This window comes from Bos mutus, chromosome 18 (assembly GCF_027580195.1).
Source record: "Bos mutus isolate GX-2022 chromosome 18, NWIPB_WYAK_1.1, whole genome shotgun sequence".
Lineage (NCBI taxonomy): Eukaryota > Metazoa > Chordata > Mammalia > Artiodactyla > Bovidae > Bos > Bos mutus.
The window spans coordinates 3509784-3653962 of NC_091634.1; the positions used below are offsets into that span (position 1 = coordinate 3509784).

Here is a 144179-nt window from a genome sequence, read left to right on the forward strand (position 1 = left end):
GAAAGGCAATGCCAAAGAATGGTCAAACTGAAGCACAGTTGTTGCACTCATCTCTCATGCCAGTAAAGTAGTGCTCGGAATTCTCCAAGCCAGGCTTCAATAGTATGTGAACCAGAACTTCCAGATGTTCAAGCTGGATTTAGAAAAGGCAAAGGAACCAAAGGTCACATTGCCAACATCCCTTGGATCATAGAAAAAGAGAGTTCCAGAAAAACCTCTACTTCTGCTTTATTGACTATGTTAAAGCATTTGTGTGGATCACGAGAAACTGTGGAAAATTCTTAAAGAGATGGGAAAGCCAGAACACCTTAGCAGTCTTCTGAAAAATTAGGATGCAGGTCAAGAAGCAACAGTTAGAGCTGGACATGGAACAGACTGGTTCCACATTTTGAAAGGAGTACATCAAGGCTGTATGTTCTCACATTGCTTATTTAACTTAAATGCAGAGTATTGAGTATTTAAGCTAAATGCGCGGCTGGATGAGGCATAAACTGGAATCAAGATTCCTGGGAGAAATATCAATAACCTTAGATATGCAGATGACACCACCCTTAGGGCAGAAAGTGAAGAGGAACTAAAGAATCTCTTGATGAAAGTGAAACAGGAGAGTGAAAAAGCTGGTTTCAAACACAACATTTAGTATGTGAAGATCATGAAACCCAGTCCCATCACTTCATAGAATGGACTTCAGTAGGTGGAGAAACAATGCAAAGAGTGACAGACTTTATTTTCTCGGGCTCCAAAATCACTAGAGATATTGGCTGCAGCCATGAAATTAAAAGGCGCTTGTTTCTTGGAAGAAAAGCCATAACCAACCTAGAGAGCATATTAAAACTTGAAGTCATTACTGTATTAACAAGGGTCTGTATAGTCAGAGCTATGGTGTTTCCAGAAGTCATGTATGGATGTAGGAGTTAGACCATAAAGAAAACTGAGCGCTGAAGAATTGATGCTTTTCAACTGTGGTGTTGGAGAAGACTCTCAAGAATCCCTTGGACAGCAAGGAGATCATAACAGTCAATCCTAAAGGAAATCAGTCCCAAATATTCATTGAAAGACTGATACTGAAGCTGAAGCTCCAATAGTTTTGGCCATCTGATGCAAAGAACTGACTTATTGGAAAAAGCCCTGATGGTGAGAAAGATTGAAGAGAGGAGGAGAAGGGGACGACAATGGATGAAAATGGTTGGATGGCATCACTGACTCAATGGACTCGAGTTTGAGCAAACACTGGGAGTTGGTGATGGACAGGGAAGCCTGGCATGGTGCAATCCATGGGGTTGCAGAGAGTTGGTCACAACTGAACTGAACTGAACTAAGTTCTAATTTTCACCTTTTTAATAAAAAGACTTTACATTTTTACAAATCTGTAACCTGTATTAGGCTCATTGCTACTTATGGTTCCATGAAAATACACATCCTGGCATGAATTTTGATGTATATAAACGTGTGTTATAGACATTACTTTTATTTATTTTTATAATTTCACCTTATGTATGTTTTACCAAGATTTTTAAAAACTTTGATTCACTTGGTTTGTACAAAGGTGGGAAGATAGTTGCCATTATACTAACTCATTTGTTGAAAAAAAATCTTTTCACTACTGCTTTGTAATGCATATTTATCCTCCTTTCCACCATTGTACTGAACTTATCAATTCACATCCACCTATTCCTACTTTATTATCAAACTTTCATTTATTTTAACTAAATGGTATGCTTTAATATTGTTTCCTGAATATTTTTACTCTTACCTTATCTTTACCCTGTGTGAACTTAAAAACCATCTTGTGTGGTTTAGAATATAATCATGGTATCTTTACTGATATTACACTCATTTGTTCCTTACCCAGGGATTGAACAGTCCTCTCCTGTTTGGCAGGTGGAATCTTTACCACTGAACCATCAGGGCATGACTTTTAAATCCTCATTGATATTCCTTTAAGTGTTTTCACTGTTACACATTCAAATATCAGACACTTGTTTTACAGAAAGAAATGTAAATAATGCTTTTTCAGTGGCATCTAAGGTAAATGAAGAATACTTAAGAGTATCAATTCCAGTTGATATGGTACAGAGTTCTTCCTCATTTTCTCATGCAGGATTCTCTGGCTCAGAAGATTATTAGTTCCCAGACAGAATGGCCTCCAAGGATTTGGCAATAGGAGTGATCTTTTTATTGCAGACTACGGCAGGGATTATGGGGAATTTCTGTCTTGTTTACCATTTTCGCTCCCTTTATTTTGCAGGTAGGCAAATGTCGGTCCACAGACTGGATTCTCAAGCATGTGACTCTAGCCAAACTCTTAGTTGTTCATTTGAAAGGAATTCCTGAAACACTGGCAGCCTTGGATGCACACTTGCTTTTCATGTTCCAAGAGTGGGCAGAGATGTGTCCATTGGCACCATCTTCCTCTTGAGTGCCTTTCAGGTGATCATCATTCCCAGTGACTCCAGGTGGGCAGAGCTTAAGAGAAAAGCTCCCAAATATGTGGGCACCTTCAGTATCCTCTGCTGGATCTTCAGCATGATTCTCAGTATTTTGGTTCCATTTTAAATGACTGCCAAGTGGAATGACACAATCAACACAGAGAATACAGATCATGGCTACTGTTATTTGTGGCGTGCTGCCCCAAGGCCAGAGATGTGAAACCTTGCACCAAGAACACAGAAGCACAGCTCAGAATCAAGGACACTTTCAAAACTGACTAAGCCTCTCTGTAACCTTTTTAAAAGCCCACTGATAGTCATTACCAGGCTTCCCGACTCCCAGTGGGGCAAAGATGCCCACTCCAGTAAGCACCCTATAGTGCCCCAACCAATCACCTAACATCAACCATCCAGCAGCAATTTTGCTTTGAGGCTGTAAAAATTGGCTATTAGCCCATGGAAACTGTCAGCATCCCCTGGTCTGTGCAGATGTGGGCCCACTGCACTCACAGTGCCTGCTTTATCTCTGCCCTTTGTTTTTAATAAACTCACTCCTTTCTGAAATGCCCTGTGTCTGGAAATCCTTTTTGAACCCGAACTCAGACTGCCTCAACACTTATGGCTGATTGACAGTATTGTACAGCAGAAAGGAACACAGCACTGTAACAATGTAGAAGGGTGGGATGGGGAGGGACATGGCAGGGAGGCTCAGAAGGGAGGGGACACGGGTGTACCTATGGCTCATTCTTGTTCATGTTTGACAGAAAACAACAAAATTCTGTAAAGCAAGTATCCTTCAATGGAAAAAATTTTAAAAAGATTAAAAAACTCAAAAACTAAAAATACATACATTCCAAAAGAAAAAAAAACTTCCATTTTTACAAAAAAATTGTGAAACAATTGCCCAGTGGATACAAATCTGCCAGCAAGTGCAGGGGATATGGGGTTGAACCCTGGCCCAGGAATATTGCACATGCTGCAGGGCAACTTAGCCTGTGCACCACAACTACTGAGCCTGTGTGCTGCAACTACTGACGCCTAGAGCCGCGCTTCACAGAGGAAGCCACCGCAATGAGAAGCCCATGCACCACACCTAGAGGAAGCCTGCACACAGCAACAGGCAAAAATTTACAAAATGTTTAAAATATCAGGGACAAAAATAACTCAATCAAAAATTGGACTAAGACCTCATATCTCCAAAGAAGACATTTCGATGGGCAAGAGGCAAATGAAAGACACTCAGCGTCAGTAATTATTAAGAAAAGGAAAACAAAACTACAATGAGGTATCACCTCATTCTAGTCAGAATAACCATTATCAAAATGCCCACTAAGGATATAATAAAGGCTGAAGAGGCTATGGAGATCAGGGAACCTCCTACATGACGGAAGGGAATGGAAGCTGGTGCAGCCGCTAGGGAGGACAGTGTGGCAGTTCCTTAACAAACGCAACCTCCTGACATGTAAGGAAATAAATTCCATGAAAAGTCGACAAAACAGATTAGTTGACAACTCTGTAAATTCGTGGTAAATCTGATATTTACCATGCTGATATTCTCACTTTGGATCTATCATTCCCAAATTCTTTAAATAAATATGCACTAAAACACCTACACTTGCACATTCTATATTAGTTTTCTCACTGCTAATGTATGTACCTTCAGATATTTATATATTGCATTCAATGTATGTCAAAGGCATGAGAAAACAGTTCCTTTAAGCCTAGATGAGAGACATGTGCTGAGAATTTTACATGTGGTAAAATTTTATGAATCTTAGTTCAGAATTTTGCAATCATGTTTTTTAATTGTCCTTCCTGTGACTTTGTTAAATTTATATTTGCTAAAATGATCCCATGGAAAATCTTAGTTCAACAGAAGAAGAAAGGAAAATTGAAGCTGGTGAGTTTATGAGAGAATTCACAGCAAGCCTTGAGGGACCCTGTGGGAGGTCAAGGCTAGAACCAGGCCCAGACAGTGCCAGTAAGTGGGACTCAGGCTTATAAGTGACCCTGGGTGAAGTGCCTGGGCTCCACAGACTGAGGGTGGATTGGTCCTGCAGACCAAGACGAGCAGGATTCTGGTGAGCTCTGTGAGGGTGTCATTGAAGGGGGACCTGTGAAGTAGAACCTGGGGTTTGAGCAAGACTGCTGATCACAGTCTTAACACTTCATTCATTACAATCAATTGAAACACTAGAAACCATTCACTTTTATTAATAACCATGTATTAATTTCACACAAGGTTGAAATTAAACATTTTACAATCCACAGTATGATCCATGATTAAATCAGATTAAAAGCACAGAGAAATACTCATTTTTCTGATAAAAGGATGTGAGGATCATTATGTTTATGACTTACAAAACAAAGCCTAGGAAACATTTAGTAAACAAGAAATACACTAATTACATGCCTTTTCTGGAAAGGGTTTCTAATACATTTCTAGGTTATCACAGAAGCTGTCTTTATTTCAACATTGTCAAGTAATATACTTCACTTATGCTCATATTATAAAGATAAATCAATATTGTAGTGAACTGTGATTGTGTTCTTACAGTTCAAGTGATATTAAGTATTGAAAATTTAGAACCGACTTTTGGAGAAGTTCCCTGGTGGTCCAGTGGCTAAGATCCGTTCCCAATGGGGATTTTCAATCAAGGTCAGGGGTAGGGTGCCATTGCAACTAAGATCTGATGCAGCCAAATAAATAAATATTAAACAAAAAACAATAGAACCAACTTCTTTCTTACTTTAATACATGGAAAGATTTCATGATCACTTATATTATGGCAACTTACAAATACAAATGAAATACAAACACCTTAGTTAACATGTTCATACACATTTTACATTATGGTATTTTGAAAGGGTTCTAGGAGAGTACATTTCTAACTATGATATTAAAACAGATGCATCCGTCCGATATTTCAACATTGACGGGAAACAGTGGAAACAGTTTTTAAACAGACTTTATTTTAAAGATAAAATCAATAGATGGTGACTGAACTGTTAAGATTGTGTTCTTGGAAGGAAAGTGATCAACCTATATTAAAATTTAGAACATTACTTTTGGAGAAGTTCCTGTCAAGGCTGGTCCAGTGGTCATAATGACTCTGCATTCCCAATGTGCCTTTGAACTGTGGTGTTGGAAGACTCAAGTCCCTTGGTCAGGGAGATCCAACTAGTCCATCCTAAATGATCAGTCCTAAGATCTGATGGACTGATGCAAATAAATAAATATTAAAAAAAAAAAAGAACCATCTTCTGGAAGGGACTGGGGCAGGAGGAATACATGACAGAGATGAGATGGCTGGATGGCATCACCAATTATGGACATGAGTTTGGATAAACTACTGTTGGTGAATGGACAAACACTTGCCCATTTAGATGGGGTCATTGTTGGACATTTGAGTGACTGAACTGAACCGAACTGATCCTTCATCTTCTAATGGAAAATAGATAGAAATAGTTGCAACACAAAATAAAAAGGATAATCTTTGAAGCATTAAACCATCAAAAACCTTTTTCATTCACACTAGAAACAAAGCATAGTATGGATTATTTGAGCATTGAATTACATTCATTTTGCTTTTCAACTAATCTCAAATCAAGTCATTGTAAACAAAGATACATTGCTAATAAGTGTAGCTTTCTAACAATCAACCTTCATCTCATGATCCTAGCTAAAATATCCATTTTCTATGTTTTTAAACGATGGATTGCTCTCTATACAGTAATTCTCCTACTAGAGAAAATTAAAAAAAAAAAAAAAGATGATTGATGAAATACTTTTTAGTATGCAGTCTCTGATATTTATTTCAATTTGATTTTTGATTAAATAGTTTTCTACATATTTGTTACATTTCCATAGGTTTCTTGTATAAACTCTTGTTTTCTGATGTATATTTAGGGCAAACATCTTCCATCACTTATTCATCACTCTGCAGCATGTGTTCTGAGATGTTTAGTGAGATGACCACCATGACTAAAGGCTTTGCCACATTCTGTACATTTATAAGGTTTCTCTCCAGCATGAACTTGCAAATGTGTAGTAAGAATTGAGTTCCGATTAAAGGCTTTGCCACATTCAGTGCATTTATACCGTCTCTCCCCAGTGGATTTGCTGATGTTTAGTAAGACAAGAACTGTTAATAAAGGCCTTGCCACACTCCATACATTTATAACGTCTGTCCCCCATATGAATTTGGTGATGTTGAGTAAGACTTGAACTTGTAATAAAGGTTTTGCCACATTCTTTACATTTGTATCATTTATCCCCAGTATGGATTTGATGATGTGCAGCTAAACTTGAACTCCGAATAAAGGTTTGCATCTGTACAATGATAAGGTCTCTCGCCACTATGAATTCGCTGATGTCAAGTGAGATGTGAGCAACGGATAAAGGCTTTGTCAAATTCTTTACATTTATAAGGTCTCTCCCCAGTATGAATTCGCTGATGTCCAGTAAGAAGTGAGAGACGATTAAAGGCTTTGTCACATTCTTTACATTTATAAGGTTTCTCTCCAGTATGCATTCGCTGATGTTGAGTAAGACCTGAGTTCTGATTAAAGGCTTTGCCACATTGTGTACATTTATAAGGTCTCTCCCCAGTATGAATTCGCTGACGTTGGGTAAGATGTGAGCAACATATAAAGGCTTTGCCACATTCTGTACGTTTATAAGGTTTCTCTGCAGTATACATTTGCTGATGTTGAGAAAGTGTTGAGTTGTGATTAAAGGCTTTGCAAATAAATCTGTATATTTGTAAGGTTTCTCTCCAGTATGAATTCACTGATGTTGAGTAAGATGTGAGCGAAAGATAAATGTTTTCCTACATTCTGTACATGGGAAAGGTTTCCTTCCTGTATGAATTTTCCTATGTCTACTTCTATCGGATGAGTTACAAAGACTTTCCCACATATCTTACACTTGTTTTCTTTCTGTGAATTCTGAATAGTCTGCTGTTGAACAAGTTCTGTAGACTGATTAGAAATTTTACCATATTCACTACAATTGTAAGTCTTCTCTCCAGTATGAGTGCTCTTATATAGAGAAAGACCTGACATCTGATAAAAGATATTTCTACATTTATTAATTTTAGAATCCTTGTTTGAAGATTCAGGTCCCTGATGTTTCATAAGGTTTGAGTCTCCTTCAACCTTATACCCAGTTTTATTGCCTGAATACGCTCTCACTCCATCATAAATACTCTTGCAATTATTGGGGCTGACGCTCTTACAGAAGTGTTGACTCATTTTATTATACACGGAAAGTTCTTCCATATTAACCATATCATGGGATGTATTAAACAATGATGGTTGGATTACATCTCTTCCATTATCATCAACATTATACATTTTGGCATGGGGAAAAAATATCTGTTGGTGGAAGAATAATGACCCCCTTCTCACAGATCCCTCAAGTTAATTATATTGTGAGTTTTCCCCCTCATTTTTAAAATTCCGGTGTTCAGACACGCTTGGGTGATTTTTTAATATGTTACATTGAGTATTGTTGGAATGAGTATTTGTAGTAGAGACTAGATTACCTTCCGGGGTTTCCACGTTTCCTTTCAGAGAACATGTATGTTTCAAAAAATGATGGAAATCTTTTCTTAAAAACTTACAGTTCTCATCAGATGTTGAAGACTGAAGTTGGCATTTTCCCCAATTTGACTTGCATTGCTCATTTCTTTTTGCAGTGATGTGTACCTTATGTTAACTGTCTCAGTTTCTTTATGTCCATATAAACATCCTCTCTGTCTTTCATATGCCCTCATATGTTCCCAGTCATTCATTAAATGTTCTGAGGTGAAATCTTTCATATTTTCCTAGGTTTGCTTTTGGAAATACATCTTCTAACCCTGGATTCTTTAGCATCAAATCCTGGGTATCTTGAGGAGACAGAGTTGAAAGATATCAAATAACAAGTTACTTTACCTACTATTCTCAGTGAATATCCTTAAAGATTTAAAGAAAAGTGATGACTCCTTTGCTTGTTTAAAAATAAAAAACAGACAGAAGGATCAAGATGCCAGAGGATCAGGCAGAGATGGGAGTTCATCTCTCTCCACAAACACAACAAGAATACATCAGAAATGGAAGAATTTTCACAGAGCCCCTGGTGAACACAATCAGAGGGCCTTGGACAATGAAAAGGTCAAGAAAGATTTCTGTGTTGACAGATAAGACAAGAAAAAGAAGAAGGAAAAGTAACAGGAGAGGAATTGCAGTGGGACCTGAACCTTGGGGCGATCTGAAGACAGGTCAGGTCTCCATATCCAGGAAAGGCCCTCACTGGGGGAGCCCAGTTGAGACAGAAGACGAGCCTCATTCTCTGTGGAAAGAGAACACGCCAACAGTCTGTGGCAGCAGCACAGAGTGAGACGTGTACACAGGGTACTGACCCCTGCCCTGCCCACCCAGCCTGAGAGGGTGTCCACCACTGCAGACAAGGGCTGGGTGCTGGAATGTGGGGTCTAGAGAGCAGACCCAGGCGGAGGACTGCTGTGGGCTGTGAGAGGACATCCTGCAGGAAAGGCAGGGAGGGAGGAGCTCTATAAACGGGGATGTTGTGGCAGAAGCCTGAACCACCATACAGCATAGCACCATTGCTGACTGATGACCAAAGAAGAAGCCCACCACAGCCCCTCTCCCTCTGTGCTGGCCCCTGCCTCGCCAGCATCCAGGAAGGGCCACCACCCGGGTGGGCTCTATTGAGCCCCAGCCACAGCCTCCCCCCACACACCTCCTCCACCATCAGCAGACTCCTGTGCTCTGTGGAAGCCTCTGGAGCAGACACCTGTGGGTCGGCCACATGCACAGATGGAGCTGAAAGCACAGCTAGCCCCAGGGTTAAGGAAGAGAAGCTGAAATCTCTCTTCACAGCTGCACAAACAATGCTTTTACACCCACAACTGGCTTTGTAACCTCAGCCCCTTAAGAGCATTTGAATGGAAAAGCAGACCCCATCCCCCTCACCCAGTCACAACAGGTGTAGCTTTAGCAGCTGTAGACTTTGTGGGTTCTTACATGAGGGGAATGGGCCAGGCCAGATCCTGAGCTGCCCCCACAGCACCACATCGGGTCCAGCTCCATGATGAATGCGATCCTGGCCCCTGATTTCAGTGGATCTATGCTGCTGACCTGGTGAAAACAACATCTGAGAGACCCCAGGGCCATGTGCCGGCATACACAGGGTTAAGGTGGGGTCAGAAGCAATGTCAACACAGGGTCACATGAGACTCACACAATGTGCAAAAGGTGACACACAGAGCACACCTAGAGGTGAACATCCTCAGAGGAGCAATACTCAGTGGTTTCTCTCCCAGTGGGTGTGCTCCAATCCCACCTGCCTCCACCATAGATCAGAAACAAAGTGAAGAAACAGATCTGGGGACTCTATTCCACCAACCAGGGAGCAGACTCCGCCCCTAATAGGGCAGGGATAACCAGAGAGCAATGGGAAACTCCCTTCAATATCCAGGGAAGACTCGGGTCACAATAACAGCAATCACACCCCCTATTAAGGGGATAAGGACACAAGCCTGTGGAGCAACCTCACACTCCAGGGAACAGACACCAGAAGGAAAAACTAGGATTCTGCAGCTTTCATTACACAGAACACAAACACAGAAAATTGCACAAAATGATCATACAGAGAATATGCTGTGGAGGAAGGAACAAGATAAAAGCCTATAAGAACCAATAAATGAAGAGGGGATATTAGTCAGTATAATGATTAATTTCCACCTTCAATTCAATTTAGTTGCTCAGTCATGTCCAACTGTTTGCGACCCTGTGGATGGCAGCATGCCAGGCTTCCCTGTCCATCACCAACTCCCAGACCTTGCTCAAATATATCATAAGACTGATTCTCTTTGATGTACATTGTAAAACAGTTATATTCCAATAAGAACTTTTACAAAAGATGTCTTCGTATAATCTAAAAACCTTAAGAGCGAGGAACAACAATTAAAAATATGATGGAGAATCTCCTTGGATCTCATGAGAATTTATTTGAAAACGCTTTGAGTTTCAGAGATAAACTCTGAAAATCACAAGTTTAATTGGAAGATGTAGTGACACAAAGACTTCAGTGACTGCAAATTCAAAACAATTCAAACTCAAAACAAACATGGATATTTCAAATGTTAAGTCTCAGCTGTATCTAGAGAGCTAACATAATTTTGAATATAAAAATCAAAAAAGCCTAAATAGAGGGAACCTGCCAAGTTATATATGAAGCTATCACTGTATAGACTAGTTCACATTATTTTAAACTAAATGAAGCAAAATAGCTACAAGGTAGCCAAAGAAGCTCACCTAAAGAGAGACTTGGACATTATTTTGAACAATAAAAGAGTAGGATGAAACACACCATTATATTTTGTAATCATGTAAGAGGTGAGGTATTCCAAAGCAACATCAAAAATCAGAGCGGAAAAAATACCACACGGCATAAAGGAAAGATTTAGGTTTCAACGTTGTGTAATAAAGAACTTAGGGACATGCCTGATGGTCCAGTGGGTAGAAATCTGCCTGTCAATGCAGGGGACACGGGTTCCATCCCTGGTCAGGGAAGATCCCACAAGCCTGGGAGCAACTAAGCTACTGTGACACAACTACGGAAGCCCACCTGCTCCAGAGCCTGCCAGTTATGAATACAACAACTGAACCCGTGCCTTAGAGCCAGAGCTCCACAACAAGATAGTAGCTCCTCCTAATCACAACAGAGAAAGCCCAAGTGCATCAGCAAAATCCCAGCATAGCCAAAACTAAATAAATATTAAAATTTCAAAAGAATAAGAGAATTTAGCAGGCTTTGGCCCACAGGTTCTGAAAGTTAGCTTTTACTCTTGGAATTTAAGTTTTTTCCCCTCTTGGAATTTCCTTAGTGACTGAAGTGGCTTTATTACTCTCCATTGTCCCTGATAATTTATGCTAACAAGAGGACTTACAAGTGGGCCCATAGTTTAATAAGAGAATGACTCAGGTTGTGAAGCTGGTAATTTCACAAAGACCAATGAAGTGACTAGAGGTACGGGGCTTTAAGCCAGGTGGGCTTATTAACCCAACCCAACTTCTAAGGAGGGGAGAATGTTGGAGATGTTATCAACCATGCCTATGTAGCTAAACCCCAACAAAAACTCGGGACTTAAAAGCTTGAGTGAGCTTCTTTGGCTGGCAATACGGTTTTCTGACACACCGATATGCCAGGAGGGCAACGGGTCCCTTCGGATGAAGACTATGGGTAAGTTCAAACAAACCCGTTCAGAAGTTAAGGAGCTTATCAAGTCCAAAAAAAGAGCATTTCAGGAAAGACAGACAGAACAATCAAAAGGACTATGCCTCTTATCTCGAAACGAGTCATTTCTGACTCCTTGCTTTCCTCTTTCTCTGGGCTTCACTCTCAGGTAAGATCAGTCCTGGGAAGTGACCCCTGAGTGTTGAAAACAGGCTATCCAATACTCAGAAAAATACACTGAGGTCCCTGTAACACAGCCACACACACAGGGAGGATCTCAACAGGTACAAAACAAAATCCTGTACGGCCACTGACACAGGAGGGATTCTGGAACAGAGATCAAACGAGGTATTTTTAGTTTTATTGTTTTCTTCAGAACTCGCGGCCCTTCCTGTGAAAACCACACGTTCTAGGCAGACCCACCCTTCAAACCTTAGGCGAGACCCTGACCAAACTCCATACAGAATAGAGCCTCTTTCACCTCTTCGTGGATCAGGGACCTAGCGGTTGGGCAATGCAGGACTTTCAGCAGAGGTCTCTACAAGTTAGAAGGCAGAACTGCCAGAGAAGGACATGGACTCTAGACCTGTATTAACAGCAAGCGGACCTGGGCCCCAGGGACACGGCAGCTAAGCTAAAGGACTTCAGAACTTTTCACGCGATCCGAAGACACACTGGGGACGGGAAAATGGGGACGGTAGTTTGAACGGCCACAGAGACCCCGGAAACCCACGTGTGAAGGACAACAGGCTGTGGGACTACGAAATTCAGATTTTAAACAAACAAACATTCAAACTGACCAGAACTCTCTATCGCTCATTTAAACTCAATTCCGGGTCTGCAGGATACTGCGCACGCGCGGGCGGAAGATCCGGTACAGAGGAAGGTGACTGCGCTACGCCGTAGCCAACGAGAGGGGATGTAAGGGGAGAGGGTGGGACGAGGGCGGAAGCTCAGATACGTAGTAGGGGGCCAGTAGGGGCGGAGCCTTGTATCCCCTCACCCTCGCCCCTGTCAGTTTTGGGTCTGTTGGTCCTTCTGTCCAGCTGTGCTTCCTTTCTCTACATTTTGATGTCTGTAAATCTGATTTCCTCTGGAGCAGAGCTGCTTTCTGCCTGTTCTAAGTTAATGTTTCACACAACTTAAGGCTAAAGAGAAAAAGTTTGAGAGCTGCCTCTGGGAAGCCGTGCTGTTTTCAGCAAGTTGAAAAAAGAGGAAAATTCAAAAGCCCTTTGTGTGAGTGTATGAAGATAGGTGTCTCCTCAGTGACGAAAAGTAGAACATAATCACTTCAGCAGCAGCAGCAACAATTAACAGAATCAATATGTGTATCAACAGATTCTGGCAGGAGTAACAGTATGTCGTTTCTGTGGTTATATTATAAACGACCATGTGGGTTCCGGTCTCCCTCATTCTTTCTGGACTCACTTCCTAAGAGAAAAACCAGCTGCCCTGTTGTAAGCAGGTCTCTAGTTACAATTACTGAGGTTTCCTCCTAACAGTCATCTGAGTGATTCAGTTCAGTTCAGTCCCTCAGTCCTGTCCGACTCTTGGGACCCCATGGACTGCATCACACCAGGCCTCCCTGTCCATCAGCAAATCCCGGAGTTTACTCAAACTCATGTCCATTGAGTCAATGATGTCATCCAACCATCTAATCCTCTGTTGTCCCCTTCTGCTCCTGTCTTCAACCTTTCCCAGTATCAGAGTCTTTTCCAATGTCACATCTTCACATCAGGTGGCCAAAGTACTGGAGTTTCAGCTTCAGCATCAGTCGTTCGAATGAATATTTAGGGCTGATTTCTTTTAGGATGGACTGGTTGGATCTTCTTGCCTTCCAAGGGACTCTCAAGAGTCTTCTCCAACACCACAGTTCAAAAGCATCAATTCTTTGGCACTCAACTTTCTTCACAGTCCAACTCTCACATACATATATGACCACTGGAAAAACCATAGTCTTGACTAGATGGACCTTTGTTGGAAAAGTAATGTCCCTGCTTTTGAATATGGTGTCTAGGTTGGTCATAGCTTTCCTTCCAAGGAGTAAGTGTCTTTTAATTTCATGGCTGCAATCACCATCTGCAGGGATTTTAGAGCCCCCCAAAATAAAGTCTGACACTGTTTCCACTGTTTCCCCATCTATTTCCCATGAAGTGATGGGACCAGATGCCATAATCTTAGTTTTTGGAATGTTCAACTTTAAGCCAATTTTTTCACTCTCCTCTTTCATTTTCATCAAGAGGCTTTTTAGTTCCTCTTCACTTTCTGCCATAAGGGTGGTGTCATCTGCATATCTGAGGTTATTGCTATTTCTCCTGGCAATCTTGATTCCAGCTTGTGCTTCTTCCAGCCCAGCGTTTCTCATGATGTACTCTGCATATAAGTTAAATAAGGAGGGTGACCATATAGCCATGACGTACTTCTTTTCCTATTTGGAATCAGTCTGTTGTTCCATGTCCAGTTCTAAATGTTGCTTCCTGACCTACATATAGGTTTCTCAAGAGGCAGTTCAGGTGATTTGGTATTCCCCTTTCTTTCAGAATTTTCCACAGTTTATTGTGATCCACACCGTCAGAGGCTGTGGCATAGTCAATAAAGCAGAAATAGATGTTTTTCTGGAACTCTCTTGCTTTTTCCATGATCCAGTGGATGTTGGCGATTTGATCTCTGGTTCCTCTGCCTTTTCTAAAACCAGCTTGAACATCATGAAGTTCACAGTTCACATATTGCTGAAGCCTGGCTTGGAGAATTTTGAGCATTACTTTACTAGAATGTGAGATGAGTGCAACTGTGCGGTAGTTTGAGCATTCTTTGGCATTGCCTTTCTTTGGGATTGGAATGAAAACTGAACTTTTACAGTCCTGTGGCCAGTGCCGAGTTTTCCAAATGTGCTGGCATATTGAGTGCAGCACTTTCACAGCATCATCTTTCAGGATTTGAAATAGCTCAACTGGAATTCCATCACCTCCACTAGCTTTGTTCGTAGTGATGCTTTCTAAGGCCCACTTGACTTCACATTCCAGGATGTCTGGCTCTAGGTCAGTGATTACACCATCGTGATTATCTGGGTTGTGAAGCCTTTTTTTTTTTTTTTTTGTACAGTTCTTCTGTGTATTCTTGCCACCTGTTCTTGATATCTTCTGCTTCTGTTAGGTCCATACCATTTATGTCCTTTATTGAGCCCATCTTTGCATGAAATGTTCCCTTTGTATCTCGAATTTTCTTGAAGAGATCTCTAGTCTTTCCCATTCTGTTGTTTTCCTCTATTTCTTTGCACTGACCACTGAGGAAGGCTTTCTTATCTCTCCTTACTATTCTTTGGAACTCTGCATTAATATGCTTATATCTTTCCTTTTCTCCTTTGCTTTTCACTTCTCTTCTTTTCACAGCTATTTTTAAGGCCTCCCCAGACAGCCATTTTGCTTTTTCGCATTTTTTCCCCATGGGAATGGTCTTGATCCCTGTCTCCTGTACAATGTCACGAACCTCATTCCATAGTTCATCAGGCACTCTATCAGATTTAGTCCTTTAAATCTATTTCTCACTTCCACTGTATAATCATAAGGGATTTGATTTAGGTCATACCTGAATGGTCCAGTGGTTTCCCCTACTTTCTTCAATTTAAGTCTGAATTTGGTAATAAGGAGTTCATAATCTGGGCTACAGTCAGCTTCCGGTCTTGTTTTTGCTAACGGTATAGAGCTTCTCCATCTTTGGCTGCAAAGAATATAATCAATCTGATTTCGGTGTTGACCATCTTGTGATGTCCATGTGTAGAGTCTTCTCTTGTGTTGTTGGAAGAGGGTGTTTGCTACGACCAGTGCGTTCTCTTGGCAAAACTCTATTAACCTTTGCCCTGCTTCATTCCGTATTCCAAGGCCAAATTTGCCTGTTACTTCAGGTGTTTCTTGACCTCCTACTTTTGCATTCCAGTCCCCTATAATGAAAAGGACATCTTTTTTGGGTGTTAGTTCTAAAAGGTGTCGTAGGTCTTTATACAACCATTCAACTTTAGCTTCTTCAGCGTTACTGGTTGGGGCATAGGCTTGGATTACCATGATATTGAATGGTTTGCCTTGGAAACAAATAGAGATCATTCTGTCGTTTTTGAGATTGCATCCAAGTACTGTATTTCGGACTCTTTTGTTGATTATGATGGCTACTACATTTCTTCTAAGGGATTCCTGCCCACAGTAGTAGATATAGTGGTCATCTGAGTTAAATTCACACATTCTAGTCCATTTTAGTTCTCTGATTCCTAGAATGTCGATGTTCACTTTTGCCATCTCCTGTTTGACCACATCCAATTTGCCTTGATCCATGGACCTGACATTCCAGGTTCCTATGCAATATTGCTCTTTACAGGATCTGACCTTGCTTGTATCACCAGTCACATCCACAACTGGGTTTTTTGTTTTTTTTTTTTTTTTGCTTTGGCTCCATCCCTTCACTCTTTTGGCAGTTATTTCTCCACTGATCTCCAGTAACATATTGGACACCTATCGACCTGGGGAGTTACTCTTTCAGTATCCTATCAATTCTTCAGTGCTCAGCTTTCTTTATAATCCAACTCTCAAATCCATACATGACTACTGGAAAAATAATACCTTTGACTACACGGACCTTTGTAGGTGAAGTAATATCTCTGCTTTTTAATATGCTGTCTAGGTTGGTTATATCTTTTCTTCCAAGGAATAAACGTCCTTAAATTACATGGCTGCAGTCACCATCTGCAGTTATTTTGGAACCTGAAAAAATAAAGTCTGTCACTGTTTACATTGTTTCCCATCTATTTGCCAAGAAGTGATGGGACCAGATGTCATAATCTTAGTTTTCTGAATGTTCAGCTTTAAGCCAACTTTTTCACTCTCCTCTTTCAGTTTCATCAAGAGGCTCTTTAGCTCTTCTTCACTTTCTGCCCTAAGGGTTGTGTCATCTGCATATCTGAGATTATTGGTATTTCTCTCACCAATCTTGATTCCAGCTTGTGCTTCATCCAGTCCAGCATTTCTCATGATGTACTTTGCATATGAGTTAAATAAGCTGGGTAACCCATGCTTACTGCTAAGACACTTCAGTCGTGTCCGACTCTGTGCGACCCCATAGACGGCAGCCCACTAGGCTCCCCCTTCCCTGGGATTCTCCAGGCAAGAACACTGGAGTGGGTTGCCATTTCCTTCTCCAATGCATGAAAGTAAGAAGTGAAAGTGAAGTCGTTCAGTCCTGTCTGACTCTTAGCGACCTCATGGACTGCAGCCTACTAGGCTCCTCCGTCCATGGGATTTTTCCAGGCAAGAGTACTGGAATGGGGTGCCATTGCGTTCTCCGACCCATGCTTAAGCTGGGGCCAAAAGCAGTGCCAATAATAGGATTACACAAGACCTTGCTGGAGAATAAAAGGTGACACATAGAGCACGCTGTGAGGTGAACATTATGAGAGGAGCAATACTCAGTGGCTTCTCTCCCAGTGGGTGTGCCCCAATCCCACCAGCCTCGCACCACAGATCAGAAACACAGCTCAGAAACAGGTCTGGGGCTCTATTCCACCAAGGAGCAGGTATCACACCACAGAGAGGGCAGTGAAAACCAGAGCAATGGGGAATTTCCCCTCAATATCCAGGGCAAGCTCTGGTCATAGGAACACAATCAAAGCCCAGATCAAGGGGATAAGTGCACAAACCTCTGGACCAACCTCACCCACCAAGTTGCAGACACCAGAAGGAAGACTAACTAAGTTCCTGTATCATTCAAAACAGAGATCACAGAAAACTGGACAAAATGAGATGGCAAAGAAATAGGTTATAGAGAGAGAAGCAACATCAAACCCTTCAAGAATCACAAAATGAAGAGGAGATAGGCAATCTAATGATTACTTGTTGCTTTTAGTCATCTTGCATGGAGACACCAGATGTTTTCACAAATCCTAGGCTCCTGATAATTCTTTAATCCACTTCTTTTCACACGTTTCTGAGAATGTCCTATTAGATGTTTCAATCTAAAAATCATAGATGATAGTGACACAAAACTAATCAGAAACTGAGGACACATAAGACAGTGTCCGAGGAAGTGGATTACAAATAAGATAAACTTAATAAAGTTCTAGTTCTTAAGAAATTAAATAAGAAGAGAACCTTTTAAAAATATAGTAGAAACACAGGGACGTGTACTCATAGCTATGTGGAGACCAACGTGGGATGGAAATCAACAGAATGGGGAAGACTGGATATCCCTTCAAGAAAATTGATATACCAAGGGAACTTTTCATACAAAGATGGGCAAAATAAAGGACAGAAATAGTATGGACCTAACAGAAGTGCAAAACATTAAGAAAAAGGGAGAAGAATACACAGAAGAGATATATAAAAAAAACATCTTAATGACTAATATAATCAGGACAGTGTGATGACTCACCTAGAGGCAGACATCCTGGAGCCTGAAGTCAAGTGGGCCATGGGAAGGATTACTATGAAAAAAGCTAATGGAGGTGATAGAATTCCCGTTGAGCTGTTTCAAGTCCTAAAAGATGATGTTCCTAAAGTGCTGCACTCAATATGCCATCTAATTTGGAATACTCAGCTGTGGCCACAGGACTGGAAAAGGTCAGGTTTCATTCAATCCCAAAGAAAGGCAATGGCAAAGAATGCTCAAACTACTGCACAACTGCACTCCTTTCACATACTACCAAAGTAAGGTTCAAAATTCTTCAAGTGTGGCATCAACAGTATGTGAACTGAGAACTTCCAGATGTTCAACCTGGATTTAAAAAGGCAGAGGAACCAGAGATTAAATTGCCAACACCCGTTGAATCATAGGAAAAGCAAGACAGTTTCAGGAAAATATCTACTTAGGCTTTATTGACTACGCCACAGCTTTTGATGGTGTGGATGAAAACAAAGTGTGGAAAATTCTTAACAAGTTGAGAATACAAGACCACCTTACCTGCCTCCTGACAAATCTGAATGCAAGTCAAGAAGAAACAGTACTGGACATTTTACAACGGACTAGTTCCAAATTGGGAAAGGAATCTGTCAAGACTGCCAATTGTCACCCTGCTTATTTAACTTATATGCAAAGTACATAATGCAGGAGACCTCGGTTCATTCCCTGGGTTGGGAAGATCCCCTGAAGAAGGGAAGGGCTACCCACACTAGTATTCTGGCCTAAAGAATTCCATGGATTGTATAGTCCATAGGATCACGAAGAGTGATATATTCAGTTGAGACGAGAATGCAAGGGAGAATGTTAATACAGCCTGGAAAATGATTTCCCCAAAATCTTTATTCAAATCACCTATTTAACACTAACAAACACATAACGTCAGATCCTGAGATACTGATCAAGTACTATGAAGGCAAAGTAAGTATGTAACTGTGAAATTAAGAAAAGGTGTACCTATTTAATACTAGGTGTGCTTATTTAATACTATTGGAGAAGGCAATGGCACCCCACTCCAGTACTCTTGCCTGGAGAGTCCCATGGACAGAGGAGCCTGGTAGGCTACAGTCCATGGGGTCGCTAAGAGTCGGGCACGACTGAGCGACTTCACTTTCACTTTTCACTTTCATGCACTGGAGAAGGAAACGACAACCCACTCCAGTGTTCTTGCCTAGAGAATCCCAGGGACAGAGGAGCCTGGTGGGCTGCCTTCTATGGGGTCGCACAGAATCGGACACGACTGACGCGACTTAGCAGCAGCAGCATTTAATAATACAGAGCTTATACAATTACCACTAACCTATGCAGTGATAGGTTACAGTGAAGGGTGTCAGATTCATGATCTCCAAACAAGATTTAACTTCAGGACCAGGGACCAGGCACCAGGCTTGATCACTCAAGAGCTTTGTGTAGCAGAGTTTTATTAACATGAAAAAGGGACAGAGAAGCTTCTGACGTAGACATCAGAAGAGGGTGGAGAGTGCCCCCCTTGCTAGTCTAAGCAAGGAAGCTATATACTTTTTAAATCAGTAATTACAATAAATCAAAAGAATGTCTCAAGGTTGTAAAAATTTTAACAGACCCACTCCGACAATTTACGTTTGAGGATAACAGGATTAGAACTTAACAATAGAAAGATCCTACCAGACCCAGACCCCTTTATTGACTATGCCAAAGCCTATGACCGAGTGGATCACAACAAACCGTGGAAAATTCTTCAGGAGATGGGAACATCAGACCACCTGACCTGCCTCCTGAGAAATCTGAATGCAGGTCAAGAAGCAAGTTAGAACTGGACATGGGGCAACACACTGGTTCCAAATTGGGAAAGGACTACTCAAGGCTGTATATTTTCACCCTGCTTATTTAACTTATATGCAGAGTACATCATGAAAAATGCTGGGCTGGATGAAGCACAAGCTGGAGTCAAGATTGCCAGGAGAAATATCCATAACCTCAGATATGCAGATGACACCTCCCTTACGGCAGAAAGCGAAGAAGAACTAAAGAGTCTCTTGATGAAACTAAAAGAGGAAATCACTACAATATTGTAATTAGCCTCCAATTAAAATAAATAAGTTAAAAAAACTACCATGTATAAAATAGATAAGTAACAAGGATATATTGTATAGCATAGGGAATTATTCCCATTGTCTTGTGATAACTTTTAATGGAGTATAATTTGTAAAAATACTGAATCACTATGGTATATACCTGAAACTAATGTAATACTGTACAGCAACTATACTTAAATTAAGAAAAGAATTCAGGACAAAATAAATATGAGACACTTTTTTTTTTTTTTCTTGGAAGAAGAGCTCAACTCAATGTAAAGAAAGGATCTTCTTTCTTGAAAAAAATAAAAAGAAACTGAAAGAGCAGAGTGAAAAAGTTGGCTTAAAACTCAACATTCAGAAAACTAAGAACACTGCATCTGGTCCCATCACTTCTTGGCAAATAGTTGGGGAAACAATCTAAGCAGTGATAGACTTTATTTGGGGGGGGGGCTCCAAAATCACTGCATATGGTGACTGCAGCCATGAAAATAAAAGACGCTTGCTCCTTGGAAGAAAAGGTATGACCAATCTAGACAGCGTATTAAGAAGCAGAGACATTACTTTACCAACAAAGGTCTGTCTAGTCAAAGACATGGTTTTTCCAATAGTCATGTATGGATATGAGAGTTGGACTGCAAAGAAAGCTGAGCACCAAAGAACTGATTCTTTTAAACTGTGGTGTTGGAAAAGACTTTTGGAACTTCCTTGGACTCTAAGGAGATCCAACCAGTCGATCCTAAAGAAAATCAGTTCTGAATATGCATTGGAAGGACTGACGCTGAAGCTGAAACTACAGTACTTTGGAGAGCTTATGTGAAGACCTGACTCATTTGAAAAGACCGTGATGCTGGGAAAGATTGAAGGCGGGAGGAGAAGGGGACGACAGAGGATGAGATGGTTGGATGGCATCACTGACACAATGGACATGAGTTTGATGAAACTCCAGGAGTTGGTGATGGACAGGGAGGCCTGGTGTGCTGTGGTACACGCGGTCACAAATAGACAGGACTAAGGGACTGAACTGAACGGAATCAGACCCGCTCCTATAATATAAATTCTAAGATATCAGGATAAGTCAGAAGGTTTTCAGGAAGGAGAAAGTGTCCTCAAGCAGGATCAGTTTAGTTCAGTTAAGTCGCTCAGTCGTGTCCGACTCTTTGCGACCCCATGTATCACAGCACACCAGGCCTCCCTGTCCATCACCAACTCCCAGAGTTCACTCAGACTCACGTCCATCAAGTCAGTGATGCCATCCAGCCATCTCATCCTCTGTCGTCCCCTTCTCCTCCTGCCCCCAATCCCTCCCAGCATCAGAGTCTTTTCCAATGAGTCAACTCTTCACATGAGGTGGCCAAAGTACTGGAGTTTCAGCTTTAGCATCATTCCTTCCAAAGAAATCCCAGGGTTGATCTCCTTCAGAATGGACTGTTTGGATCTCCTTGAAGTCCAAGGGACTCTCAAGAGTCTTCTCCAACACCACAGTTCAAAAGCATCAATTCTTCGGCGCTCAGCATTCTTCACAGTCCAACTCTCACATCCATACATGACCACTGGAAAAACCATAGCCTTGACTAGACAGACCTTTGTTGGCAAAGTAATGTCTCTGCTCTTGAATATGCTATCTAGGTTGGACATAACTTTCCTTCCAAGGAGTAAGCGTCTTTTAATTTCATGGCTGCAGTGATTTTGGAGTCCAGGAAAATAAACTCTGACACTGTTTCCACTGTTTCCCATCTATTTCCCATGAAGTGATGGGACCGGATGCCATGATCTTCGTTTTCTGAATGTTGAGCTTTAAGCCAACTTTTTTACTCTCCACTTTCACTTTCATTAAGAGGCTTTTGAGTTCCTCTTCATTTTCGGCCATAAGGGTGGTGTCATCTGCATATCTGAAGTTATTGATATTTCTCCCGGCAATCTTGATTCCAGCTTGTGCTTCTTCCAGTCCAGTGTTTCTCATGATGTACTCTGCATATAAGTTAAATAAGCAGGGTGACAATATACAGCTTTGACGTACTCCTTTTCCTGTTTGGAACCAGTCTGTTGTTCCATGTCCAGTTCTAACTGTTGCTTCCTGACCTGCATACTGGTTTCTCAAGAGGCAGGTCAGGTGGTCTGGTATTCCCATCTCTTTCAGAATTTTCCACAGTTTATTGTGATCCACACAAAGGCTTTGGCATAGTCAATAAAGTAGAAATAGATGTTTTTCTGGAACTCTCTTGCTTTTTCCATGATCTAGCAGATGTTGGCAATTTGATCTCTGGTTCCTCTGCCTTTTCTAAAACCAGCTTGAACATCAGGAAGTTCACAGTTCACATATTGCTGAAGCCTGGCTTGGAGAATTTTGAGCATTACTTTACTAAAATGTGAGATGAGTGCAATTGTGTGGTAGTTTGAGCATTCTTTGGCATTGCCTTTCTTTGGGATTGGAATGAAAACTGACCTTTTCCAGTCCTGTGGCCACTGCTGAGTTTTCCAAATGTGCTGGCATATTGAGTGCAGCACTTTCACAGCATCATCTTTCAGGATTTGAAATAGCTCAAGTGGAATTCCATCACCTCCACTAGCTTTGTTCGTAGTGATGCTTTCTAAGGCCCACTTGACTTCATATTCCAGGATGTCTGGCTCTAGGTCAGTGATCACACCATCGTGATTATCTGGGACATGAAGATCTTTTTTGTACGGTTCTTCTGTGTATTCTTGCCACCTCTTCTTGATATCTTCTGCTTCTGTTAGGTCCATACATTTTCTGCCGTTTATCAAGCCCATCTTTGCATGAAATGTTCCCTTGGTATCTCTGATTTTCTTGAAGAGATCTCTAGTCTTTCCCATTCTGTTGTTTTCCTCTATTTGTTTGCATTGATCGCTGAGGAAGGCTTTCTTATCTCTTCTTGCTATTCTTTGGAACTCTGCATTCAGATGCTTATATCTTTCCTTTTCTCCTTTGCTTTTCACTTCCCTTCTTTTCACAGCTATTTGTAAGGCCTCCCTAGACAGCCATTTTGCTTTTTTGCATTTCTTTTCCATGGGGATGGTCTTGATCCCTGTCTCCAGTACAATGTCACGAACCTCATTCCATAGTTCATCAGGCACTCTTATCTATCAGATCTAGGCCCTTAAATCTATTTCTCACTTCCACTGTAGGAGACATTGTTGTTATATAATCCCTAGAACAGAGTTTAAACCAAGTTGTTTGTTGTTTAATCATCAGTTCTGGGATTAAAGAAAAAGTCATGTGTCTAAGACACATAAACACATAAAAAAGTCATTTTACGTGTCTAAGACCAAGGAATGTAGAGGAAAAAAAGGTGTTTGTCCTTTCCTCCTCCTCGAGAATTCCAGACCCCTATCTTCTCTTCCAGAGTCCCAGACACCCCCCCTCCTCTGGGACCCCAGATTTCTTATCAACCTGCCTACGAACTGATTCTTAGAGAAGGAGGCAGAGTATATCAAGGAAGAAAAAGCTTACCAGCATAATGAATTATCCTGAAGCCTTTCTTTCTCAACTCATACATACCCATTTCCCCTAAAGGAGAGATTTCAAACTATTGTGGGAAGCAGAAAATTTAAGAAACATTCTAGAAATGATGGAACCAAAACCCAGTGGGTAGACAAGGGATTCTGGAAGGAAGTGGTCATCACCCAAGCAGGCCAGCTTCCTATAGTTCTCTAACAAAACGTCCCTGTACAATGCCCATTGAAAATTTTCTGAAAAACTCTGGACCAGTGAGTTGAGTCACTGGGCTACCCAGCTGGCTAAGTGGTAAAGCATCTGTCTGCGAATGCTGGAGATGCGGCTTCAGTCTCGTGGTGGACAGAATACCGGGGAGGAGGAATTGGCAACCCACTGCAGAATTCTTACCCGGAAAATCCCATGGACAGAAGTGTTGGTTCTATGTATAATGGCACTTCAAACTCTATTTTAAATATCTAAATTGCATCCAGGTGCTAAGTCATCACTGCATTTCCCATCGTCTCTAAATTCCCAACACCAAACCACATCCCAGTGGGAGTGAAGATAGGAATGACTCCCAATGCTGATCTCTCACAAGAAGAATAGTTTCAACAGTAGAAAGTCGCTGATTCATGTTGAGAATTCATCATGCTCCATAGAAAGCGAGGATGCAGACAAGGGAGAAAAGGCTCTGGGACACAAGGAAGTAGTCTAAAGGCCAGGTCTTGACTATTATAAGATGAAATGGGAAAAAAATAAGATAACAAATGCCTGGGAAGAAAAATTAGGACCAGAGAGCTAAAGGCTTGCAGATTCTCGTTGGGGCATTTCAGGAGGAAAAGCAGACACAGCCCTAGACCCAGGACAGGGCATTTACCTGAGAAGCTGCCATTTCTTCCTCTTCTTCCTCCTGCTCTGAATTCTCTGGGTATGTTATGCTGCAAACACACTTCTGAGTTTTGAGAAAATACTTTTGACGGCATCAACACAGCCCTTTAATCTGTAACCACCGCTCCTACAGACAGAAGGACCTTGAAAAGCTCAGAAGACCGACCTCTTCTGTCCTGTCTCAGGAGAGATTCAGGAGCAATCAATTCCTACGTGGAGACCAGCCTATGAAGTAATTTCTTGATTGTTCTCTCCTCATAGAGAGCTCCTAACACTCTGCTCCCACAGACGATGTGAGCTGACTGAATTTCCTGATCCAAATGGAGCTAGAGCATCCTTGCTCCCTCTCCTCAGACTGATGCCGGGGCTCAGCTCTCACAAATGGACCAGGAGCCACGTCCTTAACCCGGGCCTCTCTTTACAATCCCCTGGAGCACTTCCAACACACCACAGTGATGCTCCCAAAGGACCAACATAGAACTCTGTTGGGAGGGCATCATTGAGGTCATTTCCTGACACTGGTCACGTGATCCTGATGGGAAACCACATGGCTAAAGATTCTTTCTGAACCAGTTCAATGAATGCAAATCCCTGGTGGTCAGGTTCCCACTCCAAGAAGTTATCAATCTGCAGGTCTATAGTGGGGCCATGAAAGAAGTCATCAGCAAATCCCATTTTTTCTGATGTTTCTTCCCCCAAACCAACGTTCAGGAGTCCTGAGCTCAAAGCCTCACACTCACCACACCTAAGACCTGTAGGGGAGGATTTGGGGCAGGAATTTCTGAGAGGTTAAAGCTAGAATCAGGCAGAGAAAACAGGAGAACTTGCAGTTCAGCTTTCCAGTTACCCTGAGTGAAGTGCCTCAGGCTCCCTAGGCTAAGTGTGGATTAATCCATTCAAACCAAGACAAGGATTCTGGTAAGCACTGTGACAGTGTTGAAAGGTTGCTGCTGCGGCTACTGCTTCTAAGTCACTTCAGTCTTGTCCGACTCTGTGTGACCACCAGGCTCCCTGGGCTTCTCCAGGCAAGAACACTGGAGTGGGTTGCCATTTCCCTCTACAAGGCATGAAAGGTTGCTGCTCAACCACAAAAGATGCCTGAATTCTTGGCCTCCTGAGGAAAAGAATTCAAACTGGGGCCAGAGATGAAGCTTGATCGCTCAGAGCTTTTGTGTAATAAAGTTTTATTAAAGTATAAAAGAGATAGAGAAAGCTTCTGACATAGACATCAGAAGGGGACCGAAAGAGTGCCTCCTCACTAGTGTTAGCAAAGGAGTTATATACTTTTAATTAGTTATTCCAGTGAATCAAAAGCATGTCTGGAGGTTGTAAAGACCTCACTAGAACCACTTCCATAATTTACATTTTTAGACAACAGGATTAGCCAGGTTTTTTTTTTTTTTTTTAGAGACTATCTTCAAACAGGATAAAACTACATTTGTCCTTTCTTCCTACTTGAGAATTCCAGACCCCTCTCTCCTTGAGGATTGCTGGACTTATCAATCAACCTGCCTAGAAATTGACTCTCTCAGTGTGATTGAATGGGGGCCTGTGGACAGACCCTGGGGTCCAGCAAGACTGCTGATCTCAAGGAAGGTGGTCATCTAGTGCAGGTGCTCACAGGACTGGCTGGTGTGAGTTCAGGGAACTGCAAGCTGCCTGCTCTCAGACAGATGCTGAGGCAGCAACAGCACGGAGCAGTTCACGGAAACTGTCTACAATACTTTCTATCATCTTTCTTATTAGAACCATCCCAGTGTCCAAGTAGTTACAAAATGGGAGAGGAGATACAACATAGAAATGATGGGATATATCTGAAGTTATGAGAAATTTAAAGCCAGTGAGTAAACTAACTTCCACATATGCCATCTCTCTGTGCTACCAAATAGTTCATTGTGGTCTCTTCACTACAACCTTAAATAAGGTGGGCGAGGTTACTGTTGGTGGTGGGTTAACACTTCATTCATTACAATCAACTGAAACACTAAAAGCCATTCACTTTTATTAATAACCATGTATTAATTTCATGCATAGTTGAAGTAAAACCTTTTATAAGCCACAGTATGATCCATGATTAAATACAGATAAAAAGTACGTAGAAATATATTCATTTTTTGATATAATGATGTGAGATTTCTGATTTTTATGGCTTACCAAAGCAAAGACTAGGAAGCACTTAGCAAGCATGATATACACCAATTCCATGCCTTTTCCAGGAAGGGTTTCTTACGTTTCTAGGTTATCACTGTCTTTATTTCAACACTGTCATGTAATAATCATGATTTGTGTTGATATTATAAAGATACATCAATACTGCACTGAACTGTCATTGTATTCTTCTTACAAATCAAGGATATTACTATTTAAACATTACAACCAACTTCTGTCTTACTTTAATACATGGAAAGATTAAATGACCACTTATATCATGGCTACCTGCAGATATTTCACATCAATGACAAATACCTCCATTTAGATGTTCATTGTCCATTTTATATTATGGTATCCTTCATCTTCTAATGGAGAATAGACAGAAATGGTTGCAACACAATATAAAAAGGCTAATCTTTAATAAACCATCAAAAACCTATGTTTGCAAACACACTAGAAACAAAGCATAGTATGGATTATTTGAGTGCTGAATTACATTGACTTCAAATAATCACATCACATCATTATTAACAAGCATACATACATTACTAAGAATTGTAATGTTTCTAACCATCAACCTTCATCTCATGATTCATGCTAATATATCCATTTTCTCCTTCAGTTTTAAAACAAAATTGATGAAATGCCTTCTAGTACTATTTTGGAGAGTCATTCTCCCTTCCCATGGATGGACAGAAACTCGGACATGACTGAAAACAAAATTGATGAAATGATTTCTAGTATGCAACCTCTGATATTTACTTCGATTTAACTTTTGATTAAATACCTTTCTACATATTTGTTACATCACTTCCATTGGTTTCTTATATAAACTCTTGTGTTTTCTGATGCATGTTTAGGACAATCCTCTTCCATCACTTGTTCCATTACTAGCGTTTCTCTTCAATTGTGTGTTCTCAGATGTTTAGTGAGATTACTACTATGACTAAAGGCTTTGCCACATTCTGTACATTTATAAGGTCTCTCTCCAGTATGAATTCGCTGATGTTGAGTAAGATGTGAGCACTGAATAAAGGCTTTGCTACATTCTTTACATTTATAAGGTCTCTCCCCAGAATGAATTAGCTGATGTCGAGTAAGAACTGAGCAATGATGAAAGGCTTTGTTACAGTCTTTACATTTATAAGGTTTCTCTCCGGTATGAATTCGCTGATGTCGAATAAGATTTGAGCACTGAATAAAGGCTTTGTTACATTCTTTACATTTATAAGGTCTCTCCCCAGAATGAATTTGCTGATGTCCAGTAAGAAGTGAAAGACGATGAAAGGCTTTGTTACATTCTTTACATTTATAAGGCTTCTCTCCAGTATGAATTCGCTGATGATAGGTTAGCTGTGAGTAACAGATAAAGGCTTTGCTACATTCTGTACATTTATAAGGTCTCTCTCCAGTATGAATTTGCTGATGATAGGTGAGATGTGAGTAACAGATAAAGGCTTTGCCACATTCTGTACATTTATAAGGTTTCTCTCCAGTATGAATTCGCAATGTTGAGTAAGATTTGAGTTGTGATTAAAGGCTTTGCCACATTCTGTACATTTATAAGGTCTCTCTCCAGTGTGAATTCTCTCATGTTTAGTAAGAAGTGAGCTATGGTTAAATGCTTTGCTACATTCTGTACATTTGAAAGGTTTCCTTCCTGTATGAATTTTGTTATGTCTACTTAGATGGCATGACTTACTAAAGACTTTCCCACATATCTTACACTTGTTTTCTTTCTGTGGATTCTGAACAGTGTGCTGTTGAATAAGTTCTGAAGATTGATTAGAAACCTTACCATATTCAGTACAAATCCTTTCTTCAGTACAAGTACTCTTATCTAGAGAAAAACCTGACATTTGATCAAAGGTATTTCTGCATTTATTACTTTTAGAATCCTTGTTTGAAGATTTGGATCCCTGATGTTTCAAAAGGTTTGAGTCTCCTTCAACCATATACCCAGTTTCATTGCCTGAATACTGTCTCAGGCCACCATAAATACTCTTGTAATTATTGGAGCTGGAGCTCTTACTTAAGGTATGACTCATTTTATTAAACATGGAAAGTTGTTGTGTATTAACCATATCACAATATGTATTGAACAATAATGGTTGGATTGTGTCTGTTCCATTATCATCAACATGATACATCTTGGAATGCAGAGAAAATATCTGTTGGGGGAAGAAAAATGACACCCTGCTCACGGATCCCTCAAATTGATTAGATTGTGAGTTTGCCCTCTCATTGTTAAATTGTAGGTATTCAGACATGCTTGAATGTATGTTTAGTCGAAGCCTACGTTCAGATTTGTCTGAATCACTATTTACAGTAGGGACTAGATTACCTTCCAGATTATCCACGTTTCCTTTCAGAGAACATGTATGTTTCAAAAAAGGATGGAAATATTTTCTTAAACAGTTACACTTCTCGGCGGATGTTGAAGACTGAAGTTGCTGTTTTTCCCAAGTTGTCTCACGTTGCTCATTTCTTTTTCCAGTAATGTTAGCATTATGTGTAACTCTCTCCATTTCTTTAAGTCCATATAAACATCCTCTCTGTCTTTCATATACCCTGTTATATTCCCAGTCTTTCATTAAATTTAAGTTTCTGAGGTGAAATATTTGACATATTCCTAGGTTTGCTTTTGGGAATACATCTTCTAACGCTGCATTCCTCGGCATCAAATCCTGGGTGTCTTGTGGAGACATAGCTGAAAGATACCAAATAACAAGTGATTTTCCCTGCTATTCTCAGTGAATATCTTTAAAGACTTAGAGAAAATTGATGACCATTAGCTAATTTAAAAATAAAACAGAGACGGAAGGATCAAGATGCCAGAGGCTTAGGCAGATGTGGACTCATCTCTCTCTCCACAAATGAATGAGAAATGGAACAATTCTCACAGAGCCCAGATGAACATTAGTAGAGGCCCTTGGAAATTTGAAAGGACAAGAAAGACTCCTGCTGAGCCAGGTAGGACAAAAGAAAGGAGAAGGAAAAGGAAGAGGAGAGGAACTGCGTTCAGGCCTGAAACCCTGCGGGGAGATGAAACTGAGGAGAGGTCTCCATATGGGGGGAAGCCCCTCACTGGGTGAGGTCAGTTTGGACAGGAGGAGAGTCTCATTCTCTGTGAGGAGAGAACATGGCAACCAGGGTGTGGCAGCAGGACAGAGTGAGAGCTGAACACAGGGTACTGACGCCAGCCCTGCCCACCCAGCCGTACAGGCATGTCCACCAATGAAGAAAAAGAGCTGCGTTCTGAAATGTGGGGTTTGTAGAGCAGACCCAGGCAGAGGACTGTAATTGGCAATGAGGAAACATCCTGAAGGGATGGGAGTAAGGGAGGAGCTTTGCAAACAGGATGCTTGTGGTGTAAGCCTGAATCATCAGAGAGCAGAGCGCCATTGGTAAGTGATATCCAAAGAAGAAGCCCACTGCATCCCTTGTCCCTTCTGCTGGCCCCTGCTCAACAGGGGCTATGAAGAACTCCACCCACATAGGTCTTTTGAGCCCGAAGTTATGGCCTCCCCCATTGACCTCATCCACAATCAGAAGACTCCTGTACTCTGGGGCAGCCTTAGGAGCAGACACCTGTGAGTTGGCTATAGGCACAGATGGAGCTGAAAGCATAGGTGAACCCCAGGGATAAAGAAGAAAAGCTGTAACTTCTCCTTGAAGCAACACAAGCCATGGTCTTACACCCACGACCGGCTTTGTAACCTCAGCCCCCACAGGGCATCTGAACCAACAACCAGGGCTCTCCCAGTCATGGCAGGAATAGCTTTAGCAGCTATAGACTTTGTGGGCTCCTACAGAAGGGAGCTGGGCCAGGACAGAGCATGAGCTGCCCCATAGAACCACAGAGGGTCCAGCTCCACGGTGAATGTAATCCTAGGACCTGACTTCACTGAATCTATGATGGTGACCTTGTGAAAACAACAGCTGAGAGACACCAGGGCCACAGTTCATCATGCCCATGGTTAAGGTGGACAAGAGCAGTACCAAAACTACATAACATAAGAGCTTGAAGAACGCATGAGAGGGGGCACCAGAACACCCTGAAGTGAACATTCCTAGAGGAGTAATACTCAGTGACTTCTCTCCCAGTGGGTGTGCTCCAATCCCACCTGCCTGGCTCCACAGATCAGAATCACAGCAAAAACTCAGATCTGGGGGCTCTATTCCACCACGCAGGGAGCAAGCACCACCAGAGAGAGGGCACTAATAACCACAGAACAAGGGGGAAACAGCCCTGAATATCCAGGGCAGGCTCTGGTCACAATTAACAGCAATCAGAGCACAGATCAAGAGAGGATAAGGGCACAAACCTCTGGACCAACCTCACCCACCAAGGTGCAGATACCAGAAGGAAGACTAACTGCGTTCCTGCACCCTTCAAAACAGAGACCACAAACAGAACGCTGGACAAAATGAGATGGCAAATAAATACATTATAGGGGAAAAAACAAGATAAAAACCTCCAAGGACCACTGAGTTAAGAGGTGATAGGCAATCTAATGGTTACTTCTTGCTTTTAGTCATTTTAAGTGGAGACACCAAGCACTTTCACAAATCCCAGGTGCCTAGTAATTCTTAAATTCACTTCTTGCCACACGTTTCTGAAAATGTTCTATTAGATCTTTCAATCTAAAAAGCATAGATGATAGTGACAGAGAACTTAGCAGAAACTGAGGAGACATAAGGCACTGTCTGAGGAAGCTAAATACAAATTAGAGAAACTTAATAAAGTATTAGTTTTAAGAAATCAAATACAAAGAGAGACTTTCAAACTATGATTGAAAGAGGGAACTCTACTCATTGCTCTGTGGAGACCTAAATGGGAAGGAAATCAATAGGACAGTAAAGACTAGAGATCTCTTGAAGAAAATTAGAGGTACTGAGAATATTTCATGCTAAGACAGGAACAGTAAAGGACAGAAACGGGATGGAAGCAGAAGATATTAAGAGAAGCTGGCAAGAATATATGGAAGAACTATACAAAAAAGATCTTAATGACCGAGATAACCACGATGGTGTGGTCACTCACCTAGTAACAGACATCCTGGCATCCAAAGTAAAGTCGGCCTTAGAAGGCATGACTACCAACAAAGCTACTGCAGGTGATGGAACCCCAGCTGACCTATTTCAAGTCCTAAAAGATGATAATGCTAAAGTTCTGCACTCGATAAGCCAGCAAATTTGGAAAACTCAGCAGTGGCCTGAGGACGGGAAAAGGTCAGCGTTCATTCCAATCACAAAGGAAGGCAATGCCTAAGAACTCTGAAACTACTACACAATTTGCCTCGTTTCAAACAATAGCAAAGGCTCAAAATTCTCCAAGCCAGGCTTTAACAGTACATGAACCAAGAGCTTCCAGATTTTCAAGCTGGATTTAGAAATGGCAGAGGAACCAGAGGTTAAATTGCCAACATCCCTTGGATCATAGAATAATCAAGAGAGTTCTGGGAAAACAATTACATCTGCTTTATTGACTACACCACAGACTTTGATTGTGTGGATCACAAGGAACTGTGGAAAATTCTTAAAGAGATGGGAACACCAGATTACCTTACCTGCCTCCTGAGAAATCTGTATGCATGTCAAGAAGCAACAGTGAGAACTGGACATGTGACAATGGACTGATTCCAAATGGGGAAAGGAGTACGTCAAGGCTGTATATTGTCAGCCTGCTTATTTAATTTATATGCACAGTACATCATGTGACATACTGGGTTGGATAAAGCACAAATTGGAATCAAGATTTCACGGGAGAAATATCCATAATCTCAGATATACAGATGACACCACCCTTATACCACAAAGTGAATGAAAGGTTGTTGCTGAATCACGCAAATATGCTGGGATTCTTGTTCCGGAGGAGAAGAATTGAATTCAGGGCCAGAGATGACGCTTGTTCGCTCAGAGCTTTTTGTAATAAAGTTTTATTAAAGTATAAAGGAGATAGAGAAAGCTTCTAGAAATCAGTAGGGGGTAGACATCAGAAGTGTGTAGAAAGAGTACCCCCTTGCTAGTCTTAGCAATGGAGTTGTATACTCTCCAATGAATCTAAACAATGTCTGGAGGTTGTAAAGATCTCACCAGACCTACTCCCATAATTTACATTTTAAGATAACAGGATTAGCTAGAAGGTTTAGTCCAGAGACTGATTTAGGCAGGATACATTATTGTTATCAGTTGACCAGTTCAGTCACTAAATCGTGTCAGACTCTTTGCGACCCCATGAATCGCAGCACACCAGGCCTCCCTGTCCATCACCAACTCCCAGAGTTCACTCAGATTCACGTCCATCGAGTCAGTGATGCCATCCAGCCATCTCATCCTCTGTCGTCCCCTTCACCTCCTGCCCCCATCCCTCCCAGCATCACAGTCTTTCCCAGTGAGTCAACTCTTCCCATGAGGTGGCCAAAGTACTGGAGTTTCAGCTTTAGCATCATTCCTTCCAAAGAAATCCCAGGGCTGATCTCCTTCAGAATGGACTGGTTGGATCACCTTGCAGTCCAAGGGACTCTCAAGAGTCTTCTCCAACACCACAGTTCAAAAGCATCAATTCTTCAGTGCTCAGCCTTATTCACAGTCCAACTCACACATCCATACATAACCACAGGAAAAACCAAAGCCTTGACTAGACGGACCTTTGTTGGCAAAGTAATGTCTCTGCTTTTGAATATGCTATCTAGTTTGGTCATAACTTTCCTTCCAAGGAGTAAGCGTCTTTTAAATTCATGGCTGCAGTCACCATCTGCAGTGATTTTAGAGCCCCCCAAAATAAGTCTGACACTGTTTCCACTGTTTCCCCATCTATTTCCCATGAAGTGATGGGACCGGATGCCATGATCTTCGTTTTCTGAATGTTGAGCTTTAAGACAACTTTTTCACTCTCCACTTTCACTTTCATCAAGAGGCTTTTGAGTTCCTCTTCACTTTTGGCCATAAGTGTGGTGTCATCTGCATATCTGAGGTTATTGATATTTCTCCCAGCAATCTTCATTCCAGCTTGTGCTTCTTCCAGTCCAGCATTTCTCATGATGTACTCTGCATATAAGTTAAATAAGCAGGATGACAATATACAGCCTTGACGTACTCCTCTTCCTATTTGGAATCAGTCTGCTGTTCCATGTCCAGTTCTAACTGTTGTTTCCTGACCTGCATACAGGTTTCTCAAGAGGCAGGTCAGGTGGTCTGGTATTCCCATCTCTTTCAGAATTTTCCACAGTTTATTGTGATCCGCACACTCAAAGGCTTTGGCATAGTCCATAAAGCAGAAATAGATTTTTTTCTAGAACTCTCTTACTTTTTCCATGATCCAGTGGATGTTGGCAATTTGATCTCTGGTTTCTCTGCCTTTTCTAAAACCAGTTTGAACATCAGGAAGTTCACAGTTCATGTATTGCTGAAGCCTGGCTTGAAGAATTTTGGGCATTACTTTACTAGAATGTGAGATGAGTGCAATTGTGCGGTAGTTTGAGCATTCTTTGGCATTGCCTTTCTTTGGGATTGGAATGAAGACTGACCTTTTCCAGTCCTGTGGCCACTGCTGAGTTTTCCAAATGTGCTGGCATATTGAGTGCAGCACTTTCACAGCATCATCTTTCAGGATTTGAAATAGCTCAACTGGAATTCCATCATCTCCACTAGCTTTGTTCATAGTGATGCTTTCTAAGGCCCACTTGACTTCACATTCCAGGATGTCTGGCTCCAGGTCAGTGATCACACCATCGTGATTATCTGGGTCGTGAACATCTTTTTTGTACGGTTCTTCTGTGTATTCTTGCCACCTCTTCTTGATATCTTCTGCTTCTGTTAGGTCCATACCATTTCTGTCCTTTATCGAGCCCATCTTTGCATGAAATGTTCCCTTGGTATCTCTGATTTTCTTGAAGAGATCTCTAGTCTTTCCCATTCTGTTGTTTTCCTCTATTTCTTTGCATTGATCACTGAGGAAGGCTTTCCTATCTCTTCTTGCTATTCTTTGGAACTCTGCATTCAGATGCTTATATCTTTCCTTTTCTCCTTTGCTTTTCACTTCTCTTCTTTTCACAGCTATTTGTAAGGCCTCCCCAGACAGTCATTTTGCTTTTTTGCATTTCTTTTCCATCGAGATGGTCTTGATCCCTGTCTCCTGTACAATGTCAGGAACCTCATTCCATAGTTAATCAGGCAGTCTTATCTATCAGATCTAGGCCCTTTAATCTCTTTCTCCAGACCTACTCCCATAATTTACATGTTAAGATAAAAGGATTATCCAGAAGGTTTAATCCAGACTGTCCTCAGGCAGGATACATAATCCTAAGAAATGTAGAAGGAAAAAAAAAGTTTGTCCTGTTTTCCTCCTTGAGAATTCCGACCCCTCTCTCCTTCAGATCAGTCGCTCAGTCCTGTTGGACTCTTTGCGACCCCATGAATCGCAGCACGCCAGGCCTCCCTGTCCATCACCAACTCCCGCAGTTCACTCAGACTCACGTCCATTGGGTCAGTGATGCCATCCAGCCGTCTCATCCTCTGGCATCCCCTTCTCCTCCTGCCCCCAATCCCTCCCAGCATCAGACTCTTTTCCAATAAGTCAACTCTTCGCATGAGGTGGCCAAAGTACTGGAGTTTCAGGTTTAGCATCATTCTTTCCAAAGAAATCCCAGGGCTGATCTCCTTCAGAATGGACTGGTTGGATCTCCTGGCAGTCCAAGGGATTCTCAAGAGCCTTCTCCAGCACCACAGTTCAAAAGCATCAATTTTTCAACGCTCAGCCTTCTTCACAGTCCAACTCTCACATCCATACATGACCACAAGAAAAACAATAGACTTGACTAGACAAACCTTTGTCGGTAAAGTAATGTCTCTGCTTTTGAATATGCTATCTAGGTTGGTCATAACTTTCCTTCCAAGGAGTAAGCGTCTTTCAATTTCATGGCTGCAGTCACCATCTGCAGTGATTTTGGAGCCCACAAAAATAAAGTCTGACACTCTTTCCACTGTTTCCCCATTTATTTCCCATGAAGTGATGGGACCGGATGCCATGATCTTCATTTTCGCAATGTTGAGCTTTAAGCCTCTCTCCTTGGGGACCCCTAGACTTCTTATCAACCTGCCTAGGAAATGACTCTGTCACAAAGAGGAACTGCGGAGTCTCTTGATGAAACTGAAAGAACCGGGTGAAAAAGCTGGTTTCAAACTCAACCTTTAAAAAATGAAGATTATGGCTCCGGTCAGATCATTTCATGACAAACAGCAGAAGAAACAGTGGAAACAGTGAGAGACTTTAATTTTTGGGGTTCCAAAATCACTGCAGATGGTGACTACAGCCATGAAAGTGAAAGACGCTTGCTCCTTGGAAGAAAAGCTATGACCAACCTAGGCAGCATATTAAAAACCACAAACATTACTTTGCTGACAAAGGTCCATCTAGTCAAAGCTATGGTTTTTCCAGTAGTCATGTATGGATGTGAGAGTTGGACCATGAAGACAGCTGAGTGCCAAAGAATTGATGTTTTTGAACTGTGGTGGTGGAGAAGACTCTTGAGAGTCCCTTGGACTGCAAGACCACACCACTCCATCCTAAAGGAAATCAGTCCTTAATATTCATTGGAAGGATACGCTGAAGCTGAAGATCCGATATTTTGGCCACCTGATGCGAAGAACAGACTCACTTAAAAAGACCCTGATCCTGGGAAAGATTGAAGATGAGAGGAGAAGGGGACAACAGAGGATGAGATGGTTGCATGGCACCACTGACTCGATGGACATGAGTTTGAGCAAGCTCTGGGAATTGGTGATGGACAGGGAAGTCTGGCTTGCTGGAGACCATGGATCACAGAGTCAGACTCAACTGAGCGACTGAACTGAACTGACTAATATGTATAATTGATTCTCTTTGCTGTATAGTAGAACAGCTATATTCCAATTAGAAATTTTAAGAAAGATTTCTTTATATAATCTAAAAATTGTCATAGTTTGAATCAACCATTAATAATATAGTGGAATATATGGTAAGATTTCATGTCAATTTATTTTAAAATTCTATGAAGTAATAGAACATAATAAAGTATTTTAGCATGTTAGAATTGGGGCAAATACACTAAAGATATTTAATGTGAGATCATATAAGGAAAAGTGAAACTTTGAAGTCAACCTGAGTTGTGTATTATTTCATTTTCATGAGGTTTTGCTTTCTGCAGTGAAAAATTACTTGAATTTGAAATTTATTCAGAAGGTCCTATATGTTGCTCCCAGTGGATACGAAATTATAAATCAGAGAACAAAAACCCGTCCCCAGTATTCCTAGAAGTTTTGCAGTTTGTCTGCCACTCCACTTGCACATTTCTGTCTAGACGTAGAAGGAAACTTTAAAAGGACTGTCATACTGTTGCTCAGAAATGGGCAGAGTTTTCCTAGGGTCCCCAAGAAATCGAAAAGCAACGAATGAATGCAGTTTGTCACAAGCCAAGAGGAGATTTTTAGTTCACACTGTGATGGAGAAAAATAATCACTGGTGACAAATTCATGAATGATTTAAGAGACAGAATGGGGCAGGTGATACATTCCTATGACAGTAGCAGACACAAACCCAAGTTCCTGAAAACCATTTCCACTGAAGCAAATCTTCCACAACCATGTGATGAAGGATGAGTTCCTCACTGTTCCTTGGACCTCTCATCTGATTCATCATCTCCAACCATTCATACCTACCTGGATAAATGGCTGTTGTCTCCATTCTCCTTATATTCCTGGAATCCTTCAATTGCTCCAGAAAGGTGACCAGGTCCAGTTTAGAGACAAGACCTGTTGATCAGAGAAAGGAATATTTGTGTTGTTACAGATTCATCAGGATCGAATCCAGTATTATTCAGGTGAGACGAGAATGCATTTTGTTCTAGAAAACGATTTCCTTAAATACTTTATTGCAAGCCGCTATACAATACTAACAAACACCTAACAATCAGATCCTGAGATTCTGGTCAAGTAGTACTAAGGCAAAACCAAGTAGTGTCAATGTGAAATTAAGAGAGGGTGCAACTATTTAATACCACAGAACTTACACAATTACCAGGAACCTAGAAGGAAGGAGGCAGAGTACATTAAGCAAGAAAACCGTCACCAGCATAACGAATCAGGAAGGCTTTCTTTCTAAACTAATAAATACCCATTTTCCCCTAGAAAGCAGAGATCTGAAACTACTGTGGGAAGCAGAAAATTTCAGAAGACATTCTTGGCATGACAGACAAAAACACAGTGGTTAAATAAGGGATTCTGGAAGGCAGTTATCCTCACCCAAGGAGGCCAGGTTCCCGTAGTTCTGTAACATCACGTCCCTGTACAATTCCCGCTGATCGAGGTCCAGGCATTCCCACTCCTCTTGAGTGAAGTCTATGGCCACATCCTGGAACGTCAGCCGTCCCTGAAATACAAAGTATAAATGCCATGTGTCTGTGGGAAGACTTACTAATGTGACCCAAGATGAAAAGAGCAAGTTCAGAGACCTGGTCATGATTTAGTAGCTTGGCTATTATTACAAAATCTATTTTTTACACAGTAATCCTTTCTATGCAATTTCTAATGTGAAGAAAAGAGGATGAGTTATGACCCAGAAGCCATTAGAGAAACTATTCTCATCTGAAAGAGCAATTATAAAATAATCAAGGCAACATTAGCATATTTATTCTTTAGTGTTCTACTCGTGTGACATGGGATAAATTGTTTGTCAAAGAAACAGGATTTTTTTTTTTTTTTTTTTAAAGCATATTCTGAGCCAAGAGTTCTGAAGTGGGGCCAAAGCCACATTTCTAGCAAGGATATTTGAGTTAGTAATGTTGAAAATTCTGCTCAATGAATGATGATTTTGAACGGCAATGAAATAGAATAGTAAGGTAAGAATTCATACTTCAGTTGGAACTTGAACTGTTTTAGAGATTTAACAGGTCTAATGGGATAGTAACCTTTCTTGTGGTCTGGGCTCGTGTTGGAAAAGAATTTCCAGACGTGAGACAAACTGAGAGGGAAGTAAAGTTTATTAGAATGGGGGATGCTGTTAGAAGAGCAGGCCAGCTCAAGGGAGAACGGATGTTGAACAGGGGTCCTTAGTCCACTCATAGCCAGGGTACAAGGAGGGGGGAAGGGGTCTTGCGGATGATTGCTGAATGGATGAGGCACATATACTGGGTGGGGGAAGAGTAAGAAAAACACTTTCTCCTTATGGGGTAGGAGAGGAAACCATTTATACTGCTCAGGAGGACCTGAAATCAATACGTACAACATGGGGGTGGGAAAAATGGTAAGGGGTCTTGTTTTTCCATTCCTGCATTCCAAGACCCTCCTTGGTTTTATCTACTCTTTTGTCCCTGGGTCACCACATACCTCCCTCTGTTTATTTTTAGGGCCAATTCTTTGGCCCTTGTTGATACCCTGCTCATGTCTAACTATTTACCCATTTCCCTTCTCACACATTTGGGAATCCAGTTTCAAGGAAAAAGGGGCGACGACTGCTCTGGCTTCTTCAGGCTGAGCACAGGCACCATGGGGCTCTGGGTTCCCTTTGCCTACTCTGTCAGGGTGCATTTATGGAGAGAGATGAGAGTCCATGGAATGATAAGGTGACTTGTTTCAGCATTGTCTAGGTGTTAGGGAATATTCTTGCACGACCACTTGGAAATTTGTGGTATTTTAGAAGAAACAATCCTTATAAGAAAGTTAAAGTTACATGGCCTAAAGATTAATAGAAGTAGAAAAGCTGCTCAGAACAAAAAAAAAGAAAAGCTGCTCAGGGGTTAGTTAGGAGAACCAGGACCGGACACTGGTTCGTGACATTAGTGTTTCTCTAGGTACGAGAAAAAGCCAGAATCTGGGCTCATAAAATCTTTACCTGAAAACATCTGACTATCAGAAGGCCAGTTCTGGGTTTTTCCCAGGGCACAGATTGCCTTATTTCTGATCTCTACTCTCAACAGCTTTCGGGGAGGGGGTGGGGGCGGGGATTGGTGGAGGGGGCGGTCGTTGAAAGTCAGGAGCTTGCTGTGGTCATGATGTCATCTTTGTAGAGACAGCTGGCAGAGTCCAGTTAGCAGAGTCCCTTCAGAGCCACATATTTGACCATGCCTTGGGGGCATTTCTTGGCCATTGTGTCCCATGGCACTGGGAAGGCTCATTCCCAGGTCTAGGGAAGGATCCATTGATAGGCCACTCAATGTGCTGTTTCTAGAGCAGGCCTTGTGAGTAGCAAAATCTCTGGACCATACCTGTCTTATTAGCCTCTTGGTCCAGGAAAAGATTCCCTTTTCTTCCTTCTTCCCATATCTAGATTTACATTATTACAATCATTGATAGCATTTGGAACTGCATATCAGCATTTTATCACAGGCTCAGTTACACATTGAGTAACATAAGAAACAATCTTCTGAAAGAAGCAACATAGAAAATAATATAGCTATAGCTAGCAGTTATTAGTCAGGATGTAAGTAAGAATGAAAAGTCAAGACCTTTCATTAGGTAGAGCCCAGTATTCCCCAAGTCATCTGACTTCACTTGTTAAATGACTATAACCTCGTGGTAATCTCCTGGTTGTATATCATGGAGCATCTAATCTTTATCTGAAGATTGCTTACTGAGATTAGCTTTAGAAACAAACTTAGAGTGTCCTTTTTAATAACTTAATTAAATCTTTTAGAAGTATAACATAAGAAGGAACTATCTCAGAAGTGAGTCTTAGTGAACACTAGACTTTAATTAACAAAACTAGAAACTTAGTTTAACAATAAAAAAAGTTAATATTCAGTTAAACATAATTTTTGCATTATGAGGGCATTAAACCTGTAGCCAGGGAAAGCTTTAACCCATCAAATAAAAATGAGGTTTGTCAGGGAGCTGGGAAAAGCCAGGCAGCCATGTTGGATTTTCCATAGCCCAGACTCTTTGATTTACAGCTATTGTTCACCCATTTTTAATTCCCTGATTGAGAAGCAGACCATGGCCATGTTTTAAGAACATCAGGATGGCAAAAGTTTAACCATGAGAGGTTATTTTTGTAGAAGAAGAATGAGCTTTGTCCATAGGTATCATAATCTTAAGTAATGCTTAGATTTTAAAAATGAATATAAATCACTTAAAGGCAAAGAAACTCATAATCTTTTATTGAAAGCTTGCCAGCTCTTATTGAAAGGGAGCCAGCACGGGAGTTCCCACCCATGACAAAGGTCATGCGGAGAGGCCTAATATGCAAAGTCAGGACTCGAGGCACCGCCCCCCCCCCCCACCGGACCTGCCTGAGCATCTACCCCAAAACCAGAATCTATTTTACTATTTCACGACTTTCACCAACTCCTCTGACATTAATGGGGGGGCTATCCCCGACCACCTTTCTCTGAAGGAAATCAACTTAGAGCTCTAGCTAATTAGCCTCCTGGGCATAACAGGAGTGTTTAAATCCAAACCCCTCAGATTGCTCTCTAACTTGCCTGACAGGTTTACCGGGACTCTTACAGCTATGCATAGGATTGTTTACAGTCTCCCAACCGCAAGAGGCACGGGAAGCTTAGAATATTCAAACAGTATAGAGCCTGTTGGAGAGTTAGAAATTGTTAGAACTAGTAGATTTCATTGTTGAGCCAATGCTTGCTGCCAAGTTTCCACATCCCCTGTATTGTATCCTTGAAAGTGTATTAATTAACATAGTTGGTACATCGAAAAAATAAGTAGTAGCCTTGGTGTTAACAACTTTAGACCCTTAAGGTAATAAATTCTTTCCTTGTTGTAAACCCACTGCACCTCTGCCCTGTAGGAATGCAACTTTATCTAACACCTTCGGAGGATGTCGCCAAACTTTAAAATAATTACTCTTAGAGAAAATAAGTCTTATGGTTGACAAACCTTTATCAGAGTCATAAAATGTTAACAGGCCTTCTGGCCAGAAGATGATGTAAATCACCTAAACCATTTGTATAGTTTGCAGAAAAGAAAGCCTGGTCTCGATCAGGATCAAAGACTGCTGACTTTGCATGATTTTACATCCCCTATTATCCTCTATGCACAACTTAAGGTATATAAGCTCCCTTTGAAAATAAAGCTACGGGCCTTGCTCAACAGGCTTGGTCTCCCCGTGTCCTTCTTGCGTGCTTCCTTTTCTCTCCTTTTCTTCTCTATCTTTTCAGGCCAAAATAATTGGAGCGTGGGGGTCCTCTGGGACTACTTATTTGCCTGGGCTTCTAAGACCCACTCGAGAAGGCACCCAAGGGGAGGCACCTTCCACTATTCGAGAGGGCGCCTGTGGCCTCCATAGTCAGAGCAAGTTCGGTGTCACGAACTTTATTGATTTCCCGTGTAAACCAGTTGTTAATGAGCCTCTAAAATCTCTCAGCCTTTGCTATTCTAATTGCCAACGCCGACCTCCTGAGGGAATCCCTGAATCCAACTGGGGCTGGACCCCGGTAAAAGCTGCATTCTAAGGAAACTTTGTTCTATTAACATAGAGATTAGACCAAATTCCAGTCTGGTACCAGCTTACCAGATAGCAAACAAAACTTGTTTATCGGAAGGTGTATTCTGTTTACAGATGAAATGCTCTGTATATGTCTGTTAAGTCCATTTGGTGTAATACATAGTTTTAAGTCTAATTTCTCCTTATTTTCTGTCTATATGATCTATCCATTGTTGAAAGTGGGATACTAAAGTCCCCAATTATAACCGTGTATTTCTATTTTCCCTTAATGTCTGTTAATATACACATAAATATATAATATTTAATAAAGATCAAATTATACAAATATACAATAATACACATATATAATAAGTATATATTTGCTTCCCCCAAAAAAAAAAAAATCTTTTCCATAAATCATGAAGTAGCAGTATTCTTACAAAGTCATCAGAGTGAAACCATAGAAGGCATGTTTAAATCTGATTAAACTGCAAATGAGAATGTAGCCTGGTCATTGCTGTGACTTGTAACACTTTCACAGGATAAGTAGAATTATAGTTGACCACATTTTATTAGGGCGTATCAGATCTATATGAATTCCACATAATTTTAGGATATCTATATTAGTAACATCAACCATACAGTATAATCTGAGAAGATTTATCACCTCTTCAACAGTACTTCCCTTGTAATTTAACATGTCCAAAGAACCCAGGTAGTTTAATAGACCCCTGGGATATCTCAGGGGCCCTCTGAAGCATTCCAAAGTTAGCTAGAAGTCAAGTCATTTAGGAAATTTTGTGGGCAAATATCAAAAGGGGTTATAACACTCAGTCAGATAAAACCATATAGATCACTGGGAAACAATATATTCACTTAGCCAAAGTAACAAAGATTTCAAAGGTAAACCTAGAACAGATCACTTCAGAGGTAAAGAAACTTAAAATCTATTATCAAAGGCAGCTCAACATCTCAAGAAAACTTGTATTTATACACAAATTTCTTCCCCTGGGGTCCACTTTCCATAAAACATTTTAATCACTTTCTATACCCATTACTCTGTTCTCTCATCCTGAAACAGCCACCTGTAAGGCAGACCTACCTCCTTTTCCCTTCATAAAATGTAATTTCATTCATCATTCCTTCTTTACTGAAAATACACATGCTACTTTCTGTAAGCAACCAAGAATTTAAGCATTCTGTAGATTGGTGAACATATATACGAGAGATAATTTCTAAAAAAAAAACAAAAAATTCTAGAGAACATCTCAGGATGGCATCCTGTTCTCTAGAATTTTTCATGAATAGTCCAAAATCTCTACTTTCTCTGTAACAGGAAGTTAGTCCTCAGTAATGAATGTTTCAGAATCTCATTTTATTTGGAAATGACCAAGCTATTCGATAAACTTCCATCACTTAGTTTAGCACAGCCCTAGAAGTACAGGTTACCAAAATCTAGAGAAAGTTTTAGTCAGACATTTCTAAAGTATAATTATTCTTATAAGAGTTTCTCTGAAAGCTCATATCTCTTTTACATTTTCTTTGAAGTTTTTTTTTTTTTTCCCCATTCCTAGAGGTACTTTGCTGGTTGACAAACTTGTAACAGATATAAAAATATAACAATATTTAACTTATAATAAACCTAGGCACAATGAAAATACTGTGCTTAATGACTCTTAGACATATCTACATTAGATTAGCAAGCAAACATTAATACTAGATATTTAATATTTCCCAGTTCATGTGAATCTGAAATTCATTTAGGTTAATTTCTCTTATAGTTAGAATTGTCTGAATTGTAAGCGCTTACTTTCCTTTAGGCCAATTAAATTAGAACTCATTTTTTTTTAATGTTTTTTTATTTTTTTTAGAACTCATTTATAACTTCAGCAATATTATAAAAAAAAAAAAAAGCGCATACTGAGACATATATAAATGCAGACAGACAGACAGAGATCTCATAGTTTCCTGCCTGAGATTTAAAACTTCTCTTTGACCCTTTTTTGTTTGTTTGTTTGGCTTGAAGTTCTGACTTGCCCAAGGCTGAGTTAGGTCTCAGGCAAAGTGGGCAGTGTATTTCAAGGACATGGAAAGGGGTAACTTCAAGCTTTGCCCTAGGCAGGCCTTTTAACAAGCTAGTTGTTTTTAAATGCATATGCGGAAAGAAAGGGTTAGGCAGATTCCAAGGGAAAGAAAATTTCATTTTAACTAGTTTTCTCCAAAGTCTAAAGAATATCAGGGCCATCCTGTGTCAAAAAGTCATCTTTCCTTTCTGTAGTTTTAGTTTTATAGCTAAAATATAGACCAAATAATGCTCAAATTAACCCTGATATCAGGGGCATTTCAGCTCATAAAAATTTTGGACTGTCCCTCTGGTGGAAAGTGAGGTCTTTGTCCTATGAGAAGAATCTGAAGGGTTAAGGGAATTTGCAGGAGTGAAGGGAGCTTGGTCATTCCCAGCCCTGAGAAACAGGAGTTGTCAAAAGGGAATTTTTTAGGATGTTCAGGAGTGGGGGAAGCTTGGTTCCCTCTCCACCTGAGAGATCAGCTTCCTTAGAAGGGGATTCTTTAGAATGTTAAGACAGTTTTTGATCCTTCAGGCTTTTGAATATAGAAGAAAGAGCTGGACCAAAGGGAACCTCAGAATCCTTTCCTAGAGATCATGTGGATATGAAAGGCCGCATAGAGGTCATCTAGGAAATCTGATGGAGAGAGACAGAGAGGGACAGGAGACAGAGAGGCAAAAAGGCAAGGGAATTCTGAGTTCTTTCGCTTCTTTTGGCAAAACCTAGTGTGCCATTCAGAGGCCATTTTTAGGGTTCCCCCGTTTCTATTGGAGCCAGGCCTTTTGGAGGGTCAAAATTTTCCAGTTTCTGAGAATGTAACCAAGGGTTGATTATGAAAGAGCCTCCTGGGATGTAACAGAACCCACTCTTAGCCTACCTACCATAGAATGGGAGTACTGAGAGTCACTGGCTGACAGAAAGGCATCCCTTTTTCCCCGGTGGTCTCTCCGTGCGACTAACGCACAAAATGGCCGAGCGTCCCAACAGTCGCATCCGACAGTCAGAGCAGACCTCTGAGAACCGTGCAGCTAAGCCATCAGGTGACACGGGTAAAGAAAGCCAGAGATTCCTGGGAGCAACCAGGTGACTCACCATTTGGTGATTCCTTGAAACCTGGAAGGCACTCTTGGGACGGCTCAGAGGCAACACCCAGGCTTCTGTAAATCAATCCGGACCAAAAGGGAAAGAAGAGAAAGGGACAGGGAAGAAGGCTGAGGAATCCGCCTTACAATATATCTGGAAGGCAGTAGCCTGGGGACAAAGGTCTCTGTTTTGCTTCAACCTGATACGGTGGACAGAAGTTATCTTGCTGGAGGCAGATGCCCTTCTGGCCTGATCCGTTCTGTGTGCCCCCGATCCACACATGGGAGTCTTTCTGGCAGGCGCCCTAATGCGTTTTATGTGTCTGTCCTGTGCCCACACAATATTGGTTGGCATAGTCCTCAGTCGGAAAAAACAAAAAGGAGAGACCCTCAGCCATTCACAAAAAGGAGAGATCCTTACCAGGGCTTCCCTGGTGGCTCAGAGGGTAAAGCGTCTGCTTGCAATGCAGGAGACCTGGGTTTCATCCTTGGGTCAGGAGGATCCCCTGAAGAAGGAAATGGCAATCCACTCCAGTACTCTTGCCTGGAAAATCACATGGACAGAGAAGCCTAGTAGACTACAGTCTATGGGATCACAAAGAGTCGGACACGACTGAGCAACCTCACTTTCACTTTCACTCACCCATTCAAGCTGCAGCTACTGAGCAGTGGGGCCTTTGAACATACCAGAGGTGAACCCTGGCTACAGTTCCTACGTTGCTGCCACAGCACTTGCCTGTTGGCAGAGGGTCCCTGTGAGAAAGGAGAAGCAAAGATGGTGGGAAGAGACTCCAAGTCCCTGAACAAGCCACCAAAAATGTCATGGTTTGGCTGCGGGTTGGAAAAGAATTTCCAGACGTGAGATAATATGGGCCTGGTTTTTCAGTTTCTGCATTCTAAGACCTTCCTTGGTTTTATCTGCGCTTCACTCTTTGTGTAACCACAACCTTGGTAGAAAGAATCATTTTACCTATACAGTATATACTCTATATATCTTTCTGATTGTTTTTATCAGAGTCTTGAAAGTGTAAGAAAAATAACTAAAAATCAGTAATGTTGCTCTTGTTCCTTTTGGCACATATTTTAACAAACAGCCATTAAGTGGCAGAGCTGAAACTTTACTTCAGTTTATGCACTTTAGACTTTAACTAATAAAACACAGACAGATTCACAGAGACAACTCTAAGAAAAGTTGATAGAAGTTTCTGTTCATTGCAGTTCAGTTCAGTCGCTCAGTCATGTCTGAATCTTTGCGACCCCATGATTCGCAGCACGCCAGCCCTCCATGTCCATCACCGACTTCCAGAGTTCACCCAAACTCATGTGCATCGAGTCGGCGATGCCACCCAGCCATCTCATCCTCTGTTGTCCCCTTCTCCTGCCCCCAATTCTGCCCAGCATCAGGGTCTTTTCCAATGAGGCAACTCTTCGCATGAGGTGGCTAAAGTATTGGAGTTTCAGCCTCAGCATCAGTCCTTCCAATGAACACCCAGGACTGGTTTCCTTTAGGATGGACTGTTTGGATCTCCTTGCAGTCCAAGGTATTAGCAAGAGTCTCCTCCAGAACTATAGTTTAAAAGCATCAATTCTTTGGCGCTTAGCTTTCTTCACAGCCCAAATCTCACAGCCATACATGACCACTGGAAAAACCATAGCCTTGACTAGACGGACCTTTGTTGGCAAAGTAATGTCTCTGCTTTTGAATATGCTATCTAGGTTGGTCATAACTTTCCTTCCAAGGAGCAAGCATCTTTTAATTTCATGGCTGCAATCACCAACTGCAGTGACTTTGGAGCCCCCCAAAATAACGTCTGACACTGTTTTGCTATCTATTTCCCATGAAGTGATGGGACCAGATGCCATGATCTTTGTTTTCTGAATGTTGAGCTTTAAGCCAACTTTTTCACTCTCCACTTTCACTTTCATCAAGAGGCTTTTGAGTTCCTCTTCACTTTCTGCCATTAGGGTGGTGTCATCTGCATATCTAAGATTACTGATATTTTTCCAGGCAATCTTGATTGCAGCTTGTGCTTCTTCCACCCAGCGCTTTTCATGATGTACTCTGAATATCAGTTAAATAAGCAGGGTGACAATATACAGTCTTGACAAACTCCTTTTCGTATTTGGAACCAGTCTGTTGTTCCATGTCCAGTTCTAACTGTTGCTTCCTGACCTGCATACAGATTTCTCAAGAGCAGGTCAGGTGGTCTGGGAGTCCCATCTCTTTCAGAATTTTCGAAAGTTTATTGTGATCCACACAGTCAAAGGCTTTGGCATAGTCAATAAAGCAGAAATAGATGTTTTCCTGGAACTCTCTTGCTTTTTCCATGATCCAGCGGATGTTGGCAATTTCATCTCTGGTTCCTCTGCCTTTTCCTAAAACCAGCTTGAACATCTGGAAGTTCACGGTTCACATATTGCTGAAGCCTGGCTTGGAGAATTTTGAGCATTACTTTACTAGCGTGTGAGATTAGTGCAACTGTGTGGTAGTCTGAGCATTCTTTGGCATTGTCTTTCTTTGGGATTGGAATGAAAACTGACCTTTTCCAGTCCTGTGGCCAGTGCCGAGTTTTCCAAATGTGCTGGCATATTGAGTGCAGCACTTTCACAAGTTTCTGCAATGTAAAGAATACTAAAGACAAGAAATGTTTTAGTCACTCAGTCATGTCCCATTCTTTGTGACCCCATGGACTCTAACTTGCCAGATTCCTCTCTCCTAGAAATTCCCAAGCAGGAATACTGGAATGGGTAGTCATTCCCTCCCAGAAGTTCTTCAAGAAAACAAAGCAAAAAGAAAATAAGAAGAAAAAATTGATCAAGTCATGTTAATATTTTCATACATACGGTTCAGTTCAGTTGCTCAGTCATAACCGACTCTTCGCTATCCCACGGCACACAGCTCGCCAGGCCTCCACCAACTCCCAGAGCCTACTCAAACTCATCTCCACTAAGTACAGACATACACTCACATGGGTCTATATGCTCAATTAGAGGAAGAGACAAAATTTTTCATGTCACTAAATCAGGTAATTTTGAATGGGGTAAAAATGTACATAATGTTAGAGGATGATATTCTTCATTTGCACTGAGCTGTACTTTAAATTTTAATACAGTTGAGCATAGGACTAATAAGATTCTTGTAAATATTTTGGAAAATACAAATACCTGTGTAATTACCTGCAATGAGACTCTGTGATGTAAGCATGGAGTATACTGGAAAAGATCAGACCTGGATTTGGGATGAAAACTCCCACTCCCAAAACCCATCATCTCTGCTAAATACACATGAGTGTTCATTTCCCAAAGCAGAAAGAAAGTAAGAAAACATGAAGTTACTCCATTAATTGTGATAGTTTAGGCATATCCCTCACTTTTTCTTTCCAAGACACTTGTTCAAGTCAAGTGGAAAAAAACAAATTCATAGCATGGGAATCTCACAAACCAGTGAACATGAGTCATGCAGTAAGAAGTACATGGAGGAATGCATTATCACTGCATGGGTATTTTGGCATTTGTATGGAAACTATGATCTGAATCTATCATTAAAAACTGTTAGTTTGGGGACTTCAGTGACTAAGAACATGAGCTCCCAATGCACGGAGGTCAGGTTCTTTCCCTGATCAGGAAACTAGATCCCACATGCTATAGTTAAGAGTTTACATGTCACAACCAAAGAACCTGAACATTACAAGGATGACTGAAGATCCTACTTGCCACAAGAACACTCAGTGAAGCCAAATAAATATTTTAAAAATGTGTTGTAAGCAAATTTCACTTCATATATACCTTCCCTGATCTGTAGCCTAACGTTGCGGTCCGTTAATGGACTGGAATCTGGTGGTCGGAGTCGACAATAAGAAAGTAAAAGAAAGAAAGGGGCTGATATTTCCTGGCTTGTGCAGAGAACCAATAAAGCCCTTGACACAGGGCTTGTACCACTCACGAAAGCACAGGGCATCCTCTCGAGGAGGTCTGGAAAGCCCAGGAAAGAAAGTGAGCTTGGCAGGATTCCACGCTCCAGAGAACTACCTGAGGGAGAGAAAGAAAGAAAGATACGGGGACCCAAGCTCTAATGGAATAAGGGTGCTTTAATGATCTTTGTGTGAGCATATATAGGCTGTTAAAGAATTTCTTTGACAATGATAAAGATCAGAAAACCAAACAAATAGTAACCGCTACCAAGGAAACAAAGAATTAACAATGGTCACAAGGTCAGAAGACAACCCATATCTCAACAGGGAGGGTTGTGACTAGGCAGAGTAACCAAAGGGAAAGAATTTACTGAAGGAAATCCATACACACAATCCATCTCATTATCTCAGTTCTGGGAGCAGGACTGAACTGGTATTGTACTATAATATGACTTTTACACAGCAATATTTTCTACGGTAATCCAAAAACAAAAAAAGATGAGAAATGACCCACACACCATTTCAGAAACTATTCTGATCTGGAAAAGAAATGATAAAATAATCAGAACACCATGGGCATATTTATTTTTGAGTGTTGTATTGGTATGACACAGGATGAATTGTCTATCAAGGAAACAAGTAATATTTTTGAAAAGCATACTCTGACCCAAGAGTTCTTGAGTGGGAGAAAAATGCCATTTATTTTAACAAGCTTAATTTTTTTCAGAGTATTGTTAACAAGCTTCTTTTAACTAGTGATATTCAAAATTCTGCTCCACAAATGACTGTTTTGAATAGTAACCAAATACAATAGTAAGGTAAACATTCATACTTACTTTTGAACGTCAAGTGTTTTACAAATTTTACAGTTCAAATATGATAACATCCTCAGTAGCAACAATCACTTTAACTATTTAGGATATACTACATATCTTTCTGAGGATTTTTACAGAGTCTTGGATGTGTAATGGAAATAATTTAAAATCAATTATGTTGTTGTTCCACCTTTTTGCAAATATGTACCAAACATTCCTTAAATAGCTTAAATTTATCTCACTTTATGTACCCTAAACTTTAATAATACGCAGACAAACAGATAGGGACAACTCTAAAGAGAGTTCATAGAAGTTTCTCTAACTGTGAAGAATACAAAATACAAGAAAAATAACTGATCAAATCATATGAACATTTTCATGCATACATATATTAAAATGGAACTATATATTCATTTCATTAAAATGAAACAATCTAAGGCCATGGAAAATATGTAAGAACAATTTTCAAAGGTTAGAATAAATAAAAATATTCATGAAATGATGATGGCTTTTATAAACCCTAGGTTTCTGCACACAAAGATGCACACATAAATACACTAAAGGCAAAAGCAACTGTCCATAAGTAACAGATCTTTTGGAAGAAACATTTTTAATCCACCTTTTTTTAAAAATTCAAGTATATTTTAGCATTTATGGTAAAACAAACATTTACAAATTTTGCATGAATGCATGCTAAGTCACATCAATCATGTCTAACACTTTGCGACCCCCTGGACTGTAGCCATCCAGACTCCTCTGTCCGTGAGATTTCCCAGGCAAAAATACTGGAGGGGGTTGCCATTTCCTTCACCAGGGACCTTCCCAACCCAAAGATCAAACCCAGTTCTCCTGCATTGGCAGGCGGATTCTTTACCACTGAGCCACCTGGGTTCACTGAAAACAATTTTTTCTCTTTAGTAAGAATAATCAAAAACACAATATGAGAAATAGTCTACATTTTTATTAGCAAATATACCATGACACCTACCTATTTAGAACACATTTCTAGACCTATGTGAAGAAACTGTAAACCTTTACTGAAGCACATAATGTCTGAAAATCACAAGTTTTATTTGGAAGATGTGGTGACATAAAGACTTCAGCGACTGCAAATTCAGAACAATTCAAACTCAAAACGAGAGCCAACATAACTATGAATTTAAAAACGAAAAAACACCTAAATAGAGGGCAATTACAGATTTCTGTAATTACAATCTGTAAATCTGTAATTCTGCCAAATTACAGACGAAGTTATCACTGTACAGACTAGTGAAACTTCAAAATAAATGAAGCAAAATAGTAAGAAGGTAGCCAAAGAAGCTCACCTAAAGAGAGATTTAGACATTATTTTTAACAATAAAATAGAAGGTAAACACAACAAAATATTTTTTTAATAATGCAACAGCTGAGGTATTCCAAGGTAACAACAAAAAATCAGAGGGGGTAAAAAAAAGGTCAAAGGGCATAAAAAAAGATTTAGGTTTCAGCATTGTGTAATAAAGAATTTAGGGACTTGCCTGATGGTCCAGTGGTGAGAAATCTGCCTGTCAATGCAGACGACATGGGTTCCATCCTGATCAGGGAAGATCCCACATGCCTTGAAGCAGCTAAGCTACTGTGCCACAACTACTGAAGCCCACCTGCTCCAGAGCCTGTCAGTTATTAATACAACGACTGAACCCGTGCCTTGGAGCCACAGCTCCACAACAAGATAGTATAGCTCCTCCTAATCACAACAGAGAAAGCTCAAGTGCATCAGCAAAATCCCAGTATAGCCAAAACTAAATAAATACTAAACTAAAAGAAAAAAAAAAAGAATTTGGCAGGCTTTGGTCCCTAGGTTGTGGAAGTTTCTTAACTACTTGTAATTAACTAGTTAACTACTTCCACGTTTATTAATTTGGAATTTAAGTGTTTTATTCTTTTGGAATTTCCTTAGTGACTGAAGTAGCTTTATTACTCTCCGTGGGCCCTGATTATTTATGCTACCAACATGACCTAAAGTGGGCCCTTGGTTTAATAATGGGACGACTCAGGTTGTGAGGCTGGACAGTTCACAAAGACCAAGGATGTGACTAGAGGTTTGGGGCTTTGAGCCAGGTGGGCTTATTAGCCCAACCTCTAAGGAGGGGAGAATGCTGGAGATGTTATCAATCCCGACTATGTGGCTAAACTGCAATAAAAACTTGAGTGAGCTTCTTTGGCTGGCAATACTCTGTTTTCTATCACACTGATGTGCCAGGAAGGCAATGGGTCCCTTGGGATGATGACTATGGGTCAGTTCAAACAAACCCGTTGAGAAGTTAAGGAGCTTGATCAAGTCCAAAGAAGCAGCATTTCAAGAAAGAGACGGAGCAAACAAACAAAAGGACTATGCCTCTTACCTCGGAATGAGTCATTTCTGATTCCTTGTTTTCCTCTTTCTCTGGGCTTCCTTCTCAGGTAAGATCAGTCGTGGGAAGTGACCCCTGAGTGTTGAGAATAGGCTGTTTAATACTTAGAAAAACACACCGAGCTCCCTGTAACACAGCCCCACACAGAGGGAGGATCTCAACAGGTACAAAACACAATCCTCTACGGCCACTGACACAGCAGGGATTCTGGAACACAGAATCAAACGAGGTGTTTTTCGTTTTATTCTTTTCCTCAGGACTCGCGGCCCTTTCTGTGAAAACCACACGTTTCAGGCTGACCCTCCCCTTCAAACCTCAGGCGAGACCCTGACCAAACTCCATACAGAATAGAACCTCCTTCACCTCTTCGCGGATCAAGGACCTAGGGGTTGGGCAATACAGGACTTTAAGCAGCGGTCTCTACAAGTTAGAAGGTAGAACTGCCAGAGAAGGACGTGGACTCTAGAACGATATTAACAGGAAGCGGACGTGGACCCCAGGGACGCGGCAGCTGAGCTAAAGGACTTCAGAATCTCTCACGGCGATGCGAGGACACACACTGGGGACGGGAAAATGGGGACGGTAGTTTGAACGTCCACAGAGACCCCCGAAACCCACGTGTGAAGGACAACAGGCTGTGGGACTAGGAAATCCGGGTTTTAAATGAACAAACTCACCAGAACTCTGTCGCTCATTTAAACGCTATTCCGGGTCTGCAGGATACTGCGCACGCGCGGGCGGAAGATCCGTAACAAAGGAAGGTGAGTGCGCTACGCCACGGCCAACGAGAGGCGACGTAAGGGGAGAGGGTGGGACGAGGCCGGAAGCGCATGTACGTAGGGGCTGGGCCAGTGGGGGCGGAGCTTTACCTCCCCTCACCCTGTCCCTGTCAGTTTTGGGTCTGTTGGTCCTTCAGTCCAGCTGTGCTTCAGTTTCTCTGCCTTTTGATGCCTTTAAATCTCTTTGATTTCCTCTGGAGCAGAGCTGCTTCCTGCTTGTTCTAAGTTAGTGTTTCACACAACTTAAGGCAAAAGAGAAGAATTTTGAGAGCTGCCTCTATGGGAAGCCGAGATGTTTTCAGCAAGTTGAAAAACGGGAAAAATTAAAAAGCCCATTGTGTGAGTGTGTGAAGATGGGTGTCTCCTCAGTGACGAAAAGTAGAATGTAATCACTCAGATGATCCGTTGGGAGTGTCACGAGAGTGTATACTCCTCGATTCTGTCTCGTCACAACAAAGATTTGGAGTGACGGACATTAAAACCCCCCTCGGCGTGTCACAGCTCTCGGGTCTTGGACAGCTTGTTATAATTTTTGTCTTTTAATTTCGTGGCTGCAGTCACCATCTGTAGTGATTTTGGAGCCCAGAAAAATAAAGTCTGACATTGTTTCCACTGTTTCCCCATCTATTTCCCATGAAGTGGTGGGACTGGATGCCATGATCTTCGTTTTCTGAATGTTGAGCTTTAAGCCAACTTTTTCACTCTCCACTTTGACTTTCATCAAGAGGCTTTTGAGTTCCTCTTCAGTTTCTGCCATAAGGGTGATGTCATCTGCATATCTGAGGTTATTGATATTTCTCCCGGCAATCTTGATTCCAGCTTTTGTTTCTTCCAGTCCAGCGTTTCTCATGATGTACTCTGCATATAAGTTAAATAAACAGGGTGACAATATACAGCCTTGACGTACTCCTTTTCCTATTTGGAACCAGTCTGTTGTTCCATGTCCAGTTCTAACTGTTGCTTCCTGACCTGCATAAAAATTTCTCAAGAGGCAGATCAGGTGTTTTGGTATTCCCATCTCTTTCAGAATTTTCCACAGTTTATTGTGATCCACACAGTCAAAGGCTTTGGCATAGTCAATAAAGCAGAAATAGATGTTTTTCTGGAACTCTCTTGCTTTTTCCATGATCCAGCGGATGTTGGCGATTTGATCTCTGGTTCCTCTTCCTTTTCCACCGCCATTTTGTACTCCTGTTTTCTATTCTACCTACCTAACAGGAGGAAGCCTCAGTAACTGTAACCAGAGATCTGCTTACAACTATGGATTGCTCTCTACAGTAATTCTCCTTCAGAAAAATTTAGAAAAGAGGATTGATGAAATACTTTCTAGTATGCAGTCTCTGATATATATTTCAATTTGATTTTTGATTACTTTTCTACATATTTGTTACAACATTTCCACAGGTTTCTTGTATAAACTCTTGTTTTTTGATGTATGTTTAGGGCAAACCTCTTCCATCACTTGTTCCGTCACTCTCCAGCGTGTGTTCTGAGATGTTTGGTGAGATGACCATGACTAAAGGCTTTGCCTGCAGCCATGAAATTAAAAGACGCTTACACCTTGGAAGGAAAGTTATGACCAACCTAGATAGCATATTCAAAAGCAGAGACATTACTTTGCCAACAAAGGTTCGTCTAGTCAAGGCTATGGTTTTTCCTGTGGTCATGTATGGATATGAGTGTTGGACTGTGAAGAAGGCTGAGCGCCGAAGAATTGATGCTTTTGAACTGTGCTGTTGGAGAAGACTCTTGAGAGTCCCTTGGACTGCAAGGAGATGCAACCAGTCCATTCTGAAGGAGATCAGCCCTGGGATTTCTTTGGAAGGAATGATACTAAAGCTGAAACTCCAGTACTTTGGCCACTTCATGCAAAGAGTTGACTCATTGGAAAAGACTCTGATGCTGGGAGGGATTGGGGGCAAGAGGAGAAGGGGACGCCAGAGGATGAGATGGCTGGATGGCATCACTGACTCGATTGACTTGAGTCTGAGTGAACTCTGGGATAAAGGCCTTTAGCCTTGCCATATTCCATACATTTAATACATCTCTCCCCCATATGAATTGGGTGATGTTGAGTAAGATTTGAACTTGTAATAAAGGTTTGCCACTTCTTTACATTTGTATGGTTTCCCCCCAGTATGGATTCGAATATGTGCAGTTAGTGTTGAACTTCGAATAAAGGTTTGACCACTTTCTGTACAATGATAAGGTCTCTTGCCAGTATGAATTCGCTGATATTGAGTAAGATGTGAGCAACGGATAAAGGCTTTGTCACATTCTTTACATTTATAAGGTTTCTCTCCAGTATGCATTTGCTGATGTTGAGTAAGAGTTGAGTTCTGATTAAAGGCTTTGCCACATGCTGTACATTTATAAGGTTTCTCTCCAGTATGAATTCGCTGATGTTGAGTAAGATGTGAGTGACAGATAAATGCTTTGCTACATTCTGTACACTTGAAAGGTTTCCTTCCTGTATGAATTTTCCTATGTCTACTTAGATTGGATGAGTTATTAAAGACTTTCCCACATATCTTACACTTGTTTTCTTTCTGTGACTTCTGAATAGTCTGATGTTGAACCAGTTCTGAAGACTGATTAGAAATGTTATCATATTCACTACAATTATAAGTCTTCTCTCCAGTATGAGTACTCATATAGAGAAAGACCTGCTATCTGATAAAAGATATTTCTACATTTATTACTTTTTGAATCCCTGTGTGCAGATTCAGGTCCCTGATGTTTCATAAGTTTTGAGTCTCTTTCAACCTTATACCCAGTTTTATTGCCTGAATACCCTCTCACTCCATCATAAATACTCTTGCAATTATTGGGGCTGGAGCTCTTACTTAAGGGTTGACTCATTTCATTTTATTACATGTTGAAAGTTCTTCCACATTAACCATATAATGGGATGTATTGAACAATGATGGTTCGGTTATATCTCTCCCATTATTATCAACATTACACATTTTGGCATGGGCATAAAGTATCTGTTGGGGAAGAATAATGACCCCCTGCTCATAGATCCCTCAAATTGATTATATTGTGAGTTTTCCCCCTCATTTTTAAATTTCTGGTGTTCAGATATGCTTGAATGTTTGTTTAATCTAAGCCTATATTGAATATTGTTTGAATGAGTATTTGTAGTAGACATTAGATTACCTTCTGGGCTTTCCACGTTTCCTTTCAGAGAACAGGTATGTTTCAAAAAAGGATGGAAATCTTTTCTTAAAAACTTACAGTTCTCATTAGATGTTGAAGACTGAAGTTGGTGTTCTCCCCAATTTGACTTGTATTGCTCATTTCTTTTTGCAGGAATGTTTGTCTTATGTATAACTCTCTCAGTCTCTTCGTGTCCATATAAACATCCTCTCTGTGTTTCTCATATGCCCTCGTATGTTCCCAGTTGTTCATTAAATGTAAATTTCTGTGGTGAAATACTTTATATTTTCCTAGGTTTGCTTTTGGGAATACATCTTCTAACCCTGGATTCTTGGCATCAAATCCTGGGTGTCATGAGGAGACAAAGCTGAAAGATACCAAATACCAAGTTATTTTACCTACTATTCTTAGTGAATATCGTTAAAGATTTAGAGAAAAGTGATGAATCCTTTGCTTGTTTAAAAATAAAATAGAGACAGAAAGATCAAGATGCCAGAGGATCAGGCAGAGATAGTTCATCTCTCTCCACAAACACAACAAGAATACATCAGAAATGGAAGAATTTTCACAGAGCCCCCGGTGAACACAAGCTGTGGACAATGAAAAGATCAAGAAAGATTCTTGCTTTGACAGGTAGGACAGGAGAAAGAAGAAGGAAAAGGAACAGGAAAGGAAGTGGAGTGGGACCTGCAAACCCTGGGGGATCTGAAGAGAGGAGAGGTCTCCACATCCAGGGAAGCTCCTCACTAGTGGGGGGAGCCCAGTTGAGACAGAAGGGGAGCCTCATTCTCTGTGGGAAGAGAACACACCAACAGTCTGTGGCAGCAAGACAGAGCGAGACCTGTACACAGTGTACTGACCCCTGCCCTGCCCACCCAGCCTGAGAGGGTGTCCACTGCTGCAGACAAGGGCTGGGTGCTGAAATGTGGCATCTGGAGAGCAGACCCAGGCAGAGGACTGCTGTGGTCCGTGAGGAGACATCCTGCAGGAAAGGCAGGGAGGGAGGAGCTCTATAAATGGGGATGTTGTGGCAGAAGGCTGAACCACAATACAGTATAGCTGCATTGCTGAGTGATGACGAAAGAAGAACCCCACCGTAGCCCCTCTCCCCCTGTGCTGGCCCCTGCCTCGCCAGCATCCAGGAAGGGCTCTCACTCAGGTGGGCTCTACTGAGCCCCAGCCACGGCCTCCCCCCATGGACCTCCTCCACCATCAGCAGACTCCTGTGCTCTGGATAGCCTCTGGAGCAGACACCTGTGAGTAGGGCACATGCACAGACGGAGCTGAAAGCACAGCTAGCCCCAGGGTTAAGGAAGAAAAGCTGAAATCTCTCCTCACAGCTGCACAAACAATGCTTTTATACCCACAACCGGTTTGTAACCTCAGCCCCTGAAGAGCATCTGAATGGAGAAGCAGGACCCCACCCATCCACCACGTCACAGCAGGTGTAGCTTTCGCAGCTGTAGACTTTGTGGGCTCGTACATGAGGGGATGGGGCCAGGCTGGAGTCTGAGCTGCCCCCACAGCACCACATTGGATCCAGCTCCATGATGAATGCGATCCTGGGTCCTGATTTCAATGGGTCTATGCTGGTGACCTGGTGAAAACAGCATCTGAGAGACATCGAGGCCATGTGCCGGGATACCCATGGTTAAGGTGGGGCCAGGAGCAGTGAAGACCAGGGTCACATGAGAGCTCACACAAGGCATGAAACATGACACACAGAACACTCCCTGAGGTGAACATCCCCAGAGGAGCAATACTTAGTGGCTTCTCTCCCAGTGCGTATGATCCAATCCCACCTGCCTCCACCATAGATCAGAAACAAAGTGAAGAAACAGATCTGGGGGCTCTATTCCACAAACCAGGGAGCAGACTCCACCCCTGACAGGGTAGTGACAAACAGAGAGCAATGGGAAACTCCCCTCAATGTCCAGGGCACAATAACAGCAATCACACCCCCTATCAAGGGGATAAGGACACAAGTGTGGACCAACCTCACACTCCAGGGGACAGACACCAGAAGGAAAAACTAGGAATCTGCAGCTTGAATAACACAGAACACAAACATAGAAAATTGCACAAAATGATTATACAAAGAAATATGCTGTAGACGAAGGAACAAGATAAAAGCCTACAGGAACCAATATATGAAGAGGCGATATTAGTCAGTATAATGATTAACTTTACCCTTCAATTCAGTTCAGTCGCTCTGCTGCTGCTGCTGCTAAGTCGCTTCAGTCGTGTCCAACTCTGTGCGACCCCATAGACGGCAGCCCACCAGCCTCCCCCGTCTCTGTTCAGTCATGTCCAACTCTTAGTGACCCCGTGGACTGCAGCATGCCAGGCTTCCCTGTCCATCGCCAACTCCCGGACCTTGCTCAAACGCATGTTCATTGATTCGGTGATGCCATCCAACCATCTCATCCTCTGTCATCCCCTTCTCCTCCTGCCTTCAGTCTCTCCCAGCATTACCGATTTTTCCAATGAGTCACTTCTTTGCATCTGGTGGCCAAAGTATTGGAGCTTCAGCTTCAGCATCAGTCCTTCCAATGAATATTCAGGACTGATGTCCTTTTGCATTGACTGGTTGCATCTGCTTGCAGTCGAAGGGACTCTTGAGAGTCTTCTCCAACAACACAATTTACAAGCATCAATTCTTTAGTGCTCAGCTTTCTTTATGGTTTAACTCTTACATTCATACATGACTACTGAAAAATACGTACCTTAAATATATGGACCTTTGTCAGTAATGTCTATGCTTTTTAATACACTGTCTAGGTTGGTCAAAGTTTTTCTTCCAAGGAGCTAGTATCTTTTCATTTCATGACTGCAGTCACCACTTGCAGTGATTCTGGAGCCCAGGAAAAGGAACTCTCTCACTGATTCCATTGTTTTGCCATCTATTTGCCAGGAAAAGATGGGATCAGAGGCCACGATCTTACTTTTTTGAATGGTGAGTTTTAAGCCAGCTTTTTCAGAGGCCAGGATCTTACTTTTTTGAATGGTGAGTTTTAAGCCAGTTTTTTCACTCTCGTCTTTCACCTTCATTAACAGGCTCTTCAGTTCCTCTTCACTTTCTGCCATAATGGCGGTGTCATCTACATATCTAAGCTTATTGATATTTCTCTTGGCAATCTTGATTCCAGCTTGTGCTGGCAACAAACATTTTGACAAACAGTAGGTGCCTAATGTTTCTTTAATCCACTTCTTCCCACCTCTGTTCTTATTTGAGCATATTCTATTGGATATTTGAATGTAAAAATCATAAATGATATTGACATACAACAAATCAGAAAGATAGGACATATAGGATAAAGGCAGGGGAAGCTGATAACAAACAAGATAACCTTAATAATGCAGCAGTACTTAAGACATGAGACTCTGAAAATATGGTGAGAACCTAGGGAAGTCTACCAATGCTGTGTGGAGTCCTAACTGCAAGGAAATCTAAAAGAGAGTTGAAATATATATACATATGACTGATTCTCTTTGATGTACAGCAGGACAACATTGTAAAACAGTTATATTCCAGTAAGAACTTTTTAAAAAAGATGGCTTCATATAATCTAAAAATCTTAAGAGTGAGAAACAACAATTAAAAATATAGTGGAGAATTTTCTAGGATCTCACGAGAATTTATTTAAAAACTCTTTGAGTTAACTGAATATATTAAAGTACTTTAGCATTGAAGAATTAGGGCAAATGCACTTAAGATATTTAACATGAGTTCATATAAAGAAAAGTGAAACTTGGAAGTAACTCTGAGATTTGCATTCTCCCATTTTAGGGAAAAGAAAGTGAAAGTGTTAGTCCCTCAGTCACATCCAACTGTTTGTGACCTCATGGACTGCAGACTTCCAGGCTCCTCTCTCCACGGAATTTTCCAAGGAAGAATATTGGAGTGGGTTGCCATTCCCTTCTCCAGGGGATATTCCCAGTGCTGGGATTAAAGCCAGGTCTCCTGCAATGCAGGCAAATTCTTTATCTCTGAGCCACCAGGAAGCCCATTTTAGGGAGGTTTTGCTTTATACAGCAAAGAAGTGACTTGAGTCTAAAATTTGTCAAGTCATATCTGTAGCTTCCAGTGTTTTAGGAATTATAGATCAGAAAAACAAAAATCTGTCCCCAGTACTCCTAGAACCTTCGCAGTTTGTCTATAACCACACACTTCTGTCTAGAGGTAGAAACAAACTTTAAAAGGAGCATCATATTTACTCATAAATGTGCACAGTTTTATTAGGGCCCTCAAGAAATGAAACAGCAACCAATTCATGCAAGTTGTCATAATCCAAGAAGGGCATTTTAGTTCTCATTGTGAAAGAGAAAGGTGATCAACACGGAAAAATTCATGATGGTTTAACAGACAGAATAGGGCAGCTGACAGCTGTCTATGACAGCAACAGAAATAAATCCAGACTTCTCCAAAATGATTTCCAATGAAGGAGATCTTCCAAAACCACATTGCAAAGAATGACTTCCTCACTGACACTTGGACCTCTCACCTGAGTCATCGGCTCCATCCATTCACACATACCTGGGTATACGGCCACTGTCTTCATTGTCCTTATATTCCTGGGCTCCTTCATTTGCTCCAGAAAAGTGACAAGGTCCAGCTTAGAAACCACAAGGCCTGTTCATCAGAGAAAGGAATATATGTTTTGCTAGAGATTCTTTACTTTCCAATCTAGTATGTATCTAGGTGATGAGAGAATGTATGATAGAATGTTAAGACAGCCTAGAAAGTGATTTTCTCAAATACTTTATTGAAAGCACCTATACAATGGTAGGGAGAAGAAAATAGCAACACAATCCAGTATTCTTGCCAGGAGATTCCCACGGACAGGGGAGCCAGGTAGGCTAAAGTCCATGGGGTCGTGGAGAGTTGGACACAATGAGCTACTTCACTTTCACTTTTCATGCACTGGAGAAGGAAATGGCAACCCACTCCAGTGTTCTTGCCTGGAGAATCCCAGGGATGGGGGAGCCTGGTGGACTGCTATCTGTGGGGTCGCACAAAGTCAGTCACGACTGAAGTGACTTAGCAGCAGCAGCAGCATACAACACTTACTACATAAAAGTCAAATTCTGAAATTCTGGTCATGTGCTACAAGGCAAAAGTAAGTAGTGGAAATTTGATTTGAAGAGGAAGGTAGCATCATTTTATACCACAGAACGTACAGAATTAGCACTAACTTAGAGGAAGCAGGAAGATTACATCAAGAACGAAATAAATTAGAATCATAATAAATCATCATGAAGTCTGGCATGCTGTAGTCCATGGGGTCCCAAAGAGTTGGACACGACTGAGAGACGGAACTGAACTGACTGGTAGGTATAATTGACTCTCTTTGCAGTACAGTAGTACAAAATTGTAAAACAGCTATATTCCAATTAGAACTTTTTAAACTGATTTCTTTATATAATCTAAAAATTGTTATTACTTGAATCAACTATTAATAATATGGTGGAAAATGTGTAAGCATTTATGCCAGTTTATTTTAAAATTCTATGAGATAATTGAATATATTAAATATTTTGCATTTTAGAATTGGGGCAAATACATTTAAAATATTTAATATGAGATCATGTAAGGAAAAGAGAAACTTTGAAGTCAGCCAGAGATGTGCATTCTTTCATTTTCGGGAGGTTTTGCTTTCTGTGGTGAAAAAAGTATTTGAGTTTGAAATTTATTTAGAAGGTCCTTCTAGCTCCCACTGGATAAGAAGTTATAAATCAGAAAACAAAAACCTGTCCCCAGTATTCCTAGTAATTTAGGAGTTTGTCTACCACTTCACTCACACATTTTTGGCTAGAGGTACAAAGAAACTTTAAAAGGACTGTCATACAGTTACTCAAAATGGGCACAGTTTTCCTAGGACCCCAGAAATGGAAGAGCACCCAATGAATGCAGTTTCTCACAAGACAAGAGGAGGCTTCTAGTTCACACTGTGATGAAGGAAAGTAATCACTGGAGATGAATTTATGAATGATTTAAGAGAGACTAGGGCAGGTGATACATTTCTATGACCGCAGTGGACACAAACCCAGGTTTTCCAAAATCAATTCCACTGAAGATGATCTTCCAAAACCACCTGACGAAGGATGACTTCCTCTAGCTCCTTGGACCTCTTATCTGAGTCATCATCTCCATCCATTCATACATACCTGGGAATATGGCTGTTGTCTCCATTCTCCTTATACTCCTGGGATTGTTCAATTGCTCCAGAAAGGTGACCAGGTACAGCTTAGAGACCACAAGACCTGTTCATCAGAGAAAGGAATATTTGTGTTGTCAGAGATTCATCAGTGTCTGATCCAATATGTATTCAGTTGAGATAAGAATGCAAGGGAGAAGGTTAATACAGCCTAGAAAATTATTTCCCCCAAAACCTTTATTCAAATCACCTGTTTAACACTAACAAACACATAACATCAGATCCTGAGATAGTGATCAAGTACTACGAAGGCAAGGTAAGTGTGTAACTGTGAAATTAAGAAAATGTGTGCCTATTTAATACTACAGCACTTATACAATTACCACTAACCTAGAATGCAATGATAGGTTACAGTGAAGGGTGTCAGATTCATGATCTCCAAACAAGAGGATTTAACTTCGGGACCAGGGACCAGGCACCAGGCTTGATCACTCAAGCGCTTTTGTGTAGCAGAGTTTTATTAAAGTGAAAAAGGGACAGAGAAGCTTCTGACATAGACCTGAGAAGGGGGCGGACAGTGCCCCCTTGCTAGTCTAAGCAAGGAAGCTATAAACTTTTTAATCAGTAATTACAATAAATCAAAAGAATGTCTCAAGGTTGTAAAAATTTTAACAGACCCACTCTGACAATTTACGTTTGAGGATAACAGGATTAGAACTTAACAATAGAAAGATCCTACCAGACCCAGACCCCTTTATTGACTATGCCAAAGCCTATGACCGTGTGGATCACAACAAACTGTGGAAAATTCTTCAGGAGATGGGAACACCAGACCACCTGACCTGCCTCCTGAGAAATCTGAATGCAGGTCAAGAAGCAAGTTAGAACTGGACATGGGGCAACACACTGGTTCCAAATTGGGAAAGGACTACTCAAGGCTGTATATTTTCACCCTGCTTATTTAACTTATATGCACAGTACATCATGAAAAATGCTGGGCTGGATGAAGCACAAGCTGGAGTCAAGATTGCCAGGAGAAATATCCATAACCTCAGATATGCAGATGACACCTCCCTTATGGCAGAAAGCGAAGAAGAACTTAAGAGTCTCTTGATGAAACTGAAAGAGGAAACCACTATAATATTGTAAAGTAATTAGCCTCCAATTAAAATAAATAAAATTTAAAAAATTACTATGCATAAAAGAGATAGGTAACAAGGATATATTCTATAGCACAGGGAATTATACCCATTATCTTGTGATAACTTTTAATGGAGTATAATCTGTAAAAATACTGAATCACTATGGTATATACCTGAAATTAATGTAACATTGTACATCAACTATACTTAAATTAAGAAAAGAATTCAGGACAAAATAAATATAAGACATGCTCTTTTATTTCTTGGAAGAAGAGCTCAACTCAATGTAAATAAAGGTTCTTCTTTCTAGGAAAAAAAAGAAAAAAAGAAACTGAAAGATGAGAGTGAAAAAGTTGGCTTAAAATCAACATTCAGAAAACTAAGATCATGGCATCTGGTCACGTCACTTCTTGGCAAATAGATGGGGAAACAATCTAAGCGTTGATAGACTTTATTTATTTTTTTTTTTTGGGGGGGGGGGAGCTCCAAAATCACTGCAGATGGTGACTGCAGCAATGAAATTAAAAGATGCTTGCTCCTTGGAAGAAAAGTTATGACCAACCTAGACAGCATATTAAAAAGCAGAGACATTACTTTGCCAACAAAGGTCCGTCTAGTCAAATATATGGTTTTTCCAGTGGTCATGTAAGGAAGTGAGAGTTGGACCACAAGGAAAGCTGAACACAGAAGAATTGATGGTTTTGAACTGTGGTGTTGGAGAAGACTTTTGGAAGTCCCTTGGACTGTAAGGAGATCCAACCAGTCCATGCTAAAGGAAATCAGTTCTGAATATTGTTTGGAAGGATTGATGCTGAAGCTGAAACTCCAATACTTTGGCCAGCTGATGCGAAGAGGTGACTCATTTGAAAAGATCCTGATGCTGCGAAAGACTGAAGGTGGGAGGAGAAGGGAACGATAGAGGATGAGATGGTTGGATGGCATCACCGACTCAATGGACATGAGTTTGAGTAAACTCCAGGAGTTGGAGATGGACAGGCAGGTCTGGTGTGCTGCGGTCCATGGGGTCACAAATAGTCAGACAGGACTGAGCAACTGAACTGAACTGAACCAGACCCACTCCCATAGTATAAATTCTAAGATATAAGGATTAGTCAGTAAGTTTTAAGGAAGGAGAAAGTGTCCTCAACCAGGATACATTGTTGTTATACAATCCCTGCTGCTACTGCTGCTAAGTCGCTTCAGTCGTGTCCAGCTCTGTGTGTCCTCATAGACGGCAGCCCACCAGGCTCTCCCGTCCCTGGGATTCTCCAAGCAAGAACACTGGAGTGGGTTGTCAGATTCTTCTCCAATGTATGAAAGAGAACAGTGAAAATGAAGTCGCTTAGTCGTATCTGACCTAGCGACCCCATGTAATGCAGCCTACCAAGGCTCCTCCACCCATGGGATTTTCCAGGCAAGAGTACTGGAGTGGGTTGCCATTGCCTTCTCCATACAACCCCTAGTACAGAGTTTAAACCTAGTTTTTTTGTTGTTTAATCATTATATCTGGGCTTAAAGAAGAAGTCATGTGTCTAAGACACATGAAGACATTAAAAAGTCATTTTATGTGTCTAAGACCAAGGGATGTAGAGGGAAAAAAGGTGTTTGTCCTTTCCTCCTCCTTGAGAATTCCAGACCCCTATCTCCTCTTCAAGAGTCCCAAATCCCCCTTCTCCTCCTCGGGGATCCCTGACTTCTTATCAACCTGCCTATGAATTGATTCTCACAGAAGGAGGCAGAGTACATCAAGGAAGAAAAAAAGGTTGCAAGCATAATGAATTATCCTGAAACCTTTCTTTCTAAACTGATACATACCCATTTCCCTTAGAAAGGAGAGATTTCAAACTATTGTGGGAAGCAGAAAATCTCAGAAACATTCTAGAAATGATGGAACCAAAACCCAGTAGGTAGATAAGGGATTCTGGAAGGAAGTTGTCCTCACCCAAGAAAGCCAGGTTGCCATAGTTCTCTAACAACAAGTCCCTGTACAATGCCCGTTGAAATTTTTCTGAAAAACTCTGGATCACTGAGTTGAGTTACTGGGCTTCTCAGCTGTCTCAGTGGTAAAGAATCTGCCTGCCAATGCTGGAGATGAGGCTTCAGTTTCGGGATGGCGAGAATCCCAAGGAAGAGGAAATGGCAACCCACTGCAGAATTCTTGCCCGGAAAACTCCATGGACAGATCTCTTCTGTTGGTTCTAGATATAACGGCATTTTCAAACTCTGATTTAAATATTTAATTGCATCCAGGTGCTAAGTCATCACTATATTTCCCATCATCCGTAAAATCCCAATACCAAACCACATCCCAGTGGGAGTGAGGATAGGAGTGACTCCCGATGCTGATCTCTCATAAAAGGAATATTTTCAACAGTTGAAGTCACTGATTCATGTTGAGAATTCATCATACTCCATAGAAAGTGAGAATGTAGACAACAGAGAAAAGGCTCTGGGACACAAGGAAGCAGTCTAAAGGGCTGGTCTTCATTATTATAAGAAGAAAGAGGAAAATATAAGATGATGAGAAATGCTGGAAAGAAAAATTAGGACCAGAGAGCTAAAGGCTTGCATATTCTCATTCGGGCATTTCAGGAGGAAAAGCAGACACAGCCCGAGACCCCAGATAGGATATTTACCTGAGAAGCTGCCATTTCCTCCTCTTCTTCCTCCTGCTCTGTCTTCTCTGGGGATGTTTTGCTGCAAACGCACTTCTGAGTTTTGAGAAAATACCTTGGAAGGCATCAACACAGGTCTTTAATCTGCAACCACCACTCCTACACACAGAAAGACCTTGAAAAGCTGAGAAGACCGATACCTCCTGTCCTGTCTCAGGAGAGACTCAGGAACAATCAATTCCTACATGGAGACCAGGCTATGAACCAATTTCTTGATTGTTCTCTCCCTGTAGAGAGCTCCTAACACTCTCCTCACCCAGACGATGTGAGCTGACTGACTTCCCTGGTCTAAATCCAGCTAGACCAACCCTGCTGCCTCTCCTTGGACTGACGCCAGGGCTCAGCTCTCACAGATGGACCAGGAGCCACGTCCTTAACCCAGGCCTCTGCTTAGAATCTCCTGGAACACTTTCTACAAACCACACTGATGCTCCCCCAGGACCAACACAAAACTCTGTTGGGAGGGCATCAGTGAGGTCATTTCCTGACACTTGTCACATGATCCTGATAGAAAACCAGATGGAAACCACGTGGCTAAAGATTCTTTCTGAACCGTTTCAAAGAATACAAATCCCTGGTGGTCAGGTCCCCACTCCAAGAACTTATGAATCTCCAGGTCTACAGTAGGGCCATGAAAGGAGTCATCAGCAAATCCTGTTTTTTTCCTGATGTTTCTTCCCCAAACTACTGTTCAGGAGTCCTGATCTCAAAGCCTCACACTGACCACACCTGTAAGACCTCTCTGTAGGGGAGGATTTAGGACAGGAATTTCTGAGAGAGGTGAAAGCTAGAATCAGGCAGAAAAAACACCAGTACTTGTGGTTCAGCCTTTAGAAGTTACCCTGGGTGAAGTGCTCTGGGCTCCCTAGGTGGAGTGTGGATTGCCGAATTCAAACCAAGACAAGAATTCTGGTGAATGCTGTGAGGGTGTTCAAAGGTTGCTGCTGAACCACGAAAGACACTGAGATTCTCGGCCTGTGGAGGAGAAGAATTCAATCTGGGGCCAGAGACGAGGCTTGATCACTCAGAGCTTTTGTGTAATAAAGTTTTATTAAAGCATAAAAGAGATAGAGAAAGCTTCTGACATAGACATCAGAAGAGGGCAGAAAGAGCGCCCCCGTTGTTAGTGTTGGAGTTATATACTTTTAATTATTACAGTGAATCAAAAGAATGTCTGGAGTTTGTAAAGACCTCACTAGACCCACTCCCATAATTTACATTTTAAGATAAGGATGAGCCAGAAGGTTTTTTTTCTCCAGAGACTGTCCTCAAGCAGGATAATTTGTTATATAATCCTAAGGAATGTAGTGGGGAAAAAAAGTTTGTGCTTTCTTCCTCTTTGAGAATCAGACCACTGTCTCCTTGGGGACCCCTTATCAACCTGCCTGGAAATTGACTCTCTCAGTGTGATTGAACGGGGCCTGTGCAGTAGACCCTGGGGTTCAGCAAGACTTCTGGTCTCAAGGAAGGGAGTCATCTAATGGAGGTGCTCACAGGACTGGCTGGTGTGAGTTCAGGGACCTGCTGGCTGCCTGCTCCCAGACAGATGCTGAGGCAGCAACAGCATGGAGCAGTTCAGGGAAACTGTCAACAATACTCTGTATCATCTTTCTTATTAGAACCATCCCAGTGTCCAAGTAGTTACAAAAAATGGGAGAGGAGATACAACATAGAAATGATGGAATATATCTGAAGTTATGAGAAATTTAAAGCTAGTGAGTAAACTAATTTCCACATATGCCATCTCTATGGCATATCAAGGATATTTCTATTGAAACCTTACAACCAACTTCTGTCTTTAAGTAGTTCATTGTGATCTCTTCACTACAACCTTAAATAAGGTGGGCGAGGTTGATGTTGATGGTAGGTTAACATTTCATTCATTACAATCAACTGAAACACTAAAAGCCATTCACTTTTATTAATAACCATGTATTAATTTCACACATAGTTGAAATAAAACCTTTTACAATCCACGGTATGATCCATGATTAAATACAGATCAAAAGTACAGAGAACTGTATTCATTTTTTGATTAATGATGTGAGATTTGTGACTTTTACAGCTTACCAAACAAAGCCTAGGAAGCACTTAGCAAGCATGATATCCACCAATTCCATGCCTTTTCCAGGAAGGGTTTCTAATACCTTTCTAGGTTATCACTGTCTTTATTTCAACATTGTCAAGTAATAATCATGACTTGTGTTGATATTATAAAGATACATTAATATTGCAGTGAACTGTCATTGTGTTCTTCTTGCAAATCAAGGATATTTCTATTGAAACCTTACAACCAATTTCTCTCTTACTTTAATACATGGAAAGATTAAATGATCACTTACATCATGGCAACCTCCAGATATTTCACATCAATGACAAACACTTCCACTTAGATTGTCATTGTACATTTTACACTATGGTATCCTTCATCTTCTAATGGAGAACAGATAGAAACGGTTGCAAAACATTATAAAAAGGCTAATCTTTAATAAACCATCAAAAACCAATGTTTGTAAACACACTAGAAAGAAAGCTTAGTATGGATTATTTGAGTGCTGAATTACATTCACTTCAATGAATCTCAAATCATGTCATTATTAACAAGCACACATACATTGCTAAGAATTGTCACTTTGTAACTATCAACCTTCATCTCACAATTCATGCTAATATATCCATTTTCTATGTGTTTTAACTATGGAGTACTCCCTACAGTCATTCTGCTTCAGAGAAACTTCTGAAAACAAGATTGATGAAATGTCTTCTAGTATGCAACCTCTGATATTTGTTTGGATTTAACTTTTGATTAAATGCTTTTCTACATATATGTGACATCATCTCCAAAGGTTTTTGTATAAACTCTTGTGTTTTCTGATGCATGTTTAGGGCAAACCTCTTCCATCACTTGTTCCATTACTAGGGCTTCTCTCCACTGGTTATCAGATGTTTAGTGAGATGACCACTATAACTAAAGGCTGTGCCACATTCAGTACGTTTATAAGGCCTCTCTCCAGTATGCACTCACTGATGTTGAGTAAGACTAGAACCCTTAATAAAGGCCTTGCCACATTCCGTACATGTATAACGTCTATCCCTGGTATGAATTCGGTGATGGTGAGTAAGGGTCAAACTCGAAATAAAGGCTTTGCCACATTCTTTACATTTGTACGGTTTCTCCCCAGTATGGACTCGCTGATATACAATTAACTTTGAATGACAAATAAAGCTTAGGCCACACTCTGTACAATGAGAAGGTCTCTGCCCAGAATGAATTCGCTGAGGTCGAGTAAGAACTGAGCAAAAGCTAAAGGCTTTGTTACATTCTTTACATTTATAAGGCTTCTACCCAGTATGAATTCACTGATGATAGGTTAGAAATGAGTAACCAATAAAGGCTTTGCCACATTCTGTACATTTATAAGGTTTCTCTCCAGTATGAATTCGGTGATGTTGAGTAAGATGTGAGCGATGGTTAAATGCTTTGCTACATTCTGTACATTTGAAAGGTTTCCTTCCTGTATGAATTTTCCTATGTCTACTTAGATTGGATGACTTACTAAAGACTTTCCCACATATCTTACACTTGTTTTCTTTCTGTGAATTCTGAATAGTGTGCTGTTGAATAAGTTCTGAAAACTGACTAGAAACCTTACCATATTCACTATAAGTCCTATCTCCAGTACATGTACTCTTACCTAGAGAAAAACCTGACATTTGATGAAAGATATTTCTACATGTATTACTTTTAGAGTCCTTGTTTGAAGATTCAGGTCCCTGATGTTTCTTAAGGTTTGAGTCTCCTTCAACCATATACCCAGTTTCATTGCCTGAATACCTTCTCACTCCACCGTAAATACTCTTGTAATTATTGGAGCTGGAGCTCTTCCTTAAGGTCTGACTCATTTTATTGCACATGGAAACTTGTTGTGTCTTGAGCATATCACAGTATGTTTTGAACAATGATGGTTGGATCACGTCTCTTCCATTATCATCAACAATACACATCTTGGAATGGACGTAAAATATCTGTCGGGGGAAGAATAATGATCCCCTGCTCATGGATCCCTCAAATTGATTATATTGTGAGTTTTCCCCCTCATTATTAAAATTTAGGCGTTCAGACTTGCTTGAATGTATGTTTGGTCGAAGCGTACGTTCAGTATTTTCTAAATGAGTATTTACAGTAGGGACTAGATTATCTTTCAGATTTTCAATGTTTCCTTTCAGAGAACATGTATGTTTCAAAAAAGATGGAAATCTTTTCTTAAACTCTTACACTTCTCGGCAGATGTTGAAGGCTGAAATTGGTGTTTTTCCCAGTTTGACTCATGTTGCACATTTCTTTTTGCAGTAATATTAGCATTATGTGTAACTGTCTCCATTTCTTTATGTCCATATAAACATCTTCTCTGTCTTTCATATACCCCTGTATATTCCCTGTTTTTCATTAAATTTAAGTTTCTGAGGTGAAATGTTTGATATATTCCTAGGTTTGCTTTTGGGAATACATCTTCTAACACTGGATTCTTCAGCATCAAATCTTGGGTGTCTTGTAGAGACATAGCAGAAAGATACCAAATAATAAGTAACTTTCCCTGCTATTCTCAGTGAATATCTTTAAAGATTTAGAGAAAATTGATGACCACAGCTAGTTTAAAAATAAAATAGAGACGGAAGGATCTAGATGCAGGGGATTAGGCAGATGTGGAGATCCTCTCTCTCTCCACAAATGAATGAGAAATGGAACAATTCTCTTGGAGCCCAGCTGAACACTAGTAGAGGCCCTTGGAAATCTGAAAGGACAAGAAAGATTCCTGCTGAGCTAGGTAGGGCAAGAGAAAGAAAAAGGAAAAGGAAGAGCAGAGGAAGTGGGTTGGGGCCTGCAACCCTGCAGGGAGATGAAACTGAGGAGAGGTCTCCATATCTGGGGGAGCCCCTCACTAGGTGAGCTCAGTTTGGACAGAAGGAGAGCCTCATTCTCTGTGGGAAGAGAAAAGCACAACCAGCCTGTGGCAGCAGGACAGATTGAGACCTTTACACAGGCTGCTGAGCGCTGCCGTGCCCATAGAGCCTTAGAGGCATGTCCACCAATGAATACAAGGGCTGGGTGCTGAAACGTGGGGTTTGGAAAGCAGACTGAGGCAGAGGACTGCGGTTGGCTATAAGGAAACATCCTGAAGGAATGGGAGTGAGGGAGGAGCTCTGCAAACGGCAATGCTTGAGGAGGAAGCCTGAACGACTATAGAGCAGAGTGCCATTGGTGAGTGATGCCCAAAGAAGAAGCCCATTTCATCTCTTGTCCCTTGTACCAGCCCCTGCTCAGCAGGGACTATGAAGAACTCCACCCACATAGGTCTTTTGAGCCCCCAGACACGGCCTCCCCCCATGCACCTCCTCCACAATCAGCAGACTCCTGTGCTCTGGTGCAGCGTCAGGAGAAGATACCTGTGAGTTGACTGCACGCACAGATGGAGCTGAAAGGACAGCTGAACCCCAGGGATAAAGAAAAGCTGAAACCTCTCCTTGTAGCAACACAAGCCATGGTCTTACACCCACAACCAGCTTTGTAACCTCAGCCCCTATAGAGCATCTGAATCAACAAACAGGGCTCTCCCAGTCATGGCATGTATAGCTTTAGCAGCTATAGACTCTGTGGGCTCCTACAAATGGCAACTGGGCCAGACAGAGCATGAGCTGAATCGTAGCACCACAGTGGGTCCAGCTCCACGCTCAATGCAATCCCAGGACTTCACTTCACTGAATCTATGCTGGTGACCTTGTGAAAACAACATCTGAGAGACACCAGGGCCATATGCCATCATGCCCATGGTTAAGGTGGGGAAAAGGCTGTATATTGTCACCCTGCTTATTTAACTTATATGCACAGTACATCATGAGACATAACGGGTTGGATGAAGCACAAATTGGAATCAAGATTTCAGGGAGAAGTATCCATAATCTCAGATATACAGATGACACCACCCTTATAGCAGAAAGCACACCACCCTTATAGTAGAAAGTGAAGAGACTGAGGAGTCTCTTGACGAAACTGAAAGAAGAGGGAGAAAAAGCTGGCTTCAAACTCAACCTTCAAAAAATGAAGATCATGGCACCGGTCAGATCATTTCATGACAAACAGTGGTAGAAACAGTGGAAACAGTGAGAGGCTTTAATTTTTGGGGTCCAAAATCACTGCAGATGGTTATTACAGCCATGAAAGTAAAAGATGCTTCCTCCTTGGAAGAAAAGGTATGACCAAACTAGGCAGCATATTAAAAAGCAGAAACATTATTTGGCTGATAAAGGTCCATCTATTCAAAGCTAAGGTTTTTCCAGTAGTCATGTATGGATGTGAGAGTTGGACCATGAAGAAAGCTGAGTGGCAAAGAACGGATGATTTTGAACTGTGGTGTTGGAGAAGACTCTTGAGAGTCCCTTGGACTGCAAGGAGATCACACCACTCCATCCTAAAGGAAATCAGTCCTGAATATTCACTGGAAGGACTGATGCTAAAGCGGAAGCTCCGATTCTTTGTCCACCTGATGCGAAGAACTGATGTAATGAGAAAGACCCTGATGCTGGGAAAGATTGAAGATGGGAGGAGAAGGGAATGACAGAGGATGAGATGGTTGGATGGCATCACTGACTTGATGGACATGAGTTTTAACAGGCTCTGGGAGTTGGTGATGGACAGGGAAGCCTGGCTTGCTGCAGACCACGGATCACAGACTCAGAATCAACTGAGCAACAGAACTGAACTGACTGATATTTATAATTAATTCTCTTTGCTGTATAGGAGTACAAAATTGGAAAACAGCTATATTCCAATTAAAACTTTTTAAAAAGATTTATTTATATAATCTAAAAATTGTTATAGTTTGAATCAACGTTTAATAATATAGTGGAAAATGTGCTAAGACTTTATGTCAATTTATTTTAAAATTCTCTGAGGTAACAATAAAATAAAGTATTTTAGCATGTTAGAATTGGGGCAAATACACTAAAGATATTTAATATGAGATCTTATAAGGAAAAGAGAAAGCTTGAACTCAACCTGAGATGTCCATTCTTTCATTTTCACCAGGTTTTACTTTCTGTAGTGAAAAATAACTTGAATTTGAAATTTGTTTAAAAGGTCCTATGGGTTGCTCCCAGTGGATAGGAAACTATAAACCAGAGAACAAAAATCTGTCCCCAGTATTCTTAGAAGTCTGGCAGTTTGTCTACCACTCCACTCACAAATTTCTGTCTAGAGGTAGAGGGAAGCTTTAAAAGGACTGTCATACAGTTACTTAGAAATGGGCAGAGTTTTCCTAGGGTCCCCAAGAAATCCAAGAGCAACGAAAAAATGCAGTTTGTAACAAGGCAAGAGGAGACTTTTAGTTCACACTGTGATGGAGAAAATTAATCACTGGAGATAAATTCATGAATGATTTAAGAGACAGAATAGGGCAGGTGATACATTTCTGTGACAGTAGCAGACACAAATCCAGGTTTTCGAAAACTATTTCCATTGAAGCAAATCTTCCAACACCATGTGACGAAGGATGAATTCCTCGCTGCTCCTTAGACCTCTCTGAATCATCATCTCCATCCATTCATACCTACCTGAGTTCAGTTCAGTTCAGTCACTCAGTCGTGTCCGACTCTTTGCGACCCCATGAATTGCAGCACTCCAGGCCTCCCTGTCCATCACCAACTTCTGGAGTTCACTCAAACTCATGTCCATTGAGTTGGTGATGTCATCCACCCATCTCATCCTCTGTTGTCCTCTTCTACTCCTGGCCCCAATCCCTCCCAGCATCAGGGTCTTTTCCAATGGGTCAACTTTTCCCATGAGGTGGCCAAAGTACTGGAGTTTCAGTACTTTAGCATAAGTCCTTCCAATGAACACCCACGACTGATCTCCTTTAGGATGGACTGGTTGGACCTCCTTGCAGTCAGTACTTTAGCATCAGACTTTAGCATCAGTCCTTCCAATGAACACCCATGACTGATATCCTTTAGGATGGACTGGTTGGACCTCCTTGCAGTCCGAGGGACTCTCAAGAGTCTTCTCCAACACCACAGTTCAAAAGCATCAATTCTTCAGTGCTCAGCTTTCTTCACAGTCCAACTCTTATTTGAGTTACTAATGTTGAAAATTCTGCTCGATGAATGACAATTTTGAACCGCAATGAAATAGAATAGTAAGGTAAGAATTCATACTTAAGTTGGAACTTTAATTGTTTTACATATTTTAACAGGTCTAATAGGATAGTAACCTTTCATGTGGTCTGGGCTTGTGTTGGAAATGAGAGAGAAATAAAGTTTATTAGAATGGGGGATGCTGTTAGAACAGCAGGCCAGCTCAAGGGAGAACGGATGTTGAACAGGGGTCCTTAGTCCACTTTCTAGCCAAGGTATGAGGAGTGGGATAGGGGTCTTGCAGATCATCTGCTGAATGGATGAGGCACATATAATGGGTGGAGGAAGAGTAAGAAAGATACTTTCTCATTACTGGGTAGGAGGGGAGAGAGTTTATACTGCTTAGGAGGACCTGAAATCCATCAGTAGTTACAACATGGGGGAAGGAAAGATGCTAAGAGTCTTGTTTTTCTGTTCTTGCACTCCAAGACCCTCCTTGGTTTTATCTGCGCTATAGTCCCTGGGTCACCACATACCTCCTTCTCTTTATTTTTAGGGCCAATTCTTTGGTCCTTGTTGATGCCCTGGTCATGTCTAACTACACATTTCACTTCTCACACATTTGGTAACGCAGTTTCAAGGAAAAGGGGGTGATGACCACTCTGGCTTCTTCAGGCTGAGCAGGGGCACATGGGGCTCTGGGTTCCCTTTGCCTGCTCTGACAGGGAGCATTTATGGAGAGAGATGAGAGTCCATGGAATGATAAGGTGACTTGTTTCAGCATTGTCTAGGTGTTAGTCAGGGGATATTCTTGCAGGACCACTTGGAAACTTGTGCTATTTTAGAAGAAACAAACTGTACAAGAAAGTTAAAGGTACATGGCCCAAAGATGAAGAGAAGTAGAAAAGCTGCTCAGGGGCTAGCTAACGGCTGCCGGGAGCCGGCAGCTAGCCAGGAGAACCAAGACCAGACATTCGTTTGTGACATTAGTGTTTCTCTAGGTACGAGAAGAAGCCAGAATTGGGACTCATAAAATCTTTACCTGAAAACATCTCACTCTCGGAAGGCCAGTTCTGGGTTTTTCCCAGGTCACAGAGTGCCTTATTTCTGATCTCTACTCTGAACTCCTTTTGGGGGCTGTTGAAGGTCAGCAGCTTGCAGTGGTCATGATGTCATCTTTGTAGAGACAGCTGGCAGAGTCCAGTTAGCAGGGTCCTTTCAGAGCCACAAATTTGACCATGCTTTGGGGGCATTTCTTGTCCATTGTGTCCTGCGGCACTGGGAAGGCTCATTCCCAGGTCTAGGGAAGGTTGAGGAGCAAAATCTCTGGACCATACCTGTCTTACTAGCCTCTTGGTCCAGGAAAATATTCCCTTTTCTTGCTTATTCCTGTATCTAGAGTTACATTATTACAATCACTGATAGCATTTGGAACTGCATATCAGCATTTTATCACAGGCTCAGTCACACATTGAGTAACGTAAGAATCAATCTTCTGAAAGAAGCAGCATAGAAAATAATATAGCTATAGCTAGCAGTTATTATTAAGTTATTATTAAGTTATTAGAAGGTCATAAGTAAGAATGATAAGTCAAGAACTTTCATTAGGTAGAGCAGTATACCCCAGGTCATCTGACTTCATTTGTTAAATGACTAAAGCCTGGTGTTACACTCCTGTTTGTACATCATGGAGCATCTCATCTTTATCTGAAGATTGCTTCCTGAGATTAGCTTTAGAAACAGTGTCCTTTTAAATAACTTATTGAATGTTTTAGAAATATAACATAACAAGGAACTATCTCAGAAGTGAGTCTTGGTAAACACTAGACCTTAATTAACAAAACCAGAAACTTAGTTCAACAATGAAAAAACGTTAATATTCAATGAGACATATTTTTTCATTATGAGGGCATTAACCCTGTAGCCAGGGAAGGCTGTAACCCATCAAATAGAAATGAAGTTTGTCAGGGAGCCGGGAAAAACCAGGCAGCCATCTTGGATTTCCCATAGCACTGACTCTTTGATTTACAGCTATTGTTTACCCATTTTTAAATCCGCAATTTAGGACAAGTCAATGGCACCCCACTCCAGTACTCCTGCCTGGAAAATCACATGGATGGAGGAGCCTGGTAGGCTGCAGTCCATGGGGTCCCAAAGAGTCAGATACGACGGAGCGACTTCACTTTCACTTTTCACTTTCATGCATTGGAGAAGGAAATGGCACCCACTCCAGTGTTCTTCCCTGGAGAATCCCAGGGATGGGGGAGCCTGGTGGGCTGCCATCTATGGGGTCACACAGAGTCAGACACAACTGAAGCGACTTAGCAGCAGCAGCAGCAGCATGGCCATGTTTTAATGACATCAGGACAGCAAAATCTAACCGTGAGGGGTTATTTTTGTAGAAGAAGAATGAGCTTTGTCTACATGTACCATAGTCTTAAGTAATGCTTATTTACTTTACCAAAGTAAAAAAAAAGATTTTTTAAATGAACATAAATGACTTAAAGGCAAAGAAATTCATAATGTCTTCTTGAAAGCTGCATTATAATAAAAATGTGTTCTATTAACATAGAGATTAGACTAAATTTCAGTCCGGTGCCAGCCGACCAGATAAGAAACAGACAAAATTGTTTATCAGGTAACCTTAGAAAAATCTTTTCCATAAATCTTGAAATAGCAGTATTCTTGCAAAGGCATCAGAGTGAAACCATACAGTTCAGTTCAGTTCAGTTCAGTCGCTCAGTCAAGTCCGACTCTTTGCGACCCCATGAATCGCAGCACGCCAGGCCTCCCTGTCCATCACCAACTCCCGGAGTTCACTCAGACTCATGTCCATCGAGTCAGTGATGCCATCCAGCCACCTCATCCTCTGGCGTCCCCTTCTCCTCCTGCCCCCAATCCCTCCCAGCATCAGAGTCCTTTCCAACGAGTCAACTCTTCACATGACGTGGCCAAAGTACTGGAGTTTCAGCTTTAGCATCATTCCTTCCAAAGAAATCCCAGGGTTGATCTCCTTCAGAATGGACTGGTTGGATCTCCTTGCAGTCCACGGGACTCTCAAGAGTCTTCTCCAACACCACAGTTCAAAAGCATCAATTCTTCTGCGGTCGGCCTTCTTCACAGTCCAACTCTCACATCCATACATGACCACAGGAAAAACCATAGCCTTGACTAGCCGGACCTTTGTTGGCAAAGTAATGTCTCTGCTTTTCAATATGCTATCTAGGTTGGTCATAACTTTCCTTCCAAGCAGTAAGCATCTTTTAATTTCATGGCTACAGTCACCATCTGCAGTGATTTTGGAGCCCCCAAAAATAAAGTCTGACACTGTTTCCACTGTTTCCCCATCTATTTCCCATGAAGTGATGGGACCGGATGCCATGATCTTAGTTTTCTGAATGTTGAGCTTTAAGCCAACTTTTTCACTCTCCACTTTCACTTTCATCGAGAGGCTTTTGAGTTCCTCTTCACTTTCTGCCATAAGGGTGATGTCATCTGCATATCTGAGGTTATTGATATTTCTCCCGGCAATCTTGATTCCAGCTTGTGTTTCTTCCAGTCCAGCGTTTCTCATGATGTACTCTGCATATAAGTTAAATAAACAGAGTGACAATATACAGCCTTGACATACTGGTTTTCCTATTTGGAACCAGTCTGTTGTTCCATGTCCAGTTCTAACTGTTGCTTCTTGACCTGCAATCAAATTTCTCAAGAGCAGGTCAGGTGGTCTGGTATTCCCATCTCTTTCAGAATTTTCCACAGTTTATTGTGATCCACACAGTCAAAGGTTTTGGCATAGTCAATAAAGCAGAAATAGATGTTTTTCTGAAACTCTCTTGCTTTTTCCATGTTTAATTCTGATTAAACTGCAATTGACAATGTAGCCTGGTCATTGCTGTGACTTGTAACACTTTCACAGGATAAGGAGAATCATAGTTGACCACATTTTATTAGGGCGTATCAGATCTATATGAACTCACATAATTTTAAGATATCTATATTAGTAACATCCACCATACAGCACAATCTGAGAAGATTTATCACCCCTTCAACAGGACTTCCCATGTAATTTAACATGTCCAATGAACCCAGGTAGTTTAATAGCTCCCTGGGATGTCTCAGGGGCCCTCTGAAGCATTCCAAAGTCAGCTAGACGTCAAGTTATTTAGGAAGTTTTATCAACAAATATCAAAAGGGATTATAACACTCAGTCAGATAAATCATATTGATCACTGGGAAACAATATATTCACTTAACCAAAGTAACAAAGAAGATTTCTTTTTCTTTTTTCTTTCTTTTTTTTTTTTGAAGTTTTGAAAACTTTTATTTTATATACAAAGAGCTAGTATTATTTCCGCCTAAGGTTGATGTGCTGGATGAGCCATCTAAGCAAGTTCGGTTAGTCCAACTTAATGAAGCCAATGTCCTTCGCATACTGGCGGAAACACTGGCGGCACATATTGAGGCCGCATTTCCGGATCAGACCGTGCAGGTTTGAGCAGACCCGGCTACAGCGAGAACCCTGGCGGAATTTTCTCGGATGGCTCCAGTACAGCTGCTGGTGACCCATGTTGCTTTCTCGGCTGCAACGAGGTAAAAGGCCAAAGAAGATTTCAAAGGTAAGCATAGAACAGATCACTTTAGAGGTAAAGAAACTTAAAGTCCATCATGAAAGGCAGTTCAACATATCAAGAAAACTTGTATTTATGCACAAAACTCTTCCCTTGGGGTCCACTGGCCATAAAACCTTCTTATCACTTTCTGTACCCATTACTTTTTTCTCCCATCCTGAAACAGCCACCTATAAGTGAGATTTACTTCCTTTTTCCTTCATAAAGTGTAATTTCATTCCTCATACCTTCTTTACTGAAAATATACATGCTACTTTCCTTAAGCAATCAAGAACTTAAGCATTCTATAAATTGGTGAACATAAATACCAGTGATAATTTCTGAAAATAATTCTGGAGAACATCTCAGGATGTCATCAAATATTATTCATGAATAGTCCAAAATATCTAGTTTCTCTGTAAGAGGAAGTTAGTCCTCAGTAAGGAATGTTTCAGAATCTTCTTTAATTTTGAAATCATCTAGCTGTTTAATAAATTTCCATCACTTAGTTTAGCACAGCTCTAGGAATTCAGGTTACCACAATCTAAAGACTGTTTTAGACAGACATTTCTAAAGTATAATTATTCTTAAAAGAGTGTATCTAAAAGCTCATATCTCTTTTGCATTTTCTTTGAAGTTTTTTTTTCCCCCCCACTAGACGTACTTTGCTGGCTGACACACTTGCAACAGATAAAACAATATAACAATATTTAACTTATAATAAACTTAGGCACAATGAAAATACTATTCTTAATGACTCTTAGACATATCTATATTAGATTAGCAAACAAACATTAATACTAGATATTGAATATTGAATAATTCCCAGTTAACGTGAATCTGAAATTCATTTAGGTTAATTTTTCTTGTAGTTAGAACTGTCTGATTTGTAAGTGCTTACTTTTCATGAGGAGCTACCCCACGTCCGAGGTCAGGGGCAGTGGCCAAGAAGAGCTATCACACATCCGAGGTCAGGGATGGCGGCCTAGAGGAGCAACCTCACGTCCAAGGAGTGGCGGCAAGTGGAGCTACTCCACGTTCAAGGTCAGTAGGGGCGGCGGTGAGGAGATACCCCTCGTCCAAGGTAAGGAGCAGTGGCTGCGCTATGCTGGAGCGGCAGTGAAGAGATAACCCACGTCCAAGGTAAAAGAAACCCAAGTAAGACTGTAGGTGTTGCGAGAGGGCATCAGAGGGCAGACACACTGAAACCATAATAACAGAAAACTAGTCAATCTGATCACACGGACCACAGCCTTGTCTAACTCAATGAAACTAAGCCATGCTAGGTGGGGCCACCCAAGACAGACGGGTCATGGTGGAGAGGTCTAACAGAAAGTGGTCCACTGGAGAAGGGAATGGCAAACCACGTCAGTATTCTGGCCTTGAGAACCCTATGAACAGTATGAAAAGGCAAAATGATAGGATACTGAAAGAGGAACTCCCCAGGTCAGTAGGTGGCCAATATGCTACTGGAGATCAGTGGAGAAATAACTCCAGAAAGAACGAAGGGATGGAGCCAAAGCAAAAGAATACCCAGCTGTGGATGTGACTGGTGATAGAAGCAAGGTCCGATGCTGTAAAGAGCAATATTGCATAGGAACCTGGAATGTAAGGTCCATGAATCAAGGCAAATTGGAAGTGGTCAAACAAGAGATGGCAAGAGTGAATGTCGATTCTAGGAATCAGGAAACTGAAATGGACTGGAATGGGTGAATTTAACTCAGATGACCATTATATCTACTACTGCGGGCAGGAATCCCTCAGAAGAAATGGAGTAGCCATCATGGTCAACAAGAGTCCAAAATGCAGTACTTGGGTTTAATCTCAAAAATGACAGAATGATCTCTGTTCATTTCCAAGGCAAATCATTCAATTTCACAGTAATCCAAGGCTATGTCCCAACCAGTAACACTGCAGAAGCTGAAGTTGAACTGTTCTATGAAGACCTACAAGACCTTTTAGAACTAACACCCAAAAAAACATGTCCTTTTCATTATAGGGGACTGGAATACAAAAGTAGGAAGTCAAGAAACACCTGGAGTAACAGGCAAATTTGGCCTTGGAATACGGAATGAAGCAGGGCAAAGGCTAATAGAGTTTTGCCAAGAGAACACACTGGTCATAGCAAATACCCTTTTCCAGCAACACAAGAGAAGTCTCTACACATGGACATCACCAGATGGTCAACACTGAAATCAGATTGATTATATTTTTTACAGCCAAAAATGGAGAAGCTCTATAGAGTCAGCAAAAACAAGACTGGGAGCTGACTGTGGCTCAGATCAAGAACTCCTTATTGCCAAATTCAGACTTAAATTGAAGAAAGCAGGGAAAACCACTAGACCATTCTGGTATGACCTAAATCAAATCCATTATGATTATACAGTGGAAGTGAGAAAGAGATTTAAGGGCCTAGATCTGATAGATAGAGTGTCTGATGAATTATGGATGGAGGTTCATGACATTGTACAGAAGACAGGGATCAAGACCATCCCCATGGAAAAGAAATACAAAAAAGCAAAATGGCTGTCTGGGGAGGCCTTACAAATAGCTGTGAAAAGAAGAGAAGTGAAAAGCAAAGGAGAAAAGGAAAGATATAAGCAACTGAATGCAGAGTTCCAAAGAATAGCAAGAAGAGATAAGAAAGCCTTCCTCAGCGATCAATGCAAAGAAACAGAGGAAAACAACAGAATGGGAAAAACTAGAGATCGCTTCAAGAAAATTAGAGATACCAGGGGAACATTTCATGCAAAGATGGGCTCGATAAAGGACAGAATGGTATGGACCTTACAGAAGCAGAAGATATTAAGAAGAGGTGGCAAGAATACACAGAAGAACCGTACAAAAAAAGATCTTCACGACCCAGATAATCAGGATGGTGTGATCACTGACCTACAGCCAGACATCCTGGAATGTGAAGTCAAGTGGGCCTTAGAAAGCATCACTACGAACAAAGCTAGTGGAGGTGATGGAATTCCAGTTGAGCTATTTCAAATCCTGAAAGATGATGCTGTGAAAGTGCTGCACTCAATATGCCAGCAAATTTGGAAAACTCAGCAGTGGCCACAGGACTGGAAATGGTCAGTTTTCATTCCAATCCTAAAGAAAGGCAATGCCAAAGAATGCTCAAGCCAGGCTTCAGCAATACGTGAACCGTGAACTTCTTGATGTTGAAGCTGGTTTTAGAAAAGGCAGAGGAACCAGAAATCAAATTTCCAACATCTGCTGGATCATGGAAAAAGCAAGAGAGTTCTAGAAAAACATCTATTTCTGCTTTATTGACTATGCCAAAACCTTTGCCTGTGTGGATCACAATAAACTGTGGGAAATTCTGAAAGAGAAGGGAATACCAGACCACCTGATCGGCCTCTTGAGAAATTTTTATGCAGGTCAGGAAGCAACAGTTAGAACTGGACATGGAACAACAGACTGGTTCCAAATAGGAAAAGGAGTACATTAAGGCTGTATATTGTCACCCTGCTTATTTAACTTATATGCAGAGTACATCATGAGAAACGCTGGACTGGAAGAAACACAAGCTGGAATCAAGATTGCCGGGAGAAATATCAATAACCTCAGATATGCAGATGACATCACCCTTATGGCAGAAAGTGAAGAGGAACTAAAAAGCCTCTCGATGAAAGTGAAAGTGGAGAGTGAAAAAATTGGCTTAAAGCTCAACATTCAGAAAACGAAGATCATGGCATCTGGTCCCATCACTTCATGGGAAATAGATGGGGAAACAGTGGAAACAGTGTCAGACTTTATTTTTGGGGGCTCCAAAATCACTACAGATGGTGACTGCAGCCATGAAATGAAAAGATGCTTACTCCTTGGAAGGAAAGTTGTAACCAGCCTAGATAGCACATTGAAAAGCAGAGACATTACTTTGCCAACAAAGGTCCGGCTAGTCAAGGTTATGGTTTTTCCAGTGGTCATGTGTGGATGTGAGAGTTGGACTGTGAAGAAGGCCGACTGCAGAAGAATTGATGCTTTTGAACTGTGGTGTTGGAGAAGACTCTTGAGAGTCCCGTGGACTGCAAGGAGATCCAACCAGTCCATTCTGAAGGAGATCAGCCCTGGGATTTCTTTGGAAAGACTGATGCTAAAGCTGAAACTCCAGTACTTTGGCCACCTCATGTGAAGAGTTGACTCATTGGAAAAGACTCTGATGCTGGGAGGGATTGGGGGCAGGAGGAGAAGGGGACGACCGAGGATGAGATGGCTGGATGGCCTCACTGACTCGATGGAGGTTAGTCTGAGTGGACTCTGGGAGATGATGATGGACAGGGAGGCCTAGTGTGCTGCGACTCATGGGGTCGCAAAGAGTCAGACACGACTGAGCGACTGAACTGAACTGAAACTTTACTTCAGTTTATGTAGTTCAGATTTTAACTAATAAAACACAGACAGATTCACAGAGACAACACTATGAAAAGGTGATAGAAGCTTCTGTAACTGTAACGAATACTGAAGACAAAAACTTTTAGTCACTCAGTCATGTCCAATTTTTGTGACCTCCATGGACTCTAACTTGCCAGGTTCCTCTATCCAAGAAATTCCCAAGCAGGAATACCAGGGCAGGTAGTCATTCTCTTCCACAGAAGTTCTTCCAAAAAATGAACAAGGAAAAGAAAAAAAAGAAGAAGAAGAAATTGATCAGGTCATGTTAATATTTTCACACATACAGTCCAGTTCAGTTCAGTCACTCAGTCAGGTCTGATTCTTCATGACCCCATGGACCACAGCATGCCAGACCTCCCTGTCCATCACCAACTCCCAGAGACTATGCAAACTAATCTCCACTGAGTACAGGCATACACTCAAATGGGGCTATATGCTCATTAAAAGTAAAAAAGTTTCATGTCACTAAACTCAGGAAACTTTGAATGGATTAAAAATGTATATAATGTTTAAGGATGATATTCTTTATTTGCACTGACTATATTTTAAATTTTAATACAGTTGAGCATAGATTAGGACTAATAAGATTCTTGTGAACATTTTGGAAAATACAAAGCTGTGATGAGACTCTGTGATGTGAGCATGGAGTGTACTGGAAAAGATCAGACCTGGGCTTGGGATGAAAACCGCCACTCCTAAAACCCAGGATCTTGGCTGAACACACGTGAGTGTTCATTTTACAAAGCAAAAGAAAGAAAGAAGACATGAAATTACTCCGTTAATTGTGATAGTTTAGAGACATCCCTCACTTTTTCTTTCCAAGACACTTGTTCGAGTCAAATGGAAAAAAAAAAAATTCATAGCATGGGAATCTCACAGAAACGCTTAAACCAGTCAACATGAGTCACGGGGTAAGAAGTACATGGAAGAATGCATAATCACTGCATTTTGGCACTATTATGGAAACTATAATCTGAATCTATCATTAAAAATGTTAGTTTGGGGACTTCGTGACGATCCGGTGACTAAGACCCTGAGCTCCCAATGCAGGGAGCTCTGGTTCTTTCCCTGATCAGCAAATTAGATCCCACATGCTATAGCTAAGAATTTACATGTCACAACCAAAGAACCTGAAAACAACATGGATGACTGAAGATCCACTTGCCACAACGAAGACCCAGTGCAGACAAATAAATAAATAATTTTTAAAAGTGTTATATGTGAATTTCACTTCATATATGCCTTTCCTGATCTGTGGCCTAATTTTGGAAGGACTGATGCTAAAGATGAAACTCCAATACTTTGGCCACCACATGTGAAGAGCTGACTCATTGGAACAGACTCTGATGCTGGGAGGGATTGAGGGCAAGTGGAGAAGGGGACGCCAGAGGATGAGATGGCTGGATGGCATCACTGACTCGATGGACGTGAGTCTGAGTGAACTCCGGGAGTTGGTGATGGACAGGGAGGCCTGGGGTGCTGCGTTTCATGGGGTCGTAAAGAGTCGGAAACGACTGAGCGACTGAACAGGACCGACCCAATTACTGGGCTAGCTGACACACATTTTGAGGGTTTTTGAAACATGGCGGGTGAAGACCAACATTTAGGAGCCCTGAGCTGCGGCCTCACACTCTGCACTCCTGAGACCTCTCTGGAGCTGAGGATTAGGGCGGGAACTTCGAGAAACAAAGGTTGCTGGGCTGCTTGCCTGGGGAGGGGCTCTTTCTCGGATGGGTGTGGCCCTCCACCGCCTCTGCCAGAGCCCTTGGGGGAGGGGTGGTGGGGAATGCGTGCTTGGAGGGAATCACCTGGGGGCCTTGGGTTCCTGCAAAGCTTTGTTCTCAGAACTCTTCCCAAAGATGCCTTGCCTTTAGCGTGCTAAGTCTGACTCTTTGCCACCCCATGAACTGTAGACCCGCCTGGCTCTTTTGCCAATGGGGACTCTCCAGGGAAGAATACAGGAATGGGTTCCATGCCGTCCTCCGGGGGATCTTCCTGACCCAGGAATGGAACTCACCTCTCTGGTGTATCCTGCATTGCCAAGCGGTTCTTGACCGCTAATGCCACTTTGGAAGGCACAGGATACCCTGAGTACTTAGGGTTTTTTCACTGCCCTCTGCAGCCTGAGGAAACATGTTTTCACAAAATGATTTGCACTGTGACCACCTGTCTGCAGGCAAGGGACCTCCAACTTCAGAGACCAGGAGGCTGAAAGTGTTTCCATTGTTGCAGAAACAAAGCACAGCACTGGGAGAGTTGGAGAACTCGGGTTTATTATGCGGGCGGGCCCTAAGAACATAACACTCAGAGCTCTGAGCCCCAAACAAAGGGGTTACAGAGTTTTTATACTTGGGCAGGCATGATTAAGAGAGTTTGCAGATTTGCAGGGGCTAGGGCAATTGCAAAGAACAGAACAAGGGGGAGTGAGATAAATTCCAGTTCCTAGTATTTTGAGTCCCCAGTTTGAGACCTATGTGATTAAGATTTTGCAAAGAGCAAGCTGAGTTACAGAGGCAGAAGGAGCAGGAAGTTATGTAAAAATTTGACATTTTCCTCTTCATTGCCCCCTCTTGATGCTTCTATCACTCATTGCAGAAAGCATCATCTCATGTTCGATAGGATATTCAGAGCTCCAGGTCAGTTAGGAGACTATACTGAGCTATTAACATTTGCAACTTTCTGGATTCGAGAGGTTATGAACTGCGTAATATCTTTGAGAACACAAGGGGCAAACAAAAGCACCTCTAAGAACATGAAGAGAGGACCGGTTAAAGGGAGAAGCCACGATGCCCAGCTCCAGATATTGTTCCAATTACTTCAGGAATTTTCTAGTTCCTTTCTGCTTTTCATGATTCATTCCCTTAGCTGTTAGGCCATGTCTCTTACTATTCCTAATTGGTTTTTATAAAAGCAGCATTTTTCATTCAAGAAGAGGCAGAGGCCTGCCTTTTCAGCTGTCAATAGGTCTAGCCCTCTCCTATTCTGTAAAGCCACCTCAGCCAAAGAATCCAGCTGGTCCTGTAAGGCCACTAAAGATGTTGCTACTCTCTCAATGTCGTCTCTGTGTTGTAGCCACGTATTCTGGGAAAGGAACTCACTCAGAAAGACAATGCAGATAGTGTAGTGCAGTTTATTACACAGGCGGGCTCAAGGCAGAGTCTCCTCTTAGCCAAGCACCCCAACCAGTTTTTGTGAAAGCCTTACATACCCTACGTGTATAAGGTTCCCTGAAACTAGTCTGAACAAAGGAAAAAGAAAGATACAATCAAAATTAACCCGCAATCATATGTCTTAAGCCTAGGTAGTTAACAGTCGACAATTATCAATAGGCCTGTGGTCATACCCCAGTAAGCATAATAGAACGTATGGTTCTATTCAGTTACACAGATAATTAGGACATTCTTTTAGGCCACAGAGAGCCCTGGGCCTCTTCCTTCCAGGGGGCCTGGTTTTCTAGTGGATATTTCATTTCCATAGATACTGGGCATATAGCTCAAGGTCCACAGTCCAGCCCAAGATGGAGTCCTGCTTTCAAGATAGAGCCTGTTCTGTTTCCTCCTTCATGTGAAGTCCTTGGATAGTATATGGTAGTAGGTGATTGATGAAGCAATCCTCCTGTTCCAATGCTTATCCCAGCCAAGATTTCGGAACCAAAGTAGGGGATAAACTGGATGGGTCTTTTTGACCGCACGTGTGCTGTCAGAGGCACCGTGAGAGTCTGGTTGTTAGGGCCAATATTCATCTGGGGAGTGAGGAGAGCTAAGGTGCAGATACCCATCCACTGATTGGGAGACATAAGTAAGCATCTGTCCCACAAACCAAGAAAAGGCCTTGATGGAGGGGCACCATATTGTGTCTGTGGGAAGAAGAGTGGGCCACTCACCTTCTACAGTTTGATTACATTCGTCCCTGGCTAAATTGCCTACAGCTTCAGTTCTTCCATCATTTGTAAATCATCTGGAGCCTTTTGAGTTAACTCAGTTGCCCTTAAGATTGGCCCTTGTAAGGGTGGATCTATAAGAGTTCCCATGGCTGTTGCAATATTTCATGGTACTGGTGTAGCTAAATACTGTGGAGCTCCTAAGGATGAGCAAAGCCAGCAATCCCTGGCCAGCTGGGGGTTGGTGTCATTTAGAAGGTGATGAGTTGCGTTGAGAACCTGGTACAGATGAAGGTCTAAGGGGAGTTAACTCTGTAACCTCGGTCATACTGCCAACAGGCAGAGGCTGATTTTTAAGGGCTAAGTTGGTCTGTGATTTCATTTGTCTGCATTATTGTCCCTGTCCAGTAGGTTTTTCCATTTATTTGGCAGACAGACAGCTGTTCTGTATTGTAACATCTACGTGGCATTTGGGGGTAGACGGAGGCCCAGGAGCATGATGGCAATGCCATGGTGTCGGGATGCCACCTGGGGTTTGGATCCTCTGGTTGGGAAAAGGTAGCGGCAGTGGGGACATAACTGGGAAACATTTTTGGCACCAGGACCCTGGATATACATCACCTGATCAGAAAGACAGTAAGTGATCTGCCTATAGGATAGGCTATGTATACATTGTTCTAGCTGATGGTTGAATAGGCGATTTTCCAAGGGTTGACTGTAATGTTGACAGGTGCGTGATGGAGAAGGAATGGCTCCATCTGTTATGGCAAGGGACAGCAAAAGGCTCCAAAGCAGCCTGCACATAACAGGTAACTGAACACTAGCAAAGGTTTTCTCCCCATCTTTGGGTGGTCACCACTATAGCAACTGAGCCTATCGTGAAGGGGGGTCAGCTATACTGTGAGCAATTTAGATAGTAGGGAGAATCGATCATAAGAAACATCTAATTAGAATGAAGCTTGCCACTACAGTGAGATAACAGACAGCTAACCGCAGCTTCTGACCCAAATCCTACACTTGCGCTGTGACTGAAGCTAGTCCTGTAGTGAACAGCACAGCAGTAATACCAATCAGGGATAGAGGCCAGGGTTGACAATAGAAATCCATTAATATCTGGATAGCCAGATCCTCAAGCTTCTGCTGAGCGTTGACCAGTGAGCTGCCACAGTGTGGCTGGAGCAAGGCTGAGGAATCCTCAAGCGTCTGCCGTGCGTGGACTAGTCAGCTTCTGGAGCGACTAGAGCAGGGCTCAGCGTCTTTGGTGAGTGAGGGCTCTTGTTTTTGGAACAAGACCTTGACGGGAAATCTGGGGTCCTGAACTGTTTTCCAGCTGTCCTCATCATAGGAAGTTGCTGCCTTCTTGACTCTGGTGAGGTGGATCCAAGAGATGATGCCTGTAACTTTAACAGCAATATGGTTGCCCAGACAACCATGTGAGGGCCTGTCCCAACTGGCTGACTTGGTCATTTTCTTCAATACTCAACCCATACCTCATCTCCTGGCTGGTAGGCATGAACCGAATTGCCCAAAGGAATGGGTGCCCTTTCTAGGGTTCTCAGGCGATATGGTGGAAGACTTGTCCCAGGATCTGAAGGTGTTGGGACACCTCCAGGTGAGCTAGTTGTTGGGGGCTTCCCTTGAGTTTTCCTGTCACTGGGGGTTTCTCCCATATAAGATCTCAAAGGGAGAATAGCCTAAGGACTTAGGGTGCATCGGGCTTGGAGTAAAGCTTGGGGGTAACATGTCAACCCAAGAAAACTGGTCTGCTGACAGACTTTAGCTAATGTAGGGCTGAGGGTACAATTCATGCCTTCAACTTTTCCTGAGCTCTGAGGCCTGTAAGACGTGTCAAGCTTCCATTTGAGTCCCAGTGTGCAGGATAAAGTTTGGATTATCTGAGACACAAAAGCTGGCCCATTGTCAGACCCTATGGAGAGAGGCAGCCTATAACTCAGGATCATGTCTCTTCACAGGGCCTTGGCCAGTTCTCGTACCTGTTCAGTGCACGTGGGGTAGGCTTCAGCCCATCCCGAGTAGGTGTACACTACCACAAGGAAATCCTTAGAGCCCCTAAAGGCTTGACATCAGTAAAGTCCACTTCTAGATCTTCAGAGGGCAGTGTCCCAACGGTCAGCATGCCTGGGTTGGGTCTTCATCCTTGGCTGGCATTGTTCTGGGCACAAGTCACACAGCTAGGACTGATCTGAACACACAGGGCTGGGAGCTTAGAAACGAAATAGTAGCGGCCCAGTAAGCTCCGCAGCGCACTTTTTTCTAAACAAGTTTTCTTATTATGTTGTTTTACCAACTAGATTTCTGTATTACTGGAGACAAAGAGTCTTTGGTCTGGGAGCCTCCAGCAGCCCTCCTTTTCTTTTATTCTTCCGTCATTTACAGCCCATTGATCTTCTTCCTTGGTATATCTCGGGGATAGAGGCAATTCTGGGGCCATGAGGACCGTAAACATGCACTCGGGGCCCACTGTGGGGCTCCGTTGGGTTGCCACCTCCTTGGCAGCCTGGTCAGCCAACTGATTCCCTTTGGTGATTGGATCAGTTCCTTGCTGATGGCCTTTACTATGGATGACTGCCACTTGGGAAGGCTTCCTGAGTGCTTCTAACAGCTGAAGGATTTCTTTTTTGTTTTTTAATCTCCTTTCCTCCCGCTGTCAATAGTCCCTTTTCTTGATAAATGGCTCCATGTACATGTAAGTAGCAAAGGCAATCCTTGCCTGGGTGTGGATGTTGACTTGTTTCCCTTCGGTTGCCTCAGTGCCAAGGAGGGTGCACAGAGTTCCGCCCGCTGTGCTGCCCACCCTTGTGGCCAGGCCTCAGCCTTCCTGTCTCGTCAGTTGCTGTTATGCCAGAGCCTGCTTTGTGCTGCCCGTCTTGGATGAAACTGCTTCTGTCAGTGAACAGGTCCAGTTCTGGGTTCTAGAAGGGAATGTCCATCAGGTGCAGCCTGCTCGAGTAAATCTCACCTATGAGCTCCTCACAGTTATGACAGGGGTTCCTGTTCTGTAGGGAAAAAGTGGTGGGGTTCAGTGTCCGCACAGTCTCGAGTTGGACCCGTGGGTTTTTGCAAAGCAGTTCTTGATAGTGAATCATCCTGGAGTTGGCCAGCCACTTGTGTGCCCTTTTCATCAGGGCAGTAACAGGATGGGGAACCTTTGCATTTACATTTGGTCCTAGTGTAAGCTTACCTGCTTCTCTGGCCAGAATCACAGTGGCAGCTAATGCCTGGAGGCATTGCGGCCATCCAGTGACCACTGGATCCAGTGCTTTGCACAGGCATGCGACTGGGCGCAGATTGGCCCAACTGATTGTGTGAGGATCCCCAGTACAGTGTGATTTTTTTCATGTACAAAGAGGGTCAAGTCCCATGTCTCATCTGGCAGCCCTAATGATGGAACGCTCCTCAGTTCAGTTCAGTTCAGTTCAGTTGCTCAGTCATGTCCAACTCTTTGTGACCCCATGAATCGCAGCACGCCAGGCCTCCTTGTCCATCACCAACTCCCGGAGTTCACTCAGACTCACGTCCATTGAGTCGGTGATGCCATCCAGCCATCTCATCCTCTGTCGTCCCCTTTTCCTCTTGCCCCCAATCCTCCCAGCATCAGAGTCTTTTCCAATGAGTCAACTCTTCACATGAGGTGCCCAAAGTACTGGCGTTTCAGCTTAAGCATCATTTGTTCCAAAGAAAACCCAGAGCTGATCTCCTTGCAGTCCAAGGGACTCTCAAGAGTCTTCTCCAACACCACAGTTCAAAAGTATCAATTCTTTGGCTCCTCAACCAACTCAACACCACAGTTCAAACCTTTGCAAAGAATCTTCTGCTTTTGAATATGTTATCTGCTGCTGCTGCTGCCTGCTGCAAGTCGCCTCAGTCCTTCCAACTCTAGATGGCATCCCACCAGGCTCTGCTGTCCCTGGGATTCTCCAGGCAAGAACACTGGACCATTTCTTTCTCCAATGCATGAAAAAAAGTCAAAGTCTTAACTGGACTAGAGCCTACCAGGCTCCTTTAATTTTCAAAGAGTAATGTTTCTGCTTTTGAATATGTTATCTAGGTTGGTCATAACTTTTCTTCCAAGGAGTAAGCGTCTTTTAATTTCATAGCTGTAATCACCATCTGCAGTGATTTTGGAGCCCAAAAAATAAAGTCTGACACTGTTTCCACTGTTTCCCCATCTATTTCCCTATGAAGTGATGGGACCAGATGCCATGATCTTCATTTTCTGAATGTTGAGCTTTAAGCCAAATTTTTCACTCTCCTCTTTCACTTTCATCAAGAAGCTTTTTAGTTCCTCTTCACTTTCTGCCGTAAGGATGGTGTCATCTGGATATCTGAGGTTATTGATATTTCCCCCAGTAATACTGTTTGCAGCTTGTGCTTGGGTTTTTACTGAGACAAAGGCAACCCTTCCTGGGGTGAGGGTGGTGGGCGCAGTTCCCTGACTTTCAGTGTGTTCAGTTGGGAGTCCCGGGTATGGGGCCAAAGTAGGAGGACAGGAGGAAGCTGAAGGTTTCACAGTCAAATCTATACTCTTAGGACATAAGTCCGGCATAACTGACAGAGAGAAATAGGGCAACACATATTCTACTTCTACACATGTCCCCTGTTTTCTACAAAACTGGTCTAATTCTGAAACACTTTTATAATTCAGAGACCCTCCAACCGGTCACCGTTTGCCATCCTCCCACAGATACCGTGGCCATGCAGTATCACATAGGAAGATCAGGCGTGTCTTAAGCTCTGGGGACCAAATCTATCCCAGTTTTTCAGGATACAGTTCAAAGGAGTGAGGCTGCAATTGTTAGCTCCCATCTGTAGGAGAGAAAAAAGTAACAAGCGCCATCTTTCTACCGTAGGCATCCCTCCTTGCTGTAGAGAGGGGTGTAGACAGACGTTACACCAAAGCTTTCCTTCCATGGTTGGACTTAGTCTGTCCCTTACCGACAGGGGTCGTACTTGTGCCTATCGATTCTACCACCGAGTCGGGCTGGAGGTGCACCAGGGGTAGACCTGATGGCATCTCAGACTTATGCCCAGCTCCTCACCATTAAAACCTTGCTTGCCTCTGATGCCACCTGGGGTGCAGTCAGAGTAACCTTCAGGAATGCCTCCCAAGCTAAGACCGCTTTGGGAAACATTCGTCACCTGAGTGCGTGTGCACAACCCTGAGTATATTCCTGACGACAGTAAGACCAAACGATATGAACATAAAGCTGAGGTGTCCCTTCCAAGCATCACCACACCAGTATGAGCGATAGCAAAAGAGATGGGCAACGGCTCGCCAGTGAGGAAAAACTGATTTTTGTTCTCGAGTTATTAGGGCCAGTCCTTCCAGTTCATTCTCACAGATTCCACAGAAAGAATAAGGAGTCGGGACAAAAGCTACTGGAAAGCCGCCTCTGGTCCACTAACAGCTAGTGTTGCCAAAGGAAGAAACCCATTGCACCTCCAATCTGAGTAACCTTTAACTTCAGATACTCTTGGAGCTAGAGCTCCATCTAGCTTCCTGACTTTCCATACCTAGCGAGGCTAGGCGCTTCCTGACTACCAATCCAAGCTGGGGACCTAAGTAACACTACACAGTAACGGCATAGATCACAAGCCCCTTCAAAGTCTAGGATCCGGCAGATTGGTTAATAGTTCTAATTCCCAAGAAATCATGAAATGATCAGAGACTGGAAAGTTTGACCAAGAAATGAGAGTTCGATCCACACACTTTGCCCATTTCTAGTCATTGCCTGAAAGAGACACTGGGTGCCTCTTGGCATTGGCACGTTGGTACAGGTTTCTGCCATAGCCATATGAGGTCACCGAGGAACTGCAGAGCAGGGCTCCTCAGTTGATTCACGCAAGGTATCTCATTCATTCACACAAGCACACTGTAGAGTTAGTGAAGTACAGCAAAAAACATGTTCCCTAGCAGTACAAAGAACTACAGCTCCACGCATCCTCACCTTGTCCTGAAGAGTCCCGGAAGAGCCCCCAAGATGAAAGGTTGTTGCTGAACCACAAAAACAAGCCTGGATTCTTGGCCTCCTGAGAAGAAGAATTCTATTCGGAGCCAGAGACGAGGCTTAATAGTTTAGAGTTTTTGTAATAGTTTTATTAAAGTATAAAAAAGAGAAAGTTTTTGACATAGACATCAGAAGGTGGCAGAAAGAATGCCCCCTCGCCAGTGTTAGCAATGGGGTTATATACTTTTAATTAGTTATTACAGTGAATCAAAACAATATCCAAAGGTTGTAAAAACCTCACTAGATCCACTGCAATAATTTACATTGTAAGATAACACGATTGGCCAGAATATTTTTTTTCCCAGAGACTGTCCTCAAGCAGGATATACGATTGTTATATAATCCTCAGAAATGTAGAGGGAAAAAAAAAAACAAAGCTTTTTTCCCTTTTTTCCTCCTTGAGAATTCCAGATCCTTCTCTCCTGGGACCCCGGACTTAAAAACCTACCTAGAAATTGACTCTCTCGGTGGGATTGAAGGGGGTCTGTGAATAGACCCTGGGGTTCAGCAAGACTGCTGGTCTCAAGTAAGGTGGTCATCTCATGCAGGTGCTCATAGGACTGCTGGTCTGAGTTCAGGGAACTGCAGGCTGCCTGCTCCCAGACAGATGCTGAGGCAGCAACAGCATGGAGCAGTTTAGGGAAACTGTCAACAATACTCTGTATCATCCTTCTTATTAGAATCGTCAGTGTCCAAGTAGTTACAAAATGGGAGAGGAGATACAACAAAGAAGTGAGGGAATGTATATGAAGTTATGAGAAGTTTAAAGCCAATGAGTCAAGTAATTTCCACATGACATCTCTCTGTGCTACCAAACAGTTCATTGTGGTCCCTTCACTACAACCTTAAATAAGGTGGGAGAGGTTACTGTTGGTGGTGGGTTAACATTTCCATCATTACAATCAACCGAAACACGAAAAGCCATTCACTTTTATTAATTACCATGTATTAATTGCACACATAGTTGAAATAAAACCTTTTACAATCCACGGCATGATCCATGATTAAGTACAGATCAAAAGTACAGAGAAAGATATTCATTTCTCTGTTATAATGATGTGAGACTTGTGATTTTTATGGCTTACCAAACAAAGGCTAGGAAGCACTTAGCAAGCATGGTATACACTAATTCCATGCCTTTTCCAGGAAGAGTTTCTAATACATTTCGAGGTTATCACAAAAGCTGTGTTTATTTCAACAGTGTCAAGGAATAATCATGACCTGTGTTGATATTATAAAAATACACCAACACTGCAGTGAACTGTCATTGTGTTCTTCTTAAAATCAAGGATATTACTATTGAAACCTTACAACCGACTTCTGCTTACTTTACAACATGGAAAGATTCAATGATCACTACATCATGGCAACCTCCAGATATTTCACATCAATGCCAAACACCTCCATTTAGATGGTCATTGTCCATTTTACAGTACGGTATCCTTCATCTTCTAATGGAGGATAGATAGAAATGGTTGCAACACAATATAAAAGACTAATCTTTAATAAACCATCAAAAATCTGTCTGCAAACACACTAGAAACAAAGCATAGTATGGATGATTTGAGGGCTTAATAACATTCACTTCAAATAATCTCAAATCACGTCATTATTAACAAGCATACATACATTACTAAGAATTGTAACTTTCTCACCATCAACCTTCTTCTCACGATTTATGCTGATATATCCACTTTCTATGTGTTTTAACTATGGAGTACTCCCTACAGTCATTCTCCTTCAGAGAAACTTCAGAAAAGAGGACTGATGAAATGCCTTCTATTAGGCAATCTCTGATATTTATTTCGATTTAACTTTTGATTAAATGCCTTTCTACATATTCGCTACATCATCTCCATAGGCTTTCTCATATAAACTCTTGTGTTTTCTGATGCACATTTAGGGAAAATCTCTTCCATCACTTGTGCCATTACTAGCGTTTCTTTCTAGTGTGTGTTCTCAGATGTTTAGAGAGATGATCACTCCGACTAAAAGCTTTGCCACATGCTGTGCATTTATAAGGTCTCTCTCCAGTATGAATTCGCTGGTGTGTAGAAAGCGTTGAGTAGCGACCAAAGGCTTTGCCACATTCAGTACATTTATAAGGTCTCTCTCCAGTGTGCACTCGCTGATGTTGAGTCAGCAATGAGCGACGATGAAAGGCTTTGTTACAGTCTTTACATTTATGAGGTCTCTCTCCAGTATGAATTCGCCAATGTTCAGTAAGTGTTGAGTTGCAAGTAAAGGCTTTGCCACATTCAACATGAATATGGTCTCTCCCCAGTATGTATTCGCTGATGTTTAGTAAGCCTAGAACACATAATAAAAGCCTTGCCACATTCTGTACATTGATAACGTCTATCCGCCCTATGAATTCGCTGATGATGACAAAGGTCCGAACTCGTAAAAAAGGCTTTGCCACATTCTTTATATTTGTATGGTTTCTCCCTAGTATGGATTTGATGATGTACAATTAACTTTGAATGACAAATAAAGGTTTGGCCACACTGTGTACAATGATAAGTTTTCTCTCCAGTATGAATTTGCTGATGTTGGGTAAGATGTGAGCTAAGGATAAAGGTTTTGATACGTTCTTTACATTTATAAGGCCTCTCTCCAGTATGAATTCGCTGATGTTAGGTTAGATCTGAGTTTTGAATAAAGGTTTTGTTACAGTCTTTACATTTATAAGGCCTCTCTCCAGTATGAATTCCCTGATGTTGGGTAAGATGTGAGCGATGGATAAAGGTTTTGTTACATTCTTTACATTTATAAGGCCTCTCTCCAGTATGAATTCGCTGATGATAGGCTAGATTTGAGTACTGAATAAAGGCTTTGTTACACTCTTTACATTTATAAGGTCTCTCTCCAGTATGAATTTGCTGATGTTTAGTAAGATGTGAGCGCTGAATAAAGGCTTTGTTACACTCTTTACATTTATAAGGTCTCTCCCCAGAATGAACTTCGCTGATGTTTAGTAAGAAGTGAGCGACTAAGAAAGGCTTTGTTACATTCTTTACATTTATAAGGCTTCTCTCCAGTATGAATTCGCTGATGATAGGTTAGATGTGAGGAACAGACAAAGGCTACACTACATTCTGTACATTTATAAGGTCTCTCTCCAGTATGAATTCGCTGATGTTCAGTAAGACTTGAACTGTAAGGAAAGGCTTTGCCACATTCTGTACATTTATAAGGTTTCTCTCCAGTGTGAATTCGCTGATGTTGAGTAAGATGTGAACGACGGTTAAATGCTTTGCTACAATCTGTACATTTGAAAGGTTTCCTTCCTGTATGGATTTTCCTATGTTTACTTAGATTGGATGCTTTACTAAAGACATTCCCACATATATTACCCTTGTTTTCTTTCTGTGGATTCTGAACAGTCTGCTGTTGAATAAGTTCTGAAGACTGATTAGAAACCTTACCATATTCATGACAAGTCCTCTCTTCACTACAAGTACTCTTATCTAGAGAAAAACCTGCCATTTGATCAAAGGTATTTCTAAATGTCTTACTTTTAGAATCCTTGTTTGAAGATTCAGGTCCCCGATGTTTCATAAGGTTTGAGTCTCCTTCAACCGTATACCCAGTTTCACTGCCTGAATACCTTCTCACTCCACCATAAATACTCCGGTAATTATTGGAGCTGGAGCTCTTACTTAAGGTCTGACTCATTTTATTATACATGGAAAGCTGCTGTGTATTAACCATATCACGAGATGTACAGAACAATGATGGCTGGATGGCGTCTCTTCCATTATCATCAACATTATACATCTTGGAATGGAGAGAAAATATCTTTTGTGGGAAGAAAAATGACCCCCTGCTCACGGATCCCTCAAATTGATTAAATTGTGAGTTTGTCCTCTCATTGTTAAATTGTAGGTATTCAGACATGCTTGAATGCATGTTTAGTTGAAGCCTACCTTCAGAATTGTCTGAATGAGTATTTGCAGTAGAGACTAGATTACCTTTCAGATTTTCCATGTTCCCTTTTAGAGAACATGTATGTTTTAAAAAAGGATGGACATCTTTTCTTAAACACTTACATTTCTCAGCAGACGTTGAAGACTGAACTTGGTGTTTTTCCCAATTTGACACACGTTGATCATTTATTTTTCCAGTAACATTAGCATTATGTATAACTGTCTCCATTTCTTTATGTCCATATAAACATCCTCTCTGTCTTTCATTTACCCTTGTATATTCCCAGTCTTTCAATAAATTTAAGTTTCCGAGGTGAAATGTTTGACATATTCTTAGGTTGGCTTTGGGGAATACATCTTCTAATGCTGGATTCTTCAGCAACAAATCTTGGGTGTCTTGTGGAGACATAGCTGAAAGATACCAAATAACAAGTAATTTTCCCTGCTATTCTCAGTGAATATCTTTAAAGATTTAGAGAAAATTGATGACCATCGCTAGTTTAAAAGTAAAATAGAGACTGAAGGATCAAGATGCCAGAGGCTTAGGCAGATGTGGAGCTCATCTCTCTCTCCACAAATGAATGAGAAATGGAACAATTCTCACGGAGCCCAGCTGAACACTAGCAGAGGCCCTTGGAAATCTGAAAAGACAAGAAAGATTCCTGCTGAGCTACGTAGGACAAACGAAAGAGGAGAGCAGGAAGAAGGAAAAGGAAGAGGAGAGGAAGTGGGTTGGGGCCTGCAACCCTGTGGGTAGATGAAAGTGAGGAGAGGTCTCCATATCCCGGGAAGCCCCTCACTGGGGGAGCTCAGTCTGGACAGAAGGAGAGCCTCATTCTCTGTGGGAAGAGAACACAGCAACCAGCGTGTGGCAGCAGGACAGGGTGAGACCTGCACACAGGGTACTGACCCCAGCCTTGCCCATCCAGCCCTAGAGGCTTTTCCACCAATGTAGACAAGAGCTGGGTGCTGAAAGGTGGGGTTTGGAGAGCAGATTGAGGCAGACGACTGCTGTTGGCTGTGAGGAAACAGCCTGAAGTGATGGGAGTGAGGGAGGAGCTCTGCAAACGGGATGCTTGTGGTCGAAGCCTGAACCACCAGAGAGCAGAGCGCCATTGGTGAGTGACCCAATCAGGAAGCCCATTGCATCCCTTGTCCCTTAGACCGGCCCCTGCTCAGCAGGGACTACGAAGAACTCCACCCATGTAGGTCATTTGATCCCCCAGCCATGGCCTCCCCCATCGACCTCCTCCACAATCAACAGACCCCTGTGCTCTGGGGCAGCCTCAGGAGCAGAACCTGTGAGTTGGCCACACACAAAGATGGAGCTGAAAGTACAGCTGAACCTCAGGGATTAAGAAGAAAAGATGAAACCTCTCCTCCCAGCAACACAAGCCATGGTCTTACACTCACAACCGGCTTTGTAACCTTAGCCCCTACGGAGCATCTGAATCAAATACCAGGGCTCTCTCATTCATGGCAGGTGTAGCTTTGGCAGCTGTAAGCTTTGTGGGCTCCCACACAAAGGGGCTGGGCCAGGACAGAGCCTGAGCTGCCCCATAGCACCACAGTGGCTCCAGCTCCACGTTGAATGCAATCCCAGGACCTGACTTCACTGAATCTACGCTGGTGACCCTGTGAAAACAACATCTGAGAGACCACAGGGCCACGGGCCATCATGCCCTCGGTTAGGGTGGGGCCAAGAGCAGTGCCAGCACTACATAACATGAGAGCTTGCAGAATGCAGGAGAGGGCACAACAGGGCACACCCTGAGGTGAACATCCCCACAAGAGTAATACTTAGTGACTTCTCTCCCAGTGCGTGTGCTCCAGTCCCAGCAGCCTGGTACCACAGATCAGAATCACAGCTAAGAATCAGATCTGGGGGCTCTATCCCACCACGCAGGGAGCAGGCACCACCAGAAAGAGGGCAGTAACACCCACAGAACAAGGGAACAACAGCCCTGAATATTCCCGGTGGGCTCTGGTCACAGTTACCAGCATCAAAGCACAGATCAAGAGAGGATAAGGGCACAAACGTCTGGACCAACCTCACCCACCAAGGGACAGATACCAGAAGGAAGACTAACTAGGTTCCTGAACCCGTCAAAACAGAGACCACAAACAGAACGCTGGACAAAATGATATGGCACAGAAATAGTTTATAGGGGAAGAAACAAGATGAAAACCCCCAAGGACCACTGAATTAAGAGGTGATAGGCAATCTAATGATTAATTCTTGCTTTTAGTCATCTTAAGTGGAGACACCAAACACTCACTTTCAGAAATCCTAGGTGCCATGAATTTTTAATTCCACTTCTTGCCACACATGTTTCTGAGAATGGCCTATTAGATGTTTCAATCTAAAAATCATAAATGATAGTGACAGAGAACTAATCAGAAACTGAGGACACATAGGAAATGTCCGAGGAAGCTGAAAACAAATAAGATAAACTTAATACAGTACTAGTTTTAAGAAATTAAAAAAGAAGAGAGACTTTAAAACTATGACTGAAACAGGGAAGTCTACTTATTACTCTATGGAGACCTAAATGAGAAGGAGATCAATAGAACAGTAAAGACTAGAGATCTCTTTAAGAAAAATAGAGGTACTGGGAATATTTCATGCAAAGATGGGAAGAATAAAGGACAGAAACGGGATGGACCTAAAAGAAGCAAAAGATATTAAGAGAAGGTGGCAGGAATACATGGAAGAACTATACAAAAAAAAGATCTTAATGACTGAGATCACCACGATGGTATCATCACTCACCTAGTAACAGACATCCTGGCATCCAAAGTCAAGTCAGCCTTAGAAGGCATGACGACCAACAAAGCTAGTGCACGTGATGGAACTCCAGCTGAGCTATTTGAAGTCCTAAACGATGATAGTGCTAACGTTCTGCACTTGATAAGCCAGCAAATTTGGAAAACTCAGCAGTGGCCTCAGGACAGGAAAAGGTCAGTTTTCATTCCAATCACAAAGAAAGGCAATGCCAAAGAACGCTCAAACTACTACACAATTTCCCTCATTTCAAACAATAGCAAAGGCTCAAAATTCTCCAAGCCAGGCTTTAACAGTACATGAACCCAGAGCTTCCAGCTCTTGAAGCTGGATTTAGAAACGGCAGAGGAACCAGAGATCAAATTGCCAGCATCCCTTGGATCATATAAAAAGCAAGAGAGTTCTGGAAAAACAACTACATCTGCTGTATTGACTACACCACAGCCTTTGATTGTGTGGATCACAAGAAACTGTGGAAAATTCTTAAAGAGATGGGAACACCAGACTACATTACCTGCCTCCTGAGAAACCTGTATGCATGTCAAGAAGCAACAGTGAGAACTGGACATGTGACAACGGACTGATTGCAAATGGGGAAAGGAGTACGTCAAGGCTGTATATTGTCAGCCTGCTTATTTAATTTATATGCACAGTACATCATGTGACATACCGGGTTGGATGAAGCACAAATTGGAATCAAGATTTCAGGGAGAAATATCCATAATCTCAGATATACAGATGACACCACCCTTATAGCAGAAAGTGAAGAGGAATTGAGGAGTCTCTTCATGAAACTGAAAGAGGGTGAAAAAGGTGGCTTCAAACTCAACCTTCAAAAAACGAAGATCACGGCACAGGTCAGATCATTTCATCGCAATCGTGGGAGAAACAGTGGAAACAGTGAGAGACTTTATTTTTGGGGTTCCTAAATCATTGTAGATGGTGACTACAGCCATGAAAGTAAAAGACCCTTCCTCCTTGGAAGAAAAGCTATGACCAACCTAGGCAGCATATTAAAAAGCAGAAACATTACTTTGCTGACAAAGGTCCATCTAGTCAAAGCCATGGTTTTTCCAGTAGTCATGTATGGATGTGAGAGCTGGACCATGAAGAAAGCTGAGCACCAAAGAATTGATGCTTTTGAACTGTGGTGTTGGAGAAGACTCTTGAGAGTCCCTTGGACTACAAGAAGACCACACCACTCCATCCTAAAGGAAATCAGTCCTGAATATTCATTGGAAGGACATGGTGAAGCTGAAGCTCCGATACTCTGGCCACCTGATGTGAAGAACTGACCCACTGAGAAAGACCCTGATGCTAGCAAAGATTGAAGATGACAGGAGAAGGGAACGACAGACGATGAGATGGTTGGATGTATCTCGGACTTGATGGACATGAGTTTGAGCAGGCTCTGGGAGTTGGTGATGGACAGGGAAGCCTGGCCTGCTGCAGATCATGATCGCAGACTCAGAATCGACTAAGCCACGGAACTGAACTGGTATGTATAATTGATTCTCCTTGCTGTATAAGAGTACAAAATTGGAAAACAGCTATATTCCAGTTAGAACTTTAAAAAAAGACTTTTTATATAATTTAAAAATTGCCATAGTTTGAATCAACCATTAACAATATAGTGGAAAATGTGCTAAGATTTTATGCCAATTTATTTTAAAATTCTATGACGTAACAGAATAACATTATTTTAGCATGTTAGAATTGGGGCAAATCCACTAAAGATATTTAATATGAGATCATATAAGGAAAAGAGAAACTTTGAAGTCAACTTGAGATGTGCATTCTTTCATTGTCACGAGGTTTGGCTTTCTGCAGTGAAAAATTACTTGAATTTGAAATGTATTTAGAAGTTCCTATGTGTCGCTCCAAAATTTATTTTTCTGGGCTCCAACATCACTGCTGATGGTGACTGCAGCCATGAAATTAAAAGATGCTTACTCCTTGGAAGGAAAGTTATGACCAACCTAGATAGCATATTCAAAAGCAGAGATATTACTTTGCCAACAAAGGTTCGTCTAGTTAAGGCTATGGTTTCTCCTGTGGTTATGTATGGATATGAGAGTTGGACTGTAAAAAAGGCTGAGTGCCGAAGAATTGATGCTTTTGAACTGTGGTGTTGGAGAAGACTGTTGAGAGTCCCTTGGACTGTAACGAGATCCAACCAGTCCATTCTGAGGAGATCAGCCCTGGGATTTCTTTGGAAGGAATGATGCTAAAGCTGAAACTCCACTACTTTGGCCACCTCATTGGAAGAGTTGACTCATTGGAAAAGACTCTGATGCTGGGAGGGATTGGGGGCAGGAGGGGAAGGGGACGACAGAGGATGAGATGGCTGGATGGAATTACTGATGCGATGGACCTGAGTCTGAGTGAACTCCAGGAATTGGTGATGGACAGGGAGGCCTGGCATGCTGCGATTCATGGAGTTGCAAAGGGTTGGACACGACTGAGTGACTGATCTGATCGGATCTGATCTGATGTGTTGCTCCCAGTGGATAGGAAATTATAAACCAGAGAACAAAAACCCATCCCCAGTATCGCTAGAAGTTTGGCAGTTTGTCTACCAATCCACACACATTTCTGTCTAGAGGTAGAAGGAAACTTTAAAAGGACTGTCATGCAGTTACTCAGAAATGGGCAGAGTTTTTCTAGGGCCCCCAAGAAATCGAAGAACAATGAATGAATGCAGTTTGTCACAAGCCAAGAGGAGACTTTTAGTTCACACTGTGATGGAGAAAAGTAATCACTGGAGATAAATTCATGAATGATTTAAGAGACAGAATGGGGCAGGTGATACATTTCTATGATAGTAGCAGACACAAACCCAGGTTTCTGAAAACCATTTCCATTGAAGCAAATCTTCCAAAACCATGTGATGAAGGATGAGTTCCTCCCTGCTCCTTGGACCTCTCATCTGAGTCATCATCTCCAACCATTCATACCTACCTGGGTAAATGGCTGTTGTCCCCATTCTCCTTATATTCCTGGGATCCTTCTAATTGCTCCAGAAAGGTGACCAGGTCCAGCTTAGAGACAAGCCCTATTTATCAGAGAAAGGAATATTTGTGTTGTTAGAGATTCATCAGTATCGAATCCAATATGTATTCAGGTGAGATGAGAACACATTTTGTTCTAGAAAACGATTTCCTTAAATACTTTATTCAAAGCAGCTATACAATACTAACACACACCTAACAATCAGATCCTGAGATTCTGGTCAAGTAGTACTAAGGCAAAAGTAAGTAGTGTCAATGTGAAATTAAGAGAGGGTACAACTATTTAATACCACAGAACTTACACAATTACCACTAACCTAGAAGGAAGGAGGCAGAGTACATCAAGGAAGAAAAACGTCACCAGCATAACGATTCATCATGAATCATCCCCTTCTTTCTAAACTCACAAATACCCATTTTTGCCCTAGAAAGCAGAGATCTGAAACTACTGTGGGAAGCAGAACATTTCAGAAGACATTCTTGACATGACGGAACTAAAACCCAGTGGGTAGATAAGGGATTCTGGAAGGCAGTTATCCTCACCCAAGGAGGCCAGGTTCCCATAGTTCTCTAACATCACGTCCCTGTACAATTCCCGCTGACTGAGGTCCAGGCATTCCCACTCCTCTTGAGTGAAGTCTATGGCCACATCCTGGAACGTCAGCCATCCCTGAAATACAAAGTACAGATGCCAATAGGCCATGGGAAGTCTTCCAATGTGATCCAAGATGAAAATGGCAAGTTCAGAGTCCTGGTCGTGATTTAGTGGCTTGGCTGGTATTACAAAATATATTTTTTACACAGTACTCCTTTCTACCCAATTTCTAATGTGAACAAAAGAGGATGAGTTATGATCCACAAGCCATTAGAGAAACTACTCTCATCTGAAAGAGCAATTATAAAATAATCAGGGCAGCATGAGCATATTTATTCTTCAGTGTTCTACTCGTGTGACATAGTATAAATTGTTTATCAAAGAAACAGGAATTTTTTTTTTTTTAATGTATTCTGAACCAAGAGTTCTGAAGTGGGGCCAAAGTGCCACATTTTTAGCAAGGTTATTTGAGTTAGTAATGTTGAAAATTCTGCTCGATGAATGAGGATTTTGAACCCCAATGAAACAGAATACTAAGGTAAGAATTCATACTTAAGTTGGAACTTTGTTTTACAGACTTCAACAGGTCTAATAAGATAGTAACCTTTCTTGTGGTCTGGGGTCGTGTTGGAAAAGAATTTCCAGACTTGAGACAAAATGAGAGGGAAGTAAAGTTTATTAGAATGGGGGATGCTGTTAGAAGAGCAGGCCAGCTCAAATGAGAACGGATGTTGAACAGGGGTCCTTAGTCCACTCATAGCCAGGGTACAAGGAGTGGGATAGGGGTCTTGCAGATCATTTGCTGAATGGATGAGGCACCTATACTGGGTGGGAGAAGAGTAAGAAAAACACTTTCTCCTTATGGGGTAGGAGGGGAGACCGTTTATACTGCTGAGGAGGACCTGAAATCCATCAACAGTTACAACATGGGGGAGAGAAAGATGCTAAGGGTCTTGTTTTTTTCATTCCTGCATTCCAAGACCCTCCTTGGTTTTATCTGCTCTTTAGTCCCTGGGTCACCACATATCTCCCTCTTTATTTTTAGGGCCAATTCTTTGGCCCTTGTTGATACCCTGCTCATGTCTAACTATCTACCCATTTCCCTTCTCACACATTTGGGAATCCAGTTTCAAGGAAAAGGGGGCAAAGACCACTCTGGCTTCTTCAGGCTGAACAGAGGCGCCATGGGGCTCTGGGTTCCCTTTGCCTACTCTGTCACGGAGCATTTATGGAGGGAGATGAGAGTCCATGGAATGATAAGGTGACTTGTTTCAGCATTGTCTAGGTGTTGGTCAGGGAATATTCTTGCAGGACCACTTGGAAACTTGTGCTATTTTAGAAGAAACAAACTGTACAAGAAAGTTAAAGGTACATGGGCCAAAGATGAAGAGAAGTACAAAAGCTGCTCAGGGGCTAGCCAGGAAAACCAGGACTGGACATTGGTTCGTGACGTTAGTGTTTCTCTAGGTACGAGAAGAAGCCAGAATTGGGGCTCATAAAATCTTTACCTGAAAACATCTCACTCTTGGAAGGCCAGTTCTGGGTTTTTCCCAGAGCAGAGTGGCTTATTTCTGATCTCTACTCTGAACTCCTTTTGCAGGGTGTTGAAAATCAGGAGCTTACAGTAATCATGATGTCATCTTTGTAGAGACAGCTGGCAGAGTCCAGTCAGCAGGGTCCCTTCATAGCCACATATTTGACCATGCTCTGGGGGCATTTCTTGGCCATTGTGTCCTGCAGCACTGGGAAGGCTGATTCCCAGGTCTAGGGAAGGATCCATTGATAGGCCACTCAATGTGCTGTTTCTAGAGCAGGCCTTGTGAGTAGCAAAATCTCTGGACCATACCTGTCTTACAGCCACTTGGTCCAGGAAAATATTCCCTTTTTTTCTTCTTCCCATATCTAGAGTTACATTATTACAATCATTGATAGCATGTGGAGCTGCATATCAGCATTTTATCACAGGCTCAGCCACACATTGAGTAACATAAGAATCAATCTTCTGAAACAAGCGACATAGAAAATAATATAGCTATAGCTAGCAATTATTAGTCAGGACTAAGTAAGAAAAATGATAAGTCAACCTAGAGCAGTATATTCAAAGGTCATCTGACTTCATTTGTTAAATGACTATAGCCAGATCTTAATCTCCTGGTTGTACATCATGGAGCATCTAATCTTTATCTGAAGATTGCTTGAGATTGTGAAGAAACTGACCTTTATCCTTGATGGTTTTGAAACTTGTTGTGTTGGAAATGATCTTGAATTCCCTTTCTTTTAGAAATATAACCAGTATTCTGAAGGAGATCAGCCCTGGGATTTCTTTTAGAAATATATGATAATGAATGAAGCTGAAACTCAGTACTTTGGGCACCTCATGTAAAGAGTTGAGTCACTGGAAAAGACTCTGATCCTGGGAGGGATTAGGGGCAACAAAGAAGTGAACTTAGGATGAGATGGCTGGAAGGCATTTTTTTCTTTATGGATATTAGTCTGAGTCAAATAACTATGAGGTTTGTCATGGACAGGGAGGCCAGGCAGCCAGTTTAGATTCATAATCCTCAGTCACAAAGAGTCAGACAGCCTGAGACTTTGATTTGACTGAAGTAAGTTCAAAGTTTTTAATTTCATTTAGGAGCAGACTATAGTCCAGGTCATCTTTACTTGCATCAAGAATGACTAACCAGATGGTAATCTTTGGTTGTATATCAGAATGAGCATCTTTCTTTATCCAAGATTAAGATTAGCTTTAGAAACAAACTTAGAGTATCCTTTTTAATAACTGAATTAAATCTTTTAGAAATATAACATAAGGAACTATCTCAGAAGTGAATCTTAGTGAACACTGACTTTAATTAACAAAACTAGAAACTTACTTTAGCAATGAAAAAAAGTTAATATTCAGTTAAACATAATTTTTTCATTATGAGGGCATTAACCCTGTAGCCAGGGAAGGCTTTAACCCATCAAATAAAAATGAGGTTTGTCAGGGAGCCCAGAAAAGCCAGGCAGCCATGTTGGATTTCCCATAGCCCTGACTCTTTGATTTACAGCTATTGTTCACCCATTTTTAATTCCCTGATTGACAAGCAGACCATGGCCATGTTTTAAGGACATCAGGATGGCAAAAGTCTAAGCACGAGGGGTTATTTTTGTAGAAGAATGAGCTTTGTCTACATGTACCATAATCTTAAGGAATGCCTATTCACTTTACCAAAGTAACAAAAGATTTTAAAAATGAATATAAATCACTTAAAGGGAAAGAAATTCATAATCTCTTATTGAAAGCTACATTCTAAGAAAACTTTGTTCTATTAACATAGAGATTCAACTAAATTCCAGTCTGGTACAAGCTTACCAGATAGCAAACAAGACTTGTTTATTGGTTAACCTTAGAAAAATCTTTTCCATAAATCATGAAGTCACAGTATTCTTACAAAGGCATCAGAGTGAAACCATAGAAGGCATGTTTAAATCTGATTAAACTGCAGTTGACAGTGTACCTGGTCATTGCTGTGACTTGTACCACGTTCACAGGATAAGTAGAATTATAGTTGACCACATTTAATTAGGGCATATCAGATCTATGGTGACTTCCCTGGTGGCCCAGCAGCTAAGACTCTGAACTCCCAAGGCAGGGGACCCAGGTTCGAACCCTGGTTGGGCAACTAGATCCTGCATGTTGCAACTAAGATCTGGCGTGGCCAAATAAATAAATATTTGGGCTTCCCTGGTGGCTCAGACGGTAAAGCGTCTGCCTGCAATGAGGGAGACCTGGGTTCGATTCCTGGGTCGGGAAGGCCGCCTGGGGAAGGAAACGGCAATCCACTCTACCACTCTTGCCTGGAAACTCCCATGGACCGAGGAGCCCATAGGCTACACCCCATGGGGTCGCAAAGAGTCGGACAGGAGTGGGCGACTTCACTTCACAGATCTATATGAACTCACGTAATTTTAAGATACCTATATTAGTAACATCCACCATACAGCATAATCTGAGAGATTTATCACCCCTTCAACCGCACTTCCCATGTAATTTAACATGTCCAATGAACCCAGGTAGTTTAATAGTTCCCTGGGATGTCTCAGGGGCCCTCTGAAGCATTCCAAAGTCAGCTAGAAGTCAAGTTATTTAGGAAGTTTTGTGGACAAATTTCAAAAGGGGTTATAACACTCAGTCAGATACAATCATATAGATCACTGGGACACAATATATTCACTTAGCCAAAGTAACGAAGATTTCAAAGGTAAACAGAACAGATCCCTTCAGAGGTAAAGAAACTTAAAATCCAGTATCAAAGGCAGCTCAACATCTCAAGAAAACTTGTATTTATGCACAAAACTCTTCCCTTGGGGTCCACTTTCCATAAAATATTCTTATCACTTTCTGTACCCATGACTTTGTTCTCCCATCCTGAAACAGCCACCTGTAAGTCAGACCTACTTCCTTTTCCCTTCATAAAATGTAATTTCATCCCTCATACCTTCTTTAGTGAAAATACACATCCTACTTTCCTTAAGCAACCAAGAACTTAAGCATTCTATAGATTGGTGAACATAAATACCAGTGATAATTTTTATAAAAAAATTTCTAGAGACCATCTCAGGATGGCATCAAGCATTATTCATGAATAGTCCAAAATCTCTACTTTCTCTGTAAAAGGAAGTTAGTCCTCAGTAATGAATGTTTCAGAATCTTATTTTATTTGGAAATGACCTAGCTAGTCAATAAACTTCCATCAGTTAGTGTAGCACAGCCCCAGAAATTCAGGTTACCAAAATCTAGAGAATGTTTTAGACAGACATTTCTAAAATATAATTATTCTTAAAAGAGTGTCTCTGAAAACTCCTATCTCTTTTACATTTTCTTTGAGGTTTTTTTTTTTTTTCTTTCCTAGAGGTACTTTGCTGCTGAGTCACTTCAGTCCTGTCCGACTCTGTGCGACCCCATAGAAGGCAGTCCACCAGGCTCCCCCATCCCTGGGATTCTCCAGGCAAGAACAGTGGAGCGGGTTGCCATTTCTTTCTCCAATGCAGGAAAGTGAAAAGTGAAAGTGAAGGCGCTTAGTCGTGTCTAACTCTTAGCGACCCCATGGACTGCAGCCTATCCAGGTTCCTCCATCCATGGGATTTTCCAGGCAAGTATACTGGAGTGCGGTGCCACTGCCTTCTCCGAGAGGTACTTTGCTGGTTGACAAACTTGTAACAGATATAAAAATATAAAAATATTTAACTTATAATAAGCCTAGGCACAATGAAAATACTCTGCCTAATGACTCTTAGACATATCTATATTAGATTAGCAAACAAACATTAATACTGGATATTTAATATTGAATATTTCCCAGTTCACGAGAATATGAAATTCATTTAGTTTAATTTCCCTTGTAGTTAGAATTGTCTGATTTGTAAATGTTTACTTTCCTTTTGGCCAATGGGCAATTAAATTAGAACTCATTTACAACTTCAGCATTTAAAAAAAAAAAAAGTGCATACTGAGATATACATAAATCCAGACAATAGACAGAGATCTCAGAGTTTCCTGCTTGAGATTTAAAAGGTCACTTTGACCCTCTTTGTTTGTTTCTTTGGGTTGAAGTTCTGATTTGCCCAAGGCTGAGTCAGGTCTAAGGCAAAGTGGACAGTGTATTTCAAAGACACGGAAAGGCCTAACTTCAAGCTTTGCTCTAGGCAGGACTTTTAACAAGCTAGTTGTTTTTAAATGCAAATGCAAAAACAGCCAGTTTTGCAGTTTCCAAGGGAAAGAAAATTTCATTTTAACCAGTTTTCTCCAGAGTCTAAAGAATATCAGGGCCATCCTGTGTCAAAAAGTCATCTTTCCTTTCTGTAGTCCTAGTTTTATAGCTAAAATATAGACCAACTAATGCTCAAATTGACTCTGATCTTTCAGCTGATAAAAATTTTGGACTGCCCCTCTGGTGGAAAGTGATGTCTTTGTCCCATCAGAAGAATCTGAAGGGTTAAGGGAATTTGCAGGAGTGGGAGAAGCTTGGTCCTTCCCAGGCCTGAGAAACAGGAGTAGTCAGAAGGGAATTTTTTAGGATGTTCAGGAGTGGGGGAAGCTTGGTTCCCTCTCCACCTGAGAGATCAGCTTCCTTAGAAGGGGATTCTTCAGAATGTTAGGACAGTTTTTGATCCTTCAGGCTTTTGAATATAGAAGAAAGAGCTGGACCAAAGGGAACCTCAGAATGCTTTCCTAGAGATCCTGTGGATATGAAAGGCCAAGTAGGGGTCATCTAGGAAATCTGATGGAGAGACACAGAGAGGGACAGGAGACAGGGAGGCAATAGAACGGAAGGAAATTTGGAGTCTTTCCCATCTTTTGGCAAAACCTAGTGTGCCACTCAGAGGCCATTTCTGGGGGTCCCCCATTTGTATTGGAGCCAGGCCTTTTGGAGGGTCAAAATTTTCCAGTTTCTGACAATGTAGCCAAGGGTTGAGTGTGAGAGAGCCTCCTGGGATATAACAGAAACCACTCTTAGCCTACCTACCATAGAATGGGAGTACTGAGAGTCACTGGCTGACAGAAAGGCGTCCCTTTTTCCCCAGTGGTCTCTCCGAGTGACTGATGGCACAGAATGGCCGAGTGACCCAACAGTCGTGTGCCACAGTGAGAGGTGACCGCTGAGAACCCTGAAGCTAAGTCATCACGTGACACGGGCAGAGATAGACAGAGATTCCCTGCAGCAACCAGGTGACTCACCATTTGGTGATTCCCTGAAACCTGGAAGGCACTCTTGGGATGGCTCAGAGGCAACACCCAGGCTGGGACAGTGGTCTCTGTTTTGCTTCAACCACTATGTGCCTGACATGGAGGACGGAAGTTGTCTTGTCCCAATAAAAACTCAGGACTTCAAAGCTTGAGTGAGCTTCTTTGGCTGGCAATACTGTTTTCTGTCACACTGATATGCCAGGAGGGCAATGGGTCCCTTGGGATGATCATTATGGGTAAGTTCAAACAAACCCGTTCAGAAGTTAAGAAGCTTATCAAGTCTTAGAAGCTTATCAAGTCCAAAGAAGCAGCATTTCAGAAAAGAGAGACAGAACAAACACGGACTGTGCCTCTTACCTTGGAACGAGTCATTTCTGACTCCTTGCTTTCCTCTTCCTCTGGGATTCCTTCTCAGGTAACATCAGTCTTGGGAACCCCTGAATGTTGAAAATAGGCTGTTCAATACTTAGAAAAACGCACCGAGCTCCCTGTAACACAGCTCCACACAAAGGGAGGATCTCAACAGGCACAAAACACAATCCTCTACGGCCACGGACACAGCAGGGATTCTGGAACACAGAATCAAACGAGGTGTTTTTAGTTTTATTCTTTTCTTCAGAACTCGCGGCCCTTCCTGTGAAAACCACACGTTCTAGGCTGACCCTCCCCTTCAAACCTTAAGCGAGACCCTGACCAAACTCCATACAGAGTTGGAGTGGATCAGGGACCTAGGGGTTGGGCAATGCAGGACTTTAAGCAGCGGTCTCTACAAGTTAGAAGGCAGAACTGCCAGAGAAGGACATGGACTCTGCTGCTAAGTCACTTCAGTCGTGTCCGACTGTGTGTGACCCCATAGACGGCAGCCCACCAGGCTCTCCCGACCCTGGGATTCTCCAGGCAAGAACACTGGAGTGGGTTGCCATTTCCTTCTCCAATGCAGGAAAGTGAAAAGTAAAAGTAAAGTCGCTCAGTCATGTCTGACTCTTAGGGACCCCATGGACTGCAGCCCACCAGGCTCCTCCATCCATGGGATTTTCCAGGCAAGAGTACTGGAGTGGGGTGCCATTGCCTTCACCGACATGGACTCTAGAACGGTATTAACAGGAAGCGGACGTGAGCCCCAGGGACCCAGCAGCTAAGCTAACCGATTTCAGAACTTCTCACGGCTATGCGAGGACACACTGGAGATGGGAAAATGGGGACGGTAGTTTGAACGTCCACAGAAACCCCGGAAACCCACGTGTGAAGGACAGCAGGCTGTGGGACTAGGAAATCCGGATTTTAAACAAACAAACAAAAAAACTCACCAGACCTCTCTGTCGCTCATTTAAACTCAATTCCGGGTCTGCAGGATACTGCGCACGCGCGGGCGGAACATCCAGTACAGAGTAAGGTGAGTGCGCTACGCCGCGGCCAACGAGAGGCGACGTTGGGACGAGGCCGGAAGCGCAGGTACGTAGGGGCGGGGCCAGTGGGGACGGAGCCTTGCCTCCCCTCACCGCCGCCCCTGTGAGTTTTGGGTCTGTTGGTCCATCCGTTCGGCTGTGCTTCCTTTCTCTGCCTTTTGATGCCTTTAAATCTCTTCGATTTTCTCTGGAGCAGAGCTGCTTCCTGCCTATTCTAAGTTAGTGTTTCACACAACTTAAGGCAAAAGAGAAGAATTTTGAGAGCTGCCTCTATGGGAAGCCGAGATGTTTTCAACAAGTTGAAAAACGAGGAAAATTCAAAAGCCCTTTGTGTAAGTGTGTGAAGATGGGTGTCTCCTCAGTGACGAAAAGTAGAATGTAATCACTCAGATGATCCATTGGGAGGAAGCATCAGTAATTGTAACCAGAGACCTGCTTACAACAGGGCAGCTGGCTTTTCTCTTAGGAACTGATTCGGGAAAGGAAGAGGAAGACCGGAATCCAACATTGTCGTTTATAACGTAACCACAGAAATGACATACCGTTACTCCGAACAGAATCTGTTGATACACAGATTGTCTCTGTTAATTGTTGTTGTTGCTGCTGCTGAAGCAACCAATTGCCCTGCTTCTTCCAGGACTGAACAGGTTTCCAAAAAGCAGGACTTTTTGTGCTAAAACTGGGCACGAAACTAGGCAAATGGGACGCGTGGATCACATCGACTGCTCTGCACTTAGCTTCCCAAACACCCTCCCCCACTATTGGCTTTCTTTCCTAACCTCCTCCTCTTCGCCCAGTCCTTGAAAGGATAATCTGGAGAAGAACTAACACAAGACAGGAAAAACAGTGAGAGGCCCACAGACAATTGTATGCCAAGAGAGTACAGGTTTGTCTTTAAATGTGGTATTAGCAACTTCCCTGGCAGTCCAGTGGTTAAGACGCTGTGCTTCCACTGCAGGTTACGTGGGTTCAATCCCTGGTGGGGGAGCTATGATCTCAGAGTTGACAATTTAATCATTTCGTACACAGAAAGCATTAATCGTTGCAATATAAAGGAAAATATATTTCGAGTTAATAAGTTACTTATTAAAGAAAATGTGTTTAGGAGCTTCCCTGGCATTCCAATGGTTAAGACCCCACCTTCCGATGCAGAATTGCGGTTCCTTCCCTAGCCGTGGAACTAAGGTCCCACATGCTTTGGGGTGTGAACAAAAATGAAAAGAAAATATGTTTCTTAAGTATCTGTGAGTGGGGACAAAGTCTAAGTAGAGGATATACTGATTTTCATGATAAAAGTATCAGTAGGTCAAATCTCACGGTTCCCTGCTGGAACCTCTGGTTCTGAATATGACTTTGGTCACGAAGAACTAGGAGAATATTCTCTAGGGATTTGGCACTAAGGTGTACCTGCTATTGCAGACTACAGTGGAAATTATGCGGGAAATTCTATCTATCATTGAACCCTAACTATAAACAGGTTATTTGCCTCAAGATACTTTTTGAGAAGTCCTAAGACATTTCAGACAATGAGGTATGAAAATTTCACCTTTGTAAAATGACAGATGGAGAAATTCTTGAAAATCCCTCGCAGGTGCTTTGGCTCCATTTCTCTACTCATGAAAATAACTCATTTTTGGTAGAAACACGTCTCATGGATACAAACTATACAAGCAGACACATGAAATTCCCTTCCTTTGTCAGACCTCAGTATTTACTACTGGTTCCTTGTGAGTCCCTGTCTGTCTCCAGGGACCAAAGGGACTAGAACCTTCCTCAAGCATTTCAAGAGTCCCTTTGGAGATGATGGGTACAAACTTTTAATTGTTGTTTTTTCATTAGCAACTGAGCAATAAAGGTTTTCACAAACAATCTCAGTTCCCCAAGCCTGTCTCACGTCGCAGCTACAGGTGTAAAGATAATTGCAGTTCTGAGGGGACGTGAGGTACACAATCACAAACCCATATCTAGGGGTCTGGCTGCCTCCCTCCTTGTCACAGGAGCAGCTTGCCATGACCAGCACCCTGAATCTAGTGTCTGGGCAATGCGAGGACCTCAAGTGAGTATTTTCTGTTCCAGCCTGAGGGCGAGAATCTGCAAAAAACAGGTGCTTCAGGGAGTCTGGGTTGATGACCATACAGGAAAAAGGAAGTCTTTTGGGTCAAAATAATCTAGTGCCAAAGCAGCACTGGAAGGAGGAATAATTCAAAAATTAAATGGAGCTATTAAAGAGAGATTAGCTGCTACCAGATGTCAGCTGCCAATGCTTCCTAGTGTATCTTAGTGTAATTCTTTTTGAAAAATATTTATTTATTTGGCTGTACTGGATCTTACTTGTGGCATATGGGATCTAGTTCCCTGATCAGGGATCAAACCTAGGCACCTCCCCCCAATCCCAACAACGCCCCCCGCCCCCCCCGCACCCTCGCCCTCACTGCAGCTAGCATTGAGAGTGAGCTGTCTCAGTCGCTGGACCACCAAGGAATCACAGTATAACTTTTGTGACAGTGGTTGTTATTGTAGAATCCAAGCGATATGAAACCTGGTGTTTAATGTAACTAATGACAGGAGTTGCAGAGATATATGTGAAATCATAGAGTACCTTACAGAAATCATACATTTCTAGGGTTACTATATGTGTGCCAAGAGCACCTCCATGATTAATAAAAATAAGTCTATAGGAATGATCTTTTATAGAAACAGTGTATACAGTTGACAGTTGTGTGCTTAGTCCATCAGTCGTGTCTGACTCTTTGCAGTGCCATGGACTGTAGCCAGCCAGGCTCATCTATCCATGAAAGTCTCCAGGCAAGAATAGTAGAGTGGGTAGCCATTTCCTTCTCCAGAGGATCTTTCCGACCAAGGGATCAAACCCTGGTCTCCTGTATTGTAGGCAGGTTCTCTACCATCTGAGCTACCAGGAAGTGGTAGAAATACCTTCTCTAACTGTGGAATTTATAAAGTGCTTAACAGAGACATTGTTTCCTATTGAAAACATCTGATTTGGGTCAGACCATTTTCCAAAAGAAACTTCAGAAATGGGTTTCAGATGGAGGCTATCAGGCATAAAAGCATAGTGTGTCCTATTCTCTGATTTGAAAATATTCTCAAAATTTATAGTTGTATAACTATATTTTACAAAGTAAAAATCACTTTTTCAATATGTCATTTTCTTTAAATGTGATATATTAATGTTTCAGAAACCTTGACTTCCACTTAATACTTTTAATGTCACATTAATTAACAGATCAGTTTATGATTTGGAATTAGTCGTGTTTATTTTTTATGTCACATCAGTTTACCACACATTGTTATTTCTAAGTATCATAGTTTAGGTTATAATCTTCCATGACTGGTAGATGTTTATTCAATTCCTGTCAAAAAACCAATTAGTATTTCTGTCACCAAGCAAGTAAAAAGCTTAGAATGCATTTGAAAAACAAAATTTGTCAAAAAAATTTTTTAATATTTTAAATTTTTATTTTTTAATTGAAGGGTAATTGAGTTACAGAATTTTATTCTGTCAAACCTCAACATGAATCAGCCATAGGTATACATATATCCCCTCCCTCTTGAACATTCCACCCATCTCCCTCCCCCACTGCATCCCTGTATGTTGGTACAGAGCCCCTATTTGAGTTTCCTGAGACATTCAGCAAATTCTCACTGGCTACCTATTTTACATGTGGTAATGTAAGTTTCCATGTTACTCTCTCTATACATCTCACCCTCTCCTCCCCTCTCCCCATGTCCATAAGTGTATTCTCTATGTCTGTTTCTCCATTGCTGCCCTGCAAATAAATTCTTTCATACCATCTTCCTAGATTCATGAAGTGGGGAGGTGTCAGGTATACTGTGAGCGATTTAGATAGTAGGGAGAATTGATCATAAGAAACATCTAATTAGAATGAGGCTTCCCAGTACAGTGAGATACCAGACAGCTAACTGCAGCTTCTGACCCAAATCCCAGTCCTGGGGTGCGACTGATGCTAGTCTTGTAGTGAAGAGCACAGCAATAATACCAATCAGGGATAGAGGCCAGGGTTGACAATAAAAATCCATTGATATCTTGATAGCCAGATCATCAAGCTTCCACCGTGCTTTGACCAGCCAGATGCCAGAGTGTGGCTGGAGCAAGGCTGAAGAATCCTCAAGTTTCTGGAGTGACTAGAGCAGAGCTCAGCATCTTTTGTGGGTGAGGGCCATTGTTTATGGAACCAGACCTTGATGGGATTTCCGGGGTCACTAACTGTTTTTCAGGTGTCCTCATTACAGGAAGCCACTGCCTTCTTGACTCTAGTGTGGTGAATCCAAGGGATGACGCCTGTAACTTTAAGAGCAGTAGGGGTTGCCAGGACAACCGTGTGAGGGCCTGTCCCAACTGGCTAACATGGTTCTTTTTCCCAATCTTTAACCCATACCTCATCTGCTGGCTGATTGGGATGAACCCAATTACCCAAAGGAATGGATGTCCTTTCTAAGGTTTCTCAGGTGATATGATGGAAGACTTTTCCCTGGATCTGGAGGTGTCGGGACATCTCCAGTTCAGCTAATTGTTGGGGGTTTCCCTTGAGTTTTCCTATCACTGGGGGTTTTCTCCCATATAAGATCTAAAAGGGAGAATAGCCTGAGGACTCAGGGTGCATCGGGCTTGGAGTAAGCCTTGGGGGTAACATGTCGACCCAAGATAACTGGTCTCCTGACAGAGTTTAGCTAATGTAGTCCTAAGGGTACAATTCATACATTCAACTTTCCCTGAGCTCTGAGGCCTGTAAGCAGTGTGAAGCTTCCATTTGAGTCCCAGTGTCCAGGATAAAGTTTGGATTATTTGAGACACAAAGCTGACCCATTGTCAGACCTTATGCAGAGAGGCAGCCCATATCTCTGGATAATGTCTCTTCACAGGGCCTTGGCCAGTTCTCGTACCTGTTCAGTGCACATGGGGTAGGCTTCAGCCCATCCCGAGTAGGTGTACACTACCACAAGGAAATACTTACAGCCCCTGTAGGGCTTGACTTCAGTAAAGTCCACTTCTAGATCTTCAAAGGGTAGTGTCCCAACTGTCAGTACCTCTGGGTTGGGTCTTGGTCCTTGGCTGGCGTTGTTCTGAGCACAAGTCACACAGCTAGGACTGATCTGAACACACAGGGCTGGGAGCTTAGAAACAAAATAGTAGCAGCTCAGTAAGCTCTCCAGCAGTTTTTCCTAAACAAGTTTTCTCCTGATGTTGTTGTGCCAGCTGGATTTCTATATTGCTGGAGACAAAGAGTCGTTGGTCTGTGAGTTTCCACCAGCCCTCCTTTTCTCTTATTCCTCCCTCGTTGAGAGCCCTTTGATCTTCTTCCTTGGTATACCTAGTGGACAGAGGAGTAAGGCTTGCTGTCCAAGGGACTCTTGCTGTGCCAAGAGGACCTTAAAGATGGACTCAGGGCCCACTGTGGGGCTCGGTGCAGAAACAGTGACAGACTTAATTTTGGGGGGCTCCGAAATCACAGCAGATGGTGACTGCAGCCATGAAATTAAAAGAGGCTTGCTCCTTGGAAGATAAGTTATGACCAACCTAGACAGCTTGTTAAAAAGCACAGACACTACTTTGCCAACAAAGGTCCATCTAGTCAAAGCTATGGTTTTCCAGTACTCGTGTATGGATGTGAGAGTTGGACTATAAAGAAAGCTGAGTGCTGAAGAACTGATGCTTTTGAACTGTGGTGTTGGAGAAGACTCTTGAGAGTCCCTTGGACAGCAAGGAGATTCAACCGGTCCATCCTAAAGGAAATCAGTCCTGAATATACATTGGAAGTAATGATGCTGAAGCTGAAGCTTCAATATTTTGGCCACCTGATGCGAAGAACGAACTCATCAGAAAAGATCCTGATGCTGGGAAAGATTGAAGGCAGGAGAAGGGGACAACAGAGGATGAGATGGTTGGATGGCATCACCCACTCAATGGACATGAGCGTGAGTAAACTCTGGGAGTTGGTGATGGACAGGGAGGCCTGGTGTGCTGCAGTCCATGGGGTTGCAAAGAGTCAGACACGACTGAGCGACTGAACTGAACTCTGTTCTAAGGATTCGAATTGCATCCAAATGTTAAGTCATCACTGCATTTCCCAACTTCCCTAAAATCCCAACACAAAACTATATACCAATTAGGAGTTAGGATAGGAATGACTCCCCTTGTTGGCTTGGCTGTCACAGAGTATTTTCAACAGTTGAAAGTCACTAATTCATGTTAAGAATTCATCATGCTCCACAGAAAGTCAGGATACAGAAAATGGAGCAAAGGCTCTGGGACACAAGAAGTAGTCTAAAGGGCAGGTCTTCACTATTATAAGAAGAAAAGGAAGAAAATAAGATGATAACAAACACCCCAGGCAGAAAAATTAGGAGCAGAGAGCTAAAGGCTTGCAGATTCTCATTTGGGCATTTCAGGAGGAAAAGCAGACACAGCCCCAGACCCGGGACAGGATATTTACCTGAGAAGCTGCCATTTCCTCCTCTTCTTCCTCCTGCTCTGCATCATCTCTGGGGATGTTATGCTGCAAATGCACATCTGAGTTTTGAGAAAATACCGTTGAGAGCATCAACAGAGCTCTTTAACCTGCAACCATTGCACCTACAGACAGAAGGACCTTGAAAAGCTGAGAAGACCGACCTCTCCTGTCCTCTGTCTCAGGAGAGATTCAGGAGCAATCACGTCCTACTTGGAGACCAGCCTGTGAACTTATTTCTTGATTGTTCTTTTATCAGAGAGCTCCTAAACCTCTGCTCACACAGATGACATGAGCTGACTGACTTCCCTGGTCCAAATCCAGCTAGATCAACCCTGCGGCCTCTCCTTGGACTGAAGCCAGGCCTCAGCTCTCACAAATTGACCAGAAGCCACACCCTGAACCCGGGCCTCCCCTTAGAATCCCCTGGAGCACTTCCTACAAAGCACACTGATGCTCCACAGGACCAAGAGAGAACTCTGTGGGGAGGGCACTGGTGGCTTACCATTGGCCACAGGATCCTGATGGACACCACTTGGCTAAAGATTCTTTCTGAACCATTTCAGTGAATAGAAATCCCTGGAGTTCAGGTCCCCACTCTAAGAGGATATGACTCTGCAGGTCTACAGTGGGGCCATGAAATGAGTCTTTAGCAAGTTCCCTGTTTTTTCTGATGTTTCTTCCCCCAAACCCACATTCAGGAGCCCTGAGGTCAAGTCCTCACACTCACCACACCTGAGACCTCTCTGTAGGGGAGGATTTAAGGGGGAATTTCTGAGAGAGGTCAAAGCTAGAATCAGGCAGAGAAAGTACTTGGGGTTCAGCCTTTATACATGACCCTGGGTGAAGTGCTCTGGGTTCCCCAGGCTGAGTGTGGATTTCTCCCTTCAAACCAAGACAAGCAGGATTCTGGTGAGCTTTGTCAGGGTGTCACTGAAGGGGGCCTGTGAAGTAGAACCTGAGGTTTAGGAAAACTGCTGATCTTGAGGAAGGTGGCCTTCTAGTGCAGGTGCTCACAGGACTGGCTGGGGTGAGTTCAAGGACCTGCAGGCTGCCTGCTCCCCAGTCAGATGCTGAGGCAGCAAAATCAAGGAGCAGCTCAGGGAAACTGTCAACAAAGCTCTGTATTGTATACAACAATACTCTGTATAATCCTTTTAGAATCATCACAGTGTCTGAGTAGCTACAAAATGGGAGAGGAGATACAACATAGAAATGATGGAAACTATATGAAGGTATGAAAGGTTTAAAGCCAGCAAGTAAACTAATTTCCACATATGCCATCTCTCTGTGCTACCAAATACTTTATGGTCTCTTCACTACAACCTTAAATAAGGTGGGAGAGGTTAATGGTGGTGGTAGATTAAACACTTCATTCATTACAATCAACTGAAACCCTAAAAACCATTCACTTTTATTAATAACCATGTATTAATTTCACACATAGTTGAAATAAAACCTTTTACAAATTACATACAGATGAGAAGTACAAAGAAAGATATTCATTTTCTCATATAATGATATAAAGATTGTGATTTTTACTGCTTACAAAACAAAGCCTAGGAAACACTTAGTAAACATGATATACACTAGTTACATGCCTTTTCCAGGAAGGGTTTCTAATACATTTCTAGGTTATCACAGAAGCTGCCCTAACATTGTCAAGTAATATTCATGACTTGTGTTGATATTATAAACATATATCAATATTGCAGTGAACTGTCATTGTGTTCTGCTTACAAATCAAGTGATATACCTATTGAAAATTTAGAACCACCTTCTGTCTTACTTTAATACATGGAAAGATTCCATGATCACTTACATCATGGCAACTCCAGGGATATTTCACATCAATGACAAACACCCCCATTTAGATGGTCATTGTCCATTTTACATTACAGTATCCTTCATCTTCTAATGGAGAATAGATAGAAATGGTTTCAACACAATATAAAAAGGCTAATTTTTGAAGCATAAACCATCAAAAACCTATGTTTTCATTCACACTAGAAATGAAAAACATTATGCATTATTTGAGCATTGAATTACATTCATTTTGGTTTTCAAAGAATCCAAATCATGTGATTATAAACAAGGATACATTGCTAATAATTGTAACTTTTGAATCATCAACCTTCATCTCATGATACACGCTAATATATCCATTTTCTATGTGTTTTAACTATGGATTGCTCTCTACCGTAATTCTTCTTCATAGAAACTTCAGAAAAGAGGATTGATGAAAAGCTTTCTAGTATGTAGTCTCTGATATTTATTTAACTTTGATTTTTTATTAAATACCTTTCTACATATTTGTGACATCATTTCCACAGGTTTCTTGTATAAACTCTCGTGTTTTCTGATGCATGTTTAGGGCAATCCTCTTCCATCACTTGTTCCATTACTAGGGCTTCTCTCCAGTGTGTGTTCTCAGATGTTCAGTGAGATGACCATTATGACTAAAGGCTTTGCCACACTGTGTACATTTATAAGGTTTCTCTCCAGTATGAACTTACAAATGTGTAGTAAGAATTGAGTTCTGATTAAAGGCTTTGCCACATTCTGTACATTTATATGGTCTCTCCCCAGGATGGATTCGCTGATGTTGAGTAAGAATTGAGTTGTGATTAAAGGCCTTGTCACATTCTGTACATTTCGTCCCCCATATGAATTCGGTGATGTTTAGAAAGATCTGAATTCGTATAAAAGGCTTTGCCACATTCTGTACATTTGTATGGTTTCTCCCCAGTATGGATTCGATGATGTGCAGTTAAAGTTGAACTTCGAATAAAGGTTTGGCCACATTCTGTACAATGATAAGGTCTCTCCCCAGTATGAATTCGCTGATGTTGAGTAAGAATTGAGTTGTGATTAAAGGCTTTGCCACATTCTTTACATTTATAAGGTTTCTCTCCAGTATGCATTCGCTGATGTTGAGTAAGACTTGAGTTCTGATTAAAGGCTTTGCCACATTCTGTACATTTATAAGGTTTCTCTCCAGTATGAATTCGCTGATGTTGAGTAAGATTTGAGTTCCGATTAAAGGCTTTGCCACATTCTGTACATTTATACGGTCTCTCCCCAGTATGGATTTGCTGATGCTTAGTAAGATATGAACTTGTAATAAAGGTTTTGCCACATTCTTTACATTTGTATCGTTTCTCCCCAGCATGGATTCGATGATGTTCAGTTAAAGTTGAACTCCGAATAAAGGTTTGGCCACATTCTGTAAAATGATTAGGTCTCTCCCTAGTGTGAATTCGCTGATGTTCAGTAAGACGTGAGCAACGGATAAAGGCTTTGTCACAGTCTTTACATTTATAAGGTTTTTCTCCAGTATGAATTCGCTGATGTTCAGTAAGATATGAACATCGGATAAAAGCTTTGCCACAATCTTTACATTTATAAGGTTTTTCTCCAGTATGAATTCGCTGATGCTGAGAAAGTGTTGAGTTGCGATTAAAGGCTTTGCCACATTCCGTACATTTATAAGGTTTCTCTGCAGTATGCATTCGCTGATGCTGAGTAAGAAATGAGTGACGGATAAACGCTTTGCTACATTCTCCACATTTATAAGGTTTCTCTCCAGTATGAATTCGCTGATGTTGAATAAGACTTGAATTGTAAATAAAGGCTTTGCCACATTCTATACATTTATAAGGTTTCTCTCCAGTGTGAATTCGCTGATGTTGAGTAAGACGTGAACGACAGTTAAACGCTTTGCTACAATCTGTACATTTGAAAGGTTTCCTTCCTGTATGGATTTTCCAATGTTTACTTAGATTGGATGACTTACTAAAGACTTTCCCACATATCCTACACTTGTTTTCTTTCTGTGGATTCTGAATAGTCTGCTTTTGAATAAGTTCTGAAGACAGATTAGAATTTTTACCATATTCACTACAGTTATAAGTCTTCATTCCAGTATGAGTACTCTTACATAGAGGAAGACCTGATATCTGATAAAAGGTATTTCTACATTTATTACTTTTAGAATCCTTCTGTGAAGATTCAGTTCCCTGATGTTTCATAAGGTTTGAGTCTCGTTCAACTTTACACCCAGTTTCATTGCCTGAATACCCTCTCACTCCATCATAAATACTCTGGTAATTATTGGGGCTGGAGCACTCACTTAAGGCCTGACTCATTTTATTACACATGGAAAGTTGTTCCGTATTAACCATATCACGATATGTACTGAACAGTGATGGTTGGGTTATATCTCTTCCATTATTATCAACATGACACATCTTGGAATGGAGACAAAATGTCTTTTGGGGGAAGAATAATGACCCCCTGCTCACGGATCCCTCAAATTGATTATATTGTGGGTTTTCCCCCTCATTGTTAAATTTCTGGTGTTCAGACACGCTTGAATGTTTGTTTAATCTAAGCCTATATTGAGAATTTTTTGAACAAGTATTTGCAGTAGAGACTAGATTATCTTCCAAATTTTCCACGTTTCCCTTCAGAGAACATGTATGTTTCAAAAAATGACGTAAATCTTTTCTTAAAATCTTATACTTCTTGGCAGATGTTGAAGACTGAAATTGGTGTTTTTCCCAGTTTGACTCATGTTGCTCATATGTTTTTGCAGTAATGTTCGAATTATGTGTAACTGTCTCAATTTCTTTATGTGCATATAAACATCCTCTCTGTCCTTCATATGCCCTCATATATTCCCAGTTTTTCATTAAATTTAAGTTTCTGAGGTGAAATCTTTCATATATTTGTAGGTTTGCTTTTGAGGATAAATCTTCTAACCCTGGATTTTTTGGCATCAAATTCTGGGTATCTTGTGGAGACATAGCTGAAAGATACCAAGTAATAAGTAATTTTACCTACTATTCTCAGTGAACATCCTTAAAGATTTAGAGAAAATTGGTGAACCCTTCACTTGTTTAGAAATTAAAAAAATAAAAAAATAAATAAGATAGAACACCACCAACAACATAGGATAGAATAAAAATAAAATAGAGATGGAAGGATCAAGGTGCCAGAAGACTAGGCAGACATGGAGTTCATCTCTCCACAGTCACATCAAAAATACATCAGAAATGGAACAAAATGCACAGATCGCAGCTGAACACTAGCAGAGGCCCTTGGAAATCTAAAAGAACAAGAATGGGAACAAGAACAATTTCTGCTTTGCCAGGTAGGACGAGAAAACAAGGGAAAGGAACAGGAAAGAAGTGGGATGGGACCTCCAACTCTCGGGGGATCAGAAGAGAGGAGAGGTCTCCACACCTGGGGAAGCTCCTCACTGAGGGGGAGAGCCCAGCTGGGACAGAAGGGAAGCCTCATTTTCTATGGGAAAAGAACACGGCAAGAGTCAGAGATAGCAGGACAGAGTGAGACCTCTACACAGGGTACTGACCCCAGCCCTGACCACCCAGCCTGAGAGGGTGTCCACTGCTGCAGACAAGGGCTGGGTGCTGGAATGTGGGGTCTGGAGAGCAGACCCAGGCAGAGGACTGCTGTGGGCTGTGAGGAGACATCCTGAGGAGATGGGAGGGAGGGAGTAGGTCTACACATGGGAATGCATGTGGAGGAAGCCTGAACCACCATAGCGCAGAGCGCCATTGGTGAGTGATGCCAAAGAAGAAGCCCATTGCAGTCTCTCTCCCTCTGTGCTGGCCCCTGCTCACCAGGCACTAGGAAGGGCTCCTACTGAGGTGGACTCTACTGAGCCTCCATCCACTATCTTCTACCATGTATTTCCTCCACATATCATAGACTCCTGTGCTCTGGGACAGCCTTAGGAACAGCCACGTGTGGGTGGGCCAATTGTATAGGTGGAGGGAAAGCACAGCTGAACCCGAATAAGGAAAAAAAGCTGAAATCTCTTGTATCAGCTACACAAACCATGCTTTTATACCCACAACTGGCTTTGTAACTTCACCCCTACAGAGCATCTGAATGGACAACCAGGGCTCCCCCAGTCATGGCAGGTGTAGCTTTAGCAGCTGTAGCCTTTGTACAGATACACAAGAGGGCAGGGCCAGGCCGGAGTCTGAGCCGCCTCTACTGCACCACAGCGGGTCCAGCTCCATGATGAATGCAATTCTGGGACCTGAGTTCAGGGGATCTATGCTGGTGACCTGGTGAAAACAACATCTGAGAGACACCAGGGCCATGTCCCATCATGCCCATGGTTAAGGTGGGGCCAAGGGCAGTGCCAACCAGGGTCACATGAGAGCTCGCACAAGGCATGAAGGTGACACACAGGGCACACCCCGAGGTGAACATCCCCAGAGGAGCAATCCTCAGTGGCTTCTCTCCCAGTGGGTGTGCTCCAATCCCACCTGCCTCGACCACAGATCACAATCACAGAAACAGATCTGGGGGCTCTGTTCCACCAACCAGGGAGCAGACCCCACCATAGACAGGGCAGTGACGGCCACAGAGCAAAGGGGAAGCTCCCCTCGATATCCAGCGCAGGCTTGGGTCACAATAACATCAAACAAAATCCCCTTCAAGGGGATAAGGGCACAAGTCTCTGGACCAACCTCACCCCCAGGGGACACACACCAGAGCAAAAGCAACTAAGATCCTTCAGCCTGCAGAACGGAAACCACAAGCACAGAAAATATGACAAAATGAGAGGACAAAGAAGTATGGTTTAGAGGAAGGAGCAAGATTGAAAGCTACAAGAACCACTAAATGAAGAGGAGACAGGCAATCTAATGATTAGTTTTGCTTTAAGTCGTATTAAATGGAAACACAGAACATTTTCAGACATACTAGAATCCTTTAATTCTTTAGGCCACTTCTTACCACATGTGTTTTTATTTGAGCATGTTTTATTAGATGTTTCAATCTAAAAATAAATGATATTGATGCAGATTTAATCAGAAAGTGATGACATGAAGGAAATGGCAACCTATTCCAGTATTCTTGCCTGGAGAATCCCAAGGACAGAGGAGACTCTTGACCTACAGTCCATGGGGTTGCAAAGACTTGCACATGACTGAGGTCCAAGGAGCGGTGGCTGCATGGGTGCAGAAGGGCGGAGAGGAGCTACTCCACGTTCAAGGTCAAGAGGGGCGGTGGTGAGGAGATACCCCTCATCCAAGGTAAGGAGCAGTGGCTGCGCTTTGCTGGAGCAGCCGTGAAGAGATAGCCCATGTCCAAGGTAAGAGAAACCCAAGTAAGAAGGTAGGTGTTGCAAGAGGGCATCAGAGGGCAGACACACTGAAACCATACTCACAGAAAACTAGTCAATCTAATCACACTAGGACCACATCCTTGTCTAACTCAATGAAACTAAGCTATGCTAGGTGAGGCCACCCAAGATGGGTGGGTCATGGTGGAGAGGTCTGAACAGAAAGTGGTCCACTGGAGAAGGGAATGGCAAACCACTTCAGTATTCTTGCCTTGAGAACCCCATGAACAGTATGAAAAGGCAAAATGATAGGATACTGAAAGAGGAACTCCCCAGGTCAGTAGGTGCCCAATATGCTACTGGAGATCAGTGGAGAAATAACTCCAGAAAGAATGAAGGGATGGAGCCAAAGCAAAAAGAATACCCAGCTGTGGATGTGAATGGTGATAGAAGCAAGGTCCGATGCTGTAAAGAGCGATATTGCATAGGAACCTGGAATGTCAGGTCCACGAATCAAGGCAAATTGGAAGTGGTCAAACAAGAGATGGCAAGAGTGAACATTGACATTCTAGGAATCAGCTAACTAAAATGGACTGGAATGGGTGAATTTAACTCAGATGACCATTTTATCTACTATGGTGGGCAGGAATCCCTCAGAAGAAATGGAGTAGCCATGATGGTCAACAAAAGAGTCCAAAATGCAGTACTTGGATGTAATCTCAAAAACGACAGAATGATCTATTTGTTTCGAAGGCAAGCCATTCAATATCACAGTAATCCAAGTCTATGCCCCAACCAGTAACACTGAAGAAGCTGAAGTTAAACGGTTCTATGAAGACCTACAAGACTTTTTAGAACTAACACCCAAAAAAGATGTCCTTTTCATTATAGGGGACTAGAATGCAAAAGTGGGAAGTCAAAAAACACCTGGAGTAACAGGCAAATTTGGCCTTGGAATACGGAATGAAGCAGGGCAAAGGCTTCACAGCAAACACCCTCTTCCAGCAACACAAGAGAAGACTCTACACATGGACATCACCAGATGGTCAACATCGAAATCAGATTGATTATATTCTTTGCAGCCAAAGATGGAGAAGCTCTATACAGTCAGCAAAAATAAGACAGGGAGCTGGCTGTGGCTCTGATCATGAACTCCTTATTGCCAAATTCAGACTTAAATTGAAGAAAGTAGGGAAAACCACTAGACCATTCAGGTATGACCTAAATCTAATCCCTTATGATTATACAGTGGAAGTGAGAAATAGATTTAAGGGCCTAGACCTGATAGATAGAGTGCCTGATGAACTATGGAATGAGGTTCGTGACATTGTACAGGAGACAGGGATCAAGACCATCCCCATGGAAAAGAAATGAAAAAAGCAAAATGGCTGTCTGAGGAGACCTTACAAATAGCTGTGAAAAGAAGAGAAGCGAAAAGCAAAGGAGAAAAGGAAAGATATAAGCATCTGAATGCAGAGTTCCAAAGAATAGCAAGGAGAGATAAGAAAGCCTTCCTCAGCAATCAATGCAAAGAAATAGAGAAAAACAACAGAATGGGAAAGACTAGAGATCTCTTCAAGAAAATTAGAGATACTAAGGGAACATTTCATGCAAAGATGGGCTCGATACAGGATAGAAATAGTATGGACCTAACAGAAGCAGAAGATATTAAGAAGAGGTGCCAAGAATACACAGAAGAACTGTACAAAAAAGATCTTCACGACCCAGATAATCACGATGGTGTGATCACTGACCTAGAGCCAGACATCCTGGAATGTGAAGTGAACTGGGCCTTAGAAAGCATCACTACGAACAAAGCTAGTGGAGGTGATGGAATTCCAGTGGAGCTCTTTCAAATCCTGAAAGATGATGCTGTGAAAGTGCTGCACTCAATATGCCAGCACATTTGGAAAACTCAGCAGTGGCCACAGGACTGGAAAAGGTCAGTTTTCATTCTAATCCCAAAGAAAGGCAATGCCAAAGAATGCTCAAACTACCACACAGTTGCACTCATCTCACACGCTAGTAAAGTAATCTCAAAATTCTCCAAGCCAGGCTTCAGCAATACGTGAACCGTGAACTTCCAGATGTTCAACCTGGTTTTAGGAAAGGCAGAGGAATCAGAGATCAAATTGCCAACATCTACTAGATCATTGAAAAAGCAAGAGAGCTCCATAAAAAAATCTATTTCTGCTTTATTGACTATGCCAAAGCCTTTGACTGTGTGGATCACAATAAACTGTGGAAAATTCTGAAAGAGATGGGAATACCAGAACACCTGATCTGCCTCTTGAGAAACCTATATGCAGGTCAGGAAGCAATAGTTAGAACTGGACATGGAACAACAGAATGGTTCCAAATAGGAAAAGGAGTACTTCAAGGCTGTATACTGTCACCCTGCTTATTCAACTTCTATGCAGAGTACATCATGAGAAACGCTGGGCTGGAAGAAACACAAGCTGGAATCAAGATTGCCGGGAGAAGTATCAATAACCTCAGATATGCAGATGACACCACACTTATGGCAGAAAGTGAAGAGGAACTCAAAAGCCTCTTGATGAAAGTGAAAGAGGAGAGTGAAAAAGTTGGCTTAAAGTTCAACATTCCGAAAACGAAGATCACAGCATCTGGTCCCATCACTTCATGGAAAATAGATGGGGAAACAGTGGAAATAGTGTCAGACTTTATCTTTTGGGGCTCCAAAATCACTGCAGATGGTGACTGCAGCCATGAAATTAAAAGACGCTTACTCCTTGAAAGGAAAGTTATGACCAACATAGATAGCATATTCAAAAGCAGAGACATTACTTTGCCAACAAAGGTCCGTCTTTCCCAGTGGCCATGTATGGATGTGAGACTTGGACTGTGAAGAAAGCTGAGCGCTGAAGAATTGATGCTTTTGAACTGTGGTGTTGGAGAAGACTCTTGAGAGTCCCTTGGACTGCAAGGAGATCCAACCAGTCCATTCTGAAGGAGATCAGCCCTGGGTGTTCTTTGGAAGGACTGATGCTAAAGCTGAAACTCCAGTACTCTGGCCACCTCACGTGAAGAGTTGACTGATTGGAAAAGACTCTGATGGTGGGAGGGATTGGGGGCAGGAGGAGAAGGGGATGACAGAGGATGAGATGGCTGGATGGCATCACCGACTCGATGTACGTGAGTCTGAGTGAACTCCGGGAGTTGGTGATGGACAGGGAGGCCTGGCGTGCTGCGATTCATGGGGTCACAAAGAGTTGGACGTGACTGAGTGACTGAAGTGAACTGAGTGACTAACACTTTCACTTCTGGTTCTTTGTCCTGGGTTTCTGACATTCTGGACTAATTCTGTTCTCAGTTGTCACCAAATGTAATACATGTACAGTAAATAATCTCTTTGCTGCCTTAGTTGAAGAAAAAAAAAAAGTGAGGGCATATAAGACAAAGTTTGGAGACACTGATAAGAAACAGGGTAAACTTAATAGTAATTAAATAAGAAATGAATCTTTAAAAATATGGTTGGAACTCTATTCAGTGGTCTGTGGAGATCTAACTGGGAAAGACATCTAAAAAAGAGTAGAGCGTCTTTGCTGTATAGCAGCACAACATTGTAGAACAGCTATACCCCAATAAGACCGTTTTAAAAATTTTTCTTTATATAATCTACAAATCATAATTCTTTGCAACAACCATTAAAAATATGGTGGAAAATGTGTAAGTTCTTATGCCAATTTATTTGAAAATTCTTTCAACTAATTGAATATATTAAATTATTTTAGCATTGAGGAATTGTGGCAAATACACTTAACATATTTAACATGAGTTCATATAAAGAAAAGAGAGACTTTGAAGTAAGCCTGAGATTTGCATTCTTTCATTTTAGGGAGGTTTTCCTTCATGCAGTGAAATTATTTGAGTTTAAATTTTATAAGGTCGTATTTGTAGCTTTCAGTGTTTTAGAAATTATAAGTCAGAAACAAATGTGTCCCCACTATTCCTCGAATTTTGGCAGTGTGTCTGCAACTCCACTCACACGCTTTTGTCTCAAAGAGTAGAAAGAAACTTTCAAAGGAGTGTCATAGAGTTATTCAGAAATGTGTTTTCCTCTGACCCCTAAGAAATCAAACAGCTGTCAATTCATGCAGGTTGTCACAGACCAAGAAGAGAGGTTCAGTTCTCACTGTGAATGAGGAAACTAATCACTGGAGGTGAATTCAGAAATGATTCAACAGACAGAATGGGGCAAGCAGTATCTGTCTATCACAGCAACAGAAATAAATCCAGAATTCTCCAAATCATTTCGACTGAAGCAGATCTTCCCAAACCACATGACAAAGCATGATTTCCTCACTGATCCTTGGACCTCTCACCTGAGTCATCGGCCCCATGTATTCACATGTACCTGTGTATATGGCTGTTGTCTCAACTCTCCTTATATTCCTGGGATACTTCATTTGCTCCAGAAAGGTGACCAGGTCTGGCTTAGAGACCACAAAACCTGCTTATCAGAAAAAGAAATATTATTTTTTGCTAGAAGATTCTTCAGCTTCCAATATAATACATATTGGTGAGAAGAGAAAGTGTGCTTAATACAGCCTAGAGAATGATTTCCCCAAATACTTTACTGAAAGCAGCTTTATAATACTAACAAATACATAAAGAACAGACCCTGAGATTCTGGTCAAGTACCACTAAGGCAAAAGTAAGTAGTGGACATGTGATTTGAAGAGGAGGGTACCGCTATTTAATACTATGAAACTTATACAATTACCACTAAGCTAGACTGAAGGAGGCAGACTACATCAAGGAAGCAAAAGGTTACAATCATATTGAATCATAAAGCCTTTTTTCTAAACTCATAAATTCCCATTTTCCCCTAGAAAGCAGGGATCTGAAATTATTGTGGGAAGGAGAAGATTTCAGAAGACATTTTAGAAATGATGGAACCAAAACCCAGATAAGGGATTTTGGAAGGCAGTTATCCTCACCCAAGGAGGCCAGGTTCCTGTAGTTCTGTAACATCACGTCCCTGTACAATTCGCGCTGACCGAGGTCCAGGCATTCCCACTCCTCTTGGGTGAAGTCTATGGCCACATCCTGGAACGTCAGCCATCCCTGAAATACAAAGTACAGATGCCATGTGGCTGTGGGAAGACTTCCTAATGTGACCCAAGATGAAAACACCAAGTTTGGAGCACTGGTTTTGATTGAGGAGAATGACTGGTATAACACAATAATGTAATTTTTACACAGTAATATTTTCTACCATATTTCCAACCCCAAGAAAAGAGAATGAAATATGATCTACAAAACATTCAGAACTATTCTGATCTGGAAGAGAAATCATAAAATAATTAGATCAACACTAGAAGATTTATTTTTGAGTGTTGTACTCACATGACCCAGGATAAACTGTTTATCAAAGAAACAAGAAATATTTTTAAAAAGCAGATTCTGATCCAAGAATTCTGGAGGGGGGCCTGGGGGGCAATGTGCCAGATTTTAACAAGCTTATTTTCACCAGTTATGTTGAAAGTTTTGCTCCACGAATGACCATTTTGAACAGCAATGAAGTAGAATATTAAGGGAAGAATCCATAGTTAACTTTGAACTTTACGTGTTTTACAGACTTTACAGGTCTAATAGCCTGAGCAGCAACAATTTACTATATACCATATATCTTTCTAAAATCTTTTATAGAGTCTTGAAGGTACAATAAAAGTCATTTAAAATCAGTAATATTGCTGCTCCACCTTTCTGCAATATCTAACAGACATCTGTTAAATGGCAGAGCTTAAATCTACTTCAGTGTATGTACTCTAGACTTTAACTAATAAAACACAGACAAAAACACAAGGACAACTCTAATAAAAAATTTATAGAAGTTTCTCTAATTGTGAAGAATGTAAAAAACAGGAAAAATAATTGATCAAATCATGTTAACATGTTCACGCCTACAGACATGCTCTAAAATGTGACTATATACTTATTAAGAGTAAGAGAGAAAACTTTTCATTTCAATAAAATCAGGATAATTTTTAACTGGTTAACAATATACCTATCTATGGGGATGATATTCTTTTTATTTTTGTAAATACACGAGAGTACAAATATACACAATGATATAAAATAAAACAGAGCTCTGGTTCTGAATTTTTTAATTTACTGAAAATCTGTATCATTTGCACAGTTTTATTTTAAAATTTAACACAGTTGAACATAGATTAGCACTAATATGATTCTTGTAAACATTTTGGAAAGTACAAAAATGTGATGAGACCATGTTTGTGATGTGAACGTGGAGTGTACTGGAAACGATCAGACCTGGATTTGAGTGACAAAAACCCCCGTTCCCAAAACACAGCATCTCTGCTAAACACAAGAGTGCTCATTTTTCAAAGCCAAGAGAAACTCAGAGCATATGGATTTTCTCCATGGCACATTCCTCACTTCTTTGTTCTAAGGCCCTTGGTTAAAGCCTGGCAAGTACAAATTGGCACTTATCAAGAGCATTTACCAGCAACTGAACAACAACACGGAGAAGGCAATGGCACCCCACTCCAGTACTCTTGCCTGGAAAATCCCATGGACAGAGGAGGAGCCTGGGAGGCTACACTCCATAGGATCTCAAAGAGTTGACACAACTGAGCAACTTCACTTTTACTTTCTTTTTGTGCTACTGCAGCTGACAGTCCCGACACTCTGTGCTCCAGGAAACTAGTGCAAAAAGTCTTTAGAGAGTTAGATACTTTCAGGAACTGATCTCATGATGCCAATCCTTGCTTCTCCTCTTATCTAGAAAAACAGTAAAAACATTAAATCCCTTCATGCAGACAGCAGCTCCTGGTGCCTAGCAGAAAATCTTATGTAAAATGGGTGCTTGATTGAACTGAACTCCTTCAGCACAATCTTCTATATTGACCTCCCCCCACTGCCTCTTTGGAGTGGTCTCTCAGAGCTATTTCTGAGCGATATCGGCATTCCTCATTTTGTCCCAAATAAAACTTAACTCGCAACTCTCACATTGTGTGTCTTTTTGGTGGACAAGACAGGAAAAGATATGAACTTCATGGCATGGGAATCTCATAGCAGAACCTGAACCAGTGAACCTCTGAGGTCACGGGGTAAGAAGTACATGAAGAATGCATTATAATTGCCTGGTATTTTGACAAAATTATGGAAACCATGATCTGAATCTATTATGAAAAAATGTCAGTTTTAAGCAAATTTCACTTCATATATACCTCCCCTGATCTGTAGCCTAATAGTACATTTAATTAGTATGTCTTTCTTGTCAATATACAGGATGGTCTGTCCTACTGTTTTTATTTCTGAAAATTTTCTGAAAAATTCTGGCCCATCGAGTTCCAAGGGTATTTTCTTACTCCTGTTCTAAACAGCTGAATTGCATCCACATGTAAACTCATCACAGCATTTTCCCTACTTCCCTAGGATCCCAACACCAAATCACATCCAGGTGGGAATCTCGGATACCAGTGCCTCCCTGAGTTGATCTCTCACAAAGGGAATATATATTCAACACTGAACATCACTAATTCATGTTGAGAATTCATCATGCTCTATAGAAAGCCAAAATACAAACAATGGAGAGCAAGCTCTGGTCCCTAAGGGAGCAGCAGCATGAACAGCCCGTCTTCACTATTGTAAGAAAAGGAAAAAAGAAGAAGGTGATAACAAACTGCCCAAGCAGAAAAATTAGAAGCAGAGAATAAAGGTTTGCAGGTTCTCAGTCCAGGCATTGCTGGAGGAAAAGCAGACACAGCCCCAGACCCAGGAACGGGACATTTACCTGTGAAGCTGCCATTTCGTCTTCTTCCTCCTGCTCTGCCTCTTCTCTGGGGATGTTTTGGCCAAAATCTTGGCTCTCTGTGCACCAATGCCAAACAAATACAGAGACAGAGTTATGGAGGAGAAATATAGTGGCTGTGTTACTTTGCCAGGCAAAGGGGGAACACAGTAGGCTTGTGGTTTAAGAACTGAACCCCACTCCCTGGTGAGTAGGAGAGTCAGGCAGGAGTAGGTGATGAGGATCAAGGCAGTAACAGTCTTGTATTCATTCTTGGCAAAGTTTCAAAAGGGTGGGGTTGCTGACTAGATTAGGGTGTGTGAAGGGTCTTAGGAGATCTGGTCTTCAAATCTTGACAAGCCTCCTTTGATCTGCCTCAGGTGGTTTCATTACCTCCTCTGATTAGCAACTCTTTCAAACTGAGAGAAGGTCTTGGAGGCTGGAGTCTTGCCTATAAGAAACTGGGAACAAAAATGCCTCCAGGCCCAGGAGTCTTACAGGGCCCCATTAAGCATCAGTTTTATGTTGCAAACTCCCCATCCATATGTTGAGAAAATAACTTCAAAGGCAGAAACTCAGTTCTGCAACCTGCAGCTGATGCAGTTAAAAAAAAAAAAAGGAAAAGTTTCCTTGTTTCTCTCACCCTTTTCTGGGCTCTTTTTTACTTTTTCTGTTCCTGACCTGTAGTTGATAATCAAGACTAACCGGATATGCTAATCACATCCTGTATTTGATGCTCTCCTTTCAGGCATTCTCTTTGTAGAACTCTCCTGCTAGTTCTTTCTTTTTGCATTACAGAGAGGGGTTTTTGTTGTTGTTCAGACTCTCAGTCATATCTCTTTGCAACTCCATGGACTGCAACATTCCAGGCCTCCCTGTCCTTCACTATCTCCAGGATTTTGCTCAAACTCACGTCCATGATGTGATGCCATCCAACCATGTCATCCTCTGTCGTCCCTTCTCCTCCCGCCTTCAGTCTTCCAGCATCAGGATCTTTTCCAATGAGTCAGCTCTTCCAATAAATATTCAGGGTTGATTTCCTTTAGGTTTGACTGGTTTGATCTCCTTGCAGTCCAAGTGACTCTCAAGAGTCTTCTCCAGCACCACAGTTTGAAAGCATCAATTCTTCAGTACTCAGGCTTCTTTACACTTCAACTCTCAACATGAATACTGGAAAAATCATAGCTTTGACTAGATGGACCTTTGTCAGGAAAGTGATGTCTGCCCACTTAACTGTGAAAAAGATTTTTGCTGGTGACATTAAAGAAGACACTGAGGACATCACCTAAGAGATGATTTTGAACAGTATGGGAAAGCTGAAGTGATTGAAATCATGACTGACTGAGGCAGTGGCAAAATAAGAGGCTTTGCTTTCATAGCCTTTGATGACCATGACTCCATAGACAAGATAAGACTCCGTAGACAAGGTTCAGAAATACCACATTGTGAATGGCCACAACTGTGCGGTAAGGAGAGCCCTACTTAAGCAAGAGTGGGCTAGTATGTCATCCGGCCAAAGAGGTTGAAGTGGTTCTGGGAACTTCGGTGGTGGCCATGGAGGTGGCTTTGGTGGGAATGACAACTTTGGTTGTGGAGAAACTTCGGCGGTCGAGGAGGCTTTGGTGGCAGCTGTGGTGGTGGTGGGTGCGGTGGCGGTGGAGGTGGCTCTGATGATGGATTTGGTAATGATGGGAGCAATTCTGGAGGCGGCGGAAGCTACAGTGATTTTGGTAATGACAACAATCGATCTTCAAATTTCAGACCCATGGACAGAGGAAATCTTGGAGGCCCTTATGGTGGTGGAGGCCAATACTTTGCCAAACCACGAAGCCAAGGTAGTTATGGGAGTTCCAGCAGCTGCAGTAGATATAGCAGTGGCAGGAGGTTTTAATTACTGTCAGGAGACAACGCTTAGCAGGAAAGGAGATTCAGAGTAGTGACAGGGAAGCTACAGATTACAGCAGGTTTGTGAATTCAGCCAAACACAATGGTGGCAGAGCCCGCAAAGAAGACATGCTTTAGAGTATGCCCATGAGTATGGGCGAAAACTCGAGGACCGTGTTTGTGATTCGTTGTATAACTGATTATTTTAGCTTCTGTTCTGTGGAAGGTGTAAGGCAATTCCAACAAAGGACTGTAAACTCCGATATTTTCTCATCTGTTCAGTGAGGTATGGCGCACAGGTGAGCTTAGACCTGACGCAGCCTCAGGAATGGCAGAGATTTGAGAGTAGAAATTAGGCCCTAACCTTTTCTTTTCCTTTGTTTACACTATCATTTAGAAAAATATTTCTATTTTTAGAAATATTTTTGAGTCTTAGTTGCAGCACATGAGATCTTTAGCTGTAGCATGTAGGACCTAGTTGCCTGACCAGGGATTGAACTCGGGTATCCTGCATTCTGAGTGAGGACTCAGCCACTGCACCAGCACAGAAGTCCCTGGTGGTCTTATTTCCTTGCCTCTGAAATACCTCCACATTGGCTTCCATAAGCCTGCCCAGAAAAACTTAACTGGCGGGGTTTTATGATTCTGTTCTATTGAAACAATACCCCTTCTTCGGAGCATAAACTAAAAAGACAGCAAATGTCAATTTTTAAAGTTTTAGGGGCCAATTACATTAGAAATTATTTTTAACAAGTTCAAAGACATTCAGATCATCTTCATCATTGAAGACCCCCTCGTGGAGGGCAAGGCCAGAGGCGGGCAGAGAGAGTGGTGGTACTTGGGGCACACGCATTTATTAGCAAACACAGGTGAAGTGCTGCGGGTGATCTGGACGAAATGTGAATTGTTCAATTCAAACAAAAATGAGTGAGATCTGGGTGAACTCTATGAGGTCTCGTTGAAAGGGTGCTTGAGAATAACAACCTGGGGTGCAGAAGGACAGCTGACCACAAGTACTGCAGGGGAACAGCGTCAGGAATTTCTATTTTCTTGCTATTTTGCAAGCTGTTATCAAGTGCATGTGCATACGGGAACAGTTGGTATCGTTCAAAATACCTGGAGGCTGCCTGGCTCCACAAAACTGACGCCAGTGTGGCCATATCATGGAATAGTTTAAATAAACTCTCAACTATACTATATATAATCCTTATTAGGACCACCACAATGTCCCAGTGGTTACAAAAAGGAGAAAATGACACAATATACAAATGATGGTGAACATGATCTCAAATTATTTGAGATTTAAAGCTAGTTAGAAAAAGGATTACTAGAGATGTCATCTCCGCGTGTCCCCAGATGCTTTAAGGTGGCTGTCTTTTACCTACGACTTTAAATAAGGTGGGACAGGTTAATATTGGTTGCACGGTAATGCTTGACTAATTACACAAGCTGAAGACATTAAAAACTGCTCAGTTTTATTAATTAACATATATTAAGAACACACATACTCTAAATCAAGCCTTTCAAAATCCACAGTATGATTCTATATCAAAAGATTATGAACTTTCAAAAACACTCTTGTTCTTCTGATATAAGGAGCTGAGAATTGGGATCTCCATAGTTTACAAAATTCATGTAATCATTTAGTAAACAAGAATGTAAATTAATTTTATAAGCTTTAGTGAAAAGTTGCCTGTACTTTTCTTGGATATCCATGAAGATGTCTTAATTTCAGTCATATTGAGTAATATTCATGACTTCTGGCTATTGCTATTATTAAATACTTGACATTTTTAATGAACTACAATCTTTTTATCATTTTAAAAGACTAGCACAGCTGTTTAAAATTTAGAATGGCCCCCTGCCTTACTTCAAGAACAAGACTGTCCCTGAACACTTACCTATGGTGACACAGAAGAATGTTTTACTTTAATGACAAACAGCATCTCCATTTAGATTTTCATTGTACATTTTACATTTCAGGGTTCTTAGTCTTCAATGGAAAAGTAGATATAAATGATTCCCATCTAATATGAGGGCTTCTCTTATTTTTGAGGCAGCAATAATCAAAACCATGAGTTCACACTAGAAACTGTCATAGCATGTAATAAATCCAGAGTCAAATTATATTAAATTTAATTTTCATATAATAATAAGGAAAAATGATACTAATTATACTGCCAAACATCTATCACCTTAATCCTGTGATCCATATTAACAAATAGTTTTTCTAAGTGTTTTAACTTTGGATTGCTGCTGCTGCTGCTAAGTCACTTCAGTCGTGTCCGCCTCTGTGTGACCCCATAGACGGCAGCCCACCAGGCTCCCCTGTCCCTGGGATTCTCCAGGCAAGAACACTGGAGTGGATTGCCATTTCCTTCTCCAATGCATGAAAGTGAAAAGTGAAAGTCAAGTCGCTCAGTCGTGTCCAACTCTTTGGGACCCCATGGATTGCAGCCTACCAGGCTCCTCGGCCCATGGGATTTTCCAGGCAAGAATACTGGAGTGGGGTGCCATTGCCTTCTCCGAACTTTGGATTAGTCTCTATAATATCCTGATTTAAAGTAATACCAGAAAAAGGTTTTTTAATTAATTTTTTTATTGAAGAATAACTGATTTACAGAATTTTGTTGTTTTCTGTCAGACTTCAACATGAGTTAGCCATAGGTATACATACATCCCCTCCCTTTTGAAACTCCCTCCCATCTCCCTCCCCATGCCACCCCTCTAGGTTGATACAGAGTCCCTGCTGGAGTTTTCTGAGCCATACAGCAAATTCCCGTTTATCTATTTTACATATGGTAATGTAAATTTCCACATTACTCTTTCCATACACCTCACCCTCTCCTCCCCTCTCCCCATGTCCATAAATCTATTCTTTATGTCTGTTTCTCCATTGCTGCCCTTTAAATAGATTCTTCAGTACCATTTTTCTAGATTCCATATATATGTGTGTTAGAATATAATATTTATCTTTCTCTTTCTGACTTTCACTCTGTATAATAGGTTCTAGGTTCATCCACCTCATTAGAAATGACTCAAAGGTGTTCTTTTATAATGCTGAGAAATATTCCATTGTGTATACGTACAACTTCTTTATCCATTCATCTGTAGATGGAGATCTAAGGTTACTTCCATGTTCTAGCTATTGTAAATTGTGCTGCAGTGAACAATGGGATACATGTGTAATTTCCAATTTTGGTTTCCTCAGGGTATATGCCTAGGAGTGGGACTGCTGGGTGATATGGTGGTTTTCCTTCCAAGGAGTAAGCGTCTTTTAATTTTATGGCTGCAGTCACCATCTGCAGTGATTTTGGAGCCCAAAAAGATAAAGTCTGACACTGTTTCCACTGTTTCCCCATCTATTTCCCATGAAGTGATGGGACCAGATGCCATGATCTTCGTTTTCAGAATGTTGAGCTTTAAGCCAACTTTTTCACTCTCCACTTTCACTTTCATCAAGAGGCTTTTTAGTTCCTCTTCACTTTCTGCCATAAGGGTGGTGTCATCTGCATATCTGAGGTTATTGATATTTCTCCCAGCAATCTTGATTCCAGCTTGTGCTTCTTCCGGCCCAGCGTTTCTCATGATGTACTCTGCATAGAAGTTAAATAAGCAGGGTGATAGTATATAGCCTTGAGGTACTCCTTTTCCTATTTGGAACCAGTCTGTTGTTCCATGTCCAGGTATGGATGTGAGAGTTGGACTGTGAAGAAAGCTGAGCGCTGAAGAATTGATGCTTTTGAACTGCAGTGTTGGAGAAGACTCTTGAGAGTCCCTTGGACTGCAAAGAGATCCAACCAGTCCATTCTGAAGGAGATCAGCCCTGGGTGTTCTTTGGAAGGAATGATGCTAAAGCTGAAACTCCAGTACTTTGGCCACCTCATGCCAAGAGTTGACTCACTGGAAAAGACTCTGATGCTGGGAGGGATTGGGGGCAGGAGGAAAAGGGAACGACAGAGGATGAGATGGCTGGATGGCATCACTGACTCGATGGACATGAGTTTGAGTGAACTCGGCGAGTTGGTGATGGACAGGGAAGCCTGGCATGCTGCGATTCATGGGGTCACAAAGAGTGGGACACAACTGAGTGACTGAACTGAATTGATGGTGGTTTTAGTCCTAGTTTTTTAAATAATCTCCATACCATCTTCCACAGTGGCTGTATCAATTTACATTCCCACCAACAGTGCAAGAGCCTTCTCCACACCCTGTCCAGCATTTATTGATTTTTAGACTTTTTGATGATAGCCATTCTGACTGGTGTGAGGTGATATTTCATTGTAGTTTTGATTTGCATTTCTCTAAGTGGATGGCATCATCGACTCGATGGACGTGAGTTTGAGTGAACTCCGGGAGTTGGTGATGGACAGGGAGACCTGGTGTGCTGCGATTCATGGGGTCGCAAAGAGTCGGACACGACTGAGCGACTGAACTGAACTGAACTGAATAATGAGCAATGTTGAGCATCTTTGCATGTGTTTGTTAGCCATCTGTATGTCTTCTTTGGGGAAATGTGTGTTTAGGTCTTTTTCCCACTTTTTGATTGGGTTGTTGGTTTTTCTGGTATTGAGTTTTATGAGTTGCTTGCATTTTTTGGAAATTAATCCTTTTTCAGTTGTTTCATTTACTATTATTTTCTTCCATTCTGAGGGTTGTCTTTTCACCTTGCTTATAGTTTACTTTGCTGTGTAAAAGTTTTTAAGTTTAATCGGGTCCCACTTGTTTACTTTGGTTTTTATTTCCATTACTCTAGGAGGTGGGTCATAGAGGATCTTGCTTTGATTTATGTCATTGAGTGTTCTACCTATATTCTCCTCTAAGAGTTTTATAGTTTCTGGTCTTACATTTTGGTCTTTAGTCAATTTTGAGTTTATCTTGTGTACGGTATTAGAAAGTGTTCTAATTTCATTTTTTTCATGCAGCTGTCCAGTATTCCCAGCACCATTTAGTGAAGAGATTGTCTTTGCCCCATTGTATATTCTTGCCCTTTTTGTCAAAAATAAGGTACCCATAGGTGCATGGGTTTATTTCTGGGCTTTCTGTCTTGTTCCATGGGTCTGTATTTCTGTTTTTGTGCCAGTACCATACTGTCTTGATGACTGTACCCTTGTAGTATAAACTGAAGTCAGAAAGGTTGATTCCTTTAGCTCCATTCTTCTTTCTCAAGACTGCTTTGGCTATTCAGGGTCTTTTGTGTTTCCATATGAATTATAATTTTTTTTGTTCTAGTTGTGTGAAAAATACCATTGCTAATTTGATAGGGATCACATTGAATTTGTAGATTGCGTTTGATAGTATAGTCATTTTCACAATATTGATTCTTCCTACCCAGGAACATGTAATATTTCTCCATCTGTTTACATCATCTTTGATTTCTTTCATTAGTGTCTTATGGTTTTCTATGTACAGTTCTTTTGTCTCCTTAGGTAAGTTTATTCCTAGATATTTCTTTTTGTTGCAATGGTGAATGGGATTGATTTCTTAATTTCTCTTTCTGATTTTTCATTGTTAGTATATAGAAATGCAAGTGATTTCTGTGTATTGATTTTGTATCCTGCAACTTCGCCAAATTCACTGATTAGCTCTAGTAATTTTCTGTCTTTAAGGTTTTCCATGTACAGTATCTTGTCATCTGCAAACAGTGAGAGCTTTAATTCTTTTCCAATCTGGATTCATTTCTTTTTCTTCTCTGATTGCTGTAGCTAGGACTTCCAGAACTATGTTGAATAATAGTGGTGAACATAGACACCCTTGTCTTGTTCCTGATCTTAGGGGGAATGCATTCAATTTTCCACCAAGGAGAATAATGTTTGCTGTAGGCTTATCATATATGTTGATGTAGATTTCTTCTATGCCCATTTTTAAAAGAATTTTAATCATAAATTGATGCTGAATTTTGTCAAAGACCTTTTCTGCATCTATTGAGATGATCATATGGTTTTTATCTTTCAATTTGTTAATATGGTGTATCACATTGATTGATTTGCATATATTGAAGAATCCTTGCATCCCTGGAATAAACCCAACTTGATTGGGTGTATGAGCTTTTTGATGTGTTGCTGAATTCTGTTTGCTAAAATTTTGTTGAGGACTTTTGTGTCTATGTTCATCAGTGATATTGGCCTGTAGTATTCTTTTTTGTGTGTTGTCTTTTTCTGGTTTTGGTATCAGGGTGATGGTGTCCTTGTAGAATGAGTTTGGAAGTGTTCCTTCCTCTGCAATTTTTGAAAGAGTTTTAGAAGAATAGGCATTAGCTCTTCTTTAAATGTTTGATAGAATTCTCCTGGGAAGTCATCTGGTCCTGGGCTTGTTTTTTGGGAGATTTGATCACAGTTTCAATATCAGTGCTTGTAATTGGGTTGTTCATAATTTCTATCTTTTCCTGGTTCAGTCTTGGAAGATTGAACTTTTCTAATAATCTGTCCATTTCTTCAAGGTTATCCATTTTATTGCCATATAGTTGTTCATAATAGTCTCTTATAATTCTTTGTATTTCTGTATTGTCCGATGTAATCTCTCCTTTTTCATTTCTAATTTTGTTGATTTGACCCTTCTTTTTTTTTGATGAGTCTGGCCAAAGGTTTGTCAATTTTGTTTATCTTCTCAAGGAGCAAGCCTTTAGTTTTATTAATCTTTACTATTGTTTCTTTCATTTCTTTTTCATTTATTTCTGCTCTGATCTTTATGATTTCTTTTCTTCTACTGTTTTTCTGTTTTTTTTCCAGTTGCTTTAGGTTGTTTAAAGTTAGGTTGTCTATTCGATGTTTTTCTTGTTTCTTGAGGTAGGATTGTATTGCTATAAATTTCCCTCTTAGAACTGCTTTTGCTGCATCCCATAGGTTTTGAGTTGTCATGTTCTCATTGTCGTTTGTTTCTAGAAATTTTTTGATTTCCTTTTTGATTTCTTCAGTAACCTGTTGGTTATTTAGAAACGTATTGTTTAATCTCCATGTGTTTGTGTTTCTTACAGCTTTTTCTTGTAATTGATATCTATCCTCATAGTGTTGTAGTCAGAGTAGATGCTTGATACAGTTTCAATTTTCTTAAATTTACTGAGGTTTGACTTGTGACCCAAGATGTGGTCTATCCTGGAGAATATTCTATGTGCACTTGAGAAGAAGGTGTATTCTTCTGCATTTGGATGGAATGTCCTGAAGATAGCAATGAGATTCATCTAATGTATCATTTAAGACTTGTGTTTCCTTATTAATTTTCTGCTTTGATGATCTGTCCATTGGTGTGAGTGGGGTGTTAAAGTCTCCTATTATTGTGTTACTGTCAATTTCTCCTTTTATGTCTGTTAGTGTTTGTCTTATGTATTGAGGTGCTCCTCTGTTGGGTGCATAGATATTTACAATTGTTGTCTTCCTCTTGGACTGATCCCTTGATCATGATCATTATGTAGTGTCTCTTGTAATATTCTTTATTTTAAGGTCTATTTTGTCTGATATGAGGATTGCTACTCCAGCTTTCTTTAGTGCTGGGGTCCAGCCCCGGCTGATCCAGGGTATTCGAAGCGGGGACAGCGTCAGCGAGATCAGGATACAATAACTTCAATTAGATATTAATTAAAGATGTAAAGAGTAATAGAATGAGGATAGCTCAGTAGGAAAATTCAGTGGAGAAAAGAGGCTGAGTAGCTTGGTTTACACGGGAGACCAATAAAACTTCAAGACAAGAAGTTTATGCCACTTATGTAGGCCACAGGCGTCCTTCCATTCTCCCGAAGGAGAGGAGACAATGAGGCCTCCCCGGTCGGATCTTAGAAGCCCAGGCATAATTAGTAAGTATGGTGGGTTCTGCGCTCCAGATGGAGACTCAGCCACAGTGAGAGAGAGAGAGACATGGGGAGACCAGTATTTCGAGAAACTGATCCCAATTCTTTATTTTCCAGAGTCTGTTTTTATACACTGAGATGTTATACAAAAGTCACGTGGGGACAGCAGTCCTGAGTTTTATTAAAGTCAGGTGCTTCACACAAATGTATACAGAGGTCTTAGGGGTGTTACATCATCTTCTGGCCAGGGGGCCTGCTGACAATTTACGACCCTCTCCTTGTGACAGCGGTCAGTCAACCAGGACACTTATTTCTCCAGGGGTGATTATTCTTAAAACAGACGCCACCCAAATAAAGTTACATTCCTATAGGGTGAGGGTGTAGTGGGTTTTAGTTAAGGAAAGAATTTACTTAGCCTAAGATCTAACATGATTAATATCAAAGGTTAATACTTATTTCTTCTATATATTCATTAATGTGTGTAAGGGCAGGGGAGACTTAGCAACAAACATTGGCTCAACAAATGAAAAGCCCTTCACCAATACAATTTCTAATCAGCCCATTATACTTATACTAATAGTTTTCTAACTTTTCTAAGGAACCTGTTTTTAGAAGATTTAAAGCATCTCGTGCCTCTCACGGTTGGGAGGCTGTGAGCAATCACATGTGGCTGGACAAGGCCATCAGGCAGGCTAGAGAACCTTCAGAGGAGTTTGTAGGTTAAACACTCTTGTCACGCCCAGGAGTTTTTATTAACTCTAAGTTAATTTTTTATTAGCTCTAAGTTAACTCCTTCTCCGAAAAGAGGTGGTGGGGGACAGACCCCCGTAAAGTCAGAGGTGTAGGTGACAGCACAAAGTAGTAAAGTAGGCAGGCTCTGGTTATGGGGGTAGATGCTCGAGGATTTCCAGGGGGACTCCTGAGGCTCCATCCCGCCTTTGCGTATGTTGAGCCTCCTTCCTCATGACCTTTGCCATGGGCGGAGTACCTCACTCTGGCCCCAACACTTCAGCTTCCCATTAGCATGGAATATATTTTCCATCCTCTCACTTTCATTCTAAATGTGTCTTCAGGTCTGAAGTGGGTTTCTTGTAGACAGCATATATATGTGTCTTATTTTTTAATCCATTCAACCAGCCTATGTCTTTTGGTTGGAGCATTTAATCCATTTACATTTAAAGTAATTATTGATTATATGTTCCTATACTGATATATATGTTCCTATTTGTTTCTTATAGAAGAAAAAAGATCTACAAAATCAACCCCAAACAATTAAGAAAATGGCAATAGGAACATATATATCAATACCAGAAAAGGGTTATTGACTGAATGCTATCTACTATGATTTTTCTGATATTTATTTAGACC

General features: G+C 41.7%; 5 protein-coding genes and 2 pseudogenes across 10 annotated transcripts; all 7 read right to left on the reverse strand.

The window, feature by feature from the left end:
- Positions 1–5950: 5950 nt before the first annotated feature.
- Positions 5951–7820, reverse strand: LOC106701344 (zinc finger protein 502-like; annotated as a pseudogene).
- Positions 7821–27873: 20053 nt separating this feature from the next.
- Positions 27874–111752, reverse strand: LOC102270910 (KRAB domain-containing protein 5-like). 6 transcript variants are annotated; one of them, XM_070387087.1, is made up of 5 exons: positions 53024–53093; positions 52338–52421; positions 37945–38071; positions 37363–37455; positions 27874–29371 (listed from the first exon to the last, which is right to left on the reverse strand). In XM_070387087.1, the coding sequence occupies exons 2-5, from the start codon at positions 52350–52352 to the stop codon at positions 28011–28013; spliced, it is 1596 nt and encodes a 531-aa protein (XP_070243188.1). In that variant the 5' UTR covers positions 52353–52421; positions 53024–53093; the 3' UTR covers positions 27874–28010. The 6 variants fall into 6 exon arrangements, with proteins under 6 accessions (XP_070243188.1, XP_070243190.1, XP_070243189.1 ...); XM_070387089.1 differs by lacking the exons at positions 37363–37455; positions 37945–38071; positions 52338–52421; positions 53024–53093 and adding exons at positions 102988–103081; positions 103581–103707; positions 110723–110934; positions 111673–111752 and having other exon boundaries at positions 29088–29371; XM_070387088.1 differs by lacking the exons at positions 37363–37455; positions 37945–38071; positions 52338–52421; positions 53024–53093 and adding exons at positions 102988–103081; positions 103581–103707; positions 110723–110802; positions 111673–111726 and having other exon boundaries at positions 29088–29371.
- LOC138991780 (zinc finger protein 345-like) lies at positions 55089–70592 on the reverse strand (annotated as a pseudogene).
- On the reverse strand, positions 78697–78959 carry LOC102270634 (small ribosomal subunit protein uS14-like). Its single transcript, XM_070387102.1, has one exon. The coding sequence runs from the start codon at positions 78957–78959 to the stop codon at positions 78789–78791; it is 171 nt and encodes a 56-aa protein (XP_070243203.1). The 3' UTR covers positions 78697–78788.
- On the reverse strand, positions 93401–99334 carry LOC138991718 (zinc finger protein 345-like). Its single transcript, XM_070387082.1, is given in 2 exon segments — positions 93401–96275; positions 96277–99334. Coding segments are annotated over 2 exon segments (2079 nt in total). The 5' UTR covers positions 97651–99334; the 3' UTR covers positions 93401–95570.
- A 9019-nt stretch (positions 111753–120771) lies between the features above and the next one.
- On the reverse strand, positions 120772–121771 carry LOC102267364 (zinc finger protein 420-like). The gene is made up of 2 exons (XM_070387100.1): positions 120971–121771; positions 120772–120894 (listed from the first exon to the last, which is right to left on the reverse strand). The coding sequence occupies exons 1-2, from the start codon at positions 121769–121771 to the stop codon at positions 120772–120774; spliced, it is 924 nt and encodes a 307-aa protein (XP_070243201.1).
- A 7991-nt stretch (positions 121772–129762) lies between these two features.
- On the reverse strand, positions 129763–135884 carry LOC138991722 (zinc finger protein 525-like). The gene is made up of 3 exons (XM_070387103.1): positions 135870–135884; positions 130329–130455; positions 129763–129821 (listed from the first exon to the last, which is right to left on the reverse strand). Exons 1-3 carry the CDS (start codon positions 135882–135884, stop codon positions 129763–129765), a joined length of 201 nt encoding a protein of 66 aa, XP_070243204.1.
- Between the last annotated feature and the right edge of the window lie 8295 nt (positions 135885–144179).

Coding starts and splice junctions, on each gene's coding strand:
- LOC102270634 (XM_070387102.1), bottom strand. CDS start 78,959: ATGGGTCACCAGCAGCTGTACTGGAGCCATCCGAGAAAATTCCGCCAG.
- LOC102270910 (XM_070387087.1), bottom strand. Junction 37,456..37,944: donor CGGGAACCTGGCCTCCTTGG/GTGAGGATAACT, acceptor TCTGATCAACAG/GTCTTGTCTCTAAACTGGAC. Junction 29,372..37,362: donor GACAACAGCCATTTATCCAG/GTAGGTATGAAT, acceptor GGTATCTTTCAG/CTATGTCTCCACAAGACACC.
- LOC138991722 (XM_070387103.1), bottom strand. Junction 129,822..130,328: donor CAGGAACCTGGCCTCCTTGG/GTGAGGATAACT, acceptor GTGGTCTCTAAG/CCAGACCTGGTCACCTTTCT.
- LOC102267364 (XM_070387100.1), bottom strand. CDS start 121,771: ATGCATACTGCAGAGAAACCTTATAAATGTACGGAATGTGGCAAAGCC. Junction 120,895..120,970: donor AATGTACAGAATGTGGCAAA/GCCTTTTATACG, acceptor GAATGTGACAAG/GCCTTTAATCACAACTCAAT.